We start from the raw sequence: 138745 nt of genomic DNA, 5'->3' as shown, positions 1-138745 counted from the left end.
TCGCTTTGTCAGGGACATCCTGTTTCTCTTCCCATCTCACTCTCTTCCTATCCTCAGACAGGGTGAGCTCATAGTGAGCTGTATCAGGGTCCAGAGTGACATCAGCTGTGGGAATAAAACAAGAAATATCAGGAGGACAGAGAAACACTCTTTCTTGAAAACAAACTGGATTATTTTATTATATGAAAAGAATAGTCAAATTTTGCCTTTGTAATATGCTTATTTTTTCTATAAGACCTATAAATGTATAGTCCAATTCAATTATTAGCGTAATATAAAAGTTAAGGTGTCGGTGAAGCAGAGGACATTTATTGAGTTATTGAGTTAGGGACATCAGGGTCATCAGGGACACTACCTGAAGCTAACAACCACTGATATTTCTCACATGTCCATTGTAGAACTGGACACTGTATCAGTCATTGACTTATTCCACAGAGGGATCTATTATAGTTATAGTTATTCTAGTTATTATCAGTAGTGTGGAAACACAAAATACCCTATACAGTATATTGTCCTAGAAAGAGAACTCCTATGTCACACTCACCATGCAGTAAGAATGAAATAATATTTACACGCCAATGTCATTCTTAATTAAACACGCCTGTGTGTCACTTAATGTCCAAGACCATTTGAGAACACTAATTGGGCTGAAGAGACTGATGCCAGAGTTGTTACCCCAAAGGCCCCAAAGTTATTACCCCTGCCCCACGAAGAGGAACTGACCTTGACATATCTGAGTTGTTCAAATTAAAACAAACCACTGAGACACTGACTGACTTCATAGTATTAACAATGGTCTTATTTTAACTATAATTGATATCATTGATATAACTGACTAGCTATGAGTTTAAGAGATTGTGAACGTAAAGTGAATATGTAACAGATTGCCACTAGTATACTTAATAAGAATTGTATTATAAGAGAAAGTTTATTTAAGATTTTAAATAATATAAATTTATGCTAGATATGGAACACGTAATAGGCTTATTCCATGCTGAAAAGAGAAGAAAGAAAACACAAGGTTTCAGCTGTGGAGCCTTCATTCTGCTTTATACTGTATAATTAGACTAGTCATTGTACTGTATATATATAGTATATGGGTTTGACTTCAACCACTGGTTCAATGAGTTGGGAAAATTGGCACTTTGTTATGGTCAGTTGTTTATTTGGGTTCAAATATTGTTCTGTTGTTTCACATTCCTTGTGTTTACAATAGGCTAATTAAAATACAATAGTGCAAATCTTATTATACAATAATAAACAGTATTGTTTACCCAGAAGTTTGCAGAAGTCTTATTCTGTTTATTGTTCTTGTTAATATTAGTATCTAGCTTTATAATAAAAGCATTTCTACTAAACTGCTGTTGTGATTAAGTCAAAAACACATCTGTTTAAATACAGTGTATATTTTTACTCTCCACTACTGGGTAGCATTGGTACAGCATGTCCATAAATGTGTATTAAAAAAAAGTATGTCTTAACCAGTTTTAAGACCATATTCTGTCTATCCCACCTCAGTCTCTCTTTAGACCTCACCAGGTAAAAACGCTCCACTCCTGGTTCCTACTGTTAGTTGAGAGTTATTTCCAAATCCAGGGTCCCTAACTCTGTCACATTCAGCCTATAGTTCCTGAAGAAGGTGTTAGGAGAGATCATAGCACATGTTCTTTGGTTAAAACTGTCTGCACTTCTGGGTGGGAACTCCCTACTAACCATTAAAAAACACAGAAATCAGAAACTTCAAATCCATGATTGATCTTTAATTATTCCCAGGGAGTTTCAGTGTGGGATTTTAGAGCATCATGGGAGTGACCTACAGCTAGAGCACTTTTCACACCAGGAGTAACAAACTGATTTTAATCATATACTAGAGAGACTCTCACTCTTATCTTTAACCTCAGAAAATGGGTTTAAAGCAGCTCCTGTGCAAAACAATAACAGAGTATTAAGTGGGTCTTTATCTTCATCATGAAACAGTCATACCTGCAGCACTGCGCAGGTACTCCCATTCTGGAACACAGAGATACGGATACTGTTAATTACAGCCACACGATGGACTCCACAATGGGCATAGAATGTCTAGTAACAATTGTAGTACAAGACTTCAGATATGGTACAGAGTTTACATACAGTACCTGATTTAGGGATAGGAGCACACATCACAGTATCTGTAAAAATTAAATGTGACATTAGATGGAGTTTAAGCATTAAGTTACTATACATACCCTATATAACTCTTTTGTCATATTATCAGGGAACAAAGATACTTATGTGATTACCACATAAGAGCCTATTCTTACTGAAACTAAGAAACATTGCTAAGCTAATTTTGCCTAAATTCTTTGGGGAATATTGAGGGGAGACAGACTTATTCTCTTAAAGATTACAACAGATTTGAAAGAGATGGTAGACTCTGGAATTAGCCCATTCCCAGGAAGAAGTTTCTATTTGAATGTCATCTCCTCACCACGCCTTACTTGGGATCACAAGTGCAAGGCTTTTAGTGAATGGCAGCCTGATCCAAACTCCACTGAGAAAAAAATTTACCAACAAACAAAGCAAATATTCAAAGAACGTATGACATGAAGGGCAGGTATCAAATACACCAGATAAACAATTTCTATGGTTTCTTTTTTATACATATCCAAGTTAACCAGTCCCTTTGAGACCTAAGAAAGGCAGAGAATTAATCACGTAAAGGGTAGCAATCATTTTTTGTCCAGTCTATACTTTGGAGACACTGCCAGTCCTTCTTGGCCTACTGCCCATTTCAGAAGTTTGGACCTCACAACATCTTTTATAGAGATAGCTCAGGTCTACTGAAATCAGATGTAGTATCAGGATAAGGCCATCATGTAGTTAAAAATTATAGAAAAGAAAAAAAAATAAAGTAGCAGTTTTGCATTTTTCAGAACTAAGATGCTCCCAGTTTTCAGTACCAATTTGTGAAAAAATCCTACCCTCAATTGGGGAGGTTTCTGTGTATGCACAAAAACCCAAAATAGAAAAATGTGAAATGAAGAAATGATTCCAGGAGGGCTTATTACAGACCTTTTCATGTTCTTACAATTGTATTAACAAACTCAAAGTACCATTAGCCCTTTAAATGCTAAACAGAAGTGAAATGATATGCACATAAGAATGTGAATCACTCAGCCCTTCACCAATTAACCAATAACTAAGTCAGTCACTCCTGATGTGATTATTTATGTATTTCTTATTGTGACTGTGCCTGTTATAAAACTGAAAACATCAAATGGCATTATGAATTGAAGCACATGGATTTAGACTACAAATACCAATTGTGACTTTATGGGAATTCAGGAGGAAAGAACATACCCATACAGATAGGGGCCAAAGAGAGATACACAGTTGAGGGATTGAGTCATCATTTAATTAAGCAGGAAACTTAGAACAAGCCCAAAGTAGAAGTTATCCAAGTAAACTTGTTTTAACAGCCCTGCTCTGAAGGAGAGTCCCAGTGGATCTTTAATAATCAAGTAGTCAGGATCTTGGTTTAATTTTTAATCTTAAGTGGTGCACCTCCTAAAGCACATTCAATGTTCCTAGTCAAAATACTATGGCATTGATTTTTAAATTCTTGTCCAGAACAGTAATGCCAACTGGTCAATCAACAACACTTTCAGCAGTAACGTGCTGTTCCTCACAGATCTCCCATCCTAGTACAGACTAGACTTAACCTTAATTAATTAATAATACATTGGAGTTTGCACTGTGGTAGAATGATAAAAGATGATTATGCTGCATATTCATATGTGTCTTGTGTACTACATTTGTTACAGCTGTGCCTGTTGATTATCTTAACAGTACACTTACACAGCACTGGATTACATTATACTACAGTAATGTCCACTGAAGGACATTCAAGTTACAATAATGCATTGCATTGCAGTAAAGCAAAGCAAATAATGTCAGTTCAGGACTATGACTAGAGTACAGTAGGGTATACAGTAGTTTAATGACTTGATTGATTACAGTGAAATTTACACAGGACAGTTTAGTACAGGTCACCGTTATATAATAAAGTATACTACAGCACCACCTATTCCAATATAGTTAATATAGTTACTCACTAAACTTCAGTCTAAGAAATAACATCATAATGAAGTTCCTACAGGTAAGTCATTATAATGAAGGACATCATAATAAAATAGGACACTTACCCAATTCTCTCCGAAGTACAGAAATGGCTGTAATTAAAGATTATATCATAACAACATGTATTAGGCAATCCAGTTCTTATACTGTATAACAATATTAATAAATCCACTTCTAATTACACTTCTGAGAAGTTTCCTGATAGTCTGTCCCATGTCTAACAAAGATTTATTAACTAATCTAATTGGGATAATAAAATATGACTAAGGCATAAAATTATAGGAGCCTAATTTGTTGTATATGATTTTGCATTGCAATAAGCAAGCAAAGTTATAAAGCATCTGATTCACTAATCTACTCACATATTATTACCTATTACTTAGTCCCTATTATTCCAGACCTGAAGTGAATGTTTAAGAGTTTATCAAACCACTAAGACAATTCCTTTGTAGATGGATAATATACTGTAGTATAGATATTATGTGTCAAATGCTATTTTTCTGCCAAAGCGTTGTGAACATGCCAGATGAAAAAAATGTGGTCCTTTAATATACTGTAATAGGCTGTTCAGAATCTCCAAATCTCTAGTACAAGCAAAAGGAACATGTAGCACTTTTATTGTACTGTATGAGGGAGCTGGTGAAATGCATGACAAACACTTCAAACATTTGGAAAAAGCATCAAGCATCACCAAGAACGTTGTCCCTTTGGAAGGAATGAAAAACCTGACATGGATCCTGTGCCAAATGATCTAACAGGCCTTCATTTGGATGTCCAATATGAATTTCTTCCAGCAATTGTGATTATAGCTTAGCAACTACAATAAACCTCACCCCTCTATGCAAGTTGATTTTGGTACTGATAATGAGAGGCACTATACAGTTGAGCTGATATCTCTCTGATATCTCTCTGAATTTAATTTTTTGCATAATCCCAGAACTTACAGGAGGAATTTTCATTTGCTTAGTGAAAAGGTGTCCAAGAGATCAACATCCACAGCAATGTAAATAAAAGGCTCTGTCTAGATAGACAATCTATCTACATTCACATACCTGAAAGTTTGCTTGCACTAGTATCATAGCTGTAGCCTCCTAATGGTCTTGTTTTGAATACACACTGTCTCAATACTAGGGATGTCTTTCTGTGGACGAAAGATGTTCACTGGCTAATGGCCCATCGCTAGTGTGAAATTTCAGCCAGAAGTAGAGTTTACAACAAAAGTTAAGCATGAGGTCAAGCACTAAACTCATTCACTTCTGATTACAGATTTTTACACCCTAAACTAATTTTAAGACTTCTCCATCTGGGCTTTTTTTTTTGCTGAAAGAGATAACAATGAAAAATGTAAAAGCTTTTCAATGCCATCCTCCATTTCATGAGTCAAGACAGCTCACATGTGACCAGCTCAGTAAAGAACAACCAGAAACATTCTTGAGCTCAGTGAAAGTGCTTAATAACTGAATTACACTTCTTTGGCTTTTAGTTCATAGTATGAATATGGAGAAGCTTAAACAAAGTTATGCTGTATTGTGAATGCTCAAACCCTTCTCACATTATCAATTCTTATCGGCGTCTAGCATAATTTTTATTTTAGGTTCTTCGATTAGGTATCACAGTCAAATTTGACCAGTATGGATGGATCTTGTAGAAGTTGTTACGACCATGCATGGCACCTGCCACTAACCTCATCACCTTGTCAAACTATCACACCTGTCTCTTTCACTATTTAAACCCTCATGTCCCACGTTTCCACGCTCGGTATTGCAGTCCCTCTCTCTTAATAATAATTATAATAATTGCTTACACTTATATAGTGCTTTTCTGGACACTCCACTCAAAGGGCTTTACTCCCCTCCACCACCACCAATATGCAGCCCCACCTGGATGATGTGACGGCAGCCATAGTGCGCCAGAGCGCTCACCACACATCAGCTATCAGTGAGGAGGAGAGCAGAGTAATGAAGCCAATTTATACATGGGGATTATAAGGAGGCCATGATGGGTAAGGGCCAATGGGAAATTTGGCCAGGACACCGGGGTTACACCCCTACTCTTTTCGAGAAGCGCCCTGGGATTTTTAATGACCACAGAGAGTCAGGACCTCAGTTTTACATCTTTTATATTACCTTTATTTCTTATTATTGTTCCCTCAATATATCCAGGCACACAAACTTCACAATGTCATTGTTTTTGGCTTGCTGATGGTGTGTGTGACTCTTTATTTATCTGGAGCTTGGCACTTAAATAACAATTCATTACTTACAGATTCAGTGAATCATTTGCTACTTTTAAGTTATAATAAGTTCTAATAATTAGTACTGGATTAATAGTTAAACTGTACAATTTTAGGAACATAGTACATTAAAAGGGTGATTTACCTAAAAAAGTACAATATATTTTATAAAATTGTTAATATAAAGATAAATTCATATCCCTTATATATTTACTTAAGTGCTGTAAAACATTAAAAAAAATATCTGCATCTTTCAGAGACAAAAAATCATTAATATCATGTGAAAAAAGTTTAAAGTAATATAAATGAGCTGAGATACTACTGCAAAGAAACAATTCTCAACACCATCTTTATTGAGTTACTTACCTTTCATTATACACAGTGTCTCTTCCTCTGTAAGAAAGACAGACAGTTGAGTCAGTAAGACTCATACAGCTCAGTCACACTAATATAATAGTATTCAGATTTCCAGTGTCAATATGAAACAGACAATAGATTCAATAACACTAATACAGGCTCCTGCTCTAACACATATACAATGATACTTTACATACTGTCCATTCGTCTCCACTGGAAGACCAGAAGTGCTGATGCTGCTGCAATAACAGTTGCTGTTAAGAAGAGAGTCACCATCCATCCAGAGGGTTCAGGTAAAAAGTCTCCTGGAAAACAGCACAGGGAATAGTAACATGCAGAGGTTAAAAGACTACTTTTAAATGTAAAATATAATTCCTGTTCAAATTATAATATACATACAGTTTTATTGTTTGGGTACCCCGATTCAACACCCTAGAGTCAGGACAGACTTGCGAGAACACTGTCATATTAGTATATATTGTGTCACCTACCCTTAAGGTACCACTGTATTCTAACTGAGGTGATTTTGTCATTTGCCACAAAAACTATCACTATCACAGATAAAGCCACTGACCATCTACAAAGATGTACTAGAAGTTTCCAAACACCCTATATATTCCTGTGTAAAGTTAGACAATGAAGAATAATTATTTTGATTCTGGCAAAAGTGGCAAGTGTTTTCACAGTTGTATTTTTTTAAACACTTGAAGTACGCTGTATCATTTCCTCATTAGTACATCTGATTAAATGTTTAACATCTGATTAAGATGCAATTGTCTAGAACTTTATAAAAGAGGATAGTACAGTATAATAAACATTGTAGAAATCATTCTGCTGGAAGTGTAACAGATTAACAACAGTCATGACTGACACAAGCCTATCTACAAATAAAAACTAACTATGGTTGACATCTGAAATGGAAACCATCCACCATCAGTGTGAAGCCTTTCAGCTTTTATAGCTGTTATTTGCTGCCCACACAACATTTCCAAATAAAGGGCAATCACTGGTGAGAATAAATCCATGAAAATACAACAATGAGGAACTTGGGAAAATGTAGAAAGACACATGAGACAAAGAAGAGAGCTTAAAAAGGTTTGGTATTTTACACAAGGTTAATAGAGAAATAGAGGTAAAAGGTTAATAGAGAAATTGGCTCCAGATGTCTCTTTAAAAGAGTTTAACGCACAACAGAGGTTGTCTGCTCTGGTTTTGGGTAAAGTCTTGTGGTGAGAGTATAGACAGTCAAAGGTTCAGTATTGTGAGTAGACATTAATAAAAAGGACAAACCCACTACTGCTTTGTTAGTGAGAGTAGTTTTGCATGTTCAAGAAACATGCCTGGCAAAACAGGATCAGCTGTTTAGTTTAGGTTCTAATTAACAGGGCAAGGATAGCTACAGATCTTACTAGGGTTACAAAAAGTAAGAAATGGTCTGGCTTCAGCCCAATTCTGCGTTTCCTCACATTAAATAAGGGGGGTAAGATGCAAAGACTCTCCATGTTATGTTACTGGGTTAGGTGTCACGGTCAACATCCCTCCCCTAGAGGGCGCTCCACTACTCCTGTCATTAGGTCTGTCTTTGCTGATTATGTTCTCCAGGTGTGCCTCATTTTGCCTCCCTCTATTTATTCCCAGTTCCTCCAGTGCTCAGGGCTCAGTATTAGGGTTTGGTTGTCACGAGGCCTGCCTATCACCAGGCTTCTGGATGCCTGATGGCATAGGTCTCATCCCGGACATCGCCTGATCTCTGAGCCACATACTTCCCACATGTCACTAACATGAAAAATTTTGGAAGGGTCTGGAATGATGTTTAACAATAGAATAGAATCGGAGACCAGGGAACAGGTACATGCTTGGCAGGTAGACTATATTTGAATCCCATCCACTCTGTTTACAAACAAACCTTAACTGAACCAATATGAAACATCTTGAGCTGCAACATAAGCTGCTGATGCATAGGCTGTATTGCTTCCAATGGAAGCCGCAAACATACTGTAGTAAGCCTGTGACTTTCACTCCTAGTTGATCACAAATGTGCATCAGCATAAATGCATTTTACTATGTCATATCTATTTAATATAAAGAAAAACCTGATGCAAAAAATACATTTTTGTGATATCTTTGTGAATTTGCATTAGAAGTGGTACATTTCTTTTGCTGCTCAGTATAGATGATAAAAACAGGTGGTATTAACGGCTAAAACAAACTCAACCTTGAAAACTGTCCAGTGCATAGTCAGTACTTACTAGGTATGTGAAGCTGAGATCCCCAGTCTAATTCAGGTGAAACACTTCTAACCAGACAGGAGAAGATTTGGGAATCCTGGCTGACTGGGATGTAGCTGCTCACATTGAAGAGCCCCTGACTGTTTCTCTCCACTGTGGTGTTGGACAGTGATGTTGTCTCTTTTCCATCCCTGTCTATCCAGATCACTGCAGGTTCAGAAAACCACCCCTCTGATGTGCACAGCAACCAGGTCTGTTCTCCTCCAGTGTGGTACAGGGACACTGAAACCGCTGCCAATAATTATAAAAAACGGATACAATTCTACAATTTTGTTACAAAGTCTTGTCATTCATCCAGAGGGTTTGAAACAGAGAAAGAAACAACTACTATGCAACAATGATTTTTATAAGGCTTTCAATAAGAGTTGTACAGCTCTTTAGTTATTATCTTATATCTTTAGGTTAGGTACTGGAGACGCACAGAGTTAAGAAAATAAAGGTTTCTACCAGAAGGTAAACAATCCCATGTCCTCATTTTTAGTTCATGAATTTCATGACTTCATAGACATTAATTCCTTAACTGAATAGGTGGAAAATAAGTCAGACATGTTCCTGGTTGTGGAACAACAGACTTCTTTTCCTCCCAGAAAGTGCCACTTGGGGGCTCCCAAAGACCAGAAATAATGTTCTGTCCTACTGTAACTCTTCTGACATCCTACTGGGAATGTTGCCTCCAATACAATTACCAACAAAGAAACTGAAAAAGGTTTCTTCCATGCTGAAAGGAAAAGAAAAGAAGAAGGATCCACAGCCGAAACATTGTGTCTCATTGTTTCTTTTCCTTTCAACATGGAATAAACATTTCCTGTTCCTTTGCAGCCTACAGTACCTGAACTTTCTTTTTTTGCGCTCCCTAAAAGAGCCGACTAATACTATTGCCGGATCTCTCCTTCGCACTAAGGCTTTATTACGTCTTAAAAAATATATTTTTTTCTATTAAAGATTTTTTTCAGCTTTTCTTCAGAAACACTCTACTTTTTAAAAAGGTTCCCTAGGCTGACCCTCCATCTCCCACGGAAGAGATATAGACTACAGTCAACTATCGACACAGACTAGATTTCCTAACAAGGGACCAGAGCCTTGTACATGGTCTTAATCAAGTGATGATTGATTTTTTTAAAATATCTGCAGGGACCTAGCACTTGAGGACTGGAGCTATCTACATTTTCTCTAACACATGGGCATGCTAAAGGAGTGCATGCAGATGTCCTCATTCTTACAATACTGGTCTAAGGTTAAACAACTGTTGATTATACTGTATGTATATAAGATAAAGAAATATGTCAATATAATTTGTGAAATTTGTGATTCTGCTGCTTTTGTAATTGAACCAGAGCTCCAGCTCCTTGGTCACAAACTGAGTTCTGATTTGACCAATCATTATACCGTATACATTACACACAGGTTTAAACTGACATCTGTGCTTTATAAACCCAGGAGAGATATTTCTGGCACATCTGACACTGAACACAAAAACATACAATGGCTGTCAAGGTCAGGGCAGAGAAGGAGGTTTTATTTCAGATCTTTTTTTAGAATCTCACTACAAAAGAAAAGCTTTTAAAATCCCATCCAGTCTTTGTATACCACACAAACCTTAACTGAACCCCAATGTTTTGCACAATCAGCCTTCATCACTAATCACAATCACAATTATTACACACTGTGTGTGTATTTATAGTAATTAGAAGCCCTTTGTGTCTACAATTGCAGTCCCTTTTTCTTCCAGCTTGTCACAGTATTTTATTGGCTAGCAATCTCATGGCCAGTTTGGAACTCCTGATGAACTATACAACAATATACAACCAAAGTCAAAAACTGTGTCACAGTCTTGGTAATAAATTTCATTTAGAACATTTCAATACATAATACCTGAAAATCGATATTAACACACTTAGCATGTTTTCTAAAATTATGAAAAGCAGTATAAATAAAGAAATTGCTTTGTGACAAAACACTTACCTCTAATGGCCAGATCAATTAGAGCATCTTCATAATGTTGTTTGGACTCCACCAAACAATTATACTGCCCATTGTCAGAGAGTCTCACGTCTCTCAGTTTTAGAGACACGTTACCTTTGGGGAGCTCATCCAGGAACAGCTCAGCCCTGCCCTTGTAGGGTGGGCTCTGTCCATCATGGTTGTATGTGCGGTTTTGGTAAAAACACACAGGAGCATCATAATTCTCTCTAAACCACCTGATCTCAAGGAGCTCCGCACTGATGTTTGGTGAGAGGTAACAGGGCAGAACAGTGTCTTCACCAGGAGATACAACAACAGGAGCAGCTGGACCAACAACATTAAATTTCTCTAAAAGAGAAAGAACGTACATCTGACATGAGTTTTCACAGAGAGTATAAAGAGGCAGTAAAGAAGCTGAACCGTAAGGCAGAAGGAAAGAAGTCCATCAGACAGTAACTAAACGAAAGAAAACGTTGTTCTTTATAATTTTTTGGTAAGACTATAGAACAATGTTGCACAATTCTTTAGGTCAAAAGACTTGAGTAGTCATTCCTACAGTACATCCAATATATATGATTTGTAAAGTGACAAAGCCCAAAGCTCAACTCTGAGATGGATACAGATACAGACAATATATGGAATGCAAAGAAAAAGTTCAATATCCATGCAGGGATTATCATCCATATTACCAGATTAAATTATTAATTACATTTAGGAGTCTATCCTCACTGTACCTGATCTGGAGACAGACAACTGGAGAAGAAATATAAGCATCGTGGAGAGCCAGTCTGATTGGTCAGACTTCATCTCTGAAACAGCAATTCACACTTGGTCATTATTCCAGGAGTACTTCTTTGCATTTGAATTTTCTTGAGTACAATGTCTTAAATTGCCTATTGGCTCACAACAGAGACCCATGCAATACAAAGACAAAGCGACAAGATGCTATGGTTGTCTCCCCTGCTGAGCCATTGTTCTGTAGACAGGCTGTCAGTTCCAAAGTGCCTCAGGTATATTGACCTGAGCTCTTCACTCTTACATGGCTGGTTCTGACCTGATCTCACTGTCTCTTCAGCACACTGCAGCTTCAGTCCTGACATGACTGTTCTCTCACACACTGCTTTATCATACCTGATTTCACTGTCAGTCCAGTACACAGCAGCTTCAATTCTGCAATGGCTGTTGTCTCACACACTACTGTATCAGACCTAATCTCACTGACAGTCCAGCACAGAGCAGCTTCGTCGTGATCTGTCTGTTTACTCACATGCTGCTGTATATGTCCTGATCTCACTGTCACACCAGTACATAGCAGGTAAAAACAATTACTACTCTGTCTGTAAACCCTATACTACAAGAAAGATAAGCATCCCTATACTGTACTGTATGTTACAATGAATTACACCCACAAGTTTAAGACGTACTGTATACAGTGTTTCCTGTCTCCTTGTACAGTATATCCATGAATTAACACTGACAGCGGAGTCACACTACCTGGTTTTATACTGACAGGATGTTCACAGTATTGATTGTAGACCAGACTGTAGAAAAAAATGTTTTTCTTTCCTGTATTTGGAGATGTTGTTCAGAGAGAAAGAGAAACGCCTTTAAAATTCAGGAAACACAAAGTGAAAGAACCGACTTCAAGAGGAGGAGCTATTAATTTCACTGTTTGACTGCTGAAAAAAAAACATAACTCTGATGTCAGACCCTTCAGATACATATTAAAAGGTAATACAGGTGGAATAACTGTACTGTCTGACTCTATAATACAGCCCCTAACCCTGCATTACCCTGTGCTGTGAACTGGTCAGAAAATGACAGGATACTTACAGACTGGATAATGTAGGTGTTATTGGTTTGAGCTCCACTCACTGTTGCTCTGAAAGAAATATGACTGTTTTTGAATTGTCTGTGTCCTCATTAAAACTACATACAGTATGAAGACACCTTTATTCATTCCAGGTAATGAGAAAGAGATCACAATCAAATCTCTGGGCATAAGTTATTAAAGGAAGTGGGTATGTGGGGACCAGTAAAGGTAAGATGGAGAGATCTGAAGAAAATCATTTCATTCTGATACGATTTCCTAACACCCCATCTTAAAATAAATTAAAAACAAATCTAGAAAGCATTTCATTCTTAATATAGTCATTTTGTGATGTAGTGCTTTAATTTTTTAAGCTTTCAACTCAGTGGTTAGGATTAACTTTAAGCCGTTTTCACTCCTTAAAAATCTATACCCCGTCTCTCAAAACAGTAACTAAGCAGTGCTTGATTCACATGATAACTAAACACCATTTTAGTTACCACCCACTTTCCCAAAATTCACTCCTGACGTCTCTCACTACTACAATAAGTTAAAGGGAAAGTACTAAATTACTGCAAAAACTAATAAGATGCGATGTGGTAAAGAAAAACTACTGTGGTAAAGTAAGTTGATCATTTTTCACACAGTGCCAAGTAAACGTTTGTTAACCCCTTAGGATGTTCACATATTTGAATGTTAACCTGATAAACAAATGGTTTTGCAACATTTTTCAGACTGGTGAGCATGAATAACCTTTTTTGAGACCTTCAGAGATTTCCTTAGATTGTGGTATGATTTGTTTTCACACAGCTGTATGATGAACACAAAACTCACAATGCTTCCGATCCTTATAGGATGGAGCCTTCCAAATCCAGCTGATTCTAAATATTCCCCTTAACTGAGCTCATGAACTAGGAATTTGTGTACTTTTTCATATCACCTTGTACCTTACTCATTGTTTAATTAATACATCATTTTGTTTCAAGATACATAGAAATTGTTATTAAAAACCATTCTGGATATATGCTGTACATAAACACTGGTTTTGATTCAGGAAGGCTCTCTTGGCAAAACATAGAAATGCCCCTTTTTGTTTTTGTGCTTCACAAACTTTTGTTGTCTTTCAAAACTGATACAAAGTCTTGTACAATTACACAGGAAGATTTTACCACCCCAACAATTATGTCAGAGAGTCTACAGGCTATGTGTATGGTTATACAGTACCTTGGGAAAAACAGCATCTGCCTGAAGTTTAAGAAGAATACATGTACAATATCTGGTAGAACTCAGCTGTATACCCATCGGCTCCAGGTGACTTATTGTGAGAAAAGGAGGCAATTGGTTCTTTAAGAAATAGGTTAAACTCTGTGTGGTCCCTCCATGGTCAGAAGCATTCACTCCAGATCCGACAGTCCCAAGCAATGTGCCCCATTATGCTTCTCCCCTATGTCTCCACAACGAATACAGGGTAGAGAATGGAAGACAATATCTTCCTCTGCTGTACTCTGTAGAATCCCTCCCTGGTCCATAAGTCCTCTCCTGTGTCCAGTAGTGCAATCTGTGTCCCAAATCCTTGGTGCCCTTAGCTCCTCTGGCCAAGGGGGTAGGCAGACCTGATAAGTGGGGGATAATTACAGTAATGAACTGACTACATCCAATTGACAAGGTCCATTGTCCCTTCCTCTTTTCCTGCTGCTCTACAATTACTTTTGTCACTCTATGACAGAGGAGAGATGCTCTGTGAGAGATACTGTATGGACAGTCACTTGAGTAATCTGAGGGAAGATGCTATTTGAGTGATGTGGACAGATCTAAGATGTAAGAGGGAGTGAACTGGAAAGGAGAGAGAGTGAGAAGAGATGCTCTGTGGTTGAGGTGGAAATTAAAATAGTGGATTGATCTAAATTGTACAGAGTGAGGAGAGATGCATTCTAAGTGAGTGATGTGGACAGTAACAATAAGGAGTGATCTGAATGGCAGAGAGATTGTGGATATTTGGTCTGCTTTGATTGCCGAGAGACACAAAATTGGAGAAGAGAGGAACATGTACATTTTTATGTACAAACTTATGAGTTCTTGGCCTACATTTCTTTGTTAATGGGAACCCCTTACTAACATTTCAGAAATGTTCCAGTTCCTCTTAAAGGGAACTGCAGTTCCAGTTTCTCAGACTGGTTATTAAATATCGGTAAAAAAATAAATTATTTGAGGGCATAGAAAATGTTTACAAATTCCAAATTATGCACAGAATTGTGAACTTCGTGAAAGTACCGCAAGTGTCTATGTTGTCGCAGACCCCTGGTCTTGCAACGGACTAGAGCACGAATTCACGAGAATTGTGACGTTATGCAGTCCTTCTTACTCACTAGTTAAAGTAATGACTAATGTAAGGTACAGGCGAAGAAGTACAGACCTTTCACCACAGAAAGTTTCCAATGTGATTGGCATGCAGAATTAGCAAGTAAGTTTCATTTATTAGCAAAACCATCTCAGAAATTAAAAGAAGTATTTATTTCATGTGCATGGGAACAAAACACACGGAGATGCTTGGTTTATTTTTCTCAAAGCAATTAAATTAGAACATTCCTTAATATTTTCTGATATTTATCACACTTCTCTGTGCTTATCAGATTGGCAGAATTTCAGGATCATGCTCATCTTCCTGTTCCCTAATTGCCAAAGATAACTTATTTTAATACAATTGGTTATGTAGTTTCATAGAAGGTGTTCCTATATAACAAAGTATAGAATTACATAGTAGCCTTTGTGTCCAGCATTCTTCCATTCCAGTTCAAACCAGTTCAGTTCTGTATGTCCACCTTATTGAATACTGCAGCAGAAAAAGTACTGTATGTACAAAGTTCACAAAGACCCTCGCAACAAAGTCAAAAGCAATATTTCTGTTGGATTAAAAGAGATGTATTCACAAGCCTGCTTGTTTCCAATGTAGTAGGGCAACTTTACGTCACTTAAAGTTTGTTGCCTTATTCTGAATCGCAGAATATGGCACTGCACATACGGTACCTGGAAACGTCGTCTATTTTGTGATGTACATTGAAGGCTTTACAAATTACTGTGTAGTGTTTACTTTTATTGTGGTTAGACATACTGTCATAAAACTTTCTAACCCGAAATATAAAAATAGTGTTGCAGTTCCCCTTTAAATAAACTTGAGTTAAGTCACATGATCAATTCATTTTGTAACAATCCAAGAAAAAAACAGGGCGGGTGTCATAAAGTAAATTATCGTCTCTAATATGATTTTTAGAGCTCTCAAAACTGCTTAAAACCAACTTCGTTTTTTCTAGCAGAACAGCAGAGAGTCAATATAGAACAGCATTTCCGATTTCAGATCTGATCGGTTTTCAAATGTAATTTAACAGTAAGTATCCTTTCATTTTCTTACCAGTTAACTTCAGAGTTATATGCTATACAGTAGCAGTCTGACAGTATTCACTCAACAGGTGACTTATGTGTATCTAAAGGTGTCTGACATTACAGCTTTCTCCTTATTTCAGTGGAAAACAGTAAATTTTGTCTTCCTCTTTGTTTCTTGTAGTTTAATAACTCATTCTCTTAGAACAACATCTCAGAACAGAAATATGGAAACCTTTTTTTCCCACTGTCTAGATTGTAATTAACATTGGCAAACATCCTGTCATTATAAAAACTTGAAAGTTTGAAACTGGTAACTATTGTATAACACAGGTAAGTGTAAAACTTACTCCCTTTTGTCTAGACGTATAAGGAGCCTGTAAGCAATGGATACATTTCCTTACAGAATTATTCAGAGGCTTGCACAGTTTTCACGTTTTGCATCTTTAAAGGTTGCAGTCATTGACTTTGAAGTAGCAGTTGATACTCTGTGGAATTAAGTTCACAACCTACTCCATACATTCAAAGCAAAAGTAAAATCAAACAAAAAACAAAAAGAAAACAAAAAATTAAAATGAAATAAAATAGTAAAGTCATGATTGCATAAATATTCAAATCCTCTGTTGTGGCTAACCTGAATTAATTCAGATGTACAAAATAATCATAATAATCATAATAATTGCTTACACTTATATAGCACTTTTCTGGACACTCCACTCAAAGCGCTTTACAGGTAATTGGGACTCCCCTGCACCACCACCAATGTCCACCTGAATGATGCGACGGCAGCCATAGTGCGCCAGAATGCTGCCCACACATCAACTATTAGTGGGGAGGAGAGCAGAGTAGAGCCAATTCATAGATGGGAATTGTTAGGAGGCCATGATTGGTAAGGGCCAATGGGAAATTTGGCCAGGATGCTAGGGTTACACCCCTACTCTTTACGAGAAACACCCTGGGATTTTTAATGACCACAGAGAGTCAGGACCTCAGTTTTACATCTCATCCGAAGGACGGCGCCTGTTTACAGTATAGCGTCCCCGTCACTATATTGGGGCATTAGGGCCCACATGGACCACAGGGTGAGCGCCCCCTGCTGGCCCCACTAACACCTCTTCCAGCAGCAACCTAAGTTTTTCCCAGAAGGTTTCGCCTTCAGGTACTGACCAGGCTCACATCTGCTGAGCTTCAGTGGGTTGCCAGTTGTAAGTTGCAGGGTTATATGGCTGCTGATGATAATGAGCCACGCAATTAATTAAGTACTCTCGGTCTGGGTTCTCATGGTTTCACACATCTTTGTGTTGGGCGAAGGGTGCAACATTATTACAACACTTTTTAATCTCTTCACAGTCTACTCAATCATATTGAAATTAAAGGTACATTACAGTATATACAGTACCACCTAGACCTTGCCTTGTTTATGATGTTCCTCCAAACTGAGCAGCTGAATAAGAAGGACATTTATGGCAAGAAGTAGCAAGAAGAAAGCAATTACTGAATAAAAAAAGCAACACAGCTTTTTAGTGATGCATCAAGCATGGCAAAATGTTTTGTGATGAGACAACACTGGAATGTATTGAGCTAAATACAAGTCTAGACAAACCTAACATAGCACACCACTGTCCTGTCATACATGGAGTTGGGAGCATATTGTCACATCAGGCTGCTTGTCATTAGCAGGGACTGAGATGTGCTTCAGGACTGAGGGGAAAATGGTACAGGCAAAGTACAGGCAAGCTTGAGAGGGAAAACCTGATTTCATCCGCTAAAGACTTAAAACTGGGAAGAAAAAGTACGCTTCAACAGGTCAATGTTCCAAAACAGAAGTCCAATCTTCAATTCTACTAAAATCTGTGGAAAAAAGCTGAAATACCAAGCAATTACCAAGAAAGTTGAGAGAGCTCAACCAAATCCAATAAGAAAAAATTACTTAATGACTAAAAGTCATTAAGGCCTCTATTATTTGTATGTGGGATTACATGTAGTGAATTAATGATTTAATTTTTGTGCTTAATTGGTGAATGGGTGAAAGTTATATTCAAAGTTTAATTTAATTTAGACTAGCATGACATATTAAAGGGCTCATAGTGATAGTTGGTGTTAGTTTAGAGTAAGGCTTAAATAAATAAAGGCATTGTCTGTCAGTCTCCTTTCATGATACATCTGTGGGCCGTTGTGATTTTACAAGTGCTTAGGCCGCATAACACAACTCCTGAGAGGTCCATCACACCATTTTCCAATTTGGGAAAATTGTGATACCATAGCAAGGATGTGAGTACATTTGCAAGTTACTGAAATACTTAAACTCCTGGTTTAATTCAGTAATGTGTAATGATTGTTTTTTATAGTGCAGGTTTAGGGTTAGGGTAGTAATGGATTTTAGCTGCTGTGGTATCTCACTTATCTGTTGCAGTTTTCCTGTGGTGACTTAAGTATACATCTCGATGATGTCCTGAACAGAGGAGTTAACCTGGTCATTCTCTTCCCCTTCAAGGTTGATGCTTGGTTTTAATTGCTGAGCAGAAGCAGTTGGGGTCTGTCACATCCGTCAAATCTGAAATTGATTTGTCACCCATACCTTAAAGACTCTCCCTTCTAAAACAGGTATCCTATACACTCTGAGGATGACAGAACAGATTGCAAGTCATCTTCATCTGGAACTGTGTGTTGTAAACATTCTATATGCAACTTGATAATGAATTATACTTTTCTCTCTCACAGCAGTGTAGCGGCGAGGCTTATTAATAAGGCAGAATTAAGTGTTTCTGAGCTTCCCAAATGTGGCCCCATTTCTCTGTTCATCTCTGTGGTGCAGCCACAGAGAAACTATTCATGCAGGCTGATTTAAGGTCCCTTTGATAAGGACAGCTCCCAAAGGGGGATGCATTTAGCTAAGCCTGGCTATCATGATCAATGGTCATCCATTGGCGCCTATCTGTCTAGGGAGTGCCAGATGGACATCTGGACTGCATTCCTAAGTGTCAGGAGTAAGTGACTCATATCTCACCTTGATCAACCAATCAGGGACTGGTAGGGCCGAGTAACCCACGTGGGACTCTGATGCCCATGGAACTTTCAGCCAATCTACGAGCTGAAGTTCCTCCAGGTAAAAACAGGCAACACAGAGAGCCTGAGAGATTCAGTAAGATTCAGAGGGGATTCAGGAGAATTCTGTGGACTTTTCTAAAGGGAATTCAAAGGAGAATTCCAGGGCAGGACGGCCCAGGAGCAGAAGGCTCCCAAGGGCAGGACATTCTCGCAGCGCGCCTCCTGACCATCCTGAGACTCAGCACGGACAACCATGGAACGGCCAGTGTGTCCGAGTGCCAGAACTTTCCTTTGTTCTAAGAGTCTAGAGCGGAGGTTGCCAGAGAATAACCAGCGGATCCACCCGAGGTTAGCACCAGCAGCAGGCCTCGTGAACAGGTCAGAACTGTGGACAGCTGAATCACTATTCAGAACTAGCTCTTCATCAGGAACGAACCGGTCCTCTTCCTGACTTGCTGGGACCCACAGTCATCTTTTCTCCTGTGCACAAACTTTGCTAGCTAAAGCCAACACCAACTAGCCGGTCAGTGAGCATCAGCAGCGCACCGCGCCAGAGAGCACGGATTGGACAGCAACAGCCTGCAACTGTTTCTTTGTGCCCGCAGGAAGATCTGAATCCCCAAAGATTGGATGAGTATTCAACTTCACTGCATTACAGCTCGAGAATTCAATTGTTATCCCAACCAGTTGATATCAATTTAATTCCTAAGAGTTATGTACTTGTTTTGAGTATCTAATGTAGAAGTTATAACCAAGTTCATTTACGAAACGGTCTTAATGAATGATATACAGAACGTATTACCTCTTGATATGTGTAACACTTTGTAACTGACTGAATATATACCTTTTGTATTCTGATAACCCTCTCGATAAGATCTGTTAGGTTTACATGCATATTCTATGTATTAATAAATGTATCTTCGTGTATTAGTACCTGTGTGTGTGCGTTGTTTGAGTTATGTCGCATGGTTGGATTCTAAAGCCATCAAAAGAATCAACTTTGTGATTTACTGCTACAATTAATAATTGTCTCAGTAAATGGCCAAACCCTACAGAACTGGTGCCTTCAGAGAGCCACTACAGTTACATTTTGGCTATGGCAACGTTACAGCAGTTTTACTATCTTTCTGAGTGTCTATAATACTGTAGTTAGAGTGGTGAGAGACACAACTCACTGTCTTTCTGTCAGTAATGTCAGTAACTCTGTTTTTCTAAATAATAATGTTGTAAAGAATAACTCTCTTCAGTATTGTTTCAGTATGTTTACTGACTAACTTGTTTGTCTTTCAGAGATGCCTAACAAATCAGATTGGCTCTTTGTGAATCTACTACTTCTCAATGGGTTCTCTGTCTTCTGCATAGGTACTGTGAAGAGAGCATCTTCTTGGTGTTTTATAATGACTAGGATGTGAGTCTATTACGTCTGAAACTTTCCAATAAATGATAGGAGGTTGTCACAGACTGTACTTGAAGCTTGTAGTTGTTTATTGATATTTTGATCTCAAAGTTGTTTATGTAATTGTTTCAGAATTTTATTGCATTTCAGTACTATATGTTTTGGATATGGTGGTATGGAAAGTAATTCGATGTTAAATCTGGAGCCGTGTATCCGAAATATTTCAGTATATAAAGGTTCAGAGAAAACAATCAGAGACACAAAGAGTCTCTTCTTACCTACGAGCAGAGTAACAGAACTTCACTGAATTCAGTCGCAGCACTTCTATCACTGAGTGAAGGTGAGGATTGTCCTGGGTCAGAGATCCAGACCCCAGTTTGAGGATCACTGGTGTGAAATAGAGCAGATGTTGAGACAAAGGACTTTAGTTCTACTCAGTCACTTGTGGTTCTAAATCAGGGAGGGGCTGTTCATTTAAAATGTTGTATGGTGACATTCTTTATTCCCCCAGTAATTAGTCTGTTAACCTGTATCAGTGTTTCTGTCTGTCTGTGTAGAGGTTGAAGGCTCATGTAAGCTGTGTTTCTTTCTTTTTCAGAGAAGTTTCAGGTTGTTGGTCCAGATGTTCCTGTCGTTGTTTTCCCAGGTGAAGACACTGTTCTGCCCTGTTACCTCTCACCAAACATCAGTACTATGGACCTGGAGATCAGGTGGTTTAAAAAAAACTTTGCATCTCCTGTGATCTTATTCAAAAACAAAAGGTACAACCGCGATTTGCAGGACGAATTCTACAGGGGAAGGGCTGAACTTTTCCCAGATGAGCTTCTCCATGGCAATGTGTCTCTAAAACTGAGGGATGTGAAACACTCTGACCATGGACAGTACACATGTCTGGTGGAGTCTACTGAACATTATGAAGATACTCAAATAAACCTTGGCGTAAGAGGTGAGAAATTTCCCAGACTTCTTACCTGATTTCTTGAATAAAATAAAGGCTAAACATCACTGCACCAATATCTCTATGCTAAACACAATAGGTTCTATCAAACCTGTCTACAACCTTCAGTGTGTCCCATTCAGATTAGCCAGTGAATGACCAACAACCCTGAGGCTACAGTGGTGTCAGTGATGTAGTGTATGTTGCACTTTTTCTGCAAGTGGGTTATATTCTGAGAATAGAGTATGTAGGGCATACCCTGAAGAAGATAGATTACTCTAGTGCCTTCAGCTTCCAGCTAGTTGGAACAAATATCGTTTGTCATTATGGGTGTCAATGGGTGTAAAGAAGGTGGCAAAAGGATCAATTTTTTTAGGAAAAAGGAGAGGACACTATAAGGCGGCAAAGGTCTCTGAGTTATAATTAAGGTTCCTTAATGTTAATATACTAATACCTGTATAAGGCAATGCGATCGAGACATCTAGTGGAACACTCTGGTGACAAGAATAGGGTGAGATTAGGTTTGACATCAGACTTTATTTTTCAGTGGTCTAATGGTTGAGGAAGCTGTCCTCGGTGTTGATTGTCATTCAGCTGAACATGTTCTTGAAACCTAGAACAACTGTTGAAGCTTGAGTTTGGGGTTGATTTATGAGTTGAATCAATCCTGTTTCTGAGTAGTTTTGGCTGTATTTGTCATAATTTTGGAATATCTCAGTTTTATTTGGTATCTAACATTTGGAGCATCTGTGTGTTTACCTTTCCTGCAGGAGGTTGAATTGGACACTCATTAAGTGTTGACACGGTGTCTCCAGAAGAGACAGTTTTATCAGATGCATTATTGAGAAAACATCCAGATAATAAGTGACTCTTTGTTTTTTAAATCAGCTCCCTACTTTAGAATGGATATGGATATTTCCATACCACCTTAATGGTGGTATGGAATGTAATTAGATAAAATAAATCAATTATCTTAATCTTTAACAGGAGAAATAATGTTCTACTTCAGTCCTCAAGACTTGTCCATGTCATAGGAGACAAAATTGTATTGTACTGTTAACCCCCCACTACCAGGACAGAACTGACTTGTAAAAGCATACAGTAATTTTTGAAATTTCTGCAATACTCCTCATATGAAACTAATGTATTGAGTTAAACAACACAATTTTAGTTCTCTTATTTGGATAGTAAACCACATGAAAATAAATTCTAATATACTCTATTGAGTGAATAAAAAAACAAAAGTATGAAAACAGCATGGACACTCTGTATTTTACTTGCTCATTATCTCAGCAGCAGTAAACATCAAGAACAAGTTCACCGTACACTGGATACCAGATTGTTTTCACTCCCAATATGGGTTCATCTAGGACTTTTCTGAGCTGTCATAAAGGCCGCAGATGGATAGAAACACAGTAAAAAAATAACACAAAAACTCCCAGTCCTCACAGGAAGGGACATTAGAGAGCACAGAGGTGCCTAAGCTGTGATGTCAGCACAGTCCACATATTTACTCCTAATATGTGTTATTAACATAAAGTGTTAATAAAAAATATAATAAATAACACAACATGGAACAACACAGCACTATGTACATACACCTCCAGTCTGCACAGGTACAGTAGGAACATCATTTCACTCTTCTCCCTGTGCCAAACCTCTTGCCTACACACACAGACATGATGGCCATCCTGATTACATTTTACTCCAATTTGCTTTTGTAAGCTCTGAAATATCTCACCATATATTATATTGTGATGAATTCACAGCCCTGGGCTCCCAGCCCTCAATGTCTCTCCACACCCCTGGAGGAGATCAGACTCAGCTGCTATGTAGATCAGAGGGGTGGTATCCCGAACCTGCAGTGATCTGGATAGACAGGGATGGAAACGATGTGACATCCCTTTCCAAAACCACAGTGGAAAAGGACAGTCAGGAGTTCCTGAATGTGAGCAGCTACATCCCAGTCAAACAGGAATCCAATGTCTTCTCCTGTATGATTATAAGTGTTCTACCTGAACCAGACTGGGGATCTCAGCTCCACATTCCGAGTAAGTATTAATGATGAACACCAGAGCTCACCTGATATACAGTATTACACACACCCAGGATGTAACACAACCTGGTCACTGACCACACTCAAACGGTATACTATTAATTATAGCTCTTTACAGCTTTTTGAGCTTTTGTTTCTGAGATATTTAGGATTACTATGGAATTCATGATAAATATTGAACATCTGAACCATTTTTGTGTTTGGATTTGAAACAACAGCCTCTGTTCTTTGATGATGAAAACAATGATAATTATTCATGGTGTTTGCACAGCTTTCATGATTTTATAATATCCATGAACCACTAAACATGGGCAAAAATTGATAATGAAGAAAGAGATTGCTGTCTTAAATTTGAGGAAATGAAATTTTCCTGCTTGCAAAAACACCAAACATCTCTTTTTGTTTGTAATAGGGAAGCAAAACTTCCCATTTGTTTAGGAACCATTTAGAGAGAGAATTATCCCTGAGTATATTTTTTTTTGATGAGACACAGGCTCCCTCCTTGTCTTTATGATCTTTTTTTTTGCATCATTTGTCAACAAGAGATATTTTCCATGTATGAAAATCCAGAACTCTGGATCTCACAGATCTGTGAATATTTTTACAAGTCACAAAATGTTGTGTGTTGTTATATAAGTATCGATTTGCTGCCTGTGTATTACTACTGGTCTGTGTCCGATAAAAAAGAAAATATGTGCTGCTACAGTATATGTGAAATTCCCTGGCTGTTGAGGGGCATTTGATTAACTTTCATCAATTTGCTTGTAGAACTTAGTTTGTTTTCATTTTTACAATTTTAAATTTTAAACCACCTAGTTTATAGTAATAGTTAATACATTTATCCAAGTCATTCCCAGTGAGAAACCTCTTAGAAAACTTTGTGATGTAATGATACTGCACAATGGGAGTCCATTGAGAAGGCAGAAGGGTCTTCTTCCCTGTATCTGTGTCCCTGACTTCATGTTCATGCTCCTGTTGAATAATATTCCTGTGACTTTTCCTAGGAGACTTTTTTCCTGGACCCTCAGGATGGATGGTGTCTCTGTTCTTAATAGTAACTATTACTGTAGCAGCATCAACACTTCTGGTGATCCAGTGGAGAAGAATGGACAGTAAGTGGTCATTATATATGTGTGTCTGAACACGTGTGCTAGGAGGGGTTTTTAACACCATTATTTGACAGATTATGAAATCTTGTTTTTATTATGCCTCAGTGTTGTTTAGAGTTAACCACCGTTAAAGCCTTTGGGAAAAGTTTCAATCTACATTTTCAGTGTATTGTGTTCAAAATGTTATAACTATACACAGAAAATATACATCTCAAGCTTCTCATCCTTATCAGAGACCTCCCTAAATCTGCTTGCTGTGTATCACTTCTGCTGTGGCATGCCTCTCAGAACTGGGCCTGGGTTCTATTCTGGATCTGAGTTGCTATATGAGTGTGTATGTGTGTGCGTGTCTGCATTTTTATCAGTATCTGTGTGTGCCATTTGATGGCATCCCGCTGAGGTTACTAGTACTAGATGCTTGCCAGAACTAGATGATGCAGTTAGAAAATAAGGTGAAATCATGTGAAGTGTATGTGTAGCATCCTGTATCAGTATTATTGAATACACTGTTGGAATCTGAGATATACTATATTAGTGTGACTGTTTAAAAGTCATTGTCAGTGCAGGGGCCCGTATCACTATTAACTGACTGCACTGTTTGTTACAGAGGAGGAGACTATGTATATATTAATGGGTGAGTAAATAATACATTATGTTTAATTTTATGAATATAAATGTCATTTGACTTCATTTTTAAATGAAAGATTTCTGATTTTATTCTGATTTTAAATTTTAGTCAGTATACTGAAGGAAACAAATGCTTTTTTTATCCTTTTATTATTTTAATATGTGGTGATAACAGATTGTACCTAAACAGGGTTGTGTATTAAATTATATTTTATCTTGTTTTTTATATTAGTCCATCTAACAATAAATGTCTTATTATTTGCAGTCAATCCCTTACTTCATAGAGAACTAGGTAAGTGTAAGTATGTATAAAGGATTCAAAACTTATGTAGACTGTTCATTCTCATTACAGTAAAGCTCTCTGGTGTTCAGTGGTGTTCTAAGGCTCAATGGTTTTCTAAGGTGCTGCCTGATAAGTTGGAAAAATACTATTCATAGCCAAAATTTACAGTAGCTGTATTATGAAGTGGAGGATTGTGTTTTAAAATACCTTTAATCACCTTTAACAACAAAAGGAACTAATTAATTCCCAGTTGAGATTTACTACATATTTTTGAATTTACACACACCTTTGGAGAGTGATATGTTTTACAAGGATATTCTTACCTGCTGTCAGTCAGTGGTCTTAAGTGCTGTAGACTCTGCAGATTCTTCAGACAACAGGTCACCTGAGAGCATATCTGTGTTAGACTGAGACTGTCTGTGTATCAGTCTTCCTGGATCTTGCTTGGTGTGGAGAAGTGCTCTCTATGGTGTATGACTGGTCATCCCTCACTGGCCCAGCTGTTGTCCAGAGATCAGGCAGTGTGGCCCAGTGAGCAGGATACCTCTGTATCTCAGTCAGTGATACTGGTTACTATGGGTACACAGTAGGTCAATCAGTCTGTGAGAGCAGACAACACCGTCACTTGTGTGACTAAACAATGAACAGCTTATTGTATCGGTGATGGTTCTATGAAGTGTCTTACTTATCTTTCTCGATGGCTGAAGGACCAGACACCAAGGGTGTCCTGTGATATGTCTGACTTAATAAATTGTTCTGCTCAGTTTTATTGACTGAGACACCAGTCTTACAGCCACTGTTGTTCACTCTCACTCTCTGATTCACACTGCAATGGGATTCTGAAATGAACTAATTTTAGGCAATGCTAGTAATTGGTGAGAAGAAACATAACACAATGAATATCATCTTCTTTCTCTGCAGAGGCGGTGAAGAGTTTTGCTGTCCCTAAATCACGTATGTACAATATATTTAGTGTCTGTTGATGTACAGCAATAACTAGACTGACATCTTATTCCTAATGTGGAGTCCTGTGTTTGGCTTTGATTAACTGTGTTTGTATCTCTGTATTCCAGAATGGCAGTGGCTGTGCAGTGCTGCAGGTAGGTCTGTTATCTATTGAAGATAAAGATTTGGTAAATACATCTCTACTGTCCCTGGAAAACCCTGGAAATCAAAGCTTGTTATATCTATACCTGTACTACAGATACATGTGTCTTTAAAATCTCCCATAGAATCTCCCTTGGAGCTCCATCCTATGTTTGTCAATTGGCCAGTAGAGGGTTCTTTCAGGCCAGTGTAAAAAAATAATTGTATGCAAAGATAATATGCAACACCTTCATGAGAGGCTAAAACAGGGATCTTCAACCCTGGATGTGGAGAGCTACAATCCAGTTAGTCTTATGTTAGCTGTTTGTAATGAGTGGGAAAACTGCAAATTAATAATTACCATTTAAGTGTTGGTCCTCAAGACACTTAAGAGTTTGGTCCCAAAAGTTAAATTACTGTATGTATAGGTCATATCATCTGCTTAAATAATTTACCAGTGCCCATTTGCCAGTGGGTTTCAGAATGACTTGTTGGGAAGACACATCCGTAAATCTTCTTTTGAAACATACATACATTTCCCATGAAAATAAATCTAATTATTGCTACTTTCCCAATTTATGTTTAATTGCATTGTGTTTTTAATTAGCCAATCACATACCAAAGAAAGATGAAACAACACAAAAAAAAATAAACAGCTGACCTAAAAATAGCCTTTTCTCGAAATAGAAATGATAGCTGAATATAAAAAAAAAATATATATATATTATTGGGTGTAAGAAAAGCAACTTGAATCATAAAAAATCTCACTCCTGTTTGTAATAAAATAAGACTAAAGTTTCCCGTTAATCTTCAGTGAGCTCTTCAGTGATTTTCCACACTGACACTGGAGTACAAGATGTGACTTTATTGGAGGCTAATTGGAGGCACCTTTGTATAAATAATGGAAAACTTTGTGACGGGGCTGGGGTCTTGACACTTGACAGATTGGCCCTGATGATGACAATAAATCTCTTCAAGCTTACATTATTGATTCAGCCAGTGATGGAAATTAACCCCCTAAAACCATTGTGTGAAAGAAGTGTGCCTGTGCACTCACTCCTTCACTCACACTGTCTTACTCCTCCCCTGTCGTTTAACACACATAGCCTCTTGTGAGAATGAGCAGTATTACTCTGTAGGCCTCTCTTGTTTGAGAAATAAATCAATCAACTAGGCTGATGAGTCAGCCGAAAGAAAGTGTTATGACTTGTTCTGTTTCGATAATCAGGGCAAAAGGAAAACTAAAAAATATCACATGTCCTATTGTCATAGGAAAGACAGTTCTGACTTGCTTTGTACACTATTGTTTGTATTTCTTCATTACTTCATTTTCTTTGGCTTTATTTGTGGGTATTAGAAAGGTTTTGTTGACTTTGTGAAGCTCAGTCTCACAAATGTAATATGCTTAATAAAGGACTGACTATAAATAATACTGCAGTTGTCTCTAAGAGTCTCAGAGACTCAGATACTTTAAAAGGTCACCTATTTCAACATCAGTTAATTAATCAACAACATCGATAAAAGGGGGGAGGAGGATATTTACCTGAGATTCTGGGGTATCTTCTTGGGGCAAGGAGAATAAATTTAGTTATTATTATGTGTTTCAAGGCCAGAGTGATCATACATAATGAAACAGTGAGTATTTAAATATACTGTATCTTTCTACAAGAATAAAGTTCCCCATCAAAGTGATTGGGAGTATTCAACTAAAATACTCAATATGGGTCTTTTCCCAAGGGAAAACATCTCGCTATCTGTGTTTCCTGTATTATTAAGGCCTCCATTTACAAGCGCTTATTAACAGAGTTAACTGTTTTCTTGACAGTAGCCATGACATTGTAATGTCGCTCACTTCAGCATACAGTAGTAATTGGAGAGGACATTGGGCTATTAGTGAATAAGCACAGAAAGGTAATCACAACATCTCTTTTAACTGCTCAGACAGGGTTTTAATGGCTTGAAGTCAGTGAATGTCTCTGTGGTGTCCTCACTTCAGAACAGCACATACTCTAAATATCAAGGTTAGTTTCTCATAGTTAGTAGAGAAGTATCATTTACTGGTTTTGCGGTGGTATTCTTCTTCTTGTAACAGAGGTAATAATAATGGTCTCTGTCTCTTCAGTCCAGCTGTTGTTTTCTTATGGTCCTGGTCATTAAGTGATATAGCTGAATGTTTAACTGGAGTGTCAATATTACTTCATTGTTTCTGCATGGTAAGGATACTTACTGTACCTGTCACATAGGAGTCCTCTTCCCAGGACAGGGGTGATATACAGTATAGTATAGTTTGTGTTTCCACACATAGACTCTCCCGTGGAATAAGTCAATGGTTGACATAGCATCTTCTGCTACACAGACAATTTATGAAAAACTGATATAAAAAAATATTAAGGTAAGATGTTGCCTTGTTGTTTTCAGGACTGCCATTTTTCTCTTGTTCAGCTCCATCACTTGTCACTTAATTACAAACAGGAGCTGAGCTCTATTCTTAACTCTCATATATACTACAGTAATAATTTAACTGCATTCTTTTATTGGTTTTATACAACAAATATAAAAAAGGAAAGGTAAAGGTAAAATTGTTTTTTTTATTCAAAAGACTGGTCAGGTTCTAAGAAACAGATTTCAGTTCTTCCTCATTCTCTTCTTTGTCCTCCTGATGTTTCCTGTTTTATTTCCACAGCTGAACTGACACTGGACTCCGATACAGCATTTTGTTATCTCTCCCTGTCTGAGGATAGGAGAAAAATGAGATGGAAGGTTTTGCCTCATGTCCTGCCTGACAATCCACAGAGATTTGATTCTCTGTCCTGTGTCCTGAGCAGGGAGAGCTTCACCTTAGGGAGATACTACTGGGAGGTGGAGTTGAATGACCAGTGGAGAATAGGAGTTACCAGAGATTCTGCAGAGAGGAAGGGGGGACTCACTTTCTCTCCCGAGAAGGGCTACTGGGTGCTGGAGTGTGATTCTTCTCATCTGACTGTGTTGCCTAGGAGGGTGGGGGTGTATTTGGATATCGAGGAGAGGAAGGTCTCTTTTTACTCTGTGGATTCCAGGACTCATATCTACACTTTCACTGACATGGTTTTTAACCAGGGGGAGAAGATCTATCCTTTCTTCTGGACCATTGATGAGTATAAAGACCTTGTGGTGCTGCCCCCTGTCAGCTGTGAAGATCAATCACATATCACTGATTCATGAAGAAAAGGTAACTCACAGCTCTCACCATTAATATACATAGTTATATGCCATTTCTTGGACACTTTTCTAGTGGGTCTTAGGCAGAAAAAGTAGATATCTATATCGGGACCAATGTCCTCTCTCAATGTTCACAGTGGATTGTGGACAACATGGCTTCAATAAACAATTACAAATACAGCAATGGTACTTTGTATAACAGACTCAGAACAGTGAAAGAAGTGGGATTCTGTTTGCCAGAGTTAGTGACATGCCAATAAAACACACAAAGTTGACATGCTGACTAAGCGAATCATGATTCATGCAATGGTGTCATCACACCTGTGTGCTGCCTTTAGACCAGGGTGTATTAATGTGGGAATAAAGGGCCCTTCCCAGGATGAGGAGAATATCTGTGGGATCTATGTCCTGAAAGAGCTCCCAGATCCAGTCATTAAGAGACTAGGTGGACTGTCTCACTTCCAGAGTCTGAGATATTTTGCCATCAGGTGTCTTACTGTATTTGTTGTGGTGTGAGGAGGAATGTAAGGGTATTTATCCGTCAGTGAGGAGTCTGTTTTCTGGGTGGGAGAATAAAATCTGAATAAGATGGGGAATAAGATCTGTGTTAACTTCTGAGAGAGGCTGCAGTGATCTGGGTTCAGTAAGAGACCCATTGTGTGTTTAACTCAAAATAAGTCAGTCATTGCAATATCAGTTCAGTAATGACCATTGGCAGTGAATGCTGGGGTATTTACCTAGCATTTGTCATGTCTTTGCATGGCAGCTGAGGTAAATTTAGCTTCTGTGTCCTTGGGGTCTTTATCTTCTTACTCAATGTGACACACTGACTGTACATCTAAGAATATCTGTGTGAATAAAATACACCAATATAGTCATTTGGGGATATGTAATTTGAATTGAAGTAGTTTTTTTCCAGGGTAAGGGTAATAAAGTTGTTTGCGTACTGCAAAAATAATCATTTGAATTACACATGCCAGCATTGGGAGAGGAAGGGACAGTAGGATATTGAGCTGTGAGTTATGTTTTTCTCTCAGGGGCGTAATTAATACTGATATGTCTTTACAGAAAGTGTTTTAATGACATCAAGTCAGTTAGAGTCTCTGTGGATTTTTTTTTCTCAGAACAGTTCAGACATATCAGTCAGTTGCTCATGGTGTGTTTAGGAGCGATATTTACTGGTGCTGTATGGGTTTCCTCTTTCTGGACAGGGGCAATAACTTTGTGGTCTTTCTCTTCAGCCCAACTGGTGTTCTCACATAGTTATGATCATCAAGTGACACAGTGGTGTGTTTAAATAAGATTGAGTGTCTATCAGGACACCTTTGGGACTGGAGTGATATGTTGGGTTTCGGTATTTCGAGGCTGATAAACTCTTCTGTGAAATACGTTTGTGATTGATTGTCCTGTTCTACCCAGATTAAGTACTGTATGAAATATCACTGATATTGCCCTGTCAGCTTCAGGGCCAGGCTGCAGTTCCCAACCTTGTCCATTAGAGGACTGCCTTCACTTATCACAGAACATCAGGAACACTATTGTGTAGAAATGAAGTTAGGTTTCTTTTATAAATGTTTAAAATCTGCAAGTTGAAAAGAAAACTTAACACAATAAATGAAATGGTGTTCCTTTTCCACACTGAAAATTGAAAAGTCTTAGAAAATTTTTGGTCTCTTGACCACAGAGAAGAATTGGTGGACAGCGTTGGGCTTATTAATAATAAAAAAAAATTAAAATTAGGATCAGTGGTTCATTGGTGTAAAATATACAGAATGTATGTATATACACAGCATATACATAATATATATACATACAGTATAGGAACAAGTAAAGGTTAAATGCTCAGTGAAAAGTAGAAAGAAGACATGCTATGTTATACTGTAGCTGTTGAGCCTCTTCTGGAGCATATGCAGTGTATACACTATATGTACAGTACAGCATCTATAGAATATATATATATATTATAGGCAGAATATGCTTTTATAAACATTGTATACATGTACATATATGCCATAGTATATACAGTACAGCATGTATTCACGTTATATACAGTATACAGTGTATGCAGAATGTGTAAATAATACATTCTGTATACATTGTACAAAGACATACTGTACTGTATATACAATGATATTCAGCATTGTTAAATTGCTCTTATTGTTACTTTTTATGTTTAATTAAATACATATTTCTGTCAGTATTTATGTGTTTTTGATTATCCAGAGCCTTATTATCATAATTTAATTTGATTTCAGTAATTATTAACTTACTTGTCTTTGTTTCTTGAGGGATAAACATACTATATTTTACACATTGTAATTTTCATATGATTTGCAAGAGACTCTTCTGATCTCTCCTGATTCATTCCAACAGCTGATGTGACTCTGGACACCGATACAGCAAACCTACCTCTCTCTGTCTGAGGATAGGAAGAGATTGTCTCCCTGACAGTCCACAAAGATTTGACTTGACCTCAAAGATTTGACCACAGTGAGACACTACTGGGAGGTGGAGGTGAATGACTTGTGGAGGACAGCAGTAACCACAGAGTCTGTAGTGTGGAAAGAATATTTCAACATCTTTCCCCAGAAGGGTTGCTTGTGTATGAACCCTTACTCTTATGTTTTCTCTGCTTTCATTGACACTGTAACTGATCTCCCCCTTACTTGGTGACCCAGGAAGATGTGAATATGGGTGGATATTGAGGAGAGGAAGGTCTCACTTTTAAACAGTGGAGTCCAGGACTCATGTCATATGTATACGTTCACTGATATAGTTTTCAATCAGGCCACTTAAGATCTCTCCTGACTTCTGTACATGGGATTCATAAAAAAGGCCTACTGCTACTGTCTCCTGTTATACTGTTTGGAGAGATCAAACACATTACTGATTCATGAACAGAGGGTGACTCAGTCACACCTCTATGGTATGTATCTATATTAATATTATTAAATTTACTCACCGTTATTGTTTTTTGGCATCTGTGTGGGATTTTGGGTGGGTCAGGTTTGACATAGGACTGAGTAAACGACTGTGTCAAGACTGATGTCTTCATCACTGTGGATTGTGGACGTAACTTCAATGAAGTTAATTTTGTAATTAATTACAAAGAAAAATAAAATAGTGCTGCTCTGTGTCACTACTTTGCTGTACTATGGTAGTATTTAAATAATTTAATTCAAAGAGTGAAGTTTAAATTATATTATAAACTCACATTTTTTCCTTCTGTTTCAATCTTTATATATTCTCCACCCACCTTAAAACAAATTTAGATCAGTTTAAATTTGTATTCCCATCTGCTTCATTGTCAAGATATTTGATTTTTGCTAAAGCTTCACACACCATACAAAGTGTGAAAACATACAAAATGTATACTAAAGATGACAGTAAAAGTAACAACACCCCTCAAATACGTTTCATGATAATGAACACCCCCCAGCACTAAAGAACCCACTTTTTCCCTGTTTGTGTCTGTGTCACTGTGTGTATGTATATGTCACTATCATACTGAACACCAACACACCACCAGCTACACAAACCTTGACTTATCATGCCCATTCTCCCAGGAGTGCTGTGGAGTAGGCTAATTCTACATCAGCAGCCGGTCAGACCTCTTCCACTTCTCAGTTAGGATGGTTGCTAAGAAACTGCAATCAGACAGGAAGCTTGCTTCACCTGTGAATAATCCTTCCCTCTCCTGGTGAAGCAAGAAATTTAAAGTCTAAAGTGATCTGCTCGGCAGTTGCTTGGAGTTCCTTGCTTCCCCAGTTCTTGCCTTGCTCTGTGTTTGGTTTCTCGATCCTGCAATGCTTTTAACTGGAAACATGGACGTACCTTTGCTGCTGTGTATCACTTGTGTTACAAATCGTTCTACTTTATCCCAACCTCGTCTTGTGTATTTCTTTTAACTGAAGGCAAGGACTTTCCTTTGCTGCTTGCGCCGGAGAGTGGCGACGTTGCGTGTGGCTCCTCGTCTGTTCATTTTTGTCTGTTTCGTATTGTGGGTTTTCAGAGTCCAGTCTGTTTTTTCAACAATTATTTATGACTGACAAGTGCTTATGGACATTGGTTCAAGAATTGTTGAGTTAAACACAGATATATCCTATTTGGAACTGAGTCAACTATCCTGGGTGCCTCTGGGTACGGACCCCCCCACCTGACTCACCTCACGACGGACCGGGAGGTGCGGTAAACGGGGAGGACTTCAAGCGAGAGTGAAGCGCCGTGGCTACCAGACCCCAATCCCGAGTGTCCTCCTGGCCAACGTATGTGGAGAACAAGATGGACGAGCTAAGGGAAAGGTTAAGCCATCAGCAGGACATCAGGTATTGCTGTATTCTCTGTCTCATCAAGACTTGGCAGACCCCCAATACACCCGACTCAGCCATGCAGCTTGACAGATTCTCCACCTATCGCATGGATTGCTCTGGCTGAGCCGGTAAGAAAAAACGAGGTGGTGTTTATCTGATGATAAACAACTCTTTTGTGTTCAAATTTGAAAATTCTGAAGAGATTTTGTTCTCCCGACCTGGATATCTTACTGTAAAATGTCGGCCTTTCTCTACCAATAGAATTTTCTCCTGCTATCATGTCTGCAGTGTATATTCTACCCCGATCGGACGTGAAAACAGCACTCAGGGAATTATATGCCAACCTTAACAACTATGAAATAGCCAACTCTGATGCTGCATCTGTTGTTGTGGGGGACGTTAATCAAGCCAACCTTAGGAAAGTTCTTCAGAAATAATACCAGCATGTCTTCTGCCCAACAAGGGGTGTGAATACGCTTGATCACTGCTATGCCGTAATCAAAGACGCCTACCGCACAATCCCCCACCCGCACTTCGGGCAGTCAGACCATCTGTAGGTGCGTCTCCTGCTGGCTTACAAGCAGAAGCTGAAGTGGGAGAATGTGTCCACAAGAACAGTCCAACACTGGACAGAGGAGACAGATGAAGTGCTGCAGGACTGCTTTGAATCTGTGGACTGGGCCGTGTTTAAACGTTCATCAGCGAACCTGAAACAGCACGCTACAGCTGTCACCGATTTCATTAAGAAATGTGTGGATGTCTGTGTACACACAAAGACAGTTCGCTTTTTCCTTAACCAGAAACCATGGTTTAACATCGACATCCGAAATAAGCTGCAGGCACGATCAGAGGACTTTAATGTCATTAGACCAGCTTCCAATTCTATAGTACTAGGGAAGGTAACTCAATAGAGATGCAGCCCACTGTGATTTCCTGTCATATCTTGACAAACATAACCTCGCTCACAGGAATGTTGTACAATAATGTAAATGACAACTAAATTTACACAAATCTAGGGATATTCCAGGGATAAGGGACAAAGGGCATACGTTATCTCACATACTGTATTTGTAAAAATTTGTGTTTATTCCTTTAATAATAGGAACTAGACAGATTTTTGGGAGCAGCAGTTTCTTAAGGTATCGTAGTGGGGATAGACCATAGGAACATAAAATCAGAAATGAGAGGAGACCTATCTAGCTTAATTGGTAAACAAGCAGTTTAAAAGATAAGATCAAACATGCACACACCCCAACAGTTATGACCAAAAGAAAGAAGCTTTTTTTTAGAACCCCCCCTAAAAAGATGGAAAACAGGAAATCACATGGTAATCCCCAGGCTCTTTCAGGGTGGAGCAGGCCTTACGAGAGGGGGGGCCAGCAGTTTTCAACATGAGCCAAATTTGGAACTTTCACCATGTACTGTGATTCTTGACTCAAGTCCATGGCTGTGAAAAAACATCCCCCTTTCAGTGGGGAGTCTCACTCTTTAGGAGTTTCAAAATGCTTAATCTTCCCATCATGCCATTCTTTACATTAAACAATTTTTTACCCCTCTTGAGGGGGGCCTCACAATGTGAAATGGCCCCGGGCCTCATGTGAGCTCTCGGAGGGCCTGGAGTGAAAGGAATACAGCGGGAAAGGAATACAATTAAATATCTTCAAAGTCTTCAGGAGACAGGCAGAGAATCTGGTGGGAGGCCATAACAGTCCAACAGCTCTAGATCTCAAAATTTTAGATATAAGGGGTTCCGTCTTCTCCCTCAGACCTTCGCCTGGCAATTAGTATAACACATCGCATTATATAATAAGACATGTCACTGTTCTTTTGTATGAAATATAGAAATAAAATCAAGTGAAATACACACATGAAATAAATTAGAAAGGAATAGAAAATAAAAATGTAATTAAATCTTAAAATGCGAATGGGTAAAATTGAAAAATTTAATACACTACGTTTACATGCAATAGTGTATCTACCTTTCCGTTAAATGTAAATCAATATAGAAATACAAAAAAACAATTACAAAATTATTTCATCCTTATGTACCTTCATCATGTACAAATTACAGAAAATTTTAATGTTGTTCTCATTAATTTAATATAAAATATACATTAGAAAACAATGAACACTAGTAATTCTACAATTATAAAATGATGTTCAAATGATGAATTTCAAACCATAGTAACTATATTAGATATATATATATATTAAAATTTAGTTTTATGATAAATAAAGGGACTGAGACAAGAGCTGTTGTAACTGTATTGAAACTTTGATCGTGTGAGTTAAAACTGTGACATGTTGGTTAGATTGTGAGTGAATTCTATTGACACAGAAACATGATACAGCTGACGGACAATGGAGAGAACACCTCCATCCACCTCACTAATTTTTTATATTTCAATCAAACACTGTTCTTCCATCTCCCTTTTTGTCAATGGCAATAATCATACGTTATAAACCCCCCTGTGCTGATGAGTAGATGTTCAGTACTGAAAGTTTCAATGATGTGAGCCTCCATAGCGAAGGTGAACAGATATGAGGAGTCACTGTTACTGTGAGTTATATCAGGTGCTCAAACTGATCAGTCAGATATTTAAATGTCTATTCTAGTAACATTTCTGTACACCAGCACAACTGAATTATCTCCCCAAAATCCCAGAGTTGATTACTAAATGGGGGTTAATCTTTGCTTCACTAAGAGTGGACCTATCTAGGACAGTCTGACATTTGGTGTCACAGTGAAGAATTAGAACCCCCTTCTGTTAGAAAGCGCTTGAACATATTTTCAAGTGAGGAAACAGTGAATACTTATAATGACCGATGTGTCAGCCCACATTTTCCATGTTCCATGCCATTGGTCAGCCGGAAGCACACCAGGAACCAGGCTGAGTGGATTTACCGCTGGTGCACCTGAGCACTTAGGTCCAGATCTGGAGCAGAGTCCCAGAGGGATGTCAGGACAACGGGCAGGCAGAAGGCTGACAGGCTGAAGTTCCAAGGGTGGAGACGAGGCTGGCTGGGAACACAATTGGGTTGTAGGTTGGAGACAGGATCTGGACACATGGCAGGAACAGGCAGGGAAGGACACCATGAGAGAGGTGCTGGGCATATAGTATGCAGACAGGTTTGGGGCCTTCAGTTCCTGGGTCTCGGATTTCGGGTCACAGGGTCTGGGGTTTCTTTCTATTTCTCTTAGCAGCTGAACTGAGTGTAGCAGAAACACAGCAGTTCAATGACAGAGCACCTTTCCTGTGGCATATTGGGGATTAAATAAGGCATACAGATATTTTAATTAGACACCTGGGAGCTGGCCTGGTAGGGAGAAAGTCACAGCTAAGGTAGGCCCTAGCATGTTTAAATCAGAGCTCCAGGAGGAATGGGGTTGATTGTGGATATGTTGCAGTCCCTTGTGGCAGCCATGAGCTGCGGGCCTCTGCTGGTCTGGGTGTAACAGAAACTGTCCATCAAAAATCTATACCTCCCACAAATCCACAAATCTTCTTCCTTGGTTCCTGCGTTCCTCGCTTCCGTGGTGAATAAGAACTTAGATAATTTGTGTTTCCTTAAGTATATGTTGTTCGTTGTTTTTAATTTGAACCTTCAAATCTCATGGGAAATGTACTGCTGTAAGTGAGTTCTATGCAGAGAATGCTTAGGAAGAAGATGGAATACTGTTTTGCACTTGAATGTTCACTTACCCCCTCAACTAGGTGGATAGGAAAATATGATATACAGCTGCATTATTGCTACTTTTCTGATAAATTTAACACAAAGTTCCAAACTCTATAAATGGGATTGAGGGTGGATTGGGAACTAGCTAGCAAACAGGAAACATGTTATTTTGAGATGTAATGGTGTGCCACAGGTATTTAGTTTAGGTCCATTGCTTTCCCTGATCTGCATATGCAGCCATGTAGAATGCACACCAAAACATGCGTTAGCAGTAAACAAACTGTGGTAGACTGCTCTGTTTCAGCATGCAGAATTTAGTATCACTGCCCAAAGATGCACTTATGGTGTAGCGATATGTAGCTTCATATCTGTTTTTCTACTTCTTTAAATCCATTAGTATGGAATTATGAATGTGAAATGTAATATAATATAACTAAAGGGAAATTTTGGTACAATAACCCTTTCAAGTGTTATTAATTATATTAATTTACAAATAGAAATATAATATTTATGTAGCTGGTAGTGGTAGCTAAAAATAAAAACTAGTACAAATATTTAAGCAACATTTTCAGCAGCTGTGGGCTGATTATTAACAATATACTCAAACTACTTGCCTTAGTCCATTCTTGACAGATTTTTTATTTTTAAATGAGCGTTCACTGCATTTTAGCATTACTGAAGTGTTGAGAAAAAAATGAGGAAATAAATACAATCTTCTGGAAAACAATGCAATGTTGTTCTCATTTGTTTCCTTGTTTACAGTTTAGTGATTTCTAAATAGGTGTAACTGTTCTTGTTTAAATAAGTGGCTGAGTTTTCTTAAGATCATTAAACAGATCTTTAACACATTGTGTGTGATCCCTGAATATTTGGCATCCTTACCTCATTTCAAAACACTGTCACAGTTTCAGTGACAAGTAAAGCTAGTAAAGAGTTTCAGTAAGACAACACAAATTGTTCACTTCAAAATACTGTCAGTATAACATTGCTTAGGTACAAAGTATATTTACAATGATGAAAATGTGGGAAAAAAAATAAAAAGGTGCATGGACACATTTCATTTACAGTATATGTAAGTTATATATTGTCATTTAGCAAAAAAAAGTTAGAATGCAAAGTGCAAAAGAAAGAAGCGGTCACACTCAGTTTACTTTTGAATGTGCAGTAAACATGAAGGGAGTGCATTAGTGTTATGATGTACAGGAATGTTGAAAAGGGGAGGGTATCAGTTTTTATTAATGTGCAGTTCAAATAGGGGAGAGTGTGTCTCTTGTTAAAGTAGATTAAATTTGGGGAGATTGTGTTATTCTTGTTAACACACAGTAGAGCTGGAGAAAGCTGGTCATTATTGTTAATATGTAGTACAGTAAGAGTGTTTTAGAGTGGTTAATGTAAGACATAGTCTGTGAGAGAGTGTCAGTATTGTGGTATAGTCAGAGAGACTGTTTTCATGTGAAACTGTAGTAGTCTAGGAGAGTGTGTCAGTGTTGCTAATGTAAAGTCTATGAGAGTGTATAATAATGTGTTGTACAGTCCCCAAGAGTGTGTCAGTGTTGATAATGTGCTATACAGTTTGAGAGTGTCACAGTATTGTTAAAGTGTGGTACAGTTTGTGGGAGTGTGTCTGTGTTGTTAATGTACAGTACTTCTCTGAATCCGTGTCAATCATTTTAATGTAAAGTCTTTGACATTGTGACTTTTTTGTTAATTAATGTGTATCAGGGTTGATTATGTGCAGTCTGTGTGTATCAGTATTGTTAATTTTCTGTACAGTGTGTGAGAGTTTGTCAATGTTGATAATATGTAGTACATCTGTGAGAGTGTGTTAGTGTTTTTAATGTGTTGTACAATCTGTGAAAGTGTTGCAGTGTTCTTAATGTTCAGTCTGGAGTCTGTAGATTTGTACCAGATTATCTATAGCAGTTTTCACCAAGTGTGACATACTGTATGCTATCACTCCTGTAGTGAACATCATGAACATTGAAGACACTTGTTATACATTTTATAATGTGAACACAGTAATTTCCTAATGATGGCTCATGTTTATAATAATAATAATAATAATAATAATAATAATAATAATAATAATAAACTTTATTTTATATAGCACCTTTAAAGGTGGCTTCTCAAAGCGCTTTACAGGATGACATTTATGATGGCTCATAAACATGGCTCTTTATTTTTTTATTACATCATACTGCATGTTAAAGTGACCTACAGTATTCTACATTCAGTATATCAGTACAATCTCTTTTTTTTTCTTAATTACACAACATATTTGTGTTTTCAGGGTCCCCTTGTACATTACAATTGGACAAGTGCTCAGAAAAACTCTTATCAGGCGAAGTGAAAACAAGTGTCTTTATCAGCCCCTGTTTCCTCAGTGCTTCCGGTTTTAAGATAATAGCAGGCTAGTAAAACCAAATGAAAAGTTCTTTTACTTTACCATTAAGAGTCAAACAGACGAGATGGAATTGGGCATGCATCGAGATGGAATAAACTTACACCAGAAATAAAAAGACCCAGAAATGCTGTATTTGATGAAAGTGACTAGGAGAGAGAGGAAGAGTTTTTACCAAACTTCAAACTGGGGGACCGTTGAGTTTGAGAATCTGAAACCATTTTTAAGCTGATTGTAGGCGTGAAAGGACTTCAGGGGAAATTTCCTTCCAACTGTGGTGAGTTTTGCAGTTTAAAAAAAACTTTCAAATGCCTTAGAAAGATAATTTGTTTATCTCTGTTCTATCTTGTCATTGTCAAGCAGTACTTTTGCCAAAAGTAATGTTTGTCTGTATCAGAGTGTGGGACTGCAGCTCAAGTGTCACAAAGCTGCTACAATATAATAAAAGCACCATCACAAGATGTTCAGTTAACAATTAATATTTAACATTTCCTATTCTGCACATTCAATGCACTAAAGGGAAAAAAACACTAGCTTATTAATATGAAAGAAAAAAAAGGAAAAGGCATGATTAACTACATTTTCCAAATCTTTGCTATGGCAAACCTCAAGTAATTTTGGTGCACAAATTTACTCTAACAAGCCACATCATTGGTTAAATAGCTTCTGTAAGGTCTTTCAGTCAGGTTGTGAATTTGAAGCAAAGATTCAGCAACATGGAATAAGGAGCTTTAAAAAAAGTATACTATAATAACTCCTTATACTATTCTATTATATAGAAAGGTAAAACATTCAGACAGAAAATACACATTTTAGCACACAATGAAGTTGATCATTTAGAAGTGGAAGTTGTATAATACCGCTGAAAATCTACTGTCTCCTTCATTGTTACAGAATCTAAAATTGAATAAAAGTTCCTTGATGAATCACAAGCTATTATATATATTATATAGCTCATCTATTGCAGACTAGGATAATTGAAGTAGTTCAGGTGGGTAGCTGCATCAGCATGGGTAGGCTGCAAAGGAACAAGAAAAGAGAAGAAAGAAAACACAACGTTTTGGCTGTGGAGCCTTCTTCAAGTGTAGCCGAAACATTGTGGTTTCTTTCTCTTTTCAGCATGGAATAAAACTATTACTTGTTCCGTTGTAGGATAATTAAAACTTTGTGTTAAAAAAAATTTCATTCAATATTATTCTATCTATAAACAGAATATAGATTACTAATTTGAAAATCAGAGAGCTTGTGTACAGTATGTAGAACATTTACTAAGATGAACATGTGGGAAAGAGAAAATTAAAAAAGGCAAGCATTCTCATACTTCCTGTTATATACAGTATTTTCACTTATCCGAAAAAACTGAAAACTAAGTGCCAATGTAGCCGCACCCAGCTTACTTTTGAATGTGCAGTAAAGATAAAGGCAGTGCATTAGTGTTACTGATGTGCATGACAGTTGAAAATTAAAGAGTATCAGCTTTCTTGATGTGCGATAGTTGCGGGGAGGGTGTGTCTGTTGTTAAAAATGAAGTACATTTGGAAAGAGTGGTTCAATGTTGTCAAAAGGTAGTAAAATACAGCAAGTGATAGAGTATGTACAGTAAGTGATATTGTTTTAGTGTTGTTCATTAGTACAGTCAAGAAGAGTGTTTTTCATGTTGTGAAATTGCATTTGTTGTGAAGTTTTCATGTTTTACGAGTATGTCAGTGCTTTAAATGTAAAGTCTAAGAGAGTGTGTCAGTGTTGGTAATATAAAGTCTCTGATAGTGTGTTATTGTTGCTAATGTATGGTCCAGTCTTTAAAAGTGTGATAGTCTTGTTAATGCATTGTCTGGAGTCTGTAATCTTGTATCAGATTTCTTATAACAGCTTTCACCAGATGTGACATACTCTATGCTGTCACTACTGTGGTGAACTTTATGGACATTCAAGACAGTTACATACTGTATTATTGATTTGAACACAGAAGTATTCTAATGATACATAGATGTTAAACTTTTGTATTATATCATACTGCATGTTAAAGTGACCTATTCTACATTAGATTACAAGCTCTATTGTTTGTAAATGACACAACATGTTTTTGAGAATGAGTCTTTATCTGCCCCTGTTTCCTGCAGTGCTTCCTGTTTAGTAAAATCAACTGCAAATTTCTGTTGCTTTACCATTAAGAGCCAAGCAGAGGAGGTGGTAGTGAGTACATGTAAGAAGGAAGGTGATGGAGTCTGCTAGCAGAATCCGTATGTTACTCTGTACCCATATAGTGGTAGGAGCTGTGAACTCTGAATTCACATGCTAAACTCTAACCTTCACACTTGCATCTCCCTCCCTGTACTGAACTCTATCTTCTGTACTAAACTCTTGATGGGGATGGAATGTTTATACTAAACTCCCTGATAAGAAAGGAATGTTTTAAGTGCTTTCTGAGTCCTGGAGTTTCTTAAGAAAGGTACCTCAAAGACAGGAGGGGGGTGAAGAATAAAGTGTATGTAAACTGTGTAGAGCCATATCCCCTTGGAGCTACTTTGGTCCTTGTTGTGGTTCCTTGTGTGCATGCAATAAAGTTTGGCTTGGCGAACGGACACTTCAGGCTCGAATCTCTTGGTTTCTAAAAAGGAAAAGCTCAGAAAAAAAAGTTACACTTAAAATAAAAAGACACAGAATTGCAGTAATAACTGAAGGTGACTGGGAGAGAAAGGAAGAGACTTCTAAATGTGGGGAAGTGAAGTCAGAGAATCTAAATTTAGAGCTGATTGTAGCTGTGAAAGGGCTTCAGGGGAAATTTCCCTCCAACTGTGGTGAGTCTTGCAGGCAAAAAAACTTTGAAATGTCTTAGAGTAAGAATTACTCTAAGACAACAATTCAGAACAGAGATAAACAATTATCTCTATTCTGAATTGTTGTTGTCAAGCAGTACTTTCCAAAAGTTATGTATTTGCACTAGAGAGCAAGATTGCAGCTCATCACATGGAACTGCTGAGATGGATTCATAGCACTATAACAACATGTTCAGTTAACAATATTATATACACTACTTGTTCTACACAAATTATTTTTTTGTTTTAGCTATTGTTGATGCTGACTAATTGTTTTCACAATCTGGTAAAGGAACTTTCCCATTTGAAGTAATAATTGTAGCTCATTTTTTATGTGCAAATTTGAATGAAATCCCTCAATTCAAATTGTCTAAAATTCCAGAATTTTACTGCAGTGGGTGATATGCATCTTCTTATCCTTTTTAAAAAAGAAGCTGGAAGTAAATTAATGCTTGCATTTGTTAAGTAAATTAATGATTGCATTTGTTAAAAATTATTCAATTAGCAAGTCTTCAGAATTGCAGATGTGTAATTCTTGTATGTGTAATATGTGTAAAGATTGACAATGAGCAGCTTAATGCAACTCCTAAAATGAAAACAATTTTAATTGTGGCACTTTGTGAGTTGTTAACACATTGTGACAAAGCATCAGATACCAGAGGGGTGAAAGTTGGAACACAGCACCCTTGAAGCATGTTATATCATTCAATTAAATGAAGGAGCACTATTTGTATTCTTACAGGAAATTAGCATCCTTTTACAGGATGCAGATTTCAGTCCCATAGAAACTCCAATTACTGAGAGAAATGAGAGCCAAGATTATATTTGTATTATATTATATTTGTTATATTGCTCCCTGACAATAAGGGTGTGTAAAGATTTACTGCCACAATTCGTTTGGAAGGCAAGCTGCTGGTAGTAATTTATTATACCAACTAACATGTTAAAGTCCTTCATTTAATTGTTTACACTCCTCTGCTTTTTAACTATATACTGTATACTGTATCTATTAATAGGTAATACAGTTTAAAAAGACTGTTTTTACTCTACTTGTTTTGGTGTTATTTTAGGTTAAAACTGAAAAGAACCTTCAGTTTTGGCACCTGAAAGATGTCAGCAGCAGGTACAGTATTGGATTCTATTAATTTCAGCAGCATCTTCTGTTTTTAAGAATTAATTAATTATTGAAATAATTAATTTTCTTCACTGTATTACTTCAACCACTGAAACTGTAATTTGATTTTTTTTAGATTAAACTATAATAAACCACTTCCTTGTATAGCAGAGTGTTCACAAATCTAAGTTAAAGTTCAAACATTGCGGTGTGCATTCTTATGAACTTTAGCAGATTTCAGCAGGTCTCAAGGATCAGGTTAGGTTTCAAAAACAAAGATTATTAGAGGATGTGATTTTAAAAAGCATGCTGTAGTGAAAGGTCAATCTGTTCTTGGACTTGAAAATGTAAGGCAGTTGGGATAAAGGCTTGAGGACACTATGCTGTAGGAAGTGTCAAGACTAAAGACCCAAATCAAGAAAAGTCAGGATAAAGACCCAGGTGGCAGTCAGTTGTCAATCAGGGAATGTAAATATTCAAATCAGCTCATACCGATGGCAGCACCTGCATTGATTTTAGGCTCAGATGTAGATACATTGTGTATATGGAGTGAGAATCTTACTAATTAGGACCAGAGCAGGGAAAGTTACCATTGTTGAGTTTACTCTCTTGAGAGTCAGTTTATTCCTTTGGGACTGAAGTGGGAGCTCTTCAGAGGGCTAAATGTTTGAGCCATCAGAGTAGAGTCAAATTGTGATGCAAGTGAATTTGTCTGTGTTTCTCTATGAAGTGAATGGGAGACACAGTACAGTTCAGGTAGGACTGTGGTCACAGAACATACAGTATGTTGTAGGTTAATGCAAGGGAAACAAAATATCCCCAGGGTACAAGGAAAATAGAAAGAGCCACATGCTCCTAGGTGTATGTGTGAGGGTGGTGTCACGATCACAAACCCCTCCTCTTAAGGGCGCTCCAGCCCTTCCTCATTTGCCTCATTTCCCGCACCTGTTCCTTGTTCCTACTCCGTTTTAGTTCACCCTTAAAAGCCAGACGCTCACTTCACTCGAGGCTCTGCATTGGTTTCCATATCATGCGAGTCCGGGACCTGGATGCGCCTGGCTCCGTTATGTTTTTAAGTTTCTATGCCTGTTCCCGTTGCCCCTGCCAGTTCCGACCCAGTTCCTGTTTTTAATCCCTTGTTTTGGATGGATCACCTGGCCATGGACTTTTGCCCGTTTTTGGATTCCCCTTTGGATTTATTCTTTACATTGTTTGCCTCGGCCACACCTTATCCAAACACCAGCGCACCTAGGACACGGCCCCTGTCTTCATTCCCGTCTCCTGCATGACTTTCCCCCCCTTGTTTTCTTACTCATCCCCGGATTGTGTCGTCCGCATAAGGTCTGGAAAGAACTGTTCCTGACAGGTGGCTGAAACCACACTTTGATATTAGGGTGCAGGGATGCAAGAAGTCACAGCGCAGTTCAGTGAAGGATTGAAATGAGTTTTTAATTAGTGACAAGAAAGGCCTCTTCTGTAAAATTCCAAAGAAGATGCTCACAAGGTGTATCCCACATGGTGCTCTGAATCACAAAAGAGAGTTTAGAAGAGAGTTTAGAAGTTACCATTCCAAATGCATTAGAACTATACAAAATACTTTCACAAAGTGGCTATTTCTGATCATGTTATTCCCTCCATTCAGTTACTTTTTAAATGACATATACAACAGGTGTCTGTCATTTAAAATGCACTCAGGCCAGGATTAGGAATAAACCCAGGGCAGGTGAGATTCTACCAGGAAATCTTCCACATGGCTTGAATAAAGTATGAACTGTATTTAAAAATTAAGGTGAACATTTTATTTGAAAATAATTAATATGTATGCATACATGTTATGTATTGTGGAAAATGTATGAATACATTTATGCAGGTTATATTCCCATCATACCCAATGAAGGGATGTTCAACAAGAGCTCTTGTTTACTCCTTGTACTCACCCATATGATTTTACAAATTCCTGCACACCTGAGCATTGTCATTATTCTACAGTATTAAATCTTCTTGAGTATGCTCCCTGTTGTTGTGTTGTTAAATTGATTTTTTAATCCATTATTAATCAAGAAGAAATGACAGCAACCAAGTTCTCCTTCACCTCTCATTCAGTTCTCCTTCACTTAATAACTTAAGGCGCAATATATTTTGGTTCTCTTATCCTTTCTGTTTAAAGGAAACCAATCTCCCTTTTCCCCCACCTACAGCCACATTTGGAAGCCACATTTTATCTAGAACTCAATACTCTGTGGTGTCACCGGGGGGAAAGTTAGTGTAAACGAGATGTTACTCACACCACACGGTTCTTCTCCGTTACTTTTGTCCGATTATTTGCCGATCCCAATCCGTAATCCGTTCTCTCTGTCCTTAAACAATCCAAATTCCACCACTTCCGGGGCATTTATATTTTTTTTCCTGATGTAGCTCACCTGTGTCTCATTGTTTCGCTGTATAGGCCTTTTCCAAAAGCAGGTCAGCTGGTTCTCCTTGGCAGCCATCTTGCTCAGGTCAATATCAATTATAGTTCCAGAAATACCAGTTTTAAATTACCCTTCCCCTGGTCATCTTACAACTCCTTCAAGGTCAATTCAAGGTCAAGGTCAGTACTTTCTTGCTGTAACAGCTAGCTGCATGGAATTTGGTTTGGTGAGCTCATTCAGTTAAAAGATATACTACACAAATATACACCACAAAGCCAATAATAGACAGCATCTGCCCAACATATTCACAAACCATTATCTAAAAAAATAATATTCTTAGAACCAAAACTCTTTTGATTGACTTTTGCCTTTAACTGGCAACACATTCTTTTCATCCAGTTTTTCATCTCCAGTACCAGCTCACATCGTCCTGTCGCCAGAGTGACCTAGACTTGTCACTCAGTCACCTGCTCTCTGTCTCCCCCAATGCACTGGCCATCATCAGTTCCTATTTCAACATTACCAGTGGATTAAGAAATTCTAGTGACTAGTGTCATGCACTGCAAATCATTCAGCAGCTGAATCCATCTTCAGTCCTGCTTCTCTAAGCTGGCTTCCAGTCTGTACTTTGTTATATGGCCTGTCAAATCAAACTACTCACCAGAGCCACCGTGACATTCGCCATTGGGCTGCATGAATGACATCACCCCACTCCCTCACTGCTCCACTCTAACCCCCATTCCATAAGAAAAGACATCACCATGCATTTCCAAATCCTGTTCAAGTTGATAGTATTAATTTAACCATCATTTTTTAATTTATTCATAGACTTAATCAAGTCAACTAAAATGTCTATTAAATATAGTCAAATTGTAGTCACATAGTCTTGATTTAGTTGACGATTGTATAATTTACTGTAGTTATATAAAATGTATACATGTTTTATTTTAATTCATTTTCAAAGTTTTTGTAATATTAGAAAATTAGGTTCAGTTCTTTCTGAATTTACAGTTAAGATTATTCTTATCTGATAGTCTTTACTTTTTACTCACCATGTTTAGCAAGGATCAAGTCCATAAAACAGATTAAGAACATTATGTTACTCTACGAAAATGTAATAACTGTGAGCTCATTTACATGAAAGCTCTGACAAAAATCTTAAAATGGAAATTGAAGGATTTATTACAATCTACTAAATTGGAATAGTGGACTGTATTCATTAGTTTTCCAAAGTACAGAAAGATCCCAGTCTGTGGAAGACCAAAGACAATGAGTAGTGTAAAACAAAATAACTATAACAGAATCATGTAAACTTCAATTTTCATTAATGTAATGCCAAGAATTATTCATACCATAAATGTTTTCATTTGAACTATCTACCACCTAATTGCATTATTTCTTTTTTGAAAAGTATATTGATTCCCAAAAATCAAACACAGGGCATAATTGCAACATAGGATAAATAATCTTGCTCAAGGATAAATAATCTTGCACAGAGAAATCATATTAATCTTTTCTAATAAAAATATGTATGTTAATACCAACTTTTTCATAATGTTTTTCAAAGTACTCAAAACAATGTTATTAATTTATCTAGCAGACCTACAGTACCTTAAGTGAATTTGCAATGACTATAGACAAATATTGCAAACGTTACTTAAAAATACTGCATAATAAAAGCAGACAGGACATGCAATACATATATCCTTTATCGCAGTGACACTATATTATTTCAGTCAAAAATTAACAATCTTAGAACAATTTTCTGCAAACTGTCTTCATGTCACCGATCTCTATGGTCAGCATGTGATATACTAATGACATCACGCTAGCATCATGCTAACAAAGTGACATGCCTGTTCCGTGCTTTAGATTTGTCTCAGAACTTTCGATCTACAAACATTCTTCTGTAAAAGTAAAAAGGAACACCTGGTTTAATATGTTAGCACCATATTTTCGCATCTAAACACACAACTAACCAGCTGACCCAGCTACAATCAAATTAAATTTAATTAAAGAACATTCAATTCCGACGACTATTACATGCTTTGAAATGTATGGTACAGCACACAATGTTACACACTCACTTTAACATTTTCAAAGTAAAACATGAACAGAGGTAGTTACATTTCTCAACTTTTTAAAAGAGAAGCTTACTTCTTATACATTATGCACTAGCCAAAGACATAAACATAGTAATTCCCTAATAACCATATTGTAAATTTTTTTTTGCTTCATTTTCTCTTATTTTTGTTGACTAGCTACAATGTAAAAAAAATCAGATGTCATATCAATGCAAAGGTCACTGCATGCTGTTGATCCAGATGGAGTTTCAAATATGTTGTATTTTTTGCAACTCATATTGTAGTCACAATCTGTTTCATTCCCTTCAGTAATGTTTTGCAATACTATTTTATGGTTTGCTAGTTTAATACAAAGTACTATAGTTTGCAGTTTTTTTCCCAGCTGAAAGCATATAATACCACAAGAAGCTTACTCTAGCTTTCTTAGGTTTTGGTATTTGTAAAGCCAACCTTTGGCTACACTTTTGGAGATGTTTATACTGTATGAGATATTGTTCAACATTCCAGATACATTTGTCCAAATGTCATAAAATTCCTATGCTCTCTCTTTCTTTTTCTTTATTTCTTTCCTCTCTCTCTCCCACTCTTCCTCCCTGCTGTGATACCACAGGTGCTGAGTTTGTGGATCAGCACAGGGACATTCTCATTCAGAGAGTGACCCCAGTTGAACCCATAGTCGATATGCTGCTAAAAAAAAACATGATCCATCAGGAGAGCTACTCCAGGGTACTAGCTGCTACAACCACTCAGGATAAAATGAGAGAGCTCTATATGGTCCTCGATTCTGGAGGAGCAGCAGTGAAAGATGAATTTTACACAATTTTGGAAAGTGACTACAGTCTTCTTGTCAGCGATTTGGGTAAGTTTCCTGGTCTTGTTTATATTATTTCCTTCCTCTTGGCAAAGGTTTGCCACCCATACTGTAGTTCTCCTTATATCAGCATCATTTTGTGTTACCAGCTGTACATATACTGTATGTTTCAGGATCTGATTAGATCATACTGAACACAGGTAATATTGGATTACTAAAGCATTACCTTTCATGTAAAAATGAGTAAATATCTTTTATTTGAATTTGTAATACAAAAGTATTTATTTGACTGTCAGTGCCCAGGTCTGACAGTACCAGTCTGGAAGTGCCAACTGTTCTGCACCCCATGTGCTGTGAGCAACAACCGGACCAGGTCATCAGCATAAAGCAGGAACTTGTAATATGAGACCAGGCACTGCACACTGTAAATATTCAACAGAGTTGGGCTCAGGCTACAGCCCTGTCTCATCCCACAACTGTGTATGAAAAAATCTGTTTGTTCCCAGTTTTCACTGCTCACCTGTTCTCCAAGTGCAGTGGCTTAATTACTTTATAGACTTTAACTTCTATTCAACTTTGAAGACGTCTGTAAAACAATTCGTCATACCAAATCAAATCAAGTCCTACCAAATCAAAATCATACCAGAATAAAATCATGTGCTTTTTTTAAATCAATGCATAAAGCCAATATTTTTTTCTTTAATTTTTTCTTTATGGTGGTGTGAAAGGGCAAGTGGATCTGAAGTGTGAACTAAGGGGTTAAGTCTCCAGGGATCATAGAGGTCATTGATGAGACCCTGATGAGATTCCAGATGCATGCAGAAATTGGAGGGTGTAGCGGAGCTAGTTCGGACACGGTTATGTCATCCCCCTCCCTGCATGTAGTAGGGACCTCAGCCACCTGGGCTGAGGGAGGTCTCCTTTAACTCATGCGTCTGGCTCCCTGTTGCGTTACGCTGGAGACCTGGGTTCGCAACCCAGGTGTTGTGGGATGAACCGGCAAGGTGGAGCAGTGAGGGCACGAGCCCACGTGGAACTGCAACGGTCACATTAGATGTTCTGGAACTCTTCAAGGAAATCCTCAGCTACCTGCTGAGTATCAGTCTATAGATCCAAGACTCTGGAATCATGAGCATTCCCTTTCCAATCACCTCACTCTGCACAAATACTTACATACTACTGCATCCTAACCCATCAGTTCCAGATTCTGAGTTTTGGGTTTACTCCTGAATTCCTCTTGCATACAGTGGAATTATGTCTGAGAAACTTACTCCCTTTCTCAAACTACTTTAACATTAGCCTCTTTTCAAACTCTGTCTGATGTCTGTGCCTCTCTTGATGTTTCCTTATTTCTTTAGTCACAAATGGCTATAAAGTCTCCTCCAAATATTATCTGCACCTTGAATAAAGATGAGCTAACATTTTCCAACATACTGTATGGAATATATATATATATGTATTACCTTATTAATCATTCAATGAAATCAAACAAACTTACACATAGATCAAATTATAAATCTATTTCTTAAACAAATTAGGTGCTCTAATTAGTGGCATCCCTGTTTTCAGTACTTTGTGCATCCTTTCCTTTCAACCATAATAGCACTGAACCTTTTTTCTATAAAGTTTAATGTGAGCACATTGGCAGGGATTATACCATTTCTCAATAAACAATGTTTGCAGATCCAGGTTTTCTAGATGGGCATTGCAAAATGTAGGATTATGTTGTCACACATTTTGATGTGCGCTTGGCATCATTGTGTTGCTGAAAGAACCACTTACAGCCAAGTTTAAACCACCTGGCAGAGGTAGCCAGGTTTTTGGCTAAAATATCCTTGTGCTTGGTAGAGGTCATGATGCTGAAGACCTAAACATTCAACATTAACATAACATTAAAGATGCACCACCATATTTAACAGTAGGTTTGGTATTCTTTTCTACATACACATCCTCCTCTTGAAGCCAAAGCCACTCTTGGCATACATTGCCAAAGAGTAGTATTTTGACCTCATCTGCCCCCGACATCTGGTTTAAAATCCAGGTGTCAATGCCAGTATCATTTAGCAAATTACAAGCACTTATGTGTTGGTTATTCTTAATAAGTGCTTTTTTCAAAAGCCCCTCCAAACAACCTATTGGCATTGACGTGGAATCTAATTGCAGATTTGGAGACATGGTGACCACTAAATGCAACCAAGTTCTGTGATTCTCCAACTGTGGCCGGTGGACTTTTCTTTGCCTCTACCAGGAAGTTTACTTCTGTTCCTGTGGTTTTAAACTATTTTTTATTGCCCTAATAGTAGTGAGTGTTATATTTATTTTTTGGACCCACTGCTAGATGTACTGTATGAAGCTCACTAACCATTTATCTCCATTCATCTTACCTCATTTTTATACCCCAGTGAAGAGGAAGAGGAGGCTACAATATAGTTCCAGACTGAGATTAACATAAAAAAGTAGCATGTTAATGCAGATTTAATTTTTTTATATTGTATTTATGTGGATGTTTATGAGAAATTAATGTATTACTTGTTAATAAAACTTTATGTGAACAATTGCATTAGAAAACAAGAATATATATATTATTTTTCATTTTTAGCATAATATATAACACATTACATGTTTTTATACACCGTGTATTGTTGATATTTATCCAATATTTATTATTATAATGTATATGTATTTATTGTTTATCCAATAATTGTGGAGGTAAATGTAAATGTAATGGGTTAAGGAATTATATGAACTATAACCAAGTCCTACACTGATTTTTTTCACCGTCTTGCACGTTTTTGGCCTCATAATGATACCTGCTGGGTTTCTGCTAAGCCTGCCAGTTTTATTGATTGTATTATCTGTATTACAATTACTATACTTCTTACAACAGAAGAAGTACAGTAATGTTTCTGCACTCAAAGTGTTTCCTTTTCCACTTTTCAGTATGGAATTAACCTTTATTTGTAAGTCTATAATATACAGCTTCCATTACTAATATATACAGTACTTTTCCACATAACTACAGTAGAACCTCTCAATGCAGATGGCCACTGTAGTGTTAGTTTTGATGGATACCAGGTTTGACGAGTGAATACCATTAAAGGGAGCTTCACGTTCCTTCATTTGTGCTCCTGAGGTTTAGCCAGATATTTCTTCTCTAATTTTAAATACAAATTGAAAATAATACATTTCATTTTTTTTATTTGTAATCATTTTAACTTTAACAGCCCTCAATTGTTTTGTGGCTCATAAAGACCTAGACAGACTGTGAAGTTTTCCATTTACAGCAAAAAGCATGTTATCTGGGATATATTTAGTTGGTGTGAAACAATCTTATTTGCATATTTCTGGTTCGCCACATACCAAAACACCTGCTTCTTGCTTAACTTTGATAAAAGTTGCCAATGCTATGTGTTCATCCTCTGCACTTGATCTCTAAGTAAAAAAAAAAGCTTCTGTTAAATAACTTGCTGTTATAACAGGAAATATCTTTCTTGCGCAGGAACCATTCAGATGTTTGGTGCTCACAACCTCTCTGTAAGTATCCTTGATGTAAATCCATATGTGAAAGATCTATTATTTTTTTGTATTGAAGTTTTTATTGTTACAATTTGATTCATAGGGAATATAATATGAAATTAATTAATTAATAATGATATAATTATATTCATGTACTGTAGCTCAAATTATCACAATAGTACACTTTCTTTGTAATTACTTTGTAATTTCACAAAACTGGATACCATTGGAAGGGTCTGAACACCTTTGCAAAACTCTGTAGCTGCTTGGTTATTAAAGCCGAGTTCAAGCACTATTGATAGGACTACATATGAATGAAATTTGGACTAGAGCTTGAAGAAGGGTCTATGGAAATGGTCTTTTATTGATGCTTACGGGTGTGATAAAAATTTTAAAATAAAGCCAGAAGACATCCTTGACCTTAAACAGGCACATTCAAAATGGGATGTGTAATAGTTCCCTGAATGTATCTCAGAGAATTGCACAATAAAGAGCTCAGGAAGCATTTGTTAAGGCCAGGAGATTGGTTTGAAATGCATATCTGAAAATTTGCAATGCACATAAAATGCTGGTCATTAATCATCTTTTGCAAATTTTCCACATTACAGTAAATCCCCAAATCAGAAGTGTTTCTTTGTCAAAATGTTACAAGAGAAATATGTGGATCAAAAATCTGTTGTGTGAAGAATCAATGACAGTTCATCGCAGCTGGTAGGGTGAATTTCAAAATAACATTTGGATCAGTTCATTTATACAGTATTTAGTTTTAGCTTGATGGATTAAACTCCTAAAATTGCTCTAATTTATTTATTCTGTTTCCCTTCAAGGTCCACACCAAGAGTAAGAACATGTTATACTTGACAACCGTGCAGATTATTGGTGGAGACGGAGGCCGTTGTTTCTACATCAGTGGTCAAAACAATGGGGCCACACTGAAAAAGATATGGGTGTGGGTAGGAGGCTGGCAGGTGAAGGCTATAAAGGTTTGGCTCACTGATGGTCAATTCAGAGAATTTGGATATCCTTCTGGCAAATTTACAGAGTTTCAGTTTGAAGATGGAGAGCGTTTTACCTCACTTTCACTGTGGGGAAATGGAAATGGGACACGACTAGGTGCCATCAAATTCAAGACAAATCACTCACGAGAATTCTTTGCATATATGACAGAATTGGAATTAGAAACAGAATACCCCGTTGATGTTGGCTCCGGAATCTGCATTGGAATTGTAGGAAACTCAGGTGCAGACATTGATTCCTTAGGGTTCCTATTCCTCAATACCATCAAGTCTACCATATTGACCAATGTCCAGTATCCCACACTTCATCAAGTCACTCCCCAAGTGATTACCGAAGAATTAAAATCAATGACTTATCAAAACAGGTCTTCAGTCACTCAAGAGTACAAAATAGACACCTCAAAGACAATAACTAAAAAGTCATCATGGTCTGTGCCTAACAAGATGGAAGCTAACTTTCACATGGAGGTGAGCGCTGGGATTCCAGAGGTTGCAGAAGTGTTTGATGGGTTAAACTTCACATTGCGAGCAGAAAGTACATATGGCTTAGAGTATTCAGAACAGAAAACTGAGGTTCTGTCTTTTTCTGTCCAAGTTCCTCCAGGGAAAACTATGGATGTTGACATCACAATTGGTCGAGCCAAAGTAGATCTCCCCTACACTGGAACTGTGCAGATTACCTGCTTCAATGGCAGTGTTCTAGAGATTAATATCAGTGGAACCTACAAGGGCCTCACTTACACTAAAGCAAAAACAGTTGTATCAGAATCCTTAAAAAAACTGGAATAAGCTGATGCTACCATTATGAATTATAAAGCAGAATATGCATAAAAAAGATGTAACATTATGTGATTTTAAGAAATGTGTTTTATTATACTATATATATATATTGCAGGATAAAACATTTGTTCTTGGAGTATATTGGCTGGTGAATGCAGATTAAAAAGAATGTTTTATTTCAGTGTAGACCGGCAAAGTGGAAGAATTAAGTGCATTCATTCTTGGAATTCTTTCTGTAAATAAAATTCAGAATTTTCAATTTACTCTGGGTTGTCTTTCACCCTACTTCTAAAAACACCTGCTTTGTTCTCCATCATATGAATTTTAGTGTCTCCCAATATAAAACTATGCAAACAAAATTAAAAGGAAGAGAATGTCTATAGTAACTAGAAAAGCCTCACACCCTTCACATGGCATTACTCATCTAGAGGGGTCAATTGCAGTGAACTGAAAACAGTGTACTGACTGGGGATGATCTAAATTTAATACCAATTGTAACAAACTTGGCTGCCGAAATTAGTGCCCAGCTTCATACTTGTAACGCTGCTCTGTAGAGGTGTAAAGGATCCGATGCAGATGCAGGAGTCGTTGGGAGGTAGTAAGCGAACAAAGCAAAACAAGTTGCTGAGTCGTAGTCCGAAGGCGTAAGGTAGGTCGAGATCCAGTAAAGGCACTGGTGGCGAACAGTCCAAAATGTGAGACAGAATCGTGGTCGAGAAGAGAGCTGCAGGGTCAAATCCGAAATAGGCACAGATAGCAAACAATCCAAGGGGCGAGACGAGATCTGAAGTCCGAAGGCAAAAGGTGTAGACAGAATTCCAGGAAGGCAAAAGGGTAAGAAACGCTAGGCAGAGCAACAAGAAGTGAACTCAATACCGAGCAACGGGAAGTAGGTTAGAATAGTATAAATAACCCGGCGTGCCGCACGGTAGAGCAATTGCAGGTGTGTTAACTCGTGCGGCGGCGCTTTTTAATAGTAACCCGCTGCTGGTACCGATTAGCTCGCTTACGCGTTGATCTCTGCTGGCTGGTGGTCGTGACAATACTAACCATGTCCTCAATTACAAGAAACACAAAGTAACAGCTACTGCCCACTAGAGGATACTAAAGTATGGGAGTAGACAAACCAAATATCCAATATAGACTAAAGTATGCAATAGACAAAGCAATTTAGTACTTTACCAAGTGGAACACTGGATCACTGGATTTTATTCTTGGAATAGATTGGTTGGTGAGTGCAGATTAATAAGAATGTTTATTACAATTTACTCTTCAGTTTACTCTGTGTGTTTACCAAGTGGAACACTGGATCTCAAGGTAAAATTCGGAAAGTTCTATACTGTAGTAGCAGCTGTTTATTGAAAAAATATAGATTATAGATGGATACTTGATTTTCCTCTACTGTCAAAATGTTTCTTTGTCTTCTCCCATAAAAGTATAAAACACACAAGCACAATATAAAAGTTACATGAAATCACAATCACAGTACATTAAATCAGTGTGTAATAAATAATTACGTGGATAAATAAATAGATCGGTAGTGGAGGGACTACAGTTACATACATTAATTGAGCAGCTTAATTGCAAGGGGGAAAAAACACTTCTTAGATTTTTTATTTGACTTTGGTACCCTATATCGTCTTCCTGATGGGGGCATTATGAATTGAGAATGGAGTTGGTGTGTGGAATTTGCCTTTGATATCCCTTACTATTCTGAGATCTGTATTATGATATAATACTGAGCTGAGCTGGAGCTGCTGTTTCCCAATTATTTTTCCTGCCATTTTCACAGTCCTGGACAGTTTGGTTTTGCTTTTCAACCCCTGGTTTCCATACCAAACTGTCATATTAAATGCTAGGATGCTCTCAGCAAGGCCAACTCTAGGACATTCTGATGAACATTAAAGCTGTTTAATCTTTGAATTAAAAACAGCCTCTGGTTTGCTTTATTAAAAATGTTGTCTATATTCTCAGTGTAACTCAGCGTCTGATCAATATGTGTTCCTAGATATTTAACTCTCCACAACTGCTACAGACTGAGTACTATGGTCTGCAAAGATTGCCCACCTTCGGTTTTAACATTGGACAGAAGCTCTAGTCTTGGTCACATTTATTTCCAATGTGCTGGATTGGCAACAGTTTTCAAGGATACTGATGTATTCAAAGGAAGTTTGCTCACCTAGAGTCTAGTCCTTTAAACAGAGTCCCTTAAGAACCATGTCATCTTAGAATGGCTGTGCTACTCTGAATCTGCATCTCATTAGTATATATTGAGAACAGAAGAAGTGACAATACACAACCCTTCCCTGTGAATAGCAGGGACCGCAGCCGCCGGGCTGACAGGAGATTTCCCTTTGGCTCAAGAGTCTGGGTCCCTGTTGAGTGACGCCGGAGGCCTGCGTTTGAGTCCCCGACGGAGGGGGGCCGACCTGATGTGGCAGCAAGTGTTACAAGACTGTTCACATGGACTCTCTGAGTTCGATCTCTAAGGAAGTCTTTCCTTACATTCCCATTCACATTCAATTTAAAAAGGAGATGTAAAAGAATATGAATTTGCATGGTGTTAAAAGCAGAGCTGTTGTTGCATCCTCTGTCCCCCTACATCCTCTGTAAGCAAATTGAAGTGGATGTAATAAGTGGTTACTGCAACTCTTTCCATACATTTGGCTAAAAGAGTGGTTAGGGCCAGGTCTAAAATATTTTAGTAATTTAGCCCCTGACTTTTTGGAAAAGGTAAAGCTGTAGATTCCTTTCATGTGTCTGGCACAGTATGGAAATTGAGAAATAACTGAAAATAATATCTTTAAGTTGGCTAACACAGACTTTTTGTCACGATTGTAATCCCTCCCTCTTAAGAGCTCTCTGGCTCTTTCACATTTTACCTGATCTCCTGCACCTGTCTCCTGTTCCAGTCTCCCCTTTAAAAGCCAGACGCTTCCACTGTTCCAGGCTCAGTATTGGAAGATGGTCTTGCCTATTTTCCGGGTTGTCCGAAGGCAAGCCTTTAACCCGGCGTCCTGACCATCTGGGTCAGGGGCTCTTAGCCCTGACCATCTGAGCCCCCTGACCCTTCGCCAGATCTCGCTCCTGCTTTTAACTTCGTTTGTCTTTGTCATGGATGGACCACCCGGCTCTGGACATCTGCCTCCCTTTGGACTGTTTGCCAGGACCACTCCCCCTTCGAGCACCTTCGTCAGGCCCCCCTGTTCGTCTACCAGCCCACTTCCTCGTCTCTTTCCCGTGTCTGTTCACTCCCTTCCAGATTGTGCTGTCTGTATAGGGTCCTGAAAGACCCTTCGTGACACTTTTAGCACTTTACCCCTTAAACTATCAGGTCCCGTTGCTTTATTCGTTGTGATGTGTGCAAAACACGCAGCTACCTACTGTTTCAACAATTGTATGGATGGGTATATGGGAACTTTGTCACAGATCTCCTCACTTTTGCTTTTTCCATCTGTGGAATCAAACTCTTTAAAACTATTAAGTTAATTGATAAAACTAGCAGTCTGCAATATGTACATTTTGCCTTGTCCCCTTTCTCTCCATCATTATATTAAGTCCTTCCCGTGCCTGCTTTGCATTACCATATAAAGCATATGCTCAACTTTTTAAAATCTGTCTTAGCCCTCGTTACTTTACTCTAAAATTCCTTCTCTTTCTCCCTGATCATACATGCATCACCTTTAATAAAGTCAAGCTGCTTCTCATTTAGACACATCTTAAATTCTTTGGATAACCATGGTTTATTGTTAGGATTCTGATTGTCTTCATCTGTATCATTGTGTCTTCACAAAACGGGATAAACGATATTTGTGTGGGTCGAGACATGAGCCAATAAACACATGCCAGTCCGTCGTGTCAAAGCAGTGTTTAAGTTCCTCCTTACTCTTTTCTGAAAACAGCTTTAAAGATTTTAAAACAGGTTTTCATGTTTAATCTTCTGTTGGTATTTTGGCAGAAGGTGAAAAATATTGTGGTCAGATTTACCAAGGGGAGGTCTACACGCTGCTTTATAAGCATGTGTATCCAGGATAAGTGTTTAGTGCATCGGACATGTGATGTACTGATGAAGAGTAAGAAGATGAGCAAGCAGATCACAAGTATTAAAATCTCCAAGCACAAACACCGGCTGATTCATCGATGAATCTATGATGCTAGCGCATCGTTAAAGTAAACCTTGATCTTGTCGGCTGCTTCACTGTGGTTTGGACTAGGCACATAATCAAGGATAACTGTGATCTGTCCCACGTAAACAAGAATAACTGTGATCTGTCCAAACCCAAGGGGGAAAATAAAAAGGTCTGATTGAAACAGAGATAATCTCATAGTTACAAGTGCAGATCTTTTTGAGTATTTTATTCTGCGTTGCCCAGAGTCCGACCTTTTGTTGTGGTCTGCTGTGATGACAGTATAGTCTTCCAGATCAACATTGCAGTAATCCTCAGTCAGCCGGTTTCAGTTAAATATATGAGATTGCTATGCTTGAATAAATGCTCTGTTTTAGCCTTTAGTGTTAATTCATCAAGTTTGTCATTCAGGGCTCGAACATTAGACAACATTATTAACCACGTCTGCGCAGTCTGTTCTTAACACCACCTCTTGAACTCTGTTATTTTGTTTTGTTTGCCATCGGTATATTCACTTTCACCTTCTCCTGAGGGGGACTTGTCCATCCAAGCTAAAGTGGCTTCCATGGTTCTATTACTTAGAGTAGAAAATCCTGGGAATATGTCCGCACAGGTAATTGCCGGAGCCTCCCAACTCCGTCGACAAGAGATATGAAATTCGCTCGAATGAATGGGATCAGGATGTCCAGGAGTGGTAAAGTATTCCATCTTTGCACTTGGTGCATCTAACAAAACACAAAACCATGCATCTTTACTGACAAACAAACAAAAACACAAATGCAAACAAAGGGAGAAACTCAGGGTCCGCAGCATTACTGAAACGATCAAAGGTGCTTGTCTCCTAGAATTTGTTGTAATATTTTGTAATTTATTGGAACTAAGATTACATTCCAACCATGAATTATATAATAAACCTACAGTACAACTCATGTTCTAGGCATTAAGATATTATACCTACTAATGCACATAGAGCCTGATGTATGCAGCAATGCCTTTAGAGATCCATCAGTCCATTTTCTAACTGCTTTATCCAAGACAGGGTTACATGGCCTATCCCATGAGGCAACAGGTGCAAGGCGGAAACACCTGGGTCCCAGTCCATTGCAGAGTACACTGTAGTGGCGAGGCTTATTAATAAGACAGAATTCAGTGTTGCTGTGCTTTCCCAAATGAGGCCCCATCTCTCTCTTCATCTCTGTGGTGCAGCCACAGAGAAGCTATTCATGCAGGCTGATTTAAAGATGTTTTCTTTTGATAAGGGACAGCTCCCAAATGGGGATGTACTTAGCTAAGCCTGGCTATCATGATCAATGGTCATCCATTGGCGCCTATCTGTCTAGGGAGTGCCAAATGGACATCTGGACTGCATTCTTAAGTGTCAGGAGTAAGTGACTCATATCTCACCTTGATCAACCAATCAGGGACTGGTAGGGCCAAGTAACCCACGTGGGTCTCTGATGCCCATTAAACTTTCAGCCAATGAACAAGCTGTAGTTCCTCCAGGTAAAAACAGGCAACAGAGAGCCTGGAGAAGGAGAACTATTCGGACTATTCTAAGGAGAATTCAAAGGAGAATTCCAGGGGTGTGAGACAATTCCAGGGCAGGACGGCCCAGGAGCAGAAGGCTCCCAAGGGCAGGACATTCTCGCAACGCGCCTCCTGACCATCCTGAGTCTCAGCCCGGACAACCACGGAACGGCCAGTGTGTCTGAGTGCCAGAACTTTGCTTTGTTCTAAGAGTCGAGAGCGGAGGTTGCCAGAGAGTAACCAGAGGATCCATCCGAGGTTAGCATCAGCAGAAAGCCTCATGAACAGGTCGGAACTGTGGACAGCTGAATCAGTATTCAGAACTAGCGCTTCATCTGGAACTAACCAGTCCTCTTCCTGACCTGCTGGGACCCACAGTCATCTTTTCTCCTGTGCACAAACTTCCCTAGTTAAAGCCAAAACTAACTAGTCGGTCTCCAGAGAGCATCAGCAGCGCACCGTCGCAAGCCGAACAGCACAGCCTGGCACGCAGCCAGAGAGCGCGGATTGGACAGCAACAGCCTGCAACTGTTTTTTTGTGCCCACAGGAGATCTGAATCCCCAGAGATTGGATGAGGATTCAACTTCACTGCATTACAGCTCGAGAATTCAATTGTTATCCCAACCAGTTGATATCAATTTAATTCCTAAGAGTTATGTACTTGTTTTGAGTATCCAATGTAGAAGTTATAACCAAGTTCATTTACGAAACCGTCTAAATGAATGATATACTGAACGTATGTTCTCTTGATATGTGTAACTCTTCGTAACTGACTGAATATATACCTTTTGTATTCTGATAACCCTCTCGATAAGATCTGTTAGGTTTACATGCATATTCTATGTATTAATAAATGTATCCTCGTGTATTAGTACCTGTGTGTGTGCGTTGTTTGAGATATATCGCATGGTTGGATTCTAAAGCCATTAAAAGAATAAATTTCGTGATTTACTGCTACAATTAATAATTGTCGCAGTAAATGCCCAAACCCTACAGAACTGGTGCCTCTTGAGAGCACACGACAACACATGGACACAAACACACTCACACCAGGCAAATTTTCCCAGAAGCCAAAACTGGCAGAATGTCCTTCGTGTGTGAGAGAGAACTGGAGCGCCCAGACACAGGAAGAACATAAAAACTCTACACCCCAACGACTGAACTCAGGGCCCTTAGTGTAGTCTTTATTTGTTTTTTTTTACAGTATGTACTGTATTATTAATGGTAAAGGAAAAAGGGCAGTTACAGGAAAAAAATATATACAAATACGTTTCAAATGAACAGTATAACTCATGTCTCATATGGCAGTATTCACACATTTGGTATACTCTGGGATTAAATTGAACCTGAAAGATTTCATGCTTTTTGTTGTGAGTACAATATAAACAACGAAAGAGAAAAAAATACTACAACCAAACCCATGGCCCCACCCCTCCTTAGATATGGTTGCTTAATCAAGCTTGGACAAAGCCACAATAAAAAGCAATGGAAAAAGTGAATGAAGCATTAATCTCGGTCTTTTCCCAGTAATATATAATAAATCCACATGTTGCTGTTAGTCCTTGTTATTTGGCTAACAGTTAATTGCCAGAATTTAACAACAGGTTTTTCTTATTTAATTTATTATACAGTTGCTGAGTTAATTTCTCAGATATTAAACATTGTGGGAGGGGGAACAGTCCGCTATAGGACCCTGATATGCAGTCCTTAAACGTTACCAAGTCAAAGCAGTTTTGCAAAGAAGAATGGACTAAAATTATTCAAAATTGATGCAGGAAATGAAAAAAACAGCTAAGGAAATGTTTACTTTAAGTAATTTACTTTACTGAGAATTAACAATGTGCTCAGTTTGTGCTGTAGAAAGTAGCATTTGTGCTGCTTTTGTTCCTGAGATAAAGCAGCTTTTTTTTCAGCTCCACTGTAGCAGCAGAGGAGAACCAAACTCTGTTTTTTTACGGTAGAGTTTGTGTTTATTTGCTTGTAAACACCATATGCTTTGAAAGCCATGTCTAGTACAGCATGACTAGAAAACACTTTCCATGCTGGAAAGCACTCATGATTTAATATCCATTTATTTGTTATGAAGTTCAAGTAGGTAGCTGCATCAGCATGCTTTGGCTGCAAAGGAACAGGTAAATGTTTATTCCATGCTGAAAAAAAGAAGATAAGGAGAATAGAAGAGAATGGAAGAAGAAAAGAAGAAGACTGTGGTGCAGCACAATGTGTCTTTTATCTTTTCCTTCCAGCACAGAAAAAAAAATACTTTATTTTTAATATAATATTTACTTATGCTAGGATTCATGGCACCACCTGCCAGTTTTATACAGTAGTGCAAACCTGCATCAAATTATTTGAAAAAATAAAAAAGTGTTGGGCGTTACCTTTCAGTGTACTGCGGCATGTTCTTTGTGGTACGGCGCATTACACCTCGAGCATTCTGAGTGGCTGCATCTGTAAACAATACTGCAAAACCAATAATAAAGCTCAAGCAGGAATGTTCTCTCAGTTCTGTTTTCAGTGACTGAGAAAGGGTGCACGCATGCAGGTGACTCTGAGCAATTCATCATAGCAAAGACACAGTGGTTATTGCAGGCTCATAGTCTGGTCAGACTTGGAGAAGCATGCAATGTTGAAGCAGGTCTCAGTAACACAAGCGTGTCTAATGTATGGCCCAAGGGCTTCATCCAGTCTGATGGGCTAATTTGTTTGACCCTTATGGCAGTCGGATTCAGAGCCATCACTTGGGATTCAGTTTCCACCTAATTTGCATTACTACCCTGTTGCCAGATTTCAGAAGCTAAGCAGGGCAGAGTCTGGTCAATGCCTGAATGAGAGACCACCATACAAATTAGGCTACTGCTGTAAGTGGTGCTGTTTAACCAGCAGGCAGTGCTCATCTCTTTGGGCTATTATTTCCAAACCAAATCCCCGGTATGATACCTGGGTGCAGGTGCTGGAGGAATTGCAGTTCTTCAGAAGAGGTGTTAAACCACATTCCTGACTACTTGGTCACTAAAGATCCAAGGACATTGTTTGTGACTGTAAATGTGAGAACCATGGTGTCTTGGCTAAGTTCTTTTCTGGGAATGTACAGTCTAATCTCCCTATACAGCCCCCTTAATTCAACTGGTGAATTAATTTCTCATTCCACGCTTATTTTCTCTATAGTGGGGCTGCTGATGCAGAATTGTTACCCTGTGTCACTCTGGAGGGGACTGTACATTAGGACAAATAGGTTGTACAGTGACTCTCAAAAGTATTCACCCTCTTTTTCACATTTTATTGTGTTACAATATGTAATCATTAATGAATTTAATTATGATTTTTTTTGTCATTGATCAACTCAAAACACTATACACAAAACACAATATTGATCAAATGAAGTAGTAAACTGCTGAATAACTACAAAGACTGGTGTTAGGCATTTGTTACAAAACAACATTTGTTTAGTAATTTGTCAATGTGCAAATTATGTGCAAAAAAGTCACTTTGTCATGGCTCTCATAAAGCATATTTGCATTCGTTATTGATGTTTAACCCAACTAGCACCCTAGGGTAATAACAGAGTTTATTAGTGGGAAGATCAGAAGAAATGTTTCTTTGTGTTACAAACAAATATGCAGACTGGATGAGAAGCCACCTTTAAAGGCGCTATATAAAATAAAGTTTATTATTATTATTATTATTATTATTATTATTATTATTATTATTATTATTATTATTATTATTATTATTATATCCCAGAAATGATCACAACATTCAAATGTGAATGCTTTGGGACAAAAGTTTACAGTATTTTATATTTTACAGAAGATAATGAGAATTAGGGGATAAATAAATCAGGACGAATAAAATAAACACAATGAATGTTTATGTGATTTTTTTATTAAGAATTTATTTATAAACTGTCAAGGGTAAATTGAATTATACCAAATGTTATAATTCAGGAGGAAAGAGTAGAAATCACTCAATGATCAGGTTCTTGAGCAGTGAGCAGGAAAGCAGATCTTTATTGTATGCATACAGGAGCACAGTACAGAAAACAGTTCTGAATGTACAGTAGCTCAAATAGAATACAGCAGTGTTTCCCTTTTTATACAGTGAGAATCACACCAATTTAGTCACATAAGTGGAAGCCAAAACAAAACTAGATATGGTATCTACCAGATATTTTCTGAGGCAGTTTCAGTTGTTTGCGTACCAAGGGAAGGTTTAGTTTCCCAACGGAATGTCTGCTACCTGATAAAAGAGAGTCGTGAGCGATTGCAGCTATCAGCCAGCAACTCACCAAGGCTAAGGATAGTTATGAGAACAGAGCCCCTTGTTCTTTTCTCAGAGCGCAAAATTCTTAACCCTTTTGAACTTCTTCAAAGGTAAGATCCAAATCTTACACATTTCTACATGCTTGCATTTACAATTACTCTGTTGTACAAGCGCTTTGCATCTCACTCAATCACAGACAGACACATCTCAGACAGTGTTGCTCAGACATTTATTATGGTAATACATGACCGGAGTCACTCCCGTCACTTCTACTCCGGGGCGAAGTGCATTTTACCTCTTCAATAGCATCTGTTTGAGTTTGTGAAGTTATTGATAAAAGGTGTGATCGAAATGTCAAATTAAGCATATCAGGAAGATTACTGGGGAAAACAATACAGTTCACATCTAAATATCTATATTTTATGTTACATTTTTCCAACATATTTATTTCTAAAATTGATCAATGAATAAAATAGAGGCATTGCATAGTTCCTTTATGTAGAGAACCTAGGGAGATAAAAGCAGGCACTCGCCTCTTGTTTGACTGTGACAGTGACAAGTTCTTATTAGCTGACTGAAAAAGTGTGTGACATTCAACTTAATATATGAATATGCATTCTATTAGTGTTTAAAATATTCCTATACCACATATGCTGTTTTACATTCTGTGTGTTAACTTCTTATGTAGGAATTTGTAGGTCTCCCAGACAGCTTTGGCACCTTTTCTACTGGACACCACGCAGAGACTAGTTAAAACTAACATTATAGCCAGCAGAATCAGTTCAGCAATGGAGCTGTGTGGCTACCTCAGTCACTTGCCCTAATGTACTGTAACTGGTGCTCTGTCACAGAGAAGAAAACTCAAACATCAAATTAAACTGTCACTATCAAAAAGACAACTGAATCAAAGCTAATTGAGCTGGCTTCTTCTGTTTCCTCTGGTTTTGAACTATATTGTTTACATTCTTTGTTTTTTATTTCAAATGTCAGTCAATAATTTGTTGGAGTGAAGCGTATTAAGCTCCTTTCACTTCTGCAATTTTACATGAACTGATGTGACAACAGAGTGCCTACAATATTTATTTTGTACAGTAGACAATATGCTGTTGCAACCACTTGATTTATTTAAGTGACTTGCTGTCAAAGTAGTCAATGGATTGTAAAACATGAACTTCCTACAGTGAATGTAAAGTGTGTTGAACTCAATACCACAAAAGTATAAAATGTACAGCAGACAGAACAAGGTCCAGAATATTGTGCATTACTGAAATTGATCATCTCACTTACTGTACAGTCCACAGTATCGGAAACAAAAATCAAATTAATTCAATACAATTTACAATGCAGTCTTGAAGAGATACAAATCCAGAGTCTGGGGTGGAAGGTCATGGGAGGAGCTGTATACTAGTCAGGGCTGTTTCCAGCCATCTTGTCCACCTGAAGGAATGCAAAGGAAAGGAAGAACAGGACATCGTGGGAGAGAATGGTGGGTGTACGGATCAAAGCAAGGGGGGTTAGCCCAAATGGTAGAGCACTTGCTTTCCTTGTGAGAAGAAGTGGGATCAGTGCCTGGATCCTCCAGATCTAAGCTTTCAGCTTCATGTGCTTTTTGGGCCTCTTGCATGTGACCTTTTTTTCAGCATTATTAACACTGTATAGAGAATGTGAAGGCATTAATGACCACACATCTCTTCATTGTCAAATTGTAGGAACGTGTTCTCATATTTAATGTCACTAATCCAGTGAAATTGGTGTTGAAATTAATATATATTTTTTTAAAGAAGTGCATTTCCTTTATTCCTGAGTATCATATTGCAAAATTAAGTTTACCATTGGAAAAACAGAAGTGAAGATGATGATGGATAAATCAATTCAATTCAAGCTTAATAATTTAACAATAGGGGAATCTTGTTTTGCTTTAATGATTTTACTGCATATCTTAATTTTCAGTACTGATGTTGCCAAACCAGCATATAAAACATTTTTACTTGATGATTTTTGTAAACTAATAATGTATATTTCTATGATTAAATCTATAGTGCTGATTCAATTTGTCCACAGGTGAAAACACTTCTCTTAGATTCCCGATGTGGTTGTTGAAAAAAAGTTGTCACTTTTTATCTCTTAGAAAACCCAAAGAAATTGTATGTAAATGTTTACACAGCTATAGAAATTCAACTTAAAAAGCAAATCAATCGACTTTTTTCAATTTTAAAGAACAATCACATTCTACTTTTTGCTTAAAATTATCACAACTTGTTGTGACCATATCATATTACTCAGGACACACTTTGGGTTACCTATTTCAAGTCAAAGAAAAACATAAACCTCCACACAATTTGCAAGGCAGACAGAATGCAAAGCAAACTGTATTAATTATAATGACTGTGAGAAGGCAAGTTCCTGAAATAAGGAAGCCAGTTAAACTAGAAAGAGGTGTGGCAGGAGAAATTAGAAAGAAGACCTTGGAACAGTATCAGCAGGTTAAGAAAAGCTTTGGTTAGGAAATAATAATAATATCTTATAATAGTGCTAAATGCATGACAAGGTTGGTTGTGTGATAGTGTAAGCTCCAGTCCATTTCTCTTTTTCCTTGTGCACAGCATCTAGCTTTGTTGGGGTAGTAGTAGATAACGTATCAATCTCATGATTTGAAGATTGTGGGTTTGATCCTCATACATTGAGCAAGGGGGCATTCCTTATTTGTGTCTGTTGATTGATGTCACAGTTGTTCAATCACTTTTGTGCTTACCTACTACACCAAGTATGCAATTTTCTAGTCCATATAAACATAGTTAGATCCCTGGTGGTAGACATGATTAGCTCCATGTCTACTTATTCATTTTAAAATAATGATATACTGTATGACAACAACACGTACCAAAGCCAAACTATGGCTTAATGGAGTTTTAACTTTCCAGCAAGCCTGCTTGTCTCAACAATTTACCTCACATTAAGCTATGGGTTGAGTAATCATTACACTAATTCCCTGTTTTACTTTAATAATTTCAATGCAGTAGCCATTTGTCTCTAGGTGCGGGGAGTGGACAGTGGACACTATGAACAGTGATCTCCTGGACCTTCCAGCTTCTCAAGTCCTGGTCTGGTCAGAAAGAGCATAGACAGTATAAGCCAGTGAACCCTGGAGGTCAGGAAGAGAGGAAGGCACAGGAAGGCACAGGTGATTTGTTGTGGAGAGTAGGGTAGGTAGGTCCCTTTTTCAGGCCAGAAAGGTCCATGGGGAATGGGGGGCAAGGGCCACCAATTGTCTTTGACCATCTGACACTGGAGGTGGAGGTGATGTGGTCAGCATCACGCTCAGCATGCCTATTATCCCCGGAAGGATTAACCCCCGGTACTCACTTGGAAAGCAGGCTGAGTGGACCTGGGAGCCGTCTGGAAGGAATTAGAGCAAGCTCCAGTACAGCACTTGCCCCTACCTGGGATTAAACCCAGGACCTTCCGGTCAGGAGCTAGACGGAGAGTAGGGTAGGGGGAATGTATTGTTTGGGGCTTAAAAGCTAACAGGATCTTACATGAATTTGAAAGACTGTGCAGAGTTCTGTTTATTTTTTCAGTGCAGTGATTTCGGAAAATGGTGCTAGTAATCGTTTTTGGGACTTTTGGGGGTTTTGCTTACTGTCTTAATTGATTTCTGTGTGTGTCTGCTGTGGATACATTTTACTTTATTGTTTGTATATACCGTGATATCAATTTGTAGTAGAATAAAAATGGTATTTATGTGATTTAAGATCTTGCACAGGTTTGTGGGTGTGCTGGTGGGGTCCAATGAACCTGTGCAAGGAGAAAGGTCCTATAATCCTTAAAACTATGTATTTGGCTACAGAACCTACATATTGGGATCACTACTGTGCCACCAGAATATAATAATGTGCTGTGTACCAATATGTTGACATCACAAAACCAGCTAACATCAGAAACTAATATGAACATAGTGCAATACTTGCTGAATTAATTCATTTTACATAGCTGACATGCTATCAGACAAACAAAGTAAACTTAAAGTTAGTAACAGTGATGATGATGATGATGATGATGAATAATTCAGAAAACTACACCAACGTAGTGTAACTTGTTTTTGTTTCATTTTTTAACACTTGATAACAAAACATATATCTTAATTAAGTTATGTGTAAATCATTGTCTCACTATTGTAGTCCCTCCCTACGCTCCGGCTCTTTCACTTTGGACTTGATTTTGTGCACCTGCCCCCTGTTTCAGCCTCCTCCCAGTCCACCTTAAAAGCCAGATGCCCACTCAGTTCGGGTCTCTGCATTGATTCCCACATCGTGCAAGCCCAGGACCTGGATGCGCCTGGCTCCGTTATGGTTTTATTTTCTGTTCCTGTTCCCTGCCGTTCCGATCCAGTTCCTGTTTTTAGTCTCTAGTTTAGTTTTTAGTTTCTAGTCTCAGATGGACCGCCCGGCTTTGGACTTTGCCCGTTTTGGATACACTGTTTGGACTACTTCTCGATTGGTTGCCCCAGACTCACACCCCCCCCCCCCCCGGACACCTTCGCACTTTGGACACACCCCCCGTTTTCATTCCCGACTCCTGCATGCCTTTTTTCCCTGAGTTTTCCTCATTCCACCCCGGATCGTGTCGTCTGCATAGGACCCTGAAAGAACTCGTTCGTTACACATTGTCAGTGAGCAGTACAGAAGCACTCCACATAAGATTGCATTAGGATGAGGGAGAGGGAGGGAAGAAGAGAAAGAAGAGAGGAGAAAGGAGGTCATGCAACAAGAGAGGAGTCAGGAGGAGTTGGAACTTAAAGTTTGCGCCAGGTGAGAGCCTGTACTTCATGATCATCCAGTTCATCCAGAATCATCCATATTCTGTGTAATTAGGAAACTTGGGATTCCTGAGGAAAAGATACTTCAGTTAAAAATGGTCATTCCTGCTTGTGTGTGCATTTTTAGAATAGGGAGATAGGCTCCCATTTATTTTGTGGCATCCAGGTTTGCAGAGAGAGAGATTTAACTGCAGGTTGTATTTAATTTATTAAAGAGGTAGCTTATCCCTTATTTTAGCTGCTGCAGGCATTATTTAAGAGTTCAATATTTAGTAGCGGTTTGGGGTTTCTGGGTTGTTAGGATGCTAGGCTTCTGAAATGCTTTGTCTGAATATACTGTGAATATAGTAACTTGTGTGTTGTATGTTTTGTTGTGTGTAGTGTTTGTGTTATCATTGTTAATAAACATTTGCTAATCCAAGAGGGCTTGAATTTTTGCTCTTTCACCTAAACTGTGCCAGAGAATAAAGAATTCATGTACTGTCCTTCTAATTAAACCAACAGCTTATGTATTTTCTGGAGAAATAATTTACAAGTAGAGGGTTATGAATAATTATTTTACTTATTGACTTAACTACTTGGTCAATTTCTGAAATTCAACATTTTCATTACCTTCCATTTGTAACAATATGAAGCAATAAATCTCAGCACTTTAACCTGGGATTCACATAACCACATCTCTATATCACTGAGAACCACAAGAAAGGAAGGGACAGTATTTGTTTCAATATCCTCATATTTGTCACTTACTATTCTTCCCTAATCTAGCACATTATACTTTAACTTATATGTTATTTAATCATTAATATCTCTCAATAATTGCTATTAAGTGCACTTTCCCTGGGCTGTGTAACGTTCGACTTAATGGGTCTCATTATAAGTTTTTGCATATACAGTACAGTAAGAAGAGGTTACTGTAAATGTGTAAAGAGCAAGTGGTGCCAGCAGGTTACGCCCGTGCATGAATACTGCGGAGTGAGTAAAATATGTCACCAAATGGCTTTTTTTTCACTTCAATCTGGCTTTTCTATTGCATGTGTTTTAACCTCTGCATATTATCATGTACTTTTTTATTGACAATTTGAGCAGACCATAATAAAAACATGTCAGGAAAGTATGTAAGTGATATAATTATTTTAATTCTTAACTTATTATTTTATTTTATGTCTAATGTTACTGTCGTGCTGGGTAAGGAAATGAAGTTCTTTTACGTATTTGTTAAAAGTAAAAAATAAACTTTGGTGAGCATCTGTTCTGCTCTATTGCCCCTCCCTACTCACTCTCCAACACAACTGGGGATATAAAGGATCATTACAAAATTATGAATTTTTACCACACTGATATTAAGAAAAATGCATTCTTATTAGGTTATTTTAGCAGAACTGAGGTGCACACTGGCCCAAGAGGGTCTTCAATAAAGAACTAGGTGTGAATTAAAAATACAAAAATGCACCTTGGCCACATTCATCATGCACCCTCTGCAAAGTTTTCATTTGTGTGAATGAGAAAAATAACTTTCTGAACTTGCATCTGAGTTTCACCCTGCATACCTTTTTTTTTCATTGAACTCTTAAGTGAATGTACTATAGTTAATTCTTTATTCCATGAATGAATCCTGTCATACTTAGAAAAAAATGTAAAAAACAACCATTTTATGTATCTAATACAACAATATGTGCAAAATATGTATAAAACAGTTATTTGACAACCCAATAACAATCAATATTGGACATAAAATGTCCTATGTCCCTCTGTCAGTAAATATTGATGTTCAAATGGAAAAATATTTTTAAATTATTTTTGCCTTTTTTGAGCTACTGCAGAAGCATTCCTACTATTGATGAGTACTTCTTCATTTTTGCTCAACAAAATCAAGAATTCAGGCTTAAGAACATAAAAGCTTAAGTAGGGTTCAAAACGAAGCCATTTTGCCCACCTGGCTCATTGATAATACATTAGCTAATTGATTTTAAATTAGATCCCTTCTAATTCTACCTGTGCAGGACCAAGCCCTTTTAAACTTTCAGTATCTGTGACTGAACCAGGCCAATTGGAGAAAAGGGGTGGTACAGTCTAGAGCGGTTACTGACAACATGCAAACCTAGAGTTCAGTTACTGAAAACTGAATTTGACATTTCTTAGGCTTCTACTTCATTAGATATTTCTTTGTCTGAAAGTCTTTAGGATATATTTCCTCTACAACTTGCCGTCTAGGTTAGAGAGTGCTAAACTTCCAAAACACCTGAAGACAGCCTGCATGTTTGCATACCTTCAGCCATGGCTAATAAGATACAAGTAGCAATTAGTTGTGTTTCTGCTCTTAATTTATTGATCTTCATCATTTCAGCACTTTTTCAGAAGTTTGAAAAGGGCCCCACTATAAGCTCTACATGTGATTTTAGTCACGCTGCTGTGGCATGTGATACAGAGATGTGTTCTCTTGTTGGCAGGTAAGGATCAATGGTGTTTCCTAATAATTTATCATTTCATTTGTAATAATCATTTATCGTTATTTTTTTAAATAATCATGCTCATTTGTTTTTGTTAGTAGTTTTTGAAAGTAGTTTTTTTAACTCATGAGTGCTTTCCTGTGCTAATCAAACAAAAACACTATTAGTTTTTTTTATTACATACAATATACAGGATTAATAGTAATTGTGTATAAATACTAATTAGAAAGCAAAAAAAATAGTGATTGTTAAAATATTATACATGATGGGTTAAAACATACATTATTTATAAGAAAATAAAAATGCCTTGAGGTTGCATACTATACATTGCATTAGAGCTGATGCAAGTCTTTTTTTAGTGCTGTAGGGGTTTTGTGAATTTACTGTCACAATATTTAGTTGTAACAGTAAATTTTGCGACTTTTCTTTGGCTATTAGGAATCATTTGTCAGAGAAACAAGAACTCTTCACAATGATTTACAACACATGGAATAATTTATTGATACATAAAAACAACGTGTACACAAAGCATTCAAAATATCAAACTGATAACAGAAAAGATACATAAGAAGGGATACTATGTTAGTATACTATTGGTAACACTAACGTCCGCATCAGTCACATTAAAATGATTAACATTCAAGCACTCTTAAGTAACTACAGCTACTTAAATGAATTAAATTGATATTAATACTGTATGTGTTAATATAACAATTTTATTCTCGAGAGGGTTAATATTGAATTATAGTTATCTACGACCATGGATCTCCCAAACAAAAGGATGGGGAACATCTGATTGGGTTACTCACAGCACTGTCCAATCCGGGCTCTGCTGGTTCGGTGCCACTCATGTCCTAAGGCAGCTCAAAGTATCAGGGAGAGAGAGAAGCATCCTGCTGTAGCCTCAAACTGACAGTCAACTCAAATTAATTCTCTGGGTCAGTGCTGAGCTGAACTAGGGACAAAGGTCTATGCACAAGGTGGTTGTTGCTTAGTCTGTCACGATCGCTACTCCTCCTCTTAAGGGCGCTCTTAAGGGCTTCTGCCCCATTACCCGCACCTGTTCCTTATTCCAGCCCCTCTTCAGTTCCCCCTTAAAAGCCAGACGCAGACGTCATTCGAGGTTCTTCATTGAATTCCGTATTGTGAGAGCCCGGGTCCTGCTGCGTCTGGCTCCGTTATGGTTTTAACTTTCTGTTCCTGATCTCCCCCCCGGCGGTTCCAACCCGGTTCACATTTTTTATCCCCCGGATGGATCAGCTGGCCATGGACTTATGCTTCTGTTTTGGTTTCCCATTTGGACTTCGTCTTGGATTGTTCGCCCCAGACTCACTTCCCCTGGACACCTGCACACCTAGGACACGCCCTCCTGTCTCCATACCCATCTCCTGCACGACATTTTCCCCAGTGTTTCCTCACTAATCCAGATTGTGTCGTCTGCATAGGGCCCAGAAAAAACTGTTTCTGACATAGTCAGAGCAAGTCACACAAAAAGGGGAGAAACTCGGACCCTGGATTGTGCCCCGGATTCCCCCTTGGACTGTTTGGACTTGTTTGCCATAGCCACACCCCCCGAGCACCGGATCACCGCCATCATGCCCCCTTGTCTATCAACCTGTCCTGATCCTCTACGTCTCTTCCCTGTTCTCCTTCTCCACTTACTTCCAGATTATACCGTCTGCATAGGGTCCTGAACTACGCTTCATGGGAGCCTGGACCTGCTCCCACTACAGTGATAAGGCTAGACCTTTACTTATGGGCTCACCCTCTGACTTAGTACTTTGGGAAGATGTTAAGTCCCAAAGTTCAGAAAACAAGTGCAGCAGGTCAGCCAAGAGAGGAGGATGGCCAAGTTAGTGGTGACGCACTGCTTTTTAACTGGGGAAAATATGTTGGTAATTGGTCAAGTAGCTACCAAGTAGAGTGGGTACCAATACCCTGGGGGTCTGTGATTGATTGGTCATCTTGTTGGATGATTCACCACGCCCTTTTGCTTTTAGGATAATCTCCAGCTGTGTCAACTGTATGTCCCTCCACGCCTCAACAGTGGACATCCATCTTAAAGGAGTATTGATAATGGATCTGAACTGTTCTGGGAAAGATCATTATCCAAAAGATAGACTCATCTCCCTCACTTGCTCACACACAAAGACCACTAGGTCACCCGTAGCTAACCACAGAGAGGGGCCTCTTTCGCTACATTCCTGTGACAGGCTGTCTGGACCAGGAACACAAAGATTTTCAGAAATACTTCATATCACTTGAAATGGAAATCTAATAAATAAATTGATTCTTAAAATGTAGAGAGCTTTAGGAAAATATATAACAAGAATGTAACTGCTGTGTTACGTGCAGATTTTTAGAAGACAGTGTATCAAAACAGTATGTACTGTCTGGGTCATTAGATTAGCCGAAGGTAACTGATAAGCTTTCCAAAAAATCTATTGGTGCTTCTTTTTTTCGTTTTTATGATGTAATCTGTTTTTGTCCTAAGGAAAGGGGAAGTTTTAGAAATGACAAAATGCTGAACTTTCCCTTACACTGCAACATTTTTTAAAAATCCCGTACTGCTTGTAACGAGTTGAGTCTCTGATGCACTTTGCAGAGTGGCAACAGGGCTCCCAGTGTTGCAATATTGAAATAAAGACCTTACTCAGGTGAGAACTCTCTCTTGTGGCTTCCTTGATAGTTATATTTCTATGACACACTTTAGTCCAAGTGAAATAATAGACCACATCCATACAGTGTGTTTCTCAGTAATTTTGCGTAGGTTTTCATTCAACGGTTTTGTTATTCTTATTATTGTATTTAGAAACAGTTCTGGTTCATTTGGTTTCATGTCCTCTGCAAACAATTACTGTATAACATCAGTAGATCTGATTATTTGTTTATATTTAGTATATTATAATTTTTCATTGCAGTGTAATGGAAAATTAAAAGATTAAATCGGACTGATACATTGATGGTTTAGTGAATTCTTGCCTGCAGTGTGGAATGCCTGGGTTTGATTACCAGCCAATGCGCAAGTTGTACTTTTAACAAATTGCCCCTTGAGGTTAATGAAGACTCTTTCTCTAATCATATGTAATATGTAAACAATATATGCCAAATTATGCCACTGATGTATTAAAATGTGTATAAGAAATGTCTATTCAACTGTATATTATAAAACCAAATGATTGAATCTTACATTTCACTGTCTACAACTCAAAACGTTACTAGGTTACTAAGTTGTCTTTATCATGTAAATCAACCCAGAAACCATTATTCCACTGACCCGTTGGGTCACATTGAAGCACCTGTTGGCAGTGCTATAGCTAAGATTTTATATATGGAGTGACAGGGACACTAGCATAAAACAAACAGTGATCTCAAGGTTGTTGCAGAAAAAAAAGAAATTTCAGGAAAGTTATTTTACAGAGAAACCTGGGTGCAGCATTTTGGTATTACAATTATATCATATAATCACATAACATATTTAGTACATTTAGCTGTTCGTGAGGTACAGTATGTGCTAATAATTGTTTGTGAATGGGATTTGATAATTGAGAATGCAGATGTTCCAGTAAGCAAATAAACTGAGATGAATGAGGACACCAGATCATTCCCAGTGTTATTGGTTTTACCTAGAACCCTAGATAAACAACTTAAAAGTCTTTGTCTTTGTGTCAGTCCTGCTGGCTGTCTCATTTGACATTAACACCATAAGGCCACCTCCACGGGGCATAATTCACTGCAATACAAATATTTTAGTTCATGATACCTGTCACGAACGGAGGGCGCTCCTTCTCTGTCCTGTCCTTAGTTTCTGGTCTGCTGTCCTTCCTGTCCCTCTCTTTCCCTTGGGCTATATATTTCCGGGTCTTGCACTCTGTCCTCGCTCAGCATTGACGTTTGGATGTCCTGAGACCCGCCTAGCAGCAGGGCGCCCCACGTCCGCTCCCTGAGGGCATAGGTTTCTATACGGCATTCCTGAACTCTTTGCACTATGAGCCCGGGCCTTTTTCCTGTCTCGCCGCTACGCATATGGGTCTTTTTCCGCTCTCCTGCTCCCCACGGTTAGTCCCTTTGGATGTCCGTGACAATACCATTACATGTGTTTTTAGAACATTTTGTTAGTTCAAAGATTAAACTGCTAAAAATAGAAGGTTTACATGAAAAGCATACAGCAAAAGTCTCATTATCATCTCCCTGCAGGGACATTCTGAAGGATGGGGGCTCAGCAGTGGATGCAGCCATTGCTACATTGCTGTGTATTGGAGTCGTCCACCCACAAAGTACAGGGCTTGGCGGAGGAGCAATTTTCACCATTTATGAAAATCCTGGTGAGGACAACCTTCATGTCTGAAGAAGATGTACTGTACAGAGAAAGCTGTAGTCAACTGTATAATATCCAGAGAAAATAATTAAAGTTTTATTACTAATATCTGGTCCCGGAGAGAACACACACATGGTAGTAAACAAGTGTATTGTTATGGGAGCAGGTCCTGACTCCCATGTAGAGCATAGTTTAGGACCCCGTGCAGACGGTATAATCCGGAATTGACTAGAAAAGGGCTACGGGAAATTACAGTTAGGAAAGGAAGGGATGGTGAACAGGGGCAGTGCCGACAGGGATCAGCTACAAGGGGGAGTGCAGGCAAACAAGTCCAGGGAAGTCCAAAACGGGAAATCCTGGCGCAAGTTAAAAGCTGATGCGGGATCTATAACAGGTACAACAGGTTAAAAACAGAATGACGAGGCCAGGCGCTCCGAGCCCAAGCTAGGTCAGGACAGCGATCGGAAGCCTAAGCCCTCAAGCCGCGGACGTGGGGCGACTTGATGCTAGGTTGGCCTCTAGGCGTTCATCTTCCAATGCAGGGCCCAGAGCTTAGGAGGCACATAACTTACATGAAACCTTTGAAAGAGTATGGATATTAAATAAAATTAAATACAGTTATTAAATAAAATGCTTTTTAGTTGCATTACGCAATGACAAGATCAAATAAATTGTCTGGAAGGCACTTCTCCTTCCTCACCAGAGCCATGTTCTGAAATTGTCTGGTAAGGTCTCTCCACATTTTGATTCATTTCTTTTCTCGTCATTTCAAGGCACGGTTAAAGTGATTAACGCACGTGAATCTGTTCCCAAGATGTACAGACGTGACCTGCTGAAGGAGTGCACCAATGACTATAGTTCTCTAAAAGGTAGAGTAGTTGCCATTTTCAATATTTTGCTCAAATCTTAATTGTAACATACTGTAATACTGTTACAAATAGGGCAAAGAAAATAGAATACGGAGAGAGAAAATCAATAATTAAAGTAAATAACTATAACCTCCATATTCTCAAAGATATGCCAAGAATATGCATTAACTGTAGTATTGTGGTCATTACATTACAACCATCAATGATGGTTCATTAAAATTATTTTCACTGTTGTGAAAATAAAGTTATTGTTTGGATTTAGAGGATAGAAGATATTGAAGATCACTTGCATGTGGAATACTTTATGGAGAGGTATCCCCAGTCATCCAGGAGCCATTTCTGTTTGGAATAGATGTGCTCTTAACCAATGTGCAATATATTGGAATGCCCGGTTGAGAGATTGAATTCAAGGAAGCCCCTTGTGCCTGATGTCTGAAATATCACTTTTTATATATTTCATACTCAGCACACAGTGAAAAAAGAAATATCCAAAAGAAAAACAGGAAAAAAAACCCAAAAAACACTCTTCTAAAGTCACATGAAAACTTTTTTTTCCACTTCTCCTCAATATGTCAAATACTTTGAATAAAAAGTTGAAAATTGAAACTATTAGAACAAAGACAAAAAATGGTCTTGACATGTTTATCTTTGAAAATAATATAATACAATTATGATAAAATTATATAAAAAAAGAAGAAACGTTCCATTAGTTCTATTATGATTGAGTTTTAGGCTATGCAAGAGTGGTTAGTATATAGTGTTCATGTTTTCTAGCTTGTATGAAGCAACAATGATGGTAACAATGAAATACATACTGTAATAAGATAGGTTTGTTCCATTTTGTGAGACAAAACTTTTTACCCTGGGCGTTTTCTTTAAACATCTATGAACTTCTGAACTGTCATTCAAAACTCTCTGAATGACAGTTTGTTTTGCCTACCAGGGCAGTCAAATTCACAGTCTAAAATTCTACCTAATACCCCTTGTCTGTTTAATGAGGATCTGCTTTGATTATATTTTTCTGGTTGTTATTTGTTGAGAATGCAGCGTTAAGGTAAGACATTGGTCTTTACATATTTGGTCAAGGCTTTGTTTTTGTGATGTTATTTTTACTGAAACGAAATTAGCAAAATGAAAATGGAGAGGGCAGGTGAGAGTGACAACCCTTGTGAGGTGATATCTCATGTTTGTTATGCTGAAGGCCAAAAAAACTTTACTGTTATACAGGATGATGCTTTTGTTAAAGTTTTGTTTTCACTGTAAAAGAGGCAAACTATAACGTTAGGTTGTTAGTTCACTGGTGACTTTGCAAAGTAGAACAAGACTAAGAAATATATTGTTACCCTTCCAGTGACACCACTGCACACTAGTATTGGTGTTTCACGAGGAATGACAGCAGCCGAAAGCTAGGGAGAAATTAGAATCGTTTACTGGGATGTGGAGATTTCACGTAACCCGCTTGGCTGAGGGCCAACCTCCCGGCAGTTGGATGGGGAGGATAGAACCCCCATGGGAACAATTCGGTAGCTGCAAAGGTGGAGGAGGGGTGCAGAAAACGAACGAGGAAGAGGAGAGGGTGACGTTTGATATACAGTATATGGAGACTGGTTGCTTACGTCAGGATTAGTAAGAATTGCAGCAGCTGTGTCGAATGAGTGCGGCTGCCTTCATTCCTCCTGAACGTTCATTAAAAACTCCATTTAAATGTTTATTCTTACTATGATTAACTAAAGTAATTCTTTGTAAAAAGCAAATTAAAGTTAAACACTGGTTTCTACCCGTTGTTTCTACTTGTTGCTTTAAAGCTGCCACAATAGATTTACACCAACAGTAATAATGAGGAGTGCATTTAAAACACTTCATGCATGCTTTTCAGAAGTGTAAAATGTTATTCTGTTAAATCCTATAAATCATGAGGTGCAATGTGACAAGAATATCCTTAAGTAAACAGATAAAATATTTACAAATATTTACTGTGTTTTTTTAACCTTTATAAAGGGCCCCAGTGGATTGGCGTGCCTGGTCTGATCCGAGGCATGGAGAAAGCACACAGTTTGTATGGCAGGCTTCCCTGGGAGAAACTGTTTGAACCTGCAATCAAACTGGCCAAAGAGGGGGTTAATGTCTCTGAAATACTGAGTTGGTATCTTAACAGTCCAAATCTAAAGAATGCTGTGGAAACATCACCACTGTGGTAAGACATTCAAACACTTTAACCATTTCTTTTTTTAAAGAATTATGAATGCACTTGTACAGGGAAAGTCAGAGGCATTCAAGCCTAATTTTTAATTTGTTTTATAAATAGACATTAAATGTAATATAATAAAACTTACAGATGCAGCCATTCAACACGAGCGGGGTACACTGCGGTAAAACAAAGTGGGCATGTCACATCACAACTAGTCATAACGCATGATATCGCGTCATTATGTATAATACCAATGTTATGATATTAGTATCCGGAATCACCACCAGGTGGAAAACACCTGGTTTCGAATCCCGATCACTGCTGAGGGACAATCTTTATTCAATTAAGAATTTAAGTTGTATACTCTTTAGACTTTTAATCATTTTAAACTGTGTATTACAGCATGTTAATCATTAAACATTAAAAAGTTGGTATATTTTATAAAAGCAAGATTGCTCAGTTGAACAAAAGTACACAACCTACCACCTTTATCATAAATATTTTAATTATGCAGAAATATTTTATGCATCAAAGTCTTTATGGAAGATATTACTAATAGTACTAATAGTATTAATAACGAATTACCTTGGACAGGCTGTAAGCTCAAACTATTACCATTGTCCACTTTCTTTGTAACTGTCTTTGTAAACGAAAATATTTTATTTTTTCATTGACAAAAAGTAACACCACGATACACCACCATAAACTATATTAATTTAGGAACATAAACATATTATGTAAACAGTATATGGCTGGTATTGGTAGTTTAAAGAAAAAATACACGCCAGTATTCCATTTTCTTTCTAAATATTTTAAGCATCAACGTCTTACATGTGGTTATTTCGGAAACATTTTTACCTGCTACTTCTGACCATATTAAGTTCATATACTTTGTGAAAAGTCAAAATGTTTTAACCTTTTCTGTGAATATGCTCGTTATCGGAGTAAACAAAAGCATACTTTTAGAATTTTAATTAATAGGGAATATAATATGGAATCATGTATCTAAATAAATTAATAACGATATAATTATATTCATGTACTGTAGCTCAAATAGTAGTATAATATCATTTCTATTCGTAATTGGTCCTGGTAAGTGTGTGTGAGTCTGTGTTTGTGTCCGTTTGTTCCAGTCTGGCATCTTATATGGACTGGTATCCTATACATATCTCTGTGCCTGATTGCTTACTAGGTTATGCTCCAGGTCCACTGATAGAAAATGGATGTATAGAGTATACTTCTTTTAAGTCAATATATTTAAACAAACTCTCATGCTCAACCTGATGAAGATAAATATCAGCAGAAATGACAAATACTGTATATAAATATAAAATAATGTAATGCTGTACTCACTGTTGTTGCTATTGCCAACCTGTTCAAGTGCACAAAACTACAAATTTACAGTACTTTGACACGTCAGGTTTCACAATTAATTTCTTTCATGCTCAGATTCATAGGCACTGCCTGGCAGGCAAATTTAGTGAAGGGTTTCACCTCACCAACCCGAATTCATTCTTGGTCGAGATATTTAAACACTTGATTTATTTTTGCAGCCATTCAGGTGTTCTGTGTGATGAGAATGAGACAGTGCTGAAAACAGGGGACAAGATGCGTGCGACAGCCCTGGCCCAAACGATGCAGATCATTGCTGAGAAGGGGGCCAGTGCTTTTTATAATGGGAGTGTGACCAAGACCTTTATACAGGACATACAGAAAAATGGTATCGTATTGACTTGCTATCAAATATATTACGCACAAATACATTTGACTATATACAGCCTTACTCTAAATATTATAGATACAGTAAATCACAATCAGTAAGGAGGAACAGCTTGTGATGTGAAATTCTTACTATTTAATTATTTTTAACTTCTAATTAAAGTAACTGTTTAGGGAGCAGTGATATGAGGGTTTTAATTTACTGTAACAATCAGAAATTGCAACAGTAAATTGTGAAAATTCTTGACAACTTTTAGGAAGCAATCATACATAATATTTTGCGGTATCACACACGATTTCCAAAAATACAGTATAAAAGTTATGGGTATAAAACCAAAAACATGATTAACAAATTAAAAGCAGATTGTATCTGTGAAACGATCTGCTGTGATACGAAAGGTTGATCATTCACTCAGGAATTACAAGATGAGATGAGTTAATAAAAAATCCATCATTATCACTATCGCTGGCCTACAGGTAATTCTAGAGAAGATATATATGGTGTTTAAGCTGTGAACAAGTTTCCTTGCTAGCCTTCTGGTGTTCTGGTGTGCACAGATGATAACAGTCTGTGTAATCTTCACTTGATCGACAGACACCACAGTGCATTTAGTAACTTGTTGAATATGTTATTTTCTGTTCTTTCTTCCTTTGTTCCCCCCTTCTTTGGTTATGTCTTTCCTTCACTGTGTCCTTCCTTTGTTACTTCCTTCCATCATCATTTCCTTTCTTCCTTCTTGGAGAACACTCAGAACACATGTAAACCCCCCTTAAGTCTCTGAATAGTCAGATTTTACGGAATGGCAGCTATTTTAACCTATCAGATCAGCTTTTCCATTGTTTGAAAACAGGCATAGGACCCCTAGGTTATCATCAGTTACAGTATGCTCAAGTTCATCAGGTCATTTTTGTGGGTTCATCTGTTGTGTATGGATGGAATTTGCATGATTGCTGTACATGGTAGGAACATTTAATTTTATATGATTGGTGAGTTTTTGCTTTTCTGATTGTATTTGTATCGTAAAAATGGCAAATTATCAGTGGAACATCTCTGAACTGTTTCACCAGATAAGTGGGCTTAAATATTGTGTTACTGTATCTGGGTTAGAAATACACTATTGTGAAGGTTGTCTTGTTTCTCATGACATAAAGTTTGTGTTGATGTGTTTCAAATTTTGCTGGTATAAACTAATCGTGTTCAGCTATGTTCAGTATGTGTATTTAGTATTGCGGTCAGCACTATCTAATTAATTCATTGGTTTATCAGAAAATAGTTTCACTGCTGTGAAAACAAACTTATAGGTTGGATTTAGACGATATTGGAAATCACTTGCCTGTGCAATACTTTGTGAAATGATTGAAAAATTGTGTTGTAATGAAACATAAAATGCAATTCAATATGCAGATTTCTAAGGCTGCAAGCGTATGAAAGTTGGATGCGTTAACATACCCTAATGGACCTTTCTGATTATCTACATCTACATTGGAGAAACAGGAAGCAGACTCGGAGACCGCTTCAGAGAACAAGTCAGGGCTGTGAAGATTAAAGATCTCTCCAAGCCCGTTGTTTCTCATTTCACCTCTGACGGCCACGACCACTCTAATCTCTCCGTCTGTGTTCTCAAAGACGGCTTTCCGAACTCATACATCAGAAAGATCACCGAAACTAAAATTATTCTGCAGCTAGAATCACACATTCTCCCTTCTCTTAACGACAGACTACTGTTCTTTTAAATTTTCTCCATTCATTGGAAGTTTCTTTTCACACCTCTCTGCACCCATTCTCACTTCACACCTCTTGATTGGCCTCTCTTTCTGTCCCCTGCTTCCGCCTCTCACTCCTCCTCCCTCCCAACCTTTGTTCTCCAGCTACTTAACCTTTGCCCCCTGTCCTGTCTCTCTCACACCTGAAGAAGGCTCCACTGCCGAAACGTTGTGTGCTCTTTCTTCTTTTTTTCAGCATGGAATAAACCTATTACTTGTTCCTTTCTGATTATTGTTAACATACAGTATTGCCATGCAGTATACTGTGTTCAAGAGACTGCTCAGTCTGAGGTGTTTCTTGTTGCTTCTTGTTGTGTGAGTCCACTGAAAATAAGAAAAAATCCATCCTTATATCAAAATGTAAAAAAACAACTTGATCAGAAGACACATTTTTTTTTAATCTTACATATAAACATTAATTTTGTGAGAATACTGCATTTAATCCAATGGTTGCTTAATTTTTAATTAACATTTTTTCAGACATTTTAATGATTTGGCAGTTCTGACTGACCAGTGCTATCAGAATCCTTAATTGTATGGGCCGAGCCAATTAATGTTGTCAGTAAGTGCAGTGCTGTGTAAAACCATATTTTTACACTTGACTTAATTGGTCATTTTTACACAGGTCTCTGTTTCTTTTCTTTCGGTGTGTTTCAGGTGGGGGGATAACAGCTGATGATTTGGAGTCTTACAGGGTTCAAGTTACAGGTGTCATGAAAGCTCAAGTGGGTGAATACACAATGTACATGCCTCCTCCACCAGCAGGGGCTGCTCTTGTCAGCTTTGTGCTCAATGTCATGAAAGGTCAGTGTCGTACCAGTATTGTTATAAATAAGGGTTATAAAAACTGAAAATGACTAGAAATAGGCTGAGCTTTTTAATCAATAAGTAAAAAAATGATCATGCTATCAGCCTAATTGCATTTAACACCAAGAGGTACTGTGAAATAACAAAACGTGCTTCATTCTGAATTTAAGCTGTAAAATCTTTCAAACAACTTTTGTATATTCTTTAAATGTTTTCATAGCTTAGCTTCATGGTACTGGCACTCATTGTGGAATGTATAGAAGTTGAGATAGCATTACATGTTAAAACGAAAAATGTCACAGTGCCCGAAAGATTAAGTAAAGGTATTTGCTCAGACAAGGCTCTTTGAGACTGATCTGTGTCATTTGTCAATGCATACAGTAACTTACTCAGCATGAAGATTCAGGTGGCCATGAGCTAGCCAACAAACCATATGTTTCTCATTCAATTGTTCCACCTGTAATGATTTTCAGTGCTTCTATATGTTTGCAGTGTTGACAGTAAGGGTTGTTCCAATACTCAATATGTATAGCTTTAGGCTTGCAATGTAAAAATACATTTTAGAAGACCTGCAGGAAAATGTCATTATCTACTAGTGAATCCAAAATTGGTAGGTATAAAAGAAAAAATAAATTTAAGTACAGAGTTGAAACAACTGAAATCGGTAAATCATTGTTTCACAAACGGTATTTATTTTCGACCCTAAATATAATATTCTTCTGGCCTGGTGACCCAAAGGATTGATAGAATGAGTTTTAATGGTATTTTTATTTCTTATCATACAGAATGTTTATTAAAATAACATATCAAATTAAATTATATTATTGAATCAGAATTTTAAGGATTTTTAATTCAAGTAAGTTAAAAAGTTGTGTTGTTCATGCGATTTTATAACAATATTTGGTAACTGGCAAAACTAATATTTTTTTCCAATAGCTACACTACCATGTTGGTGCTTCATTCTAAGGGTTAGCTCTTCTGAGTCATTATTTTATGTTGATACATTTTAGAAACTAAAAAAGAATGATTTTCAATAACCTCTTAATGAGACAAAATGAATTATATATCAATTATATATTTTCATCTAAATGTGATAATCACAAATTGGATATATGACAAAAATAGATTCGTTCAGTTGCTACCGTGATGCTGCTCCATTCTGGGGGTGAGGTCTTCAAAATTTGATTTTATGTTGATGAAGGTTGCACAGCACAATTAGTGCTGAGTCTGGCAGTCTCTTAGTTTAGTCTGCTTTATAGGTATACTGTCGGAAAAAGGAAGAAGAGACTTTTCAGCTTCCTTAATCAAAATGGGCTTATCCTTGAGTTCAGACCAAAATTTCAAATCCAGGAGTCTTTCATGTATTATTCCAAATATATACTGTCATATTTTAAAAAGATATATAATTTATAATATATATTATTTCATATGTTATCAAAAATAGGCATTCAGTATATTGTAATTAGCTTTCCTGAAGCTCTATTAATTCTTCTTGAAATCCTGTGATCATTCTCTTCAGTTTCATTGCTGTTCATGCTGAACACATTCCTGACTCAGCTATACTATTGGAGGTCAGTGTTTTGTGGGAAATACCTGTCCATTTTTTCATGATGTTTTTTTCAGTTGACCATTTACTTAGCATCGAGCGTCAGGCTCCTCAGTAGGAAATCTGGCATGTTACACAGGTATTGTACGTGACTGACTTGAATGTGTATTAAGTGTATAATGAAGATTAAATGATAATCCTATCTACTGTCCTTCACTTTTTTGTCATTATTTCCATAACTCCTTATCATGCCTCTGTTTCCTGATGTAATTGTCATGGTAATATTTCATAATTTTTCCAAAAATATATAGTTCCCAGGACCTTCCCGCGACCCTTTAAAACATCCTTGCCATTGTCATTTGGGTCGTGACCTGGTATTTCGGAAGAAAGGGTACTAGAGATCTTATTGTAATTATTTTGTCCTTTCTAGGGTATAATACAAATTTTCAATCTGTGCAAGGAGATCAAAAATTATTAACCTATCACCGGTATATTGAAGCTCTGAAGTTTGCAAATGGACAAAAGAAACAAATTCGAGACCCAGAGTTCAACGGTTGGAATGTAAGTGACAAAATGTGATGCTCCCACCGGGCCAAATATGAGTCTTGACACAACAGAGTGTTATAGATTCACTTGTGCATACTTCTTAGGTTTTTTTGGGGGGTATTGTTTTACATTTTTCATATTGTTATTACCTTGTTCATTTTTTCTCAGTTTTGGGGTAGGAGACTTGTCTCTTTTCTAGTATTTTCTATATGTTTCCTCTTGTCTTGCTCTTTGTATTGTGGGTTCCACTTGTCCATTTACCCTTATGTCTTCCACTCTTTATTTTTAATTTTTTTGAGGAGTGGATGAGTTTAGGAAAGCTGTCATATTTCAGAGGAGATGGCTTACGATAGATACCAATATTAGATTTGTAAACCAATGCCTAGATTGCTGTTGGTGTTGTACAGACTCATATTTGTGCTAAATTTGTTATGTTGCTGTATAATGAACTTTACAGTGTTCTGAAGGATATTCAACATGTTGAATATTTTCTTATACCCTTCCCCTCATTGTTGCTTTTCAATATGCCTATCCTGAATTTGCTTTTGTAATGTTCTTTTGTCTTCATGATGGAGTTTTCATTATTAGGAGCTCTACTAATGAACAGTAAGATCTTCCAGAGATAGGTGTATTTAACTCAAACTCATATTAAACACCTTAATTACACACAGGTGGACTCTATTTAGTTAAATATGAGATTTCTAAAGATAATCGGCTGGCACCAGAGCCTACTTAGGTCCAGTCTTTTTTCAAGTAACTGTATTTACCCACTATACCATAAACGTTTTGTACTAAGAACATAATAAATAATAAGAAAAAACATAACAGTGAGCTACAGAGAACCTATAATAATTTCCTACTGAAGCTTCATAGTTATTAAACACTCTCAAACTCCCATCTAGTCTCTATATACAGTACCTGATTGCTCAAATATGACCATCCTTATAAAGCATTTTACCAATTACTGTTCCAGTATATACAAATTATTTACTTTGAACACCAACTCACAGTAGAATAATTAGACATTAACACCTTAGAGGACATTAATCAGCCACGTGTACAGTCAGACAATTAGGTTTTCTGAATATATATGTAGCAATGTGTACATGTTCACCATCATATTTACTAACAATTTTACAGAGTTTTTACTATATTTGAGCCTGATATTTGTGGATGCTCATGGGTTATATATTATATATACAGTATGGACTTTCTACACTGTATGCTGGAAATTACATGATATGTCACAGTAAAGTTTCCTTAGACACTGTTATCAAAGTGATATTTCATTTCCTTAGATATTTTTAAAAAAGACACTTTTGAAGAAATTGTTTTTTTTATATTTACCGTGATTCATTTTTTCTTTGAAGGATATCCTTAGATTGATCAGTGATGAATTTGCCGATTTTGTCAGAGAGATGATTAGCCCCAGTGAGACACATCCTCTCCTGTATTATAACATCACCCCGGGCCCCTCCTCAGACAGGCCTGGCACCACTCATGTGGCAGTCATAGCTGAAGACGGTAGTGTTGTATCGGTCACCAGCACCATCAATGACATGTAAGAGCTGAACATGACATACAGTAACTAGTATGGACATGCAGTAGTGCTCTAGTAAAGCAGTCAATTTTATCAGATGTCTTAGCTTCTGTTGTTTTAAATTGTAGATGTACCATTAAATGTCTTGTCACTGAAAACTGTGGAAAACTATCAAAATAGATGTTCTGTTGATTGCCCATTTCTACTAGTGGATTCACTACACCACATGGGCCAATTCCATCAATGAAGGAGTCACAGGACTATTACTATTATTATACTATTTTCCCATCATGATGTTCCTGCTCTGTTGTGGCTGACTAAGCAGAAGAGCACAACAATCAAAATCTAATTTGATAATACAGTAATTTAATGGAAAATATTTTGTAGAAGCTAAAAACTTGTATTTAGACTATTTGTATTTGTATGTGCACATTTATAAAGCATATAGCAGTAACAGCTCTTTTTGCTCTTTCAGCTTTGGTTCAATGGTGTTCTCGGAAAGCACTGGTGTGATTCTTAATAATCAACTTACAGATTTTTGTGGAAGAGCAGAAAGCATCAATGCAGGTACTTTAATTAACATGTATAACTGTTTTTTCCTCTTTTAAAATTAAATGAAATCATCTCAATTTCATTAATTATAATTAATAATAAACAGTTTGGAAGATTCCACTGTTGTTGGAGCATGAATACTGTATTTAAATAGGTGTCGAAGAGTTTTACTGTAAATTCATTCTCATTTCCTTAACACACTGTAACAGATAAGCAACCAATATATTTTGCTTAATAACTGAGTGAATACCCTTTTTATAGATAAAGAACTTTATGACTGTAAAATCACATTTTAGACATTCATACAAATAACCAACAACTCAACTGTGTAATGACATGGCTAGATAGAGTACAGCCATGCAGGTGGTGATTTGTCAGAACCCAAGCACGAGAGATCGGAGAGTGAAAAGTTAAAGGTGAAAATAAAATAATTGATTACTGGCTGGCAGGGCTTAATCAGCCCAGGCCAGTCAATAATGTGGAAGGAACGACGTCTCGTGTATGGAAGAAACAAAATAGAGACTCCCCCTGAGAAAAGCAGCCCACGGGACTGCCAGGGGTGCAGGTGGTCAACCTCGAGGGTCAACGCGGCCACCAGTGAAAAGAACAAGTGTGGACTACAATCTGAGGCAGCTGCGTCAGGCAATTCAGGGAGCAGGTTAGGAGCTAAGGCTGGTGCACCGGGCAATGCTGGAACTAAGGCTGGTGCACCAGGCAAGAATAATAAACAGAGTGAATAATAAACTACCGTGCCGAGTGAAACGCTATCTTGAAGCAGAATTTGCTGCCAAGCACAATCAGACTGATCGAAACAGGAAGTCTTGGGTAGGGATAATAATAATAATAATTGCTTACACTTATATAGCGCTTTTCTGGACACTCCACTCAAAATGCATTACAGGTAATGTGCAGCCCCACCTGGATGATGCGACGGCAGCCATAGTGCGCCAGAACGCTCACCACACATCAGCTATCAGTGGGGAGGAGAGCAAAGTAATGAAGCCAGTTCATAGACCGGCATTATTAGGAGGCCATGATTGGTAAGGGCCAATGGGAAATTTTGCCAGGATGCCAGGGTTACACCCCCTACTCTTTTTGAGAAACACCCTGGGATTTTTAATGACCACAGAGAGTCAGGACCTCGGTTTTACATCTCATCCGAAGGACAGCACCTGTTTACAGTATAGTGTCCCTGTCACTATACTGGGGCATTAGGACCCACATGGACCACAGGGTGAGCGCCTCCTGCTGGCCCCACTAACACCTATTCCAGCAGTCTCCCATCCAGGTACTGACCAGGCTCACACCTGCTTAGCTTCAGAGGGTTGCCAGTTGTTAGTTGCAGGGTGAAATGGCTGTGGGATGAAACTGGCTGGCGAGCCTCCTGAGAAGGGAGGTGGGCGGATTTAAAGTGCTGGCTTGAGGCTGCAGAGACTGCCAAACAGTCCACTGGCTGTGAAACAGGGAGCCTTGGGTATGAGTGAAACCGAATGGCGAGCCTCCTGAGAAGGGAGCCAGATGCAGTTTATGGGCTGCCTTGAGGCAGAAAAACTCCATCGCAGGCCGTGGGTCAGAAACAAAAAAGGGGCCTTGGGTAGGGGTGAACCTGAATTGCACACAAGGCACACAAAGAAAATTAAAAAAACTTTCTTTAATAACATTTTTGTGAATTAAAATGTCTTGACATTACAATGTGAACTTGCTAGGAAGGCTCTTAAAAATGGTAGCCCACTTCCTGTATGCCAAAGCCTTTAACTTCGGCTATGGTGCCAAATGCATAGACTGCAGCAGTTAGTGCTAATTTTGGAAAAGAAGAAATAAAGTACATTTTGAGAGCAGATATAGACGTTACTTGATATTATAGAAGGAACTATATACAATAGAGTGAGGCTAGGTATTACTGTGGCCCTGTGTTTTAGAATAGATGACCCTGCTGTTCTTCACCACTTTAGCAATGCCTTAGTGACTACGACACTCAGCTGGTTGATGGGTGGTTTGCATTTTCAACTGTAATAACTTCAGAAGTCATTTAGAAAGGTACTTAGGGACGTTTAGGTGGAAGATGTGGAGTCATTACAGCTCACACAATCCCAGACAATTATGGAGGCTACTTGGAGCCAAACCTTCATGACAATACTGGGCAACAGTTATCATTCATATTTTGTACTCCACTGATCAGATGCTGGAACCCCCTAAAGACACTAATTTGTGGAGTTTTGCCATGTCAGTGAATAGAATTGTTAACATTCTCTCACTGGTGCGCAGTCTCAAATGCAACACACTCTCCTCTCTATCTCCAAAGCCTCGTGTTCCATTTACAGCTTCAACCCTATTGTTCCAACAGGAAAGCCAATTGGAGGCATTGTTTGTATGAGCTACTTTTTTTCTGAATGTGTGCATATACCTGTAGTATGCATTAATCATAGAGATTGGATAAAGAAATCTGACTGGAATTTGACTGTGACTCAGAAATGTGATACCTAGACAAACTATATTTCACATACAGTAACCCTACTGGACTATGTCCTGTATTGCTTTTACCCTGAAAACTATGTGTCAGATGTAACATCAATCAAGGCCTGCTCCACATCTGGTGGTGTCAATTGTGGTGAGCTGGCATGATGGCAAGACGTTGAGACATTATCCCACAGAGGACTTCTGATTTATGTCTGTAAATCAAAACACAACATGATTTCCTCTTCCAGATAGGGTGGCAACACACCTACATCTCTGCCACTTTCTTGTCACCTGGTTACTCAGCACCATTACTGTCACGGTTGCTGTGCTCACAGATGGAGAATAGCCTTGAAAAAATAGGATGCCAATGCAGCTATTTAAAATGCACAAGTTGTAAAGGCAGTATACTTCAACAAAGGCCACCATATGATGTAAACAGTCTTGCTGTTTTTATTTTTTCAAATAATCTGATGCAGGACTGCATTAAAACTGCCAGGTGGCACAGTGAATTCTTAAAATACTGAAACTGAGTGTGGTTGTCAGATATATCTTATTTTAATAATAAAATCAAATGTTTGTTAAACATATTTATTATACATTTTATAATGAAGTGTGGTGTTCTAAGCTACAAGTGCTACAGCGGTTTCAAGTGAGCTATGCAGTTTAACGGTGGAGAGCAGCCAGAGAGCAGCCAGTGTGTGATGTACAAAATACCAACTACAGGTTCACGAGAGACAACAACATCCAAGAATTCGATGCTTTGTGAATGTTTAAATTAATTTGATTAGACAAGTTTGGCTTAACTTGCTTTGTTAATGAGCAGCCATCCGGCCATTAGTCAAAGAAGCTCGATGTTCATTCAGAGAGAGAGGCGTTAACCAAGGTGGAAATAGGGTGGAGCCGAGATGTCTGAGATGAATGCACAATGACAACAAAAAAATCCTTGCCATCTTTTTCATTATGAGCCAGATAAACTCATATGAAACTCTAGGCTGTGTTTCTGAGAGGAACCCAAGGCTAAGCTGAATAGTTGCAAAGCAATGGAGACTGATATTGTGCACATTGTACACCCGCTGTACAGCATACTACTAGCCTGGTTTGTGGTGTCTGTTATGCAGGAGAGAAACCTCCTTCCTCGACTTCTCCAGTAGTGCTGTTTTCCCAATCACGAAATGAAATCTTGGTTATTGGAGGAGCTGGAGGAACCATGATCACAACGTCTGTTGTGTCTGTAAGTACACCTTATTTAAATGTGCTAAACTCAATCACACACTTTGTCATACAATCCCTTAAACACACACTAATGCATGGTTTCCCCATTCTTTGGCAAGTGACAATTGAGGGAGCTTCTCAGTGGCTGAGCTGAGCTACTAAGAACCAAACAGTGTCGGTCTGGGTCATATCGAGACCAGTGGCACACAACAGGCAGCACTACTAAGGGAATGGCAATTTGGTTGGGAAGGCTATCTCAGCTACAGGTGCTACTGTAACCTCTGTGACTCTTTGTGCACCTGTGGGTTCTCCAGTTAGCTCTGAAATTCCTCTACAAGGGCACTGTATGTAGTCTCTGTTGATCAAATAGAGTGGATCACTGATGGCCATGTTACCATTCCTTACTTTCTCGGTGTGTGTTTGCAACATTCATAGATGTGAGTTTGTACATAAAAGTAAATACAGTAGTTGTATTTACAGAGATATAATAAAATAATTTTGAAAAAAAGTGTATTCACATTTTGCTCTATTTTGCAGGCTATCATGAACTATTTATGGTGGGGAAAAAACCTAACCAGTGCAGTAGGCACTCCTTTGGTGTATGTGGACTCCAAAAACAGACTACATGTAGAAGAAAATGACTTCTTTAAGGTAAAAGTGTAAAAAAGTGTGTTTTTTCTCAAATGATTGACAATAAAACAAAGAGTGTCCCAAAACAAATTTTAATGAGAAAACATAGTAGCTACAGTAGTGTCTAAGACATTTTATCTACTTCCAGGTGGAGTTACAGCACAGTAGTATCTCTTGCAGCAATGTACTACCTTACCACTCTGTCCAGTTATTGTTTTGTTTTAAGTTAAAAAGGATACAAAGGCAGAATATAAAGAAAGTGGGATAACCAACAATATTAGTATATTTTTGCCTTTTAATGTCCGTTATAGGTTATCAATAAAATTACTTTACTTTAGTCAACGATATGTTTCATAATATTGGAGGTGCTTCAGTGCACATAGCTCCCACGGAGCTGGTGGCTATACAGTATGTATATCTCTTTTCTTATGAGGAAAATATTGCTGAGAGTATCTTTCAGCAATGGTGAAAAAACATATATTTGTAAAATTGATATATTTCAAATTCCATTTTTAAAATTGAAAAATAATTGGTCAATGTTTTGTTTACAAATCACCAAGTGAACTGCTGTATTTCCCATGTCACTCGCAGACAGAAGAGAAAAACACCTTTCTCTGAATCTTAACACCATGGAAACAAATGTATTTGGTAAAAAATATAGTTAGTTACTTAAGAAAAAAGTTACTTACGTTTTTTTTAATTGTTTGCATATTATGCAGTGTTTACATCCACCTACTACTGTGTATATAAAGAATATACTGTATACTGCCTCATAGGTTTGGTTATTTGGAGGTTACTACTAAATCAAACTCAGTCATAAACAACAGTTTCCCAAGCAGTTATGGATAAACATTGTGTGAAAGTGTTTCCTTTTTTACATGACTTCAGTTAAAAATAAAGATATTTCTTTGTTTTTAGAGTATAAAGGAAAATCTGAAGAAGTTTGGACATACATTCATGGACACATTACTTTTTGAGAATGCGGTTAATGCAATATCTAAAAAAGGTAACTGTATCAATGCTGTGTCGGATCCCAGAGGGAAGGAGAAACCAGCTGGATATTAAGAATCAACACAAAGACGATTTTCCTTTCTGTACACTGTAGTGCTGATTGTTACAGGGTTATCTGTGCTGTGTTTTAATTTATTTGATTTATTTATTAGGGTATCTTTCTCCTCCTTTATGGATGACTGTGGTGAAGGCATTTTTTTATTCTGAGTAAATCTCAGTTTGAACTTCATTTTAATTTCCTCTGTAAATTATCTTCATCTGAGACTGAAACAAAAACTAAGACAACATTTTTTCAATATTATGCTCCTATGAGAAAAACTGTAAGTACTGTAAGTACTTCACATACAACAATAGTCACAGTCCACCAATAATGTTTTTTAGATCATTAATAGGTGAGCTGATCATTAGATTATATAGAGAGCTGTTCACTATACATTTATTGATACAGATAATGTGCATATTGTGATGCTGGGACATGATCATCATATGGGTCCTAGCACACAGACACCCCAACACTGGCTATAAGATCCAATTGTCCTCTTATTTACAGTTTCAGTATACCAACCACCATGTAACAAAACAAATTAAAACAAATGTCTAAGTTCTTCTTTGACCTCCTGAATAAATTTATGTAGTTTCCTTAACAACTGCTTCCAAGCAGCTACCCTGGACACCTACACTTGTAATAGAATTAACGATGTTTTTCAATGACAATGGTTACTCATGCAGATTCTTTAACCAGGATTACACACCAGAGGCTTCTCTCTCGCATTCTCTCACAGTGGTCTCACTCACAGAGATTCCAGGCATCAGCTTCCAGCACAGCAGTGGTTTTCTTAGCACCTGCAGCGGGGCGGAGGCTCTGTGGCTAAAGCTCTGCGCCTGTGGCTGGAAGGTTGCCGTTTCAAATCCCGCAGCTGGCAGAGGAATCTTACTCTGTTGGGCCCTTGAGCAAGGTCCTGAACCCCAACTGCTCCAGGGACACTGTATAAATGGCTGATCCTGCACTCCGACCCCAAGCTTCTCTCTCCCTGTCTGTGTGCCTGGGAACTAGCAACTGCTAGCTCAAAAGGAAGATGCTAGTGATTTCCTTGCAATTAGCAAGTCTGCCTCTCACACTGTCATACCATCAATCTCTCTCTCTTTCAGAGGCTTCACTCAAAGCAATATTTCAACTAGCAGCAGCCAGCGCTTTCCCTGTCAGCTCTGGATCTTCCTTGCACTGGACACATACAGTACATTGGTGATTCTATATGACTCTCTACACTTTATGACTGTCTTACTGGTTCAATTGCTGGCTTATATAGACTGAGAGAGAGAAATTCAGAAATCTAATCCCAGAGTTCCCACACCTGCCAGAATCACAACGGGTCCCAATCCTACTGGGAGAGGGAGGAGGGAACTCAGTTGATCTGGCAGCCCAGTATGTGATCTCCTGTCACAGCCTGAGGAACAGTGAGTCTGTCTCGCAATAATGCTCCAGCCGCCTACAGAATATGTCAATATTTTATGATATGTCTTTGTTGTAAATGCCCGTAATATGTCTGTAGATTTTATTTTACTTCTGTTTTTTGTTTTGTTTAATGTAAATATCATTACTTTCATTTGCTTTGGCAACACTGATTGTAGCCATCGGTCATGCTAATAAACCACCTTGAATTGAGTAAACAGCTATTCTCCAGCCTAGTGATAACCCACAGGCTCTCTTACAATGTTTACAACTTTTTATATAAAATAGTCAACCATTTATAAAGGCAAATATAACAAAGTAGTGAGGTAAGTTTAGGGGGCATGGCATCTTTTGTGGACCCTGTCCCTGACAGCATCACAATATAAAACCAATAATACTGTAGGTAACACTTGAAACAATCTGTCTGTATACAAGATGGCTGAGGAGTTGATCAAGATACAGCAATATCCGGATTAGGAAGGAAGAGAAAATATAAGGATTAAGATACTGTAACATTAATGATAACATTGTTTTTGCTGGATAAGAAATGGGAGAGGGAGAGTATGTGGTAGAATCTGACACTGGTCCAGGCTAGTGAGCTGATAGAGATAACCTCAGCATAGCTGCTACTGCTGAATATTAGTATATTTAGGAGTGTTAACAAAAATCCAAAAATCCAACAAGCATTTCCATTTCAACCTTCTGTTCAGGTCACATCCTTTGAAATGCAAAATGCATCACAGGGAACTCCAGTCAGATAAACTTAATGTATTTATTTGACCTGTGTAGCAGCAGCACTAAATAAGCAGCCACAGAATCAAGTGTTGCTTCAGATTCCTCTTTGAGGCCCCTCTCTGTGGTCCCTTGAAAAAGGCCTTCACTGTCTGTACTTACAAAGTTATTACAAAATGTTTTAGGGAATGTCATTCCAGTTGGAAAATTGCCTCTGGAGGCTTATGACACAAGGGAGTACTAAAAGGGCTCACTCAGATTGAGTTTTTAGAGGGACTATTACCATAACCATAGTGTGAGGTATGGGTGTTAGTCATGACCCGGGTCATCTGTATCTATTACTGAGGACCTAGGTTTGTTTTCTCTTATGTGTTACTATTCAGTGATTGTGGTTGTGTAGGAATCAGATATTTTGTTAGCTCTGTTCTGAATCCATTAAAAAAAAAATAGCTCCGAAGTGTGGAAAACATTAGTATGTATTACACCTGAGATGTTAGGGCATTTACACTTCTTACTTTGTTTTTTAGGGGGAAAAAACTTTATTCAGGAGAATTAATACTGTTTAGACTAGAGTGTCTCCCCCTGCCAGGAAATCGCTCAAGGGTGTGCCAAGAAGCCTTTATTGGCATCTTCTGACCATATGTCTTTGTCAAAATGTAAGCATAGATTCTTCCATTTTTTCTAAAGATTTAAATTATTTATTTACTTGTTTACTGAAAAGGGTTTAATCATTTGTACTTAAGTCTGTGCATACAAACAAATACATCTATTTTTATATATTTACATTGTTATTGTATTTTCCAGAAAATCATTAACACTACAAATGTACAGGTATTTCTTTTTTTTCCCTTTCCTTGCCAATATGTTCTCCCTGAGAAGAATGCAAATATTTTATACTATACTGTATGTCAATATACAGAGTAGAGTACTGTATATTGACAGGACATCTTAATCAGGTATTTTCAAAACATTTTTCATGTAAAAACATGTTTAAAGAGGAAGATCTCAGTCAATTTATATTTTTATTTTTGTAGTAATTGTCTTTAAATATCTTAACACTCATGTGGTCTTGAGTCTCTCACAGAGAGGTCTTGAGTCTCTCACTCTATCCTAAAACACACCTTACCTTTTACAAGGTGTGGTCAAGACTACACTGTACACCCCAGATCACGCCATAAATTAAAATTGTTGATGTCTGTAATCTCCACAGCAGACAGGGGGCAGCAGCACAAGGTCTTTACAACGATCACGAGTCCTGAAGACTGGATAGATCTTCTCCCCCTGATTAAAGTCCATATCATTGAAAGTGTAGATATGAGCTCTGGACTCTACGGTGTAAAAGGAGACCTGCCTTTCTTCTATATCCACACACACTCCCACCTTCCTGTGTAGGCCACTTCGTTGCAGGCGCGTTACAGGGTCAGTGAGAGCACAGAAACCAGAATAGCCAGAGCACAGACCCCAGTAGCCCCCCCGGGGAGTGAAGTTGATCCCCCCTTTCCTCGTGGCAGACTCTCTGGTCACCCCTATTATCCAGTCATCATTCACTTCCACCTCCCAGTAGTGCCTTCCTAAGGTGAAGCCCTCCCTGCTTAGGACACAGGACCAGTAATCAAATCGCTGTGGATTGCCGGGGAGATCCTGTTTTTCTCCCTTTCTTAGTCTCTTCCTATCTGCAGACAGGATGAGTGCAGGATTTGCTGTGTCAGGGTCCAGAATCACATCAGCTGTTCAAAAACAAAGTACACATTTTGTGGAAGTTTTATTTTACAAGGTGAGTTAACACTCTTCTCTGTGAGTACCTGGATATACTAAAATAGAAAAAAATGCATACATTTCATACTATATTTGCACCATAATGTATACAGAGTAACATAGGATGTGCTATGTGGTATGTAATGTTTATAGTACGAATTAAAGTCCCTATTTGTATGATAACTAATTATAAAAGTTTTTAGAAGCAAACCAGTGTTCATCATTTAGTAATTATCAATAATGTATACTCCAATTTTATGATAAAATGTGTTTTTGATATGTTCTATGCTCAATGAAAATTAGACTCAAAATAAAAAAATAACAAAGATTTAGGAAGAAGGAAAGTTGAGGAGAAGGTTAAAAAAGTTGGAAGAAAAGAATGTTGAGGTCCCCTACTTGAGATGTTTTGTAATTTCGTTTATGGCTGCGAGCATGGTGGGGCAGTGCTTAGCACTGCTGCCTCACTGCTCTGGGCCCTAGGTATAGTTCCAGGGGAGCTGTCTGCATGGAATCTCCTTCTTCCTGTGGGTTTCCTCCAGGTGTTCCTCTTTCCTTCCCACAGTCCAGAAATTTACTGGTAGGTTAACTGGTTTCTGGGAAAATTAGCCTTGGAGTGAGAGTGTGGTTGGTTTTTGTCTGTGTGTGTTCTGTGATGACAGACATCCTCAGGGTGTATCCTGCACCATTTGCTTGCCAGAATAAGCTCTGGCTCTAGTTAAAGTATAAAGTAGTAAAGAAATTGGATAAAGTGGTTAGAACATGGAAGAATGGATAATTGATGGTAAAAGTGCACCTCTAATGGACAAAAGGGAAACTGTCAAGGCGCTTTGTACATTATTTATTTCCTCTCTGTATAACAGTGTGCCTTTCATTGTCTTATTCTATGGGAGACAATTCCTGAAGCCTTCAATGATCTTTAAGGACTTCCATGTGGATTCCATAAGGAATTTCCCATACACATGGAACTGTAGTACAGTTACTACTGTTTATAGACCACTAATGATGATCTTTGATTTCAGTCACAGACTAATTAGGGACATTCTGGTACTGTCCCCAATAACCTCAGATACTGTACCAGGTATCTGAAACAGATCCACTTTGTTCCACCCACTACCATTCTGGATAACAATATTTCAGACACGGCCAACACTGTTTCAGATGTGCTTTAAATACAGAGTGCCCTTACCTTGATTAGGAATGGGCCGCCCTACTCCTGTAAGGTGGAGAAAACAAAAGAATTGTTACTGAAGGTGTGGTGAAAGGTAATTGATGTAGAGTGGGACTTCTTCATGCTGTGAGCTCTACTTCTCATGAGGCTTGTCTGAATAACTAGACACCCTGAGGCAATGACTGAATGCTCTTTCATCTTCCTGAAGAGAATGGGTTTGTAGTGCAGAGGTGCAGTTAATACTCTTCGTGTGAGGTCTCTTTCCTCTGCCTGAGAGGGACAGTCAGATTCCAGCCTCTTTAGAAATCAGAGGACATACATCAGAGGCATCAGAGGCCAGGAGGCATGGAGCGGTGCCTCTATTGCTTACTGTAACTGGAAGGTTGCCAGTTCTAATCCTGTGGCTGGCAGAGGAATTGTACACCATTGGGCCCCTGAGCAAGGCCCTTAATACCAGCTGCTCCAGGGGTGCTGTATAAATGGCTGACCCTGCACTCTGACCCCAAGCATCTCTCTCCCTGCCTGTGTGTCTCATGGAGAGCAAGCTGGGATATGCAAAAATCCCAGCTAATGCAAGAAATTGTATATGGCTAGTAAAGTAATCTTATCTTATACTGAACTTACAAAAGGAAAGCAACAGAGCAGTAAAATTGTGATGTTACATTTAAGTTTCAAAAACCTTGTGTTTATTATTTCTGACCTATATATAATGGCCCTCTTCACTTTCTTTATAAATGCACACCTTTCTCAAATGTACACTTACAGTTTGTAGTGTTATATTTGTAAATGAGTCCTGTCTGTTTCCATTAGTATCCATCAATACTAATCTTTCACTTGTGAATAAATAGTGTCGTAGTTTATAAAACTGAAATTGGTACAAAGTTCTGTTATAATGACAGAATCACAGTTTTAATTCACATGATAAGTAAAGAATAATTTGTTGTTTGGTAATATCGTCAAACACTTGTCTCAGACATTAGAAAATAATGAATATTTTACAAGTAAACAAAAACCAGTGACTGATGAGTGTAAAAGTGTAGTTCAACTCAATACTGCATAATGAAGCATAGTTAACTACTGGACAGAAAAGTAAAGCAAACTACAGTATACATGAGAGTAGAACTCAAGGAAAACTCAGTAGTGTACAGTAAACTAAAAACAGTTCAGTACAGGAAACTACAGCATGGTTCACTACAAGGAACAACAGAAAAATATGATTGATTAAATTCCAATTCATTACAAGCTGCAGTTACTGTAAACAACTTACCTAGTTCTTTAAGAAGTACTAATGTATCTCCTGCAAATAAAGAGAGATGTACAGTAAATGACAAGTCTATGCCATCACAAAGATATTAATAATCATACAGTACATAATTTCTCAAGTACCACTAGATTTAGTACTGATGTACAACCCTATTTACAGCAGTTTAATGCTGTATGTAATGTTACAGCAGAGCAGCTAGAAAGAATATTTCCAAATGTTGTTCACTTACGTTTGGATTCCCAGAGCATCTGTTCCCCTGTAAGAAAGAAACAGTGGAGTCAATAATACCGATATAGACTCCTGCACCCATGCTGGCTTTTAAAGTTCCTCATCCCATGGCTACCATAGAGATATTTACTTTTGCTAACATTGGTTGTTGAATACTCTATTCTCTCCTTAGTTAACTATGGAAATTTCTAAAACACATACACACTTACACCACTCCACTGTGCAAAACCTGTAGAGACCTATTAAAAAAGCAGGGTGTTATGGGCCCTTGAATTCTTATGCAAGCACAAAACTTTACTTTTCAGCAGGTTATACTGACATCCAACCTCTTTTACATACAGTATACTTGCTTGGTTTCATCATTACAGTATTGAATACAAAAAAGTTAATTTTAAAAGTTCTTATGTGAACTAATAATAACAACAACAGCAACAATAATAATGTTAATGTTGTTATTATTGTATAATATAATCTTATTGTTTTATGTGATATTACATAATAATATAATATTCATATTATTATTGTTATATAATTCCTTACGCTTATATAGTGCTTTTCTGGACACTCCACTCAAAGTGCTTTGCAGGAAATGCAAAGAGTTACCAATACCACCCACGTTCTGCACCTAGACGATACAACAGCAGCCATAGTGCACCAGTACGCTCATGACACATCAGCAATCAGTGGGGAGGAGAACAGAGTGATTAAACCAATTCATAGATGGAGATTATTAGGAGGCCAGGATTGGTAAAGGCCAATGGGAAATTTGGCCAGGACACCGGCATAACACCCCTACTCTTTTCAAGTAACGCTGGATTTTTAATGACCACAGAGAGTCAGACCTTGGTTTTATGTCTCATCTGAAGGACAGCACCTTTTTACAGTATAGTGTCCCCGTCACTATACTGGGGCATTAACACCCACACTGACTGCAGGGTGAGCGCCCCCTACCACCCCTTCTAATCATTCTTCTAGTAGCAACCTCAGTTTTTCCCAGGAGGTCTCCCATCCAGGTACTGACCAGGTTCACACCTGCTGAGATTCAGTGGGCTGCCAGGTGTGAATTGCAGGGTGATATGGCTGCTTATAGTACTGTACCTAATTTGCCAGAGGATCAAAACTCTGGACTCTTGAATGAAATGGCTTAATTAAATTTGATTAATTCAAATGCTAAACAATCAAGCTAGTAAAAAAGGTTTAAGCTAAATGAATTGCTCTCATTTTCAACCTTTATGTTCAGAAGCATATGTTTTGTTAATAGAAAATACTCCTGAACATTAAACAGTGTTTTAATTTCTACATACTTTCCATTTTTCTCCACTGGATCACCAGAAATGCTGATGCTGCTACAGTAACAGCTATTGTTAAGAAAAGAGTCACCATCCATCCAGAGGGTCCATGGAAAATGTCTCCTGGAAACAGCACAGAAATATTAACCCAGTCAGACAGCTCACCTAGTTACCTGGATTCCACAGAATAAATTCAGGGAGAAAACTACAGAAAAGCAGACATCCCAAAACCTTCCATTAAAGTATGGGATAGTAGGGAATCCAGTGCTTTGATGCTGCTTCTTTTATTCTAAAACATACTGTAACACAACTGGAGGGAATGGTCGCAGAGTTTATTCTATAGTACATTACTGACAGAAATTACAATATCTTATCTCAGTAGCTTTATTCATGTTTTGGTTTCAATTTATGCAGAAACGGGAAGCAGATTTAAAATTAAATAATCTTGAGCTTTCAGTGTTTATAGCTTATTACCTGTTTGTCAAAAACACTCTTATGGAAGATTTCTTAATAAGAGCAATTTGAAAGAATGTAACAAACATGGCCACTTCCTGTGAAGGATGCAGTAGTCATAATCACAATAGTCACAATATGAGACATAAGGAACAGCATAGCAATTGCATTCTGATCACAATTTATTCATTTGGATTGTGTTCAAGTGTACATTATATAGTGAGCAGAAATTAATTAATTACCTTACAGTTAAGGTCTACTGTTCTTGTTTAGTACTTACCAGATATGTGGAGCTGTGATCCACAGTCGGGTTCAGGTAGAACACTTCTAATCAGACAGGAGAAAATGTTGGATTCCTGTGTGACAGGAATGTAGCTCCTGACATTAAGTAGCCCCAGACTGTCCTTTTCCACTGTGGTGTTGGACAGTGATGTCACATCGTTTCCATCCCTGTCTGTCCAGATCACTGTAGGTTCAGGGAACCACCCCTCTGATCTACATAGCAGCTGGTCCTCATCTCCTCCAGAGTTGTGGAGAGACACTGAGGGCTGGGAGCCCAGAGCTGTAGATTCATCATAAAAATGTTTTTAAAAAACTGAGTTAGATGTTCTGTGATTAATTTAATTTGAATGCTAAAATAAGTTTAAGATATTAAAATAAGAAAAAAGGCATAAATCTATTTAAGTGCAGTATAAACAGAGGTGTGAACAAGTAAGTACACCCCATGAAAAGGTTTGTCTTTTTTTACATTTTTGTAAGGACAAAAGGTTATTTTTTGCATGCAGACTCTTAGACAACACCATAAATTGTATATAATGTGGCACCAACATTATTACTCCCAGGGGCAGGCATCCAAATACAGTACATGTAGATATATATATACAGTATATACTGTACATTATATACAAATCAACATCCTCTATGCCAAATCTTTCTCTTTCATTTTCTTTGGTGACCCTCTGCACAGTTGCTCTTTTGTAGTTTTCTGTGGAGAGTTGCCATGTTCACTGTATCCCATCTATCAAATATGACAGATATCGATCACATTAAGTGTAGATTATTAAGATGAAATTCCAAATAATTATGCTGCACATACAGTAAATATAATGAATCCCAAAGATGTGTAACAATCCTTAAAAGTTTGATTAATTTTTGGGGCAGAGCGGTGGCTAAGGCTCTGCACCTGTGGCTAGAGGGTTGCTGGTTCAAATCCTGCAGCCGGCAGAGGAATCCTACTCTGTTGGGCTCCTGAGCAAGGCCCTTAACCCCAACTGCTCCAGGGGCACCATACAATGTCTGTGTGTCTCATGGAGAGCAAGCTGGGGTATGTGAAAAGAGAATTCCTAATGCAAGAGATTGTAAAGGGTAATTAAAGTGATGTTATTATTATAATCACTCACCTCTAATATACAGATCAATAAGAGCATCTTCATAATGTTCTGCAGACTCCACCACACATTTATACTTTCCATGGTCAGAGCGCCTCACATCCTTCAGTTTTAGAGACATGTTTCCTCTGGGGAGCTCCTCTGGGAAAAGCTCAGCTCTTCCGCTGTAAGAAGGGTTCTGTTTTTCAAAGTTATAGCTCTCATATTGGTATAAACACACAGCTGTTCTGTAATCTTCTCGAAACCACTTGATCTCTAGGTCCCCAGTGCTGATGTCTGGTGAGAGGTAACAGGGCAGGACAGCATCTTCACCAGGGAAAACAACAACAGGATCAGCTGGGCCAAGAACCTGAAACATTTCTGAAAGAGAAATAACATGCCTCCATCTTGTATACAAACTCACTGAAACAGGCTGCAGACACTCAATAGTCATGTTTTCTGTGTTAATAATGAATTATTTTTCTGTTAGCAATGAAAAATCCTCACTGATCAAAAGGACCTGCAAGGTCAGGAGAACTAAATGTCATAGGTCTGACAGCCGATTGGAGTAGCAGAATCCTGTCATCAGACATGCTCCAGGGTATTATACAAAGCCTGTGAAGGTCTCACTAAAGCTAGTCAGTCAATAGCTTCACTCAGTCTGATTTCATTAACATTGTTCATTGACTGCAGATTTCTGTTACATCATTTTCTTCTTTCCCATTCCCATTCATGAAAACAAAGCAAGGGTGTAATAAAGAAAGGATGGGCATAGAGGGTGTGAGGACAGTTGCCCCAAAGGCATGGCTGTGCTAGAGATTCACCCAATACACTTGTTGGGTTAATACAGTAAGTCTTTCTTCATGGTACCTGATCTTGAGACAAACATCTGGTGGAGGAGCTGGAGGACTGCAAAGAAACACTCCCACTGGTCATACTTCATTTCTGAAAGGAAATTCAGATTGATCAGTATCCTTTTTCAAAATAAGCACTGAAATCACTGACATAATGATTCATTATGGCAAGCTGACATTCAGCCTTCAACAATGAAATATACACACAAACAGTAGTAACAGCCCATGTGTTTCACCACAAACAACAAAGACATTTACAGTATGCATACAGCACAGAGAGGAGGAAGACGGCTATTGAAATGGAGTAAATTAGAAAATGCCTCAGTGTCTTTGCAGATCATGGTGCTAATAATCAATAATAATTATTAAACCTTCACCTCTCTTGTGATGAAAGACTAAAACATTTTTTTAAATATTCATGTGGATTTGTATTCTAAGGCTCAGCCTGAGATTACGTAATCTCACTGATTCTGATCTCCATTTGACTAAGAACACCTGTTATTATCCCTGGTAATTGAAAATTTACATACTTTAAACCTTTATTTTAGAATACCGTAATATTTTATAATTGTATATGACATGGCCATCTCCAATACTAAGCTCATTTATGATTTATAGGAATCTGCAGCAAAAATATTAAGTGATTAGTTATTATACATTGATCTGAATCCAAGCAACAGTGTTAAAAACAGTGTTTACGAGTTTCAGAATTACACTACATAATAAGACATTTCCATGAATATACCTTTTCCGTCCTTACCATCTTCAGATTGTAATCATTGTTCAGACTGCAGAAAGATTTCTTTCCGATGTTCAGAGACAACGTTTTCACAAACAGAACTGAAGATCAGAAAGAGATTACTGTAGTTTACAGGAAACACAGACAGGAAGTAACCCCTTAAGGAGGAGCTGTGATATTTGTTTTTTTTTGCTTACTGGATATAGAGATAATAAGGTAAGATAGTATTAAATAGCTGTGGACATAATAATATTATTTATTACTGTGTTTAATAGATGTGGATGTTGACTTTGCTTTTTAGACTAATGTTATGTGAATATTTTTGGTCTGACTCCATCAGGACAACGCTTAACTGCTGGGCTGTTAACTGCTCTTAAAATTGACAGGATGCTTTATGTAACGCAGGATGCAGGAAGAGATTTAATAGGAGATCAGTAATGGCAGGATGTGATCTTGTGATTGTGTGATTCAAGATCAGCTTTCGAACAGAAAATGCTCAAGACAGTTTGTGTGCGAAAACTGGGAACACTATAACCACAACATTACGGTCTTAAAAACACTTCCTCATAGAGTTTCTCACTGGGTCTATTCATCTTGTTTGCTCAGCAAAGCACCCCTTGTCGCTCTCTCTGTCCTTCAAATTACTGATACTGTCCATAACACCCTCACTGCGCTGTGTTAACATGTAGGAGTTATCTCTTATAACAGTGAACATGAACATTCTTTCCATCATAATAATCTTAGTTATTAAGAGTATAACACTCCCCTGTGGGACTGTCCTTATTCTCTGACCTGGAGTCCTTCTAATGTCTATCAGTTCTTCACATTTTTTTCCTCAGGATCAGGCCCCTTCAGAATCTTTTCTGTATTTCCGTCACAGCCCATCCAGATCCAAACCCTGGGCAACACCTGTCTCAATCCACTAAAATGTTGCTCTATTCTTTGATCTTTGGTTATTTGGTCTATGGCAATTACAATTGTGATTCTACTGTTTATTGCCAAATATTGCAAGTCATACTGTACATGTGTTGTACGAATGATGTGGTTGGTTGTACAGCATTACTAAACAGATTAATTCTTAGCATTTTCACAATGAAAAATATGTGCATCTACTCTGTTGAGATAAGTTGTGTTTCAACACCTTTGTTTCCATGCAAACCCATGAAGAAAAATATGTATTTGTGTAAAATAAATACAAATATATTTAATATTATTTAATCAGATAAATGATATATATTTATTTAAGATTTATTTAGCCTGAAAGATCTTGATTCCCCAATATTTCTAAAGACATAAGACATGATGATAACGACATCTCTTTCAGCATTTTGAGTGGTGCTCATAATAATTTCAGGGACAAAAGGCTTCTGGAATATCTGCTTGAGATTTATTTTGGCAAGATCTGTATTTTGATTCATACTTTTCACATCATATGTTTTAGAATGGCACAGTGGCTGGGTTTCTTCCAGGGGTTCTGGTTTCCTGCAGTCCAAAGACAAATTGGAAGGTTAATTGGCATTTGTGAAAATGGACTCAAGTATGAGTGTGTGTGTTTGTGTCTCCATGTGTCCTGCAATGGACTGGTGTTCTATTCACAGAATACTACTGTATATCCTGCCTTGAGTTTGTCACTTCCCAGGTTGCCAGCTTGCCAAAATTGGAGCCAGCTGTTCCACAACCCTGTATTGGATAAAGTGGGTCAGAAATGGATGGATAAACAGATGTTTGGTTTAAGATTCATATCTGTGCTAAAAAAATATGAAAGTTTTATTTCTTTTAATTCTGATGTCAAAATTCCTGTGGAGGCCTTTAGATAAAGTTATGGTGGATTTCTCCACATTGATTTTCCACATTTGGTCTGGGTTTCTTTCAGGTGCTCTGATTTCCAAAAACATATTGGAAAGTTAATTGGCATTTGTGAAAATTGACCCAGGTATGAGTATGTGTGTTTATGTCTCTGTGTGTCCTGCAATGGACTGGCATTCCATCCATAGAACGGTATATCTTGCCTTGAGACTTGAGTTGCCAGCTTGCACAGTGGCTGGCTTTCCTCCTCCACCACTCTCCACCACTTATCTTCGCTAATCCAATCTCGTAGCAGCTCTCTGGTTTACTTACCTTCTCCCTCTTTCTAAGTTCCTCTCTTTCACTTGTCATGGTACTTACTGCCTCCACCCTCCCACTTCTATCCATTCTGCTGACAAAGCCTTCCATTCTCACTCCTTCCTCCTCTTCTTCCACTGTTACAGTACTTTCTCTTTGTGACTCACTTTGCCTGTTCCCTGTTGTTCTGATGAAGAAATACTATTTGAACAACATATATGTTATATAAGGAACAAGTAATAGGTTTATTCCATGCTGAAAAGAGAAGAGAGAAAACACAATGTTTCGGCTGTGAAGCCTTCCATTTTGTTTTAAATCAATGACTTCACCAATGACACTCTGCCAGTTTGTTAGAGTAATGGGCTACGTTCAAATAGTTTATGTAACATAGAAGGCAGGAAGGGATTTTGTAGCCACAGGATGTGATCATGAAATCAAGACTCAAGCTCAGCTTTCAAACAGAAAGTGCTCTAAGACAGTTGGGTGAGAAAACTAGGAGCACTATAACTACAGATGCAGCCATTCAAAATGCGCGGTACGGTAATCTACCCACAAGCCACCGCGGGGCACCGCGGTAAGTGATTGGCTGGCCAAAATGACCGACAGGGGCACTCGTGGTGCATTGGTTGGTAGTGAAAAGATTTAATCATTTAATGTCTTTACTGTGCACATTTTAATCCGCTTAGTTTTGAATATTTATATGGAATTTTACCACTAAAGGGAAATTTTAGTAGCTGAGCATAAAAAGAAGAGGGGCATAACGCATCTGAAGGTCATAAACTATATTAATTTAGGAACAAAAACATTACTGTATGTACGTAAACTGTACTGTGTATGGCTGGTCTTGGTAGTTTAAAGAAAAAATACACACCAGTCTTCCATTTCTCCCTAAACATTTTAAGCATGAAAGTTTTATAAAACGGTACCCAAATATGCGATTGCTGCATAGAATGAATTTTAATTTTAAAAACTTATTTAGCACGAAAATTAAGCTGTTTACATCTTCCGCCTGAGAACAGTCACCCGTTGCTACCCAACGCAGAAACACAGCCACTAACTAGCAAAGAGAGGACATTAGCTAGCCAATATGATAAAGAAATAAATTATAATTTTGTTTATTTCTTTTGCACATTTATTTGAACATTTCCTTCGATTGTACAAGCACTTGGAAACTGTCCAATCCCTAGTTCATCAGGCATTTTCTTTTATGCTGCAGGCATTCTCCTGGTCTGGTGCCGGTCTGTGTCTTCTAGGATATAATGCCAGCTAACTTTTGTTTTTATGTGCACTATAACAGACAATCTCCTTTGCTTTTAACCGAGCATCTAACCCCTCTGATTGGAGAAAAAAGACGTGCTGGTTTGCTATACATACTGTACCAGGAAGATGATTTATTTCTATTCAAAACGTGTATTTTAAAAGTTTAAGAAGTAAAAACCTTACAGCGTACACAGATTTCTAAACTGATCAGGATCGTTATCTTTGTCTTATCCATAATAATGTTAACCGCTCTGTCCAGCAAATTAATAATAAACTTTATTTTATATAGCGTTTTAAACAAATAAGTAATTAGATTGCTCATAAACCTAATCACTTTTTCTACATAAACACAGCGTGATTGCTCTCTGAAAATGCTTTTTCTTTTTATTTAGGCTCAGATTTCAACTATAGATCGTATTATTATAAACTTTCTTGGAAAAATGTATTTTATGTAAACCATGTTTGCTATTCATTCATTTAGGGCTAGAATATGTTCATTGTCTTCCAATCGAGTCGAGTTGACATTAGAAGCTTGCCACGCCCGGACTGTTACACCAACGCATTAGCATGTTAAAGCGATTTAATTGAGGAGCCTAGCTTTCTTAACTAGTAAGTACTGTACTTCCTTGGTTTTGGAGGGGGGAGGTGTCTTTCGCTGGAAATCTCGCCCCCTTCTACTTTGAAAATACCTGTGAAACCGGTTTAATTCGTCACAGCCAGCACTCCCGCAGAGAGGGGGGTTGTACTCGTTAATGTCTTAGCCGGAACACATCATTATATCTCATTTTGTATTTCTATAAAAAAATCGTTTGCCCAGCTTAACACTATTGTTGTTATTGTTTTTATCCTGTAAAGCACTTTGAGGAGCACAGCTTTCTCACCACTAAGATTACTTTTTGATACCACCCTTACACAAAGCAGAAACTTCTTGTTTTTTCCGATGACATACAAGTGGAAAGATTACAGATTTTAATCGTCTTTTTTCTGAACCAGGAAAATCTGATCATGTTTCTCTATAACTTTATTTTACGTATCACCTTTAAAAGTGTCATCTCAAAGCAATACAGTAGATGTAAACCACAGATTACAAAGTAAATACCCAGACAAACGCAAACGCGTTTTTAATAAAATGCTTTTATTCATTCAGCAGAGAGAGTGTAAAACCTGGGCGTAACAGCTGTTCCTTTTTCTGATCACTCGCTCTCTGGATAAACGTCTCACCTGTCCTGTTCTTTGTTTTCCTAATTTTCTGATTATGCCTTCTGCGATCCACTCCTGCCCTCACACCTAAAGAAGACTATTTTAAATTTCTTTGCGCGGTCCATTGTGCAATTAACCCTTGTATGTGCTGTCCTTAAGGTGATATCACATAAAGGTGATATGTAAAATAATGTTTTTTATTATTGTTACAGAGAAACATGATCAGATTTTCCCCGGTTCAGAAAAAATATCTAAAGTATACTAGTTTGTCACTAGTATACTTTTAATACAGTCTTTGCTGTGCTTTAGAGGATCCTTGTGATATTTCGAGCTCTGGTTGAATGATAAGTGTCGCAGTTTAAATAAATTTTGTAGTTGGAAATTATGAAACGCTCTGTTAAAAGCAAGGGAGTTTTTATGTCCGTTGCAGTTTTTTTGAATCCCAGGCGGAACACATTCCATAAGAATCAGCGCTTTTATATATCACCTTTAAAGGTGGCTTCTCGCTTTACAGGATAAAAACAACAATAACAGCAACAACAACAATATTGTATTTCATTGCACTTTGACAGATCGTCCTTAAATCAATTGTTGACTTTTCTCTCTTTACTACTGAACTTGTTTGGATTGACTGAGCTCCGTTCTGTACCACACAATGATCCCCCCAGAGTCTCTGCCCCGGGTGATTTGTTTTTTTTTGACAGAGGGTAAAAAACTCTCTCTCTCGCTTGCCCATCCCCCCCCCCCCCGTGTATTGTCTGTTTTTTTTGTGCTGTCCTTTGACAAAACAAGGCTTGCCAGATAATGTGAATTGAAACCTGTTTTTCTAGCTTTTAAAGTCGTGCGATGTGTAAGCGGGAACACATCATTATATCTTACATATGAAAAATACATAATATGGCTCCCAAACAAACGCAAACGTGTTTTTAATAAGATGCTTTTATTCACTCATAATCTGACAATTTCAGGAAGACTAAGGGAGGACTAAGGGAATTGTCATCTGTTGTTGAAGGTCTGTGAGCTCAATGACTTTGAGACCACTTGTTATCCCAGGTTGTTAGAATCGTCACAATTCAAATAGAGAAAAAAGAGCTGACTGACAAGATTTAAGATGTGGCTGTTAATGTTGGATTAAAAAAAAACAATTTGCCCGACGTTTGTTGCAGTGCTTGAAAAATAACTTTATTTCGAGAGACTGGATAAGTAATTCAAGTGTTTTTTTTAACTTCCTGAGAAACAACTAATAATTTAACTATATGTGCAAACGTTTTATGATATGTCGCTGTTGTGAATGTCTGTGGACATGTGCTGGCTGGACAGGAGGCTCTACTGTACACAGAGAGGGGCGGGAGGGGGGGACAAGCCGATACATACTCTTAGAGTTTGATTAATAGGGAATATAATATAAAAATATAGTACTAAAAATAAGATACACTCTACAGACATTCACAACAGCGACTGTCAGAAGATAGGACACAGTGGCTCAGACACCCGCTGAATGGAAAGGGGCACTTTAATGTTCTGTATGGCTAATACTAAAGCCAATACTTTAATATTCTTTTCTGTATGTTTAACAATAGTGGGTACTGGCCTAATTCGGCCCTGCTCCCGTTGTTAGGTGTTAATGTGTTGTTGTTAAGTGTGAATTTGTACCTGTTTCCCTGAGGTCTGGCTTTTTTTCTGGAAAACCATAACTCTGGTCTGCCAGGTTCTGCCGCAGCCTCTGTTCTGTGGGCGACAGCAGGACCAGGTCGTCTGCAAAGAGCAGAAACTCGATTTCTGTAATTAATGCAGATCAGTAAATCAAGGGACAAAACAATTATTGCGCCCGGCTCCTCAATGGGCTTTGACGTGCTAATGTGTTGGTTTAACAGTCCGGGTGTGGCAATGTTTTTTATTATTGTTATAGAGAAACATGATCAGATTTTCCCCGGTTCAGAAAAAAGATCTAAAGAATACTAGTTTGTCACTCTTCTCATCCCCTCTTTGCTAAATGGCTTTTGAATAGAGTCACATGAAGAGAGAGGTGAAACAGCCCTACACAGCCCTGTCGCAGTACACAAATATAATTATACCTATTAATTTCTTTAGATACGCGATTCTTTTAATACAGTATGTGCTGTGCTCTTGGGGATCCTTGTGATATTTCGAGCTCTGGTTGAATGATAAGTGTCGCAGTTTAAATAATTTTTGTAGTTAGAAATTATGAAACGCTCTGTTAAAAGCAAGGGAGTTTTTATGTCCGTTGCAGTAAAAGAAAATGCCTGACAAAGTAGGGCTTGGACAGATTCCAAGTGCATTTTTGCAATTTACGTTGCATTGTCCATTGTGCTGCTGTAATACAGTTTAAAATAATTCAAAGTCTAAACAGTATCAGCTTTATTTATGGGTTGCAATTTTAAAAAAGCCAAAAACCGCATTCAAAATGCAATTTAGAGCTTTCTGGCAAGAGGAGACACCCAAATTAATAATGTAACATGCCACTGTTTGTGCATGAACAAGGTTATACTGCTATTTCCTTAGTTATGCGATTAAAAAAAAATAAAAAAAATTTGAATCCCCGGCGGAACACATACCATAAGAATCAGCGCTTTTATATATCGCCTTTAAAGGTGGCTTCTCAAAACGCCGTACAGGATAAAAACACCAAGTAATAACTATATGTGCAAAAGTTTTATGATATGTCGCTGTTGTGAATGTCTGTGGAGTGTATCTTATTTGCCTGTCTGTCCTGGCTCTCTCGCTCGCCCTCCCCCCCTCTCTCCCTCAATTCAATTCAATTCTAGGTTCTTTATTAGCATGACAGATGGGTACAATCAGTGTTGGGTATTTACTTTGCTTTGAGATGCCACTTTTAAAGGTGATATATAAAATCAAGGCTTTAACTTGCTTTAACTCCGCAAGTCTGAGTTCTCGTGTCTGTCCTATCCGAACTCGAAAGTATTACAATATGTATCTTTATAGCAGGTGGTGTACATCTTTTTAATATAGATTACACTTTTCTAGAATGTATTTAAAAAATAAAAACAATTACAATCTAATCTTTCCACGTTTGATCCCAAGATCCCAAGAAAAATAAATCTAAACGGGGAGAAAGCTATGCTGAAAGTTTATTAAGATACTTAGAAGACAAAGATACAGTATCAATTTATGTTGCATTTGTCTGATTGTGAATCAAAAAACATATATTTAAACCCGCGTTTGCGATTTAAATCAAAACGCGATTTAAATCAATATAAATGTTTATATTGTAACGCCTAGGTGACTATTCATTGTTATCAAAATGACTTAAATTCAATCATTCAGGTTTTATTTAATCTCTGACTCAGGGAAACGTTTCATTTTTTCAAAGAAATGTTTGTTAAAGGAAATTCATAACTCCCGTGGGATTCAAATTCTAAAAGTATGCTTGCTGACTCCGGTATCACGTCAGTTAAAGACTTCGATGCTTAAAATGTTTAGGGAGAAATGGAATACTGGTGTGTATGTTTTCTTTAAAGTACCGAGACCAGCTATATACTGTATGTTTAAGTTCCAAAATTAATATCGTTTATGGCCTTCACACGCGTTACAGTATGCTCCTATTCTTTTTATGCTCAGGTACTAAGATTTCCCTTCAGTGGTAAAATTCCATATAAATATTCAATACTTAAACGGGCACAGTTAAGACATTAAATATACATATACATACTGTACACAGTACAGTTTGCATACGGTAATATGTTTATGTTCCTTAATCAATCTCTTTTATGAGCATGTGAAAGGCATGGTGAATCGATTATCAAAAATTACTGTACTTTGCATGATTGGAAACAAATGCGTGATTGCGAAATGCTGTGGTGTTACTTTTACAAAGACGGTCAATGAAAAAAAGAATGTGGACCAGGGCAATTCTTTGAGTTTACAGCTTGTCCAAGGTCATTCATTATTAATACTATTAGTAATATCTTCGTTAAAGACTTTGATGGCGACAGCTCAAACATGAGAGGTTGAGCTTTATTAGCTCCACCTTGCGGAAATTCCGGATACTATTATTTTACTTGCGGTATTATAGGAGACTTTACGGTAACTCGCGGTATTTACCGGTAACTCGCGGTAGACTGCGTAAAGCGCATCGCAAAATAATGCGGTATCGCCCGCGCATTTTGAATGGCTGCATCTGTACAGTCTTAAAAACACTTCCTCATGTAACATCTCAACATCCTTTTCATTCTTACTGGTAGCTGCTGGAGCCTGAAGCTTCCCTGGAGTTTCCACTATCTGCTATTTCAGCCAGACTGAACTGTTTTGTTATATAGTATGTTCTCAGTTTTTCTTGTTCCTCTATCTTGTTCGCACATTTACTCACTGCTGCACTTGGGCAGACAGCTCCTTTACCCCTGTCTTCCTCCTTTTCTAGCAGCAAAAATTGAACAGATATCTAATTACAGACGTGTCAATGCTCATTAAATTCCTATTGTTTTCATTGCCTCTGTTCAGAACCAACAACACAAGAGTATTATTTTTTATTATGATTTGTGCAAAATACTCAGTGAATACTTTGAGAATATATACTTCCTGATACTGATGTCTTCTAATATACTGTATATCTAAAACATTTCTTGACAGCTATGATAGAGGTCAGTCTGTCTTCATAATTCAGTGATGTGTTTAATCTCCACATCTGACAGGAGGTAGCAGCACAAGGTCTTGACAACGATCACGAGTCCTGAAGACTGGATAGATCTTCTCCCCCTGATTGAATACCATGTCTGTGAAAGTGTAGATATGAGACCTGGACTCCACTGTGTAAAAGGACACCTTCCTCTCCTCGATATCCATACATACCCCCACCTTCCTTGGCCTCAGACCGGAGAGCAGGGGTGTTACAGGGTCAGAGAGGGCAGAGAAACCAGAATAGCCACTGTACAGACCCCAGTAGCCACCCTGGGGAACAAAGCTAAACCCTGCTTTCCTCTCTGCAGACTCTCTGGTCACTCCTATTGTCCAGTCATCATTCCCCTCCACTTCCCAGTAGTGTCTTCCTGAGGTGAAGCCTTCCCTGCTCAGGACACAGGACCAGTAATCAAATCTCTGTGGATTGTCAGGGAGATCCTTTTCTTCTCCTCTTCTCACTCTCTTCCCATCCTCAGATACAATGAGAGCAATGTGAGCTGTATGAGGATCCAGGGAGAAATACTCTGCTGGGACAAAACAGGACAGATTGGTACAGGAGAGGTTACACTAAAAATTAAGCTATGCTTTACAACGCGTAACCCATTTCACCACTTTTCTCTATAGCTTCTCATTCTCAACCAGCTTCATCTTTGGATCGTTTTTTTTCACCATTGTACATTTCCCTAAATATCCAAATCTGCTCCTGCTGTTCCTCCGTTTATAGAATCTTTACCTTCACCATCATCTCACCATCTCCAATATCATCATTCCCCCTACTACATCTCCAATTTAAATATTTAAATATTCCTGCTATCAAAGACTGGACTCTCCATAAACATCTTTCCTCCAAAAGGAATGTCCTACACAATGTTTTTTTCCCCTTTTCTCTTTTCCTAACTCTTATGAGGCTGATTCTCAGATCTTCCATTCGGCCTTATCCTTCTTTTTTATTTCTACTCTTCACATCCTATCTTCTGATTCTGCTTTTCTACTTATTTGTCTACTTTCTTTTTATTGTTCTTGTACTGTCCTTATTCGTTCCTGTTTCTCTCAACACCCTGCTCATTCTACCCTTTCCTCTGTTCTTTATTCTGCCTCTATCTCTGGTGTCAAACATGCACCAAACTCAATACCTTTGGTGCCTTCAGCCCTGGTTTCAATCTTTGCTGCTCCCGATGTCACCTACTTGACCCAAGTTCTGTCCAGTGTCTTATCCTGAGCTCAAACAGCAAGCCCTGATATTTGCACTTAACATGACCTATTAATTACCTCCAATTACCCATTTCATTCACAATGTATTTTTCTGTTCACAACACTGCAACTCTGTTAAAATCCCAACGCAAAGAAATGCAAGCCCCATATCTTTCAGACTTTTCTCCTTCAATTCACAGTCAGCCATATCCTGCAACTCTCTTTCAGCAGACAATCTACAGTACTGTACCTCTCTTGTCGAACCCGGTTTCATCCCTTTTAAACCTTGCTGTTCCTGATTCCACCTTCTCAGCCCCAGGTCTTGCATTATATCTTCTATTCAGTCACCAGGTGTCCTACAACATTCCCATTCCCTCTTTCCCATTCCTTTTCTAGTTTCACAAAACATTCCTTTATTTAATTAATCAATCCCTTCATTCTGACTCCTTTTCAGCTCACATCTCCACTCTTATAATAAAAAATTCCAACTGTACCACTATTCCAGTCTCTGCACCTACCGATGCCTTGATGTTCTCTGCACCTCTTATCCCCATGTAATAGCAAATTTCACAATTTGTGGACTTTAACCTCACCCATCTTCTTATTCACTCTACTAGCCCTTCTCAAACTAGAACCATTGATTGTAGTCCTCTTTCCTTCTGGAGCAAATCTACAGACTTTTGTTCTTCGTCCTTCCTTACCATGACAACTAAGAATTGATGGTAAAATGTCTCGCACACTGGAAGAGGACCATTCCTTTGAGTCTTATTGGTTTCTAAGAACACTTTCAGAAACACAGTTTCCTACTATATTCTTGTTCTCATTCACACCTAAAGTGTACAGTACCTACCTTGATGAGGAATGGACCCCTCTGCTCCTGTAAAGAGCAATGAAAAAGATCATTACTGGAAGTGCAGAGAGAAGGTGTTAGAACAGAGTAGGACCTGATGCAATTGAGAGCTGCGCTGCTCAGAAGGCATGTCTCGGTGAGTGAACAGTGTGGGACTGTGGCCACAGAGCCTGTGCTCATTGGTGACACATCTGTCTGCCTGACAGGTACCTCAAGCCTTTTTAGAAACCCAAGTTCTAAGAAACAACACAATATTGAAAACATACTGTTTTTAGTTTGGGTTTGAAAGACACCTAGTTTATTTTCTCTGATGTGTACAGTCTTGCATGTTCAAATGCACCCTCTATTTGCACTGTAAAATATATGAAAATTAAGTTGTATCTGTTTCCATAAGGCCCACCAACCTTCACCTTCTATGCAGTATGTGAGCCAGCAGAGTTACTAAACTTAAATTGTTACAGAGATACTTTTCTAACCAGTTTTAAGTCACATAATTGGTGAAACATAATTTATTGTTTGATGATGTGATTAGTTATTTTTTGCATACCATTTTTGCATTTTTGAATGACATACGGTCATATTTTCCAAAATAACTAATATCACTGTCATCAGGTGATGTGTCTAACCATTCAGTTCACCTCCACTGCATTGTTAACAAAGTGTAGTGGGGTATGGTAAACTACATTGTAGCAAACTATAACAGAAAATCCCAAACTACAGGATAACTTTCCATACTACCATATATTAATTTATAGCAGTGTTTTATATTAGAGAACTGTAAACTACAGCATGGTTTAGTACAAGAAACTACATTGGATTCATTAAATTCTACTTCATTTCAGGCTGAACTTTTCATCTTACAGGACATACTGTGGACTACTTACCAAGTTCTTTAAGAAGTACTAATGTATTTCCTGCAAATAATGAAAGATGTAAATCGTAAGTCAGTGCCATAACAATGATCCTGATAATTATACTATGCTAATAGTATAAGAAACCCAATTCTATAAACAATAATAAAATAATATCTGCAATTACATGAGTAATACTTTATATGCTTAAAGCTAAATTTAAAAGGCATGAAACAGTTAACCAAACTAGAACTCAGAATTATTTTGTATGGTATTTTAAGCACTATCAAGAGTAAAAACTACAAGAATCAAAATATCCAGAAACCAGTTACTTTAGAATGTGTATGCAATCCTGCACTGTACAATACTGCATGTAATGTTACTACAGAGACATTTCCTAACACCAGCTCTATTGATTCACTTACGTTTAGATTCCCACAGCCTCTCCTCCTCTGTAAAAAACATAGACAGTGAAGTCACTATCACTGATAAGGCTCCTGCACTGACAGCAGCTGTTTTTTTAAATATTTTCAGTTTGTAAATTAAGAACAAACTTCAAAAAGTCTAAAGTCTCTGATATTTAAACACTGCTAAATCATTTTCTCTTACTATCTAGAGTTCAGACAATATTCTCTGGTTGAATTACAAAGTCAAATTCAGTAAATTTGACTTAAAGGCTAATCCATTTTACAAAACCGGTAATTGCAATTTATTGAACATCTTTAGATCATATATATTTTCACTTTAGAAATAAAGTAACTAAAAGCAAAGTATGTACTGTATGTTTTCCTCCTTATACAGTATGTGCTGGAATGGCCAAGTACAGTAGGTAGACATCTTAAATACAGAGCATTGACTAATATGTTGCATTTTGTTTTTGCTAAATCCCCTTGTTGTGCTTTTACATAACAATGAGTCTAGATGTTTCACAAGTACTGTAGGTACACAAATGAAGCAATACATTGAGTGTAAAGTTTTATAATGGTTCCTTAATACAGTCGTTTAAAATAGTTGTACTGCATATGTATTGTAATAATAAATTATATTCTTTAATCACATATTTGATAAAGTTGTGCTTTTTCCATGTCAAGTCAGGATATTAAATACAAAATCTGTTAGTAAAAATGTTCTTCTGTTTGTTAAGCAAACCTCCTGTAAAAACTGCTTAACTGAATCCTGCTATTTCACTGGTACCAACTGTCAGGTGATGGTCAGGTGACTACTATTTAGTCAGCTATTATACTGTAGTTATCCTGTAACATATAGAATGGAGAAGATCCTGTAGTGACTCTAGTCAAGAGTGATGTGCTCAGTAGAGTGTGTGGAAACTGTTTTAACTGCTACCAAACTCTGACACACACTAAGAGCTCATTAGAGTTGAACAGTACAACACAGGGCACTGAGGAGAATGAGGCTCATTACCAAAGAACAGCCTACTCTCATCAGCTCTCACTCTGTGGTACAAGGTGAGAGAGAGTCAGTGTAGATCTTCCAAAATGTCTGCACTGAGACTGGAAAGCCACAGCAAAATGATACAATGATTCCCAGTGATCAGCACTACTAGTGTCTCTGATAAGAATGAGAATGAGGGCTGTTCTTGAGATACGTGTACTTGCAGATCTAAAAAAAATATTATCAAAACTTGGGCAAGAACATAATACATTGTAATTTGTAGCTATGACACACTGGGTGAAGAGTATGTATCACGTCCTCGTGGAGCGTTCATGACACAAGAACTGCAAGACCTGAATAATCTGGTAAATACGGAATCTCCAGTACTGTATTATTTTAATACCTGAAACAAAACAAATAAACAATCTGGCTTTTTCTAGCATTTACTTCATCTTCCTCTCGTTTGCTACCTGCTGATAGTTGATAACCAGCATGGAAAGACTTCTGAAAAATAGATGATGAATGTTTTACCAAAACAATATTTTTTGTCATTGGGGTACAAATCCAGGGAAGATTATCTTTCCAAAACTCAAGTCATGTTTCCAAAAGACTAAAATTATTGTACTTCCTTCAAGCAAATTCATGCAAATTAATCTGACCACAGCTTCCATGCAGAACAAACAAATTTTCATAAATCTTTGTTCTTTGTTGTTTTCTTTAAATGTGTTTGCAATTATCTGAGTTTAGACAAAAGGGAAACAGGAGAACGTTTCCTAAACTATGTCCTAAAGGGTACTGTATGTCTAAGGTCAACCCAGGGGACTGCTTCACACTTACCCGTCAAGCAAACATACAAGGATAAAACTAGAAACCAAATAGGATTTTATTTGAGATTAAAAATAGAAAGTGTTTTTTAAAAAAGAATTCGTCAATACCAATATCTTTATTAGGCTTTACAGCCAGGTGCTCAAACTCTAAATTTGTATACGAAATCCTGGATGAAATTTAAGCAACTAAACTTCCACATGAGCAAGACATATTCAACGGCTTTCTGTTGTGTGCAACAACCTTATGTTCTTAAGCAATTACTGTGAATCATATGAAAAAGCCCTATCCATTCCAAAGTGCTTTATTTACTACATACTGTCCATTCTTCTCCAGTGGATCACCAAAAGTGCTGATGCTGCCATGGTAAAAGCTGCTGTTAAGAAGAGACACACCATCCATCCAGAAGGTCCAGGGAAAACATCTTCTAGAAAACAGCACAGAAATATATACCATAAATAAAATAAAACAACAAATCAGATATCCAATAAAGCTAATTAAAAGATTATTGCTGCAGGTTTAACTCTGAAGCATAAGACAACTGGAAAGTCCAAGTTCTTTTTTTTTCAGCTCAGATCCTGTGTGGCAATAAATGAGTCTTGAGAACAAAGAAAAAAAGAAGAACCATGATGACTCAAATTAAAAAATAATGTATTTTTGAAAAATTTGAATCATTTCTGAGTCCTTTATTTTACACCACAGTACTGAATGAGATTATAGTATGTAACTTTAGTTTATATTTCCAATTTTGCAGAAAAAGTTCCAATCAGAAGCAGATTGAAATGAAATAAATGTTAAACATTTGGTGTTTTTAGCTTGTCACCCATTACATTTTTATTAGTCATTAAACATCTTATGGGATGTCTCTTAAGTGAGACTTCAAGGAATGTAATATTCCCCTTTCCTGTCATGGATTCAATACTAATCCTGAAAATCAGAGAGTTATATAACTGGTTTCTGGTAATTATTTCCTGATTTGGGTTGTGTTTAAGTATACAGTAAGTTATACAATGGGTATATTATACTTCAAATATTTTATATTTAGACTCCAATGTTCATGTTTAGTACTCACTGGATATGTAAAGCTGTGATCCACAGTCTGTTTCAGGTAGAGCACTTCTTAACAGACAGGAGAAAATGTTGGACTCCCGTTTGGCTGAGATGTAGCTCCTGACATTAAGTAGCCCCAGACTGTCCCTCTCCACTGTGGTGTTGGACAGTGATGTCACATCGTTTCCATCCCTATCTGTCCAGATCACTGCAGGTTCAGGGAACCACCCCTCTGATCTACATAGCAGCTGGTACTCATCTCCTCCAGAGGAGTGGAGAGACACTGAGGGCTGGGAGCCCAGGGCTGTGGATTCATCATAAAAAATTGACAAGAACGCGGCGCTGGATTTGTTGTGATTCATTCAAACGACTTGTAAACTAAGAAAATTATTGTAAGATTTTAAAATAGGAATGATGAGATGTGCATACTCCAATTTAAGTGCAGTGATTTACAGTCAGCTCTTCAAAATTTTCTTAAATAAAATATTTACTTAATAAAATATCCTTAATCTTTGCATATTCTTTTCTTTTCTATATGCATATGATTGCATATTTCATTTGAAGGCCAATTGTATTTTTTTTAAATGTTCCTGTTATTTGTATATTTATAGTAACAGATCTTAACAACCATTAAATGCTAGCCCTCGTTTTGCTCATCATCATCATTGCACATTCTACAGAAGCACCATTGAGAGTGAGCACCTTGACCAGCTGTATCACTGTTTGGTTTGGGAATTGCAACGCTTCAGACCGCAAGACCCTGCAGCGAATTGTGGAAACAGCTGAAAACATAATTGGAGCCTCCCTCCCTTCCATTTCTGTCATCTATCACAAGTGCTCCCCACCACTCCTCCCATAAACTCTTTGCCCTTCTACCATCTGGAAAAAGATATCGCAATGTATGGGCTAGCTCCACCAGACTCTGTAACAGGCTCCTCAACACCCTGGAATCTACTTGCACCCACTCCAATTCCAGAAACAGGGTTTAAATTCCGCCAGTGTTTTTGTGCATATTTTATTATGTATTTGCCTTAGTAATTTGCTCTATCTGCACTTTGCACTATGTGTATCCTGTCTGCAATGCCTATGTCTGTATTTGCACCGTGGACCAGAAGAAACAATATTTCATTCCACTTTATACTTGTATATGGCTGGAATGACAAACAGACGTGAACTTGAACTTGACTTTGTCAATGCTACAGTGCCTTATACCTTAGGTGATCCCAATTTAAAAAAAAACAATAATCCACCACACATAAACACTGCTTGAGAGAGTGCACATCTCTTGGCTAAGACTAAAATAATGTTTATGTTCATTTCATGTCTAGGAAACACAGTAACTGATTCAGCTATAATTACTGCCAAGGAACTTCCGGTAAGAAGAGAATGAACATATTGTAGCAAGGGAATTTCTTACAGAGTTTCTCAAGTGAAAAATCACCACAAAACAGACTGTAGACTTTCCCTTCCGTGCTCTTCCACAGCACTACATCAGTCTCAACTTTACGTGTTTTTCAGTTTTAGGTTTCTACTGAAGGTTGACAGAACACATCAAATACTATTATCACAGAATATACTGTGACACCAATCTCATTAGACAATTTAAAAAGACCATTAGACAAGCATCCATCCTCCATATAAATTATATACAAGTCAGCATCCTTTGTGACACTTTTCTCTCCCTAATTTTCCAATGTTGTTACTCTGGACTGCTGTTCTTAAGTTTGAATTTCCTGTTTAAGTGGGGAACTTTTAAAATAAAAAATTTGAGTTTTAAATTTTGAACTGAGGGGTTACTGCCAGGGTCACTGTATCTCATCAATCAAATATAACAGATATCCATCACATTAAATGTAGTCCCTTCATCTGAATATCTGACTGAATATACTGAACATAAACATTGAATTCCAAAGATCCATGATGATCTTTAAAAGCTTGATTAATCACTCACCTCTAATGGACAGATCAATAAGAGCATCTTCATAATGTTCTGCAGACTCCACCACACATTTATACTTTCCATGGTCAGAGCGCCTCACATCCTTCAGTTTTAGAGACATGTTTCCTCTGGGGAGCTCCTCTGGGAAAAGCTCAGCTCTTCCGCTGTAAGAAGGGTTCTGTTTTTCAAAGTTATAGCTCCCATATTGGTATAAACACACAGCTGTTCTGTAATCTTCTCGAAACCACTTGATCTCTAGGTCCCCAGTGCTGATGTTTGGTGAGAGGTTACAGGGCAGGACAGCATCTTCACCAGGGAAAACAACAACAGGATCAGCTGGGCCAAGAACCTGAAACATTTCTGAAAGAGAAATAACATGCCTCCATCTTGTATACAAACTCACTGAAACAGGCTGCAGACACTTTGCAGTCATGCATTGTTTTATGTGTTCCTTATTTAACCCTGCCCAAATGGAATCCAAGGTCAATATCCTGCTGGAATGGATGTACCTTACTCTTTAATAATCTTGAATTATTTTGGAAACTATACAGTACACGCCTGGTTAGGGTTTTAATTCAAGGGAACCCCTTGGTCATCTAGTCTGAACCTTCAGGTTTTTTTGTCAGGAAAAAAACAACATATTTTTTTCCTTTCTTCAAAAGGCAACACCTAGGATGCCCTAATTTTCTTTCCAGGTCTTCTATTATATATTTACTAACTTGGATAACAAAACTAAACTAATTAAAGAATATAAAAAAGATTCTGCATGCTTTTTTTATAAAGACAGGACCTGGAATGGTGCTTTAAAAAAATGGAAAAAAAATAATAAAAAGCAAAAAGTACATTACTATAACAATTGAGTTTACTTTATTTGCTAGATAGGTTATCGTTGTGTTCAGAATGTAAAAATGTTCGTATATTTTTTAACACTTCTGGATTATATTTATGAAAAAAGGGACAGGAGTCTTTGGGACATTCACTTGATTGAAATTGCAGAAATACAATAGTAAAATGCAAAGACCACCTAAGAACCTCCCCTAACAGAATGTGCTGAATGACAGCTGTTTCAACTTATTAGATCAGATATGGATCTTTTGCCATGTTTATGTCTGAGCAGATATTGCATATCTAATCAAATCTGATCTAACTGGTCAGTTAAACACATTAGAACCCCTCTGGTCTCCATTTCCAGACAAAGCTTTAAATGTCTCATGTGTATATGTGTAAGGATATTCAAATGCAATTGAACATGAAATTGTCGCTGCTTTACAAGTTAGGGAAACTGGGCGCTATGTATTTTGGCAAATATTTGCTTTTACTGGAGAATTGATAAATTGTTAACCGACTTTGGAGTTTCTCTGGACTACCACACCAGATAAATAGTCGTATAAAAATATTTAGTTGCCATATTTGGCTTTACTTGGTTGCTAAATACACTGTTGTGAAGCTTAGGTTGTTTTGTATCTTGTGATATATAAAGTCTGTGGTGTTGTGTTTTGATTTTGCTGGTACAAATTGATTAAATTCACTGGTTGTGCTGTTTGTGTGTGAAGTATTCCAGTAATTGCTAGCCCATTAATTTGTAGGTTTATGAGAAAATAGTTTCACTTAATGGTTTTCAAGACCACTTGCATTGGCAATACTTTCAGAAAGGATTGAAAATTATATTATTATTTTGGATATGAGCACAAATTTTAGATTTTAACGGAGTCTCTGTTGGGACTGGAGGATGAAAAGGTGCTGCCTTTCAAGCTATTTTGGGAACCTCAGCTTTGGACTGAAGTACTGTAACTACACACTAACTACAAACTGCACACCTTCACAACTACACACACTGAACAGAAGCTGCCTAAAATACATACAACACCTGCAACCTAATGAATTTACAGCTCAGTATACAAGCATATAAAATAACAAATCAGTCTATTGGACAGAACCTGACACTGGGCTTCCTCTCTGTTAGCTCAAAGTCATAATCAGGGTCTTGAACCTGGGATTCCCTCACTAATATAATCACTTTTTGTTCTGCTTTCTTGTTTTATTTTTTTGGTACAGGCTCAGTAGCTCTGGAGCTTGACCCAGTGATACTGCAGTTCATCTTTATTCATAAGTCAGAGATCTGGATCTTGAACATCTCAAAGATAACAGGTGATCAGCACAACTTGATAGGTTTCAGTCCAGTGAGGTGAACATTAATAAAGTACCACCTCCGTGGAGCTTCTAGATTGACTTACCACCATCATTCTCAGTTATTTGTCAATTAGCTGAACAAGAAAGACAAAATAGACCAAAGACTGTGGAATCCATTGTGCATGTCTCAGTCACAAAGATAAATTGAAGGTAAATGAAAAGTAAATGGAAACTTTTCTCACTGTACCTGATCTAGCAACCAAGGTTTTGTGGAAGAACAGTTGAAAGGTAAGAAGACACTCCCAGTGGTGCCACTTCATTTCTGAGATAAAAGATAGCATTTGTCAGTATCCTTCTCACATCATGAGCAAACACTCTTACTAGTCACATTCAGGAGTGACAGTCCTAGCTGCAGGGAGGTGCGTAATCACAGTTTTGTAGACACTCAGAATCACAGTCTCACGGAAGACTACTGTGTATTACAGACACTCATGGTGACAGTTCCGCTGCAGTAAGGTGTGTCTCTCTGTGCTGTAACTACAGCACTACAGACATCCAGAGTGAAATAGTAATCAAGTAATCAAGTATCATTAACATTTTTGTTAAAGGGTCATATGGTCATATGTATTTGGTACATTTTGTAAATGTATTTATAAATCTTTTGATTTTCTTTAGAAACCAGTCAGCCATTGAGCTAATGTAATATGCCATGTGTGGCTGCCACTGTAACTCCATCATTCATCCTTGCTAATATGATAGCTATAGAATTCATTCTGAAGTTTAGAGGAGCATTTTCCTGTTTGTGTAGAAGAAAGTGCAACTGTAATTACCAATTCTCTTCACCATATTAGAAGTAGGTTAAACAATGATCCAAAATATACAGCCAAATCAACCAAGACGTTCTTCAGGAGAAAACAGGGAACATCTTACACTAACCTTGTCAATTACCAGATCTAAATCCAATTAAGTAGTATTTTACATGCTAAAGAAAAAAAGAAGTCAGAACACCCCAACAATAGGCTCAATAAGAAATCAAAGTGGGTACAGCAAAGTTACATAAGCTAAGCCAGAGATCTTAAATGATTGCACAATCTGGTTAACTTAATGGTTTGGAGACATCTAGCTATTATTGCTGCAAAGTGACAGACAACCAAAGACTAATTTTCACACCATAAACGTCATTTAAATTTAGTGTGTTCCAATACTCATGATCACTTGAAATCACTGGCTTTAAAACAAACTCTATTTATCTGCTCTAATATGCATGGAATTATCACAAAATAGAATATATTTCAGTTTTAATTCACAGTATATTAATGTAATCTTCAAATATACAAATAGCTTTGTTGCTTTTATATTTTTGACAGGGATGCATATAAAATAAGTTTCTGCTTACTTATAAAATTATTCCTTCTGTGTTGAGCATCACTGCTCTGTGATGCATATTCCTTGTTCAATTCTGCAAAGACCATTAGACTTCTTCAAGACAATGTGACCCCCTCGCAGACATGTTCACATACGGCTTAGCTTAGTACAGTAAATGATACCTGACAAGTTGATTTCTACATTAGATTTCAGAGAAAGGATACAGGAAACAGATGTAACAGATTTTCCGGCACACACATACTGCGAGTTGTAACATCCCACAAACCTTTCCCAGTCTCTTGAATTCTATCACTAGAGTTTAGGAACTTACCGTTAATTTTAATTCAAAGTGCAGGTTATTTCAAATCCAACAACGCTAGAAAAGTTGTTTCTGGGGTTTTTTAAGATCCTGCACTTCCCCATTCATCTAGCTTGTTTTCTGTTTCATTTTCACCCTCACTCTTCACTCAATGTGCAGAGGAGCCTATATCACAGTGGGAGGATGTGCAGCTAAGGCACAAACAGAAAGAGAGGAGTTTATTTGCCGTATAGTACATGTACATTGGGATTCGGATTCGCCTTGTTCTCTCGGGATGTGCATAGTGCAATAGACAACGTTTTCACAAAACATGCACAGAACATTACAAAACAGTAAGTAATGAAAAATAAAAACAGTATGAACAGTAAATAATAAATACAGTACAAAAAACACTGATGTATGGCCAAGTGCCTTTGAACCTCTGGCCAGCTGCTGGTTCTGTGATGATCGTAATCCCTCCTCTTAAAGGCGCTCTGGATCTTTCACATATTAGTTGATTATGTGCCACTGCCTCCTATCCTGCCCCTCCTTATGTAAGCCAGCCGTTCTTAATATTCTGGGCTAAGCATTGGAAGATGGACACCCAGAAGCCCGCCTACCAGCAGGTCCTGGAGTGACCCGACGGCATAGGCTTCATCACGGCGTCCTGACCATCTGGGTCCAGCCCCCCCCGAACTGTTGTCATGCCCCCTTGTTTGTCAACCTAACCAGGTCCTTGTCGTCTTCTCCCCGAGTGTCCGTTTCCACTTACTTCCACATACCGTCTGCATAGGGTCCTGACCAATGCATCGCTACAGGTTCCTTCTGTTTAACTACTCTATCTTCAGGTCTGCTTTCCTGGCAAGGGAGCATACAGTAAGTTGGTAAGTTGGTGCAACAGTGTGAGCTAGACCCCTCATGCTACCCTGAACTTTAAAAGTAACGTTGGGTAAAACCTATTAAGAATGATATTATTGATAAAGCTAATGCAGGCAATTTAACACACATCATGGGAGTTACAGACACACTGAGAAAAAAAATAACCTGCAATACAAGCTTTTTGTTAGAAAAGAATAATATTAGAATACAAACAGAAAAATCAGTATACAGTACAGATATCTATACTTAGTGGCTAAGTTGTCATTTAACTAAAATGAATAACAGCATTTTCTGCATGGCAGATCCAGCGCATGTTGCTGTCCTTATTGAACTCAATAAAACTGAATCTGCACAAGACTGTGTCCTGCTCCTCTGATGAAGAATTTTCCACTACAGAGTCAAAACTTCCTAATAAACTAATTTTCAGACCAATGTTCATTTAGCTTGTTTTATTTATGTGTCTGTCTATTTTCACTCCACAGGCACAAACGCTCACTGCATACATTTTCAATGCATTCTTTAGCTTGCCAGTTCACCAGTGACTGTACCTTTCACCCTCTGCTGATCCTAGGCATGTTTTTTACTGTCTACCAGAGCCCCAGTAGACAATGTGGAGAGTTCAAGTACTGTAGGTACTGTAGATGTGTCAGCATGCGTAGCCTGCAAAAGAACAAGTAAAGGTTTAATCTATGCTGAGAAGAGAAGAAAGGAAACTCAACGTTTCGCTTGTAGAGTCACAGGTGTCACAAGTGTTCATTTTGTTTCTTTTCTTCTGTTTTCAATGTGGACACTATTCCACATGCATCTCCATGGCACCTTAAGCTGACAGCTTCTTTGACTCTCTGCCACTTCATCTCCCTAGCAACTTTGGTTACACCACATGCCCAAACTCTAACATGCTCTTTCTTTGCTGCTTTTCTGGCAATACACCCAACAGTTACCACAGCTCCTCTTAAACATCTGTGATACCTGCAGCTGGCAACTCTTGGCTGTCCAGCCATAGCACCTCCCCTGCAAACACAAACATTCGCTGCCCCATCAGCTTCGTCAGCTGATACCTGAATCAGAGGTATTTTCACACATTAATTCAGTTCTTTGTCCCTCCCCTAACTGGTTAACAACTGAAAACTCAGAGGCCTGCATGATGCATAAAGTGTGAAGCTACGAGCCTGAGATTGGAGAACTCAGAAAAAGAAAGCAAGAATAAGGATCACACTAAATGGTTAGATGTGCGTATAAATGTAGCAATTTTGGATATTATTATATTTAAATATTACATTTAATTAATCAACATTTAAGTAGGGCTATGATTAACATTAAAAAAGTATCAATATCACACAATTCCATAAAAAACAAGTACAAGAGCTAACTCTTGACACACCCCCTCTGAAAGGTTGTTGATCCCTGCAGTAGAGGGAGGAGTCACTTTACAGAAGTGAATCAGAAACTGAACTGCTGATCTGGACGCCATCACTGGTAAGAGCTGCTGAACTCTTTCATTTTCACTAAATGCAGTGCTACACTGACATTCTTCTGTGAATAATTAATGATCTGTGGTTTGTCTCGTTATCAGTGGAGTGAAAGAAGAGTGTTAATAAAGAGCTCAGGGAGCTAAATTTACCTGGAACTGGGACTCTCTCTCATTCAGCTTGAAACTATACAGTTTAGCACTGAAACTATACAGACTATATAGGCATGTGGGCTGGGCTGAACTGAAAAAAGTGTTTTGAGGTGACAACTGCAAGTATCATTAACAATAATATAGAGTTTGAAAATTTGCTGAAGACTGTTAAAGGTTGTTTACAACATGACAAACTAAATATTTAGGGTTTAGGAATAATATTTAAAGCACAATTGGTATTACAAGGTGTTACATTAGGAAAGACACTAGAGAAGGTATGTTTAGTTTCATAAGTGATTTAAGCCTCAGTTCCCAGAGTGCTGTTTTCCCCAGTTAAAATTCTCCCAGTCAGCCCAGTCTAGAGTTTCCTATTTTGCTGTGTTCTTATAAGCTACTATAATGGTCTTATAATTTAGTGTAAATAAATATATTCTGTCTATTACCTTGTGGATTTTTTTGTGTATGTCTGAAATACCTAATTCTCTTTTACTGCTCCTCTGTTGTCAGGAATGGCTTCATCCTGTCATTTCCTGCCTGAAGAGCAGTTCCAGTGCTCTATATGTCTGGATATATTTACCGACCCAGTGTCCACTGCATGTGGACACAATTTCTGCATGAACTGTATTGGAAAATACTGGGACAACAGTGAAGTGTGTCAGTGTCCACTGTGTAAGGAGACATTTTACAGAAGACCTGTCCTCCGTGTTAACAAAAGCTTTGCAGAAGTTATTGAACATTTCAGAGAGACAAAAGATAGCAATTATGAAGAACTCTCTGCTAATCCTGGAGAAGTTCCCTGTGATTTCTGCACTGGAAGAAAACTGAAGGCTGTGAAATCATGCCTGGTGTGTCTCACGTCATATTGTTCAGTTCACATCAAACCACATTACAATGTTGTTAAATTAACAAAGCACAGGTTAATTGACCCAGTTTGCAACCTTGAGGACAGGATATGTGAGAATCATGAGCGACTCCTGGAGCTGTTCTGCAAAACTGACCAGACCTGCATTTGCCATTTCTGCACTGAGTTAGACCATAAAACACACAATGCTGTTCCTTTAGAGAAGGAATGCAGAGAGAAAAAGGTGAGTTTTAGAACCGTTTACTTGCTAGTACAAAAGTAATATTAAAAACTGTTGTTAAATACAAATTGTGATGAAATGTATTGTCACTCAGTTATAATAATAATAATAATTGCTTACACTTATATAGCGCTTTTCTGGACACTCCACTAAAAGCACTTTACAGGTAATGGGGACTCCCCTCCACCACCACCAATGTGCAGCATCCACCTGGATGATGCGACGGCAGCCATAGTTCGCCAGAACTCTCACCACACATCAGCTATCAGTGGGGAGGAGAGCAGAGTAATGAAGCCAGTTTATAGATGGGGATTATAGGAGGCCATGATTGGTAAGGGCCAATGGGAAATTTGGCCAGGACACCGGGGTTACACCCCTACTCTTTTCGAGAAACACCCTGGGATTTTTTATGACCACAGAGAGTCAGGACCTCGGTTTTACATCTCATCCGAAGGACAGCACCTGTTTACAGTATAGTGTCCCTGTCACTATACTGGGGCATTAGGACCCACATGGACCACAGGGTGAGCGCCTCCTGCTGGCCCCACTAACACCTATTCCAGCAGCAACCTTAGTTTTTCCCAGGAGGTCTCCCATCCAGGTATTGACCAGGCTCACACCTGCTTAGCTTCAGTGGGTTGCCTGTTGTGAGCTGCAGAGTGATATGGCTGCTGGCGGTTGTAGCTCTTACAAGCTAATCAAAAGCACCAGCTCCAGTACAGTCTCCTACAGGATCACACTCAGTGATTTGGACACAACTGCACGAATCTGTGGTACTGGCTATTTGGAATGGCTGGTTTTGCAGTCTCATTGGCAGTAACTATAGAACTATTACAAAATCCTTCTCTTCAGGAAGGGGAACAATAAGAAGACACAAGCAGTTCAGTCCATTGATAAATTGGGTAGACATGAACAGCAATGTTGTGCTTCGATGCTAACTGTCTTTTGTTAAAAATACAACACTGTGAGATATGTGGTATGAATTTTACTGAGGCATGTCCTTGAACTCACTGTTTGCTTATTGTTTTGGTTTAGTGAAGCTGTTCTAGTTCATTTATTACATTGAAAACAGGAAGCTTGGAAGAAAATTATTTTTTTTCATTATAGGAAAATGAAAAATTATAATATAACATCAAGAATATAATTTCCAAATATGATAAAAATTGTTGAATGCAAAACTGTCTCTGAATACCCTGTTTTAATGACGAAAGCTATATACTGTAAAAATAATTGTTAGTTTCAGAGTCCGGGTTTTACGTGGGTGCCTTGTAGTGAAAGAAGGTCGGTGTAAGTTTCTGTTTACCAGCCCAGTGTCTGTGTGAATGTCTATTAAGCAGCTCATTTGTACTCCAACCGCAGTTACAGAAATGCTTCTAATCCTATTGTTTGTCCGCAGGTTGAGTTGGGAAGGATTGAGGCAGAAGTACAACAGATGATCCAGGACAGACTGATGAAGGTGGAGTATATCAAACAAGAACTGGACCTCAGCAAAGTGAGTCATGTCAAGAGTCATGTGGGGTATTGCAGACTTTAGAGATGGGATAGTTGTTCTCTCCCAGACACACAAAGGAATTCATGAAGTCTGAGAAGGATTATAATATCATTCTCCAGTTAAAGGACAATGCATTTTTCATTTAATAGTTAGGATAAATTCATCTATTCTCACTGACAGAAAATAAAAACAAAATTTGTATTTTTATGAAGACAACATGAATGTTCATACGGCAAACTCATTGAGAGCATGTCTGGTGCCAATGTTGTCTTCTAATGGGAGTGACTAACCTGTATCCTGACTTGATCACCGAAGTCTTCTGGACACTGAACAATGTGTGTGAGACTTCTGAATAAGAGCAGGTTGCTACAGTATTGTTATAGTGTTGATGGAGTGGTAGTAAGCAAGCATCCTTCCCAGATAGAGTGAACATGTCCCAATATTGTGGTATACTGTACTGTCAGAGATATGTTACACTAATCCCATGGCACTCTTAATAATGTTAATACTGATAAACACTAAGCCGTGACCAAATTACATACTGGGGTTGTACAATATGGCCATCATGAAGCTCATCCTTATTTCAATTCATAAAGCATTTTCTAATTCTTCCACCTGATCTGCTGTGTAGTGGGACTGCTGTTGCAGAATAACTGAGTGTAACCAAGGTAGTGCACTTCAGTAGTGAATGAAGTGGGTCTCCTTTTATGTGTAAAGCACTTTGTAATCATTTAGTATGATGTAAGACCCCAAAGGAAAAGCAGGTATCACTATCATGTACTCTTCTTGAAAGAGCATTTCTTCCTATATCACAGTTTCCATACCACTACCCAACTGCAGTGACTAGAGACATTAAAACAAGCCCATGGCACTGTTCATTAAAGTATAGGTGTTAAACCTAATGTCCTGGATACATTCCACTCAGGGTTTGTACAGCCTGGTCTCCCTAAAGATTTTTTGGTATTTCAATTGGTGAAAGTATTTCCATCTGATCTGCTATGTAATGGTGCTGAATGACTGCTGTGTTTCACCCAGGTCAGGACTGGGTTATTTGAGGTAAAAGATCTACATTCTCTTTAAATTTTGTAATTTTTGTTACCTCATGATATACGTTTTTTTTTTCCTCTCAGCGCTATGCACAGAAAGAGATTGAGGATAGTGTGTGGATCTTCACTGCACTTGTGAGCTGCATTGAGAGAAGCCAGGCTGAGCTCATTAAGCTGATTGAGGACAAGCAGAGAGCAGCAGAGAGGAGGGCTAAAGAGACCATTACAGAGCTGGAGCAGGAAATCACTGAGCTAAAGAAGAGAAGCACTAAGCTGAAGCAGCTCTCCCACAGTGAGGACCACCTCCACTTTCTACAGGTCAGCACACTACAGAGAGAAGAGAGAAATAACCATGTTAACATTAAGACAATAATTTAAATGCAGACTTACAAGTGTAATAATTTCCTTAGTAATTTAATCTCTCCTGTTGTAGAGTTTTCCATCCCTTTGCTCCCCTCCACACGTCAAGGACTGGTCTGACATAACTGTTCCCTCTGACCTCTGTCTGGGGGCTGTGAGGAGAGCCATGTGTCAGCTGGAGGAAACAGTCAGAGCTGAAGTGAATAAGCTGTCAGAAAGGGGTTTGTATTATTTCTGTTTTTTAATTAATAACAAAGAACAGTATTTAACTTTCATTAAGAGAATACAAGGCTTTTTGTACAGTGGGCACTAATAGTGACAAACATCAACTGTCTTTCAGTTTTTACAGAGACAACTGTATGATAGTCAGACGTCTCCCTACTTGTACAGTATATATTCATAAAGTCTTCAGTACTGCAGTATTCGTTATTTAGAAACTCACTTAAATCAATGTGTCATAAATGGTGTTCTTGTAGTCTGAAGTACCAAGCATATTTCTCCTCTACTGCTGTCTGTGATGAGAACAGGCAATGTGAACAGGTTTGTTCCTCCTTCACTGCTATTTATGTTGGGAAAAGGCAGTGTGAAAAGGTGTGTCTTCATTGCTGTCTGTGTCAAAAACAAGCTGTATGAACAGCGGAGCGGTGGCTCTGTGGCTAAGGATCTGCGCCTATGACTGGAAGGTTGCTGGTTCAAATCCTGTGGCTGGCAGAGGAATCCTACTCCATTGGGCTCCTGAGTAAGGCCCTTAACCCTAACTGCTCCAGGGGTGCTGTACAATGGCAGACCCTGTGCTCTGACCCCAAGCTTCTCTCTCCCTGTCTGTGTCTCCATGGAGAAAAGCTGGGGTATGTGAAAAGACAAATTCCTAATGCAAGAGATTGTATAGGGCTAATAAAGGAACATTATTATTAGGTGTTTTCCTCCTTCACTGTTATCTGTATTGAGAACAGTTCACGTGAACAGGTGCGTCTTCATTGCTATCTGTGATGTGAATAGGTGTGTTGCAGGAAGACTGTGTGTCAGAATATGTGTTTGTGTCCAGTCTAAAATGTGATTATTCTCCACTAGCTGTTGAATATTACCTGCTTTTTGTCACTGAGTCTCAGCTCCATCACAAATGGATAGCTCAGACATCATGTGAAGAGGGCTGTTGGTTACACAATGTCTTTAGCTTGGTACTGATGGCAGGGGGATGGTGTAGGGCTGACTGTGTGATAATCTGTCTGTTGTAGTTTAAAGATCAACAGCTAAACTTGTCAGACAACACAATACTGTATATTACTGTACCACCCCAGGAAACTACAGTAAAATATACAAAACCCAAAATAATGTTGAAAAAGGAGTGTTCTTTCTGTTCTCTAACATCTTTCTTTCTGTTTCCAGAGTTTGAGAGAGTGTGCAAATATGCAGGTGAGTCTATCTTATTTGAGAGGAATTTGTAACAGCACAGTAGAAGCGGTCAATAAAATCTAATTTTCTAGTAAATTGATGTATTAAAATGTGTTCGTGAGAGAAAAACCATGTGAGTACTGTATCAGTTTGTATTTCAATCTATAGGTTTCTGAAATTTATGAGATCACTAAAAAATGATTTCCTTTCAGTTTAAAACATAGCTATTTTTAATAACATCTGAATATTAGTCATTCCTTCATATACTTTTATTTGACAGATTTGTGAGATACAGATTATTTTATCCTTCCTGTCTCCTGTCTCTTTCACAGTTGATGTGACTCTAGATCCCAATACAGCTCATCCCTGGCTCATCCTGTCTGAGGATGGGAAACATGTGAGAGATGGAGACACACGACAGAATCTTCCTGACAATCAAGAGAGATTTAGTTCCTGTGTCTGTGTCCTGGGAAAGGATGGTTTCACTTCAGGGAGACATTACTGGGAGGTGGAGGTGGGGGAGAAGACTAAGTGGGATTTAGGAGTTGCTAGAGAGACTATCAAAAGAAAGGGTCAGATCACACTCAACCCTCAGAATGGTTATTGGACTCTGCGTCTGAGGAATGGTAATGAATATGAAGCTCTTGCTGGTCCCTCTGTACTCCTCCCCCTAAGGAAGAAGCCCAAGAAGGTGGGGGTATATGTGGATTATGAAGAGGGGGTGTTATCCTTTTACAATGTGGAGGCCAAGGCTCATATCTACACTTTCACTGACACTTTCATTGAAAAACTCTATCCATACTTCAGTCCAGGTCTCCGTCAAGGAGGTACAAACACAGTCCCCCTGATCATCTCTCCTCCCAATCACACACACTGAATGAAGCAAATGATCTTTAGGAGGAGCAGCAAAAATAATTCCCAGTACCAGTACCATAAATGATGATTTATGATTTTAAAATCATTTAAACCACAGGGAATTAATAAAGGTTTTTGGACTTCCGAGCCACAGGGAGTGATATGTGGTTAAAACGGTTTCTAAAAACATAAAAACTAGAACACATTAAAACTTTCTTTTTCTGGTTAGTAAAGTAGCTTATAATTCTGTATAAAATTCAATTCAATAAAATGCAAAAACGTGGAGTAAAAATATTCTGCTTCAAATGTTTCTCTTCAGACATAATGGGAGACAACGTGTTATTTTGGTTACAATATTCTTGGAGAAATCCTTACATTAAAGAAAGACCATGACCTACCTGATTTCTGTCAGTAGAGACCCCCGCCTTTAACTCTGTGTTGTGGGTTTCTTTTGGCTGGTTGGTGAGAGTAGTTTTTTTAAGGATTGTGAAATTATGCTATTCTAACTGAAAAAAAATCAGCACTTCTATTTTCATTCTTGTGTGTTTTTTTGCCTCTGCTACAATATGCTACAATAGCTCAGAGCAAGTCATAGCACATTACAGTACAATACAGTCCAGAGCCCAGGAGAATGTGTATCTCTGTCTTGACCAGTCCCTGGTGGGTCACACTGAACACTTGTTGAAAAAGATAGACTTCAAATCTTGTCAGAAAAACCTTTTTTTACCCAGTTTTAAAAATTAGAACATGGGAGGTCCAAGATTGTGGCTTAGGTAATGGTCGATCCTGTAGAGCTTCACACCATTTAATTGATATTTTCATAAATATCTACCAAAAATGTACCCTGTGCGATTTTTAATGTGAGATATGTTCATATGAGCCTTGAAGAATATTTTAAAAGAAACTGACAGTATGCCGCAAAGAAACAAAAAAAATCAAAATTTCAAAACAAAAATTCTCCAGAAAGCTTGCTCAGCCAGTCTGCTGTTCAACTAAGAACTTCCAGCAATGCTGATCGCACCACTCTGCCTTGTGCTTTGCCAAGCAATTTGAGCGATTAACAAGGTTATATTGATATTACCAAAGTAATTGAGGAAAAACTCAGTCTAATAATGCAAACACTCCTGCGGAAAACTTGAAAGCTATGAAAAGCAGGCTTCTGAAGTCAAGCAAAAGATCACAACTGTGGAAGAAGCCGCTGACTTGTTTGAAGATCAGCTACAAGCACTGGAAAAAGAGGAGCAGGAAATGGATGATCATACTGATGATTTGAAAAATAGGGGGAAAAGAAAGAATATACGGATCTTCAGCCTTCCTGAGAACTCAGAGAACCCACTCAATCAAATCCTTCAAGACCTGGCTGGCTAGGTTCCAAAATATTTAAACCAAATCAGGACGCATTAAGATCCAGAGGTCTCACCACACACTAGCCTCCAAGACAGGTGCGGAACAGCGGATCATGGATTTTGTGTTTTTTTCATCCTTTTTGTCTTTTATTTCTATTATTTATTGCTTATTTAGAATAATGTAAATTAGTTGGTTTACAACTCAAAGGGTTGTTAAGTGAATAATTATTCAACTTGTTTCAGTATTTTCATAAGTCCTTACTGTATGTTAGATATTAGGCTACGAGAGAAAAGGTAATGCTCCTGTTAGTTTATGGGAAAGACCCTCATGCAAATTGTTTTATTGTTCCAAGTATAAAAGTTATTGTTAATTTTTCTTCACTCAGCTCATTTGTTACAAACATTTTTCTGACTTACAGATTGTCATTAAGGAGACATTTATGACATTTTTGACAAAAATTATAGCTAGTAACATTAAAGCTAGGCATTTGGAAAATGATCCACATTTTGGCCAAGTCCATTCTGGAAACTATAAAAATTGAACAAAGTAAAATGTAGGCATACACTGCAGCAACAACAAAAACTATTCAAACTATTTAATATATTTTTATATATTGGCTATAGCATGATGTTTTTATCCAAAACAGCTGCTGCTGGGAGAAATATGACACTTCCTGAGCTTTATCTGCACCCAGTTCATGAGCTCAGACACCAGAAGATAAAACAACTGGAAGATTCACACACAAAATCTAGAACAGTGGTTCTCAAACGTTTTGGACCAAGGACCACCCCTCACAAAACCAAGCTTCCAAGTAGCACCTACAAGTCATCTTCTCATAGGAACCACAGAAAATCTCAATGACCAACATTAGTGCGCGCACACACACTCACAAACACATATAATAAAAATAGCACTAGTGTGACTAGTGTGCTGTCTGTGTCAGGTTCAGCAGCAGAGCTTTAGGAATGCTCACTTACAGCTCTTCTTTGGGCAGTAGTGTGGTACACTATGAAGTCACTGACCTGGACCAACTATTAATGCATTCGCTATCAGGTCACTGTCTCCCCTCTCTGACCACAGCCAGGTTAATCCACACATCAAAAGAACATACTAGCCCACAAAGACATACAAAGACAGCCCAACCGTAACGAAGAATTCTTTCCGGACCCTATGCAGACGACAAAATCCGGGGTAAAGTAAGAAAAACAGGGGGGAAAAGGCATGCGGGAGTCGGGGACGAAAACAGGGGGCGTGTCCATGGTGCGTTGGTGTTCGGGGGAGGTGTGGCCGAGGCAGACCATCCAGAGCTGAGTCCAAAAGGGGAATCCAAAACGGGGCAAAAGTCCAAAGCCAGGCAATCCATCCAAGACAGATGAGTTTAAATAAGAACTGGGTCGGGACAGGGACCGGCACGGGAACAGGAACAGAAACTAAAACCTTGACGGGACCAGGCGCTTCCAGGTCCCGGACTCGCCTGGTACGGGAACCAATGCAGAGTCCGTAATAAAGTAGGCGTCTGGCTTTTAAGGGGCGACTGAAAAGGGGGCTGGAACAGGGAGCAGGTGCAGGAGATGAGTGAAAAACAAGGAAGGGCTGGAGCGTCCTTATGAGGAGGGGTTTACGCTCGTGAGACCAACAAGCTGTATGACAATTAAAAGTCCTACAGATGGGCTACAAACAACGTAACTGAGTTCCAGAGATGACTAAGTAATTGAGAAACTCAAACATTATTGAATACAATCCTTAGAATAGAATAAGTATACAGTATATGTGCCTATATACAAATTAAATCTTTTTTTTATATAAATTAGCCCTGAAATCAAAATAAATCTTTCTGTTACTTTCACCAGATAAGAAACTAGCAGTCTGGTACCATGATAGGAGAGCTTCTTTACTAAAACCATGGGTTAGAAGAGTCAGGGCATTAACTTTATGTTTACTGTCTACATCACTCACAGAGCTCACACCCGAAGAAGGCTCCACAGCCAAAATGTTGTGTTTCCTTTCTTCTCTCTTCAGCATGGAATAAACCTTTAACTTGTTCCTTTGCAGCCTAGGCATGCTGACGCTGATGCATGCTGATGCATGGAGGTGAACAGGAGGTTTAAGAGTTAAGAGTTACGATTCACACATTCGTTTTTCTATTTGCTACCAAACAAGCAAGATGAACCAAATGGTCTCCTACTATAAACCTTGTTTTGATGTTTGTATATACTGAGAGCAAATGTAGTGTAGACCTACAGAAATTAAATTATTAACACATGGTTTAGAGCTTTCTTATCCTGTATTTATTTAAAAAATAAAACTTCAGATGCACAAATAGTGCAATAAATGCTGAATGCATGAGAAGCATCAGTTTTGTAAGGGGTTAATATTATGTTTTTTACAAATGTTTCAGATCTAGCTATAGTTCTTACACAAGTTTGAAATTTATAATTCATACATTAAACTCAGTAAAAACATATATATTAGTTCAATTATCCCAGCACACAGTAGCTCCAATTCTGACCTGACTGTTTACTCACACACTGCAGTATCTGACCTGTTCTCACTGTCACTCTAGCACAAATCAGCTTCAGTCCCGTCCTCTGACTCTTCTTTGGCACTGAGTTTATGTACAGTATTTAGCTCATGGTCTCTGCATGTAAACACCAAAGTTGCTCTAAGAAGATGAATATGGACTGCACGATGAAGACTGTTATTCTGCTTAATCCTCCACCTTAACTGGCGATAGTGTTGGATACTAGAGACATGGCACACCTTACTTCTTTCATTGTATCTAAACTGACCTGTTCAGCCTGAAGAACAATGTTCCCATCCCTTCTGATAACACCTCTCTGGAGTCAGTGACAGTGAGCAAGGGATGGAGAGCAGGTGGGAATAGGCAGACCTGTCATTCATGTTTGAACTAGGTTGATATATTGTAAGATTATCAGGTTTAGTAGAGATTACGTTAAACATTAAGTGGCATTAATGTTAATAGAATCTTATAAATGTAAGATGTATCCAATATTTCTGCTTGTATAAAATAACTAACTGAGTGGGAACAAAGCCTTTTATTGACATGATATTCTATAAGTCCTTACCTGGGTATTCTA

At 38.0% G+C, this 138745-nt stretch overlaps 6 protein-coding genes across 21 annotated transcripts in view; 4 read left to right on the top strand and 2 right to left on the bottom strand.

Annotated features, from left to right (window-relative positions):
• Positions 1-12611, bottom strand: part of LOC148676632 (butyrophilin subfamily 1 member A1-like) — a 14024-nt gene extending 1413 nt beyond the window's left edge. The window contains exons 1-10 of one of the 5 annotated variants that reach the window (XM_088610041.1): positions 12454-12611; positions 11694-11768; positions 10960-11307; positions 8959-9228; positions 6907-7014; positions 6719-6745; positions 4185-4211; positions 2136-2168; positions 1984-2010; positions 1-105 (exon numbers count right to left, since the gene is read on the bottom strand). The exon at positions 1-105 is cut by the window's left edge and continues 1413 nt beyond it. In XM_088610041.1, the coding sequence (XP_088466167.1) occupies positions 1-105; positions 1984-2010; positions 2136-2168; positions 4185-4211; positions 6719-6745; positions 6907-7014; positions 8959-9228; positions 10960-11307; positions 11694-11766 (1018 nt within the window). In that variant the 5' untranslated portion in view covers positions 11767-11768; positions 12454-12611. Of the gene's footprint in view, positions 106-1983; positions 2011-2135; positions 2169-4184; positions 4212-6718; positions 6746-6906; positions 7015-8958; positions 9229-10959; positions 11308-11693; positions 11769-12368 lie in introns of all 5 variants that reach the window. The other 4 variants (XM_088610049.1, XM_088610069.1, XM_088610060.1 and 1 more) reach the window with 4 other exon arrangements.
• A 3362-nt stretch (positions 12612-15973) lies between these two features.
• Positions 15974-33026, top strand: LOC148676631 (butyrophilin subfamily 1 member A1-like). Of its 7 annotated transcripts, none has more exons than XM_088609947.1 (13): positions 15974-16151; positions 17825-17876; positions 18639-18748; positions 20483-20554; positions 21187-21534; positions 23295-23576; positions 24586-24693; positions 25298-25324; positions 25583-25609; positions 26522-26554; positions 26674-26700; positions 29370-29894; positions 32258-33026. In XM_088609947.1, exons 4-12 carry the CDS (start codon positions 20485-20487, stop codon positions 29885-29887), a joined length of 1440 nt encoding a protein of 479 aa, XP_088466073.1. In that variant the 5' UTR covers positions 15974-16151; positions 17825-17876; positions 18639-18748; positions 20483-20484; the 3' UTR covers positions 29888-29894; positions 32258-33026. The 7 variants fall into 7 exon arrangements, with proteins under 7 accessions (XP_088466073.1, XP_088466064.1, XP_088466102.1 ...); XM_088609938.1 differs by having other exon boundaries at positions 17822-17876; XM_088609976.1 differs by lacking the exons at positions 17825-17876; positions 18639-18748 and adding an exon at positions 18749-18806.
• A 7232-nt stretch (positions 33027-40258) lies between these two features.
• On the top strand, positions 40259-55084 carry LOC148676630 (aerolysin-like protein). 4 transcript variants are annotated; one of them, XM_088609997.1, is made up of 5 exons: positions 40259-40550; positions 44160-44212; positions 49309-49557; positions 53009-53043; positions 53853-55084. In XM_088609997.1, exons 2-5 carry the CDS (start codon positions 44200-44202, stop codon positions 54828-54830), a joined length of 1275 nt encoding a protein of 424 aa, XP_088466123.1. In that variant the 5' UTR covers positions 40259-40550; positions 44160-44199; the 3' UTR covers positions 54831-55084. The 4 variants fall into 4 exon arrangements, with proteins under 4 accessions (XP_088466123.1, XP_088466149.1, XP_088466133.1 ...); XM_088610007.1 differs by lacking the exon at positions 40259-40550 and adding an exon at positions 41551-41838; XM_088610015.1 differs by lacking the exon at positions 40259-40550 and adding an exon at positions 41870-43071.
• Positions 55085-64654: 9570 nt separating this feature from the next.
• Positions 64655-93769, top strand: LOC148676629 (glutathione hydrolase 5 proenzyme-like). 3 transcript variants are annotated; one of them, XM_088609907.1, is made up of 13 exons: positions 64698-64849; positions 71903-72005; positions 76203-76330; positions 77097-77192; positions 79191-79386; positions 80934-81100; positions 83521-83667; positions 85647-85777; positions 87133-87323; positions 87778-87869; positions 91430-91542; positions 92061-92174; positions 93072-93769. In XM_088609907.1, the coding sequence occupies exons 2-13, from the start codon at positions 71986-71988 to the stop codon at positions 93216-93218; spliced, it is 1542 nt and encodes a 513-aa protein (XP_088466033.1). In that variant the 5' UTR covers positions 64698-64849; positions 71903-71985; the 3' UTR covers positions 93219-93769. The 3 variants fall into 3 exon arrangements, with proteins under 3 accessions (XP_088466024.1, XP_088466033.1, XP_088466016.1); XM_088609898.1 differs by lacking the exon at positions 71903-72005 and having other exon boundaries at positions 64655-64849; XM_088609890.1 differs by lacking the exon at positions 64698-64849 and having other exon boundaries at positions 71684-72005.
• Positions 93770-96115: 2346 nt separating this feature from the next.
• On the bottom strand, positions 96116-125759 carry LOC148676628 (uncharacterized). Its single transcript, XM_088622744.1, has 18 exons — positions 125607-125759; positions 124158-124232; positions 121793-122140; positions 119864-120145; positions 119111-119218; positions 117000-117026; positions 116608-116637; positions 115724-115750; positions 113680-114209; positions 106473-106767; positions 103741-103815; positions 102904-103251; positions 101784-102065; positions 101066-101173; positions 99763-99789; positions 99537-99566; positions 98288-98314; positions 96116-97073 (listed from the first exon to the last, which is right to left on the bottom strand). The coding sequence occupies exons 2-18, from the start codon at positions 124228-124230 to the stop codon at positions 96526-96528; spliced, it is 3165 nt and encodes a 1054-aa protein (XP_088478870.1). The 5' UTR covers positions 124231-124232; positions 125607-125759; the 3' UTR covers positions 96116-96525.
• Positions 125760-127893: 2134 nt separating this feature from the next.
• On the top strand, positions 127894-134594 carry LOC148676627 (E3 ubiquitin-protein ligase TRIM39-like). Its single transcript, XM_088609920.1, has 7 exons — positions 127894-127928; positions 128581-129158; positions 130552-130647; positions 131778-132011; positions 132127-132274; positions 133440-133466; positions 133778-134594. The coding sequence occupies exons 2-7, from the start codon at positions 128583-128585 to the stop codon at positions 134320-134322; spliced, it is 1626 nt and encodes a 541-aa protein (XP_088466046.1). The 5' UTR covers positions 127894-127928; positions 128581-128582; the 3' UTR covers positions 134323-134594.
• Positions 134595-138745: the final 4151 nt, after the last annotated feature.

This window comes from Lepisosteus platostomus, chromosome 2 (genome assembly GCF_059453375.1).
Source record: "Lepisosteus platostomus isolate fLepPlt1 chromosome 2, fLepPlt1.hap1, whole genome shotgun sequence".
Classification (NCBI taxonomy): Eukaryota; Metazoa; Chordata; class Actinopteri; order Semionotiformes; family Lepisosteidae; genus Lepisosteus; species Lepisosteus platostomus.
The sequence above is the reverse complement of the archived record's forward strand: the minus strand, read 5'-3'. Positions and strand labels throughout refer to the sequence as shown.

Bases quoted from the DNA above. Each gene is read 5' to 3' on its own strand.
- LOC148676631 (XM_088609966.1), top strand. From the start codon at position 20,485: ATGCCTAACAAATCAGATTGGCTCTTTGTGAATCTACTACTTCTCAAT. The intron at 24,694-25,297 runs GTAAGTGGTCAT...TGTTTGTTACAG, and splicing joins CCAGTGGAGAAGAATGGACA to AGGAGGAGACTATGTATATA. The intron at 26,555-26,673 runs GTATGTACAATA...TCTGTATTCCAG, and splicing joins TTTTGCTGTCCCTAAATCAC to AATGGCAGTGGCTGTGCAGT.
- LOC148676628 (XM_088622744.1), bottom strand. From the start codon at position 124,230: ATGAAGTGGCACCACTGGGAGTGTCTTCTTACCTTTCAACTGTTCTTC. The intron at 103,816-106,472 runs GCAAGATATACC...ATTTCCTTTCAG, and splicing joins CTGGCAACTCAAGTCTCAAG to AAATGAAGTATGACCAGTGG. The intron at 99,567-99,762 runs GTAAGTGAACAA...CTTTATTTGCAG, and splicing joins GATGCTCTGGGAATCCAAAC to GAGATACATTAGTACTTCTT.
- LOC148676627 (XM_088609920.1), top strand. From the start codon at position 128,583: ATGGCTTCATCCTGTCATTTCCTGCCTGAAGAGCAGTTCCAGTGCTCT. The intron at 130,648-131,777 runs GTGAGTCATGTC...TTTTCCTCTCAG, and splicing joins AAGAACTGGACCTCAGCAAA to CGCTATGCACAGAAAGAGAT. The intron at 132,012-132,126 runs GTCAGCACACTA...CTCCTGTTGTAG, and splicing joins ACCACCTCCACTTTCTACAG to AGTTTTCCATCCCTTTGCTC.
- LOC148676630 (XM_088609997.1), top strand. The intron at 49,558-53,008 runs GTAAGTTTCCTG...TTTCTTGCGCAG, and splicing joins TCTTCTTGTCAGCGATTTGG to GAACCATTCAGATGTTTGGT. The intron at 53,044-53,852 runs GTAAGTATCCTT...TTTCCCTTCAAG, and splicing joins TTGGTGCTCACAACCTCTCT to GTCCACACCAAGAGTAAGAA.
- LOC148676629 (XM_088609890.1), top strand. From the start codon at position 71,833: ATGGCTAATAAGATACAAGTAGCAATTAGTTGTGTTTCTGCTCTTAAT. The intron at 77,193-79,190 runs GTAGAGTAGTTG...ACCTTTATAAAG, and splicing joins TGACTATAGTTCTCTAAAAG to GGCCCCAGTGGATTGGCGTG. The intron at 81,101-83,520 runs GTATCGTATTGA...GGTGTGTTTCAG, and splicing joins ACAGGACATACAGAAAAATG to GTGGGGGGATAACAGCTGAT.